Source organism: Mobula hypostoma, chromosome 10 (assembly GCF_963921235.1).
Source record: "Mobula hypostoma chromosome 10, sMobHyp1.1, whole genome shotgun sequence".
NCBI classification, from domain to species: Eukaryota; Metazoa; Chordata; class Chondrichthyes; order Myliobatiformes; family Myliobatidae; genus Mobula; species Mobula hypostoma.
This window is the reverse complement of record NC_086106.1, coordinates 30,616,927-30,761,105: the sequence shown is the minus strand read 5'-3', so window position 1 is coordinate 30,761,105 and position 144,179 is coordinate 30,616,927. Positions and strand designations below refer to the sequence as shown.

The window sequence follows — 144,179 nt, the reverse complement described above, 5'->3', positions numbered from 1 at the left end:
AGGTTGGAGGCTCGAGGCGATGCTGGAAGCAGGATGCGCGAGGCTGGGGGCAGGAGGCGCAAGGCTGGAGGCGAGGATGGAGGCAGGAGGCCGGAGGCAGGAGTCGCGAGGCCGGAGGCAGGAGGCTCGAGGCGAGGCAGAAGGCGCGAGGCGAGGCAGGAGGCGTGAGGCGAGGCAGGAGGCAGGAGGCAGGAGCTGCGATGCTGGAGGCAGGAGCTGCGATGCTGGAGGCAGGAGCTGCGATGCTGGAGGCAGGAGCTGCGAGGCTGGAGGCAGGAGTCGCGAGGCTGGAGGCAGGAGTCGCGAGGCTGGAGGCAGGAGTCGCGAGGCCGGAGGCAGGAGTCGTGAGGCCGGAGGCAGGAGGCGCGAGACTTGCGGCGAGGCCGGAGACAGGAGGCGCGAGGCTCGAGTTGAGGCTGGAGGCTCGAGGCCCGAGGCGAGGACGGAGGCAGGAGGCCCGAGGCTCGAGGAGAGGCCGGAGGCAGGAGGCGCGAGGCGAGGGAGGAGGCAGGAGGCGCGAGGCCGAAGGCAGGAGGCGCGAGGCGAGGCCGGAGGCAGGAGGCGCGAGGCAGGAGGCGAGGCCGGAGGCAGGAGGCTCGAGGCAGGAGGCAGGAGGCGCGAGGCTCGAGGCAGGAGGCGCGAGACTCAAGGCTGGAGGCAGGAGGCGCGAGGCAGAAGGTTGGAGGCAGGAGGCTCGAGGCTCGAGGCAGGAGGCGCGAGGCTGGAAGCAGGAGGCAGGAGGCACGAGGGTCAAGGCTGGAGGCAGGAGGCACGAGGCTCATGGCGAGGCCGGAGGCGCGAGTCTCGAGGCTGGAGGGTCGAGGCGAGGCTGGAGGTAGGATGCGCGAGGTTGGGGGCAGGAGGCGAGAATGGAGGCAGGAGGCTGGAGGCGCGAGGCGAGGCTGGAGGGGCGAGGCGAGGCTGGAGGCTCGAGGCAGGAGTCGCGAGGCCGGATGCAGGAGGCGTGAGGTGAGGCAGGAGGCAGGAGGCGCGAGGCGAGGCAGGAGGCTCGAGGCAGGAGTCGCGAGGCCAGAGGCAGGAGGCTCGAGGCGAGGCAGGAGGCGCGAGGCGAGGGAGGAGGCAGGAGGCGCGAGGCAGGAGGCGAGGCCGGAGGCAGGAGGCAGGAAGCAGGAGGCGCGAGGCTCGAGGCAGGAGGCGCGAGGCAGAAGGCTGGAGATAGGAGGCTCGAGGCAGGAGGCGCGAGGCTGGAGGCAGGAGGCACGAGGGTCAAGGTTGGAGGCAGGAGGCACGAGGCTCATGGCGAGGCCGGAGGCGCGAGTCTCGAGGCTGGAGGCTCGAGGCGAGGCTGGAGGCAGGATGCGCGAGGCTGTGGGCAGGAAGCTCGAGGCGAGGCTGGAGGCAGGAGACAGGAGTCGCGAGGCTGGAGGCAGGAGCCGCGAGGCTGGAGGCAAGGCAGGAGGCTCGAGACAGGAGTCACGAGACTGGAGGCAGGAGGCGCGAGGCGCGAGACTTGAGGCGAGGCCGGAGGCCGGATGCGCGAGGCTCGGCCGGAGGCAGGATGCAGGAGGCGCGAGGCTGGAGGCAGGAGGTGCGAGGTTGGAGGCAGGAGGCTCGAGGCGAGGTTGGAGGCAGGAGGCTCGAGGCGAGGCTGGAGGCAGGAGGTGCGAGACTCGAGGCAAGGCTGGAGGCGCGAGTCTCGAGGCTGGAGGCAGGAGGCTCAAGGCGAGGCTGGAGGCAGGAGGTTCGAGGCAGGAGGCTCGAGGCGAGGCCGGAGTCAGGAGGTGCGAGGTGAGGCTGGAGGCAGGAGGCACGAGGCTCATGGCGAGGCCGGAGGCGCGAGTCTCGAGGCTGGAGGGTCGAGGCGAGGCTGGAGGTAGGATGCGCGAGGCTGGGGGCAGGAGGCGAGAATGGAGGCAGGAGGCTGGAGGCGCGAGGCGAGGCTGGAGGGGCGAGGCGAGGCTGGAGGCTCGAGGCAGGAGTCATGAGGCCGGATGCAGGAGGCTCGAGGTGAGGCAGGAGGCAGGAGGCGCGAGGCGAGGCAGGAGGCTCGAGGCAGGAGTCGCGAGGCCGGAGGCAGGAGGCTCGAGGCGAGGCAGGAGGCGCGAGGCGAGGGAGGAGGCAGGAGGCGCGAGGCAGGAGGCGAGGCCGGAGGCAAGAGGCAGGAGGCTGGAGGTAGGAGGCAGGAAGCAGGAGGCGCAAGGCTCGGGGCAGGAGGCGCGAGGCAGAAGGCTGGAGGCAGGAGGCTCGAGGCAGGAGGCGCGAGGCAGGAGGCAGGAGGCACGAGGGTCAAGGTTGGAGGCAGGAGGCACGAGGCTCATGGTGAGGCCGGAGGCGCGAGTCTCGAGGCTGGAGGCTCGAGGCGAGGCTGGAGGCAGGATGCGCGAGGCTGTGGGCAGGAGGCTCGAGGCGAGGCTGGAGGCAGGAGGCAGGAGTCGTGAGGCTGGAGGCAGGAGCCGCGAGGCTGGAGGCAAGGCAGGAGGCTCGAGACAGGAGTCATGAGACTGGAGGCAGGAGGCGCGAGGCGCGAGACTTGAGGCGAGGCCGGAGGCCGGATGCGCGAGGCTCGGCCGGAGGCAGGATGCAGGAGGTGCGAGGCTGGAGGCAGGAGGTGCGAGGTTGGAGGTAGGAGGCTCGAGGCGAGGCTAGAGGCAGGAGGCGCGAGACTCGAGGCAAGGCTGGAGGCGCGAGTCTCGAGGTTGGAGGCAGGAGGCTCGAGGCGAGGCTGGAGGCAGGAGGTTCGAGGCAGGAGGCTCGATGTGAGGCCGGAGTCAGGAGGTGCGAGGTGAGGCTGGAGGCAGGAGGTGCGAGGCGAGGCCAGAGGCAGGAGGCTCGAGGTGAGGCAGGAGGCGCGAGGCGAGGCAGGAGGCGCGAGGCGAGGCAGGAGGCGCGAGGCGAGGCTGGAGGCAGTATGCGCGAGGTTGGAGGCAGGAGGCTTGAGGCGAGGCCGGAGTCAGGAGGTGCGAGGCGAGGTTGGAGGCAGGAGGTGCGAGGCGAGGCTGGAGGTAGAAGGCACGAGGCTGGGGGCAGGAGGCGAGAATGGAGGCAGGAGGCTGGAGGCGCGAGGCGAGGCTGGAGGGGCGAGGCGAGGCTGGAGGCTCGAGGCAGGAGTCGCGAGGCCGGATGCAGGAGGCTCGAGGTGAGGCAGGAGGCAGGAGGCGCGAGGAGAGGCAGGAGGCTCAAGGCAGGAGTCGCGAGGCCGGAGGCAGGAGGCTCGAGGCGAGGCAGGAGACGTGAGGCGAGGGAGGAGGCAGGAGGCACGAGGCAGGAGGCGCGAGGCAGGAGGCGAGGTCGGAGGCAAGAGGCAGGAGGCTCGAGGCAGGAGGCAGGAAGCAGGAGGCGCGAGGCTCGACCCAGGAGGCGCGAGGCAGAAGGCTGGAGGCAGGAGGCTCGAGGCAGGAGGCGCAAGGCTGGAGGCAGGAGGCAGGAGGCATGAGGGTCAAGGTTGGAGGCAGGAGGCACGAGGCTCATGGCGAGGCCGGAGGCGCGAGTCTCGAGGCTGGAGGCAGGATGCGCGAGGCTGTGGGCAGGAGGCTCGAGGCGAGGCTGGAGGCAGGAGGCAGGAGTCGCGAGGTTGGAGGCAGGAGGCTCGAGGCGATGCTGGAGGCAGGATGCGCGAGGCTGGGGGCAGGAGGCGCGAGGCTGGAGGCAGGAGGCCGGAGGCTGGAGGCGCGAGGCGAGGCTGGAGGCAGGAGGCGCGAGGCCGGAGGCAGGAGGCGCGAGGCTTGAGGTGAGGCAGGAGGCTCGAGGCAGGAGTCGCGAGGCTGGAGGTAGGAGGCGCGAGGCTGGAGGCAGGAGGCGCGAGGCCAGAGGCAGGAGGCATGAGGCGCGAGACTTGAGGCGAGGTAGGAGGCGCGAGGATCAAGGTGAGGCCGGAGGCTGGAGGCTCGAGGCGAGGTTGGAGGCAGGAGGCTCGAGGCGAGGTTGGAGGCAGGAGGCTCGAGGCGAGGCTGGAGGCAGGAGGCGCGAGACTCGAGGCAAGGCTGGAGGCGCGAGTCTCGAGGCTGGAGGCAGGAGGCTCGAGGCGAGGCTGGAGGCAGGAGGTTCGAGGCAGGAGGTTCGAGGCAGGAGGCTCGAGGCGAGGCCGGAGTCAGGAGGTGCGAGGTGAGGCTGGAGGCAGGAGGTGCGAGGCGAGGCCGGAGGCAGGAGGCTCGAGGTGAGGCAGGAGGCGCGAGGCGAGGCAGGAGGCGCGAGGCTGGAGGCAGGAGGCTCGAGGCGAGGCTGGAGGCAGAATGCGCGAGGTTGGAGGCAGGAGGCTTGAGGCGAGGCCGGAGTCAGGAGGTGCGAGGCGAGGTTGGAGGCAGGAGGTGCGAGGCGAGGCCGGAAGTAGAAAGCACGAGGCTGGAGGTAGCAGGCAGGAGGCTCAAAGCGAGGCTGGAAAGAGGAGGTGCGAGGCTTGAGGCGAGGCTGGAAACAGAAGGCGCGCGGCGAGGCCAGAGGCTGGAAGCTCAAGGCGAGGCTGGAGGTGTGAGGCGAGGCCGGAGGCTGGAGGTGTGAGGCGAGGCCGGAGGCGCGATTCTTGAGACTGGAGGCTTGAGGCAAGGCTAGAAGCAGGAGGTGCGAGGCAGGAGTGGCGAGGTTCGAGGCGAGGCTGGAGGCAGGAGGCTCGAGGCAAGGTTGGAGGCTCGAGGCGATGCTGGAAGCAGGATGCGCGAGGCTGGGGGCAGGAGGCGCGAGGCTGGAGGCGAGGATGGAGGCAGGAGGGCGGAGGCAGGAGTCGCGAGGCCGGAGGCAGGAGGCTCGAGGCGAGGCAGAAGGCGTGAGGCGAGGCAGGAGGCGTGAGGCGAGGCTGGAGGCAGGAGGCAGGAGCTGCGAGGCTGGAGGCAGGAGTCGCGAGGCTGGAGGCAGGAGTCGTGAGACAGGAGGCGCAAGACTTGCGGCGAGGCCGGAGACAGGAGGCGCGAGGTTCGAGGTGAGGCTGGAGGCTCGAGGCCCGAGGCGAGGACGGAGGCAGGAGACCCGAGGCTCGAGGAGAGGCCGGAGGCAGGAGGCGCGAGGCTCAAGGCGAGGCTGGAAGCAGGAGGTGCGAGGCAGGAGGCGCGAGGCTCGAGGCGAGGCCAGAGTCAGGAGGTGCGAGGCGAGGCCGGAGGCAGGAGGCGCGAGGCTCGAGGTGTGGTTGGAGGCAGGAGGCTCGAGGCGTGGTTGGAGGCAGGAGGCTCGAGGCGAGGCTGGAGGCAGAATGCGCGAGGCGAGGCCGGAGTCAGGAGGTGCGAGGTGAGGCCGGAGGCAGGAGGCGCGAGGCGAGGCAGGAGGCACGAGGCGAGGCAGGAGGCGCGAGGCTCGGCCGGAGGCAGGAGGCGCGAGGCTGGAGGCTGGAGGCAGGAGGCAGGAGGCTCAAGGCGAGGCTGGAGGCAGAATGCGCGAGGCTGGAGGCAGGAGGCTCGAGGCGAGGCTGGAGTCAGGAGGTGCGAGGCGAGGCCGGAGGCAGGAGGCTCGAGGCGAGGCTGGAGGCGCGAGGTGAGGCAGGACGTACGAGGCGAGGCCGGAGGCAGGAGGCAGGAGGCGCGAGGCTGGAGGCAGGAGGCAGGAGGCTCGAGGCGAGGCTGGAGGCAGAATGCGCGAGGCTGGAGGCAGGAGGCTTGAGGCGAGGCTGGAGTCAGGAGGTGCGAGGCGAGGCCGGAGGCAGGAGGCTCGAGGTGAGGCAGGAGGCGCGAGGTGAGGCCAGAGGCAGGAGGCGCGAGGCTGGAGGCAGGAGGCTCAAGGTGAGGCTGGAAACAGGAGGCGCGAGGCTGGAGGTAGGAGGCTCGAGGCGAGGCCAGAGTCTGGAGGCTTGAGGCGAGGCTGGAGGTGTGAGGCGAGGCCGGAGGCGCGAGTCTCGAGACTGGAGGCTTGAGGTGAGGCTGGAAGCAGGAGGTGCGAGGCAGGAGGCCCGGGGTTTGAGGCGAGGCTGGAGGCAGGAGGCTCGAGGTGAGGTTGGAGGCAGGAGGCTGGAGGCGAGGCTGGAGGCGCGAGGCGAGGCAGGAGGCAGGAGGCGCGAGGCTGGAGGCAGGAGGTGCGAGGCTGGAGGCAGGAGGCTCAAGGCGAGGCTGGAAACAGGAGGCGCGAGGCTAGAGGTAGGAGGTGCGAGGCTCGAGGCGAGGCTGGAGGCTTGAGGCGAGGCTGGAGGTGTGAGGCGAGGCCGGAGGTGCGAGTCTCGAGACTGGAGGCTTGAGGTGAGGCTGGAAGCAGGAGGTGCGAGGCAGGAGGCCCGGGGTTTGAGGCGAGGCTGGAGGCAGGAGGCTCGAGGTGAGGTTGGAGGCAGGAGGCTGGAGGCGAGGCTGGAGGCGCGAGGCGAGGCAGGAGGCAGGAGGCGCGAGGCTGGAGGCAGGAGGTGCGAGGCTGGAGGCAGGAGGCTCAAGGCGAGGCTGGAAACAGGAGGCGCGAGGCTAGAGGTAGGAGGTGCGAGGCTCGAGGCGAGGCTGGAGGCTTGAGGCGAGGCTGGAGGTGTGAGGCGAGGCCGGAGGTGCGAGTCTCGAGACTGGAGGCTTGAGGTGAGGCTGGAAGCAGGAGGTGCGAGGCAGGAGGCCCGGGGTTTGAGGCGAGGCTGGAGGCAGGAGGCTCGAGGTGAGGTTGGAGGCAGGAGGCTGGAGGCGAGGCTGGAGGTAGAATGCGTGAGGCGAGGCCGGAGTCAGGAGGTGCGAGGTGAGGCCGGAGGCAGGAGGCGCGAGGCGAGGCAGGAGGCACGAGGCGAGGCAGGAGGCAGGAGGCGCGAGGCTCGGCCGGAGGCAGGAGGTGCGAGGCTCGGCCGGAGGCAGGAGGCGCGAGGCTGGAGGCAGGAGGCAGGAGGCTCGAGGCGAGGCTGGAGGCAGAATGCGCGAGGCTGGAGGCAGGAGGCTCGAGGCGAGGCTGGAGTCAGGAGGTGCGAGGCGAGGCCGGAGGCAGGAGGCTCGAGGTGAGGCCAGAGGCAGGAGGCGCGAGGCTCGGCCGGACGCAGGAGGTGCGAGGCTGGAGGCAGGAGGCTCAAGGCGAAGCTGGAAACAGGAGGCGCGAGGCTGGAGGTAGGAGGTGCGAGGCTCGAGGCGAGGCCAGAGGCTGGAGGCTTGAGACGAGGCTGGAGGTGTGAGGCGAGGCCGGAGGCGCGAGTCTCGAGACTGGAGGCTTGAGGTGAGGCTGGAAGCTGGAGGTGCGAGGCAGGAGGCCCGGGGTTCGAGGCGAGGCTGGAGGCAGGAGGCGCGAGGCTGGAGGCAGGAGGCTCGAGGTGAGGTTGGAGGCAGGAGGCTCGAGGCGATGCTGGAGGCAGGATGCGCGAGGCTGGGGGCAGGAGGCTGGAGGCGCGGATGGAGGCTGGAGGCGCGAGGCGAGGCTGGAGGCTCGAGGCAGGAGTCGCTAGGCCGGAGGCAGGAGGCTCGAGACAGGAGTCGCGAGGCCGGAGGCAGGAGGCTCGAGGCGAGGCAGGAGGCAGGAGGCGCGAGGCTCGGCCGGAGGCAGGAGGCGCGAGGCTGGAGGCAGGAGGCTCGAGGCGAGGCTGGAGTCAGGAGGTGCGAGGCGAGGCCGGAGGCAGGAGGCTCGAGGCGAGGCAGGAGGCGCGAGGTGAGGCCAGAGGCAGGAGGCGCGAGGCTCGGCCGGACGCAGGAGGTGCGAGGCTGGAGGCAGGAGGCTCAAGGCGAGGCTGGAAACAGGAGGCGCGAGGCTGGAGGTAGGAGGCGCGAGGCTCGAGGCGAGGCCAGAGGCTGGAGGCTTGAGGCGAGGCTGGAGGTGTGAGGCAAGGCCGGAGGCGCGAGTCTCGAGACTGGAGGCTTGAGGTGAGGCTGGAAGCAGGAGGTGCGAGGCAGGAGGCCCGGGGTTCGAGGCGAGGCTGGAGGCAGGAGGCGCGAGGCTGGAGGCAGGAGGCTCGAGGTGAGGTTGGAGGCAGGAGGCTCGAGGCGAGGCCAGAGGCTGGAGGCTTGAGGCGAGGCTGGAGGTGTGAGGCAAGGCCGGAGGCGCGAGTCTCGAGACTGGAGGCTTGAGGTGAGGCTGGAAGCAGGAGGTGCGAGGCAGGAGGCCCGGGGTTCGAGGCGAGGCTGGAGGCAGGAGGCGCGAGGCTGGGGGCAGGAGGCGCGAGGCTGGAGGTGCGGATGGAGGCTGGAGGCGCGAGGCGAGGCTGGAGGCTCGAGGCAGGAGTCGCTAGGCCGGAGGCAGGAGGCTCGAGGCAGGAGTCGCGAGGCCGGAGGCAGGAGGCTCGAGGCGAGGCAGGAGGCGCGAGGCTCGGCCGGAGGCAGGAGGCGCGAGGCTGGAGGCAGGAGGCTCGAGGCGAGGCTGGAGTCAGGAGGTGCGAGGCGAGGCCGGAGGCAGGAGGCTCAAGGCGAGGCAGGAGGTGCGAGGTGAGGCCAGAGGCAGGAGGCGCGAGGCTCGGCCGGACGCAGGAGGTGCGAGGCTGGAGGCAGGAGGCTCAAGGCGAGGCTGGAAACAGGAGGCGCGAGGCTGGAGGTAGGAGGCGCGAGGCTCGAGGCGAGGCCAGAGGCTGGAGGCTTGAGGCGAGGCTGGAGGTGTCAGGCAAGGCCGGAGGCGCGAGTCTTGAGACTGGAGGCTTGAGGTGAGGCTGGAAGCAGGAGGTGCGAGGCAGGAGACCCGGGGTTCGAGGTGAGGCTGGAGGCAGGAGGCGCGAGGCTGGAGGCAGGAGGCTCGAGGTGAGGTTGGAGGCAGGAGGCTCAAGGAGATGCTGGAGGCAGGATGCGCGAGGCTGGGGGCAGGAGGCGCGAGGCGAGGCTGGAGGGGCGAGGCGAGGCTGGAGGCTCGGAGCAGGAGTCGCTAGGCCGGAGGCAGGAGGCTCGAGGCGAGGCAGGAGGCAGGAGGCGCGAGGAGAGGCAGCAGGCAGGAGGCGCGAGGCAAGGCAGGAGGCGCGAGGCTGGAGGCAGGAGGCGAGGCCGGAGGCAAGAGGCAGGAGGCGCGAGGCTCGAGGCAGGAGGCGAGAGACTCAAGGCTGGAGGCAGGAGGCTTGAGGCTCGAGGCAGGAGTCGCGAGGCAGGAGGTGCGAGGCTGGAGGCAGGAGGCGCGAGGCTGGAGGCAGGAGGAAGGAGGCACGAGGGTCAAGGCAGGAGGCACGAGGCTTATGGCGAGGCCGGAGGCGCGAGTCTCGAGGCGAGGTGAGGCTGGAGGCAGGATGCGCGAGGCTGTGGGCAGGAGGCGCGAGGCTCGAGGCAAGGCTGGAGGCAGGAGGCAGGAGCCGCGAGGCTGGAGGCAGGAGGCGAGGCAGGAGGCTCGAGACAGGAGTCACGAGACTGGAGGCAGGAGGCGCGAGACTTGTGAGGCCGGAGGCTGGAGGCGCGAGGCTCGGCCGGACGCAGGAGGTGCGAGGCTGGAGGCAGGAGGCAGGAGGCTCAAGGCGAGGCTGGAAACAGGAGGTGCGAGGTTAGAGGTAGGAGGCGCAAGGCTCGAGGCGAGGCCAGAGGCTGGAGGCTTGAGGCGAGGCTGGAGGTGTGAGGCGAGGCCAGAGGCGCGAGTCTCGAGACTGGAGGCTTGAGGTGAGGCTGGAAGCAGGAGGTGCGAGGCAGGAGGCCTGGGGTTCGAGGCGAGGCGGGAGGCACGAGGCTGGAGGCAGGAGGCTCGAGGTTAGGTTGGAGGCAGGAGGCTTGAGGCGATGCTGGAGGCAGGATGCGCGAGGCTGGGGACAGGAGGCTGGAGGCGAGGATGGAGGCTGGAGGGGCGAGGCGAGGCTGGAGGCTCGAGGCAGGAGTCGCGAGGCCGGAGGCAGGAGGCTCGAGGTGAGGCAGGAGGCGCGAGGCGAGGCAGGAGGCTCGAGGCAGGAGTCGCAAGGCCGGAGGCAGGAGGCTCGAGGCGAGGCAGGAGTCGCGAGGCGAGGCAGGAGGCGCGAGGAGAGGCAGCAGGCAGGAAGCGCGAGGCAGGAGGGGACGCCGGAGGCAAGAGGCAGGAGGCTCGAGGCAGGAGGCAGGAGGCGCGAGGCGAGGCAGGAGGCGCGAGGCGAGGCCGGAGGCAGGAAGCGCGAGGCAGGAGGGGATGCCGGAGGCAAGACGCAGGAGGCTGGAGGCAGGAGACAGGAGGCAGGAGGTGCGAGGCTCGAGGCAGGAGGCGCGAGACTGAAGGTTGGAGCCAGGAGGCTTGAGGCTCGAGGCAGGAGGCGCGAGGCAGAAGGCTGGAGGCAGGAGGCTCGAGGCAGGAGGTGTGAGGCTGGAGGCAGGAGGCACGAGGGTCAAGGCTGGAGGCAGGAGGCACGAGGCTCATGGCGAGGCCGGAGGCGCGAGTCTCGAGGCTGGAGGCAGGATGCGCGAGGCTGTGGGCAGGAGGCTCGAGGCGAGGCTGGAGGCAGGAGGCAGGAGGCAGGAGCCGCAAGGCTGGAGGCAGGAGCCGCGAGGCTGGAGGCGAGGCAGGAGGCTCAAGACAGGAGTCACAAGACTGGAGGCAGGAGGCGCGAGGCGTGAGACTTGAGGCGAGGCCGGAGGCGCGAGGCTCAGCCGGAGGCAGGATGCAGGAGGCGCGAGGCTGGAGGCTCGAGGCTCGAGGCGAGGCTGGAGGTGTGAGGTGAGGCCGGAGGCGCGAGTCTCGAGACTGGAGGATTGAGGCGAGGCTGGAAGCAGGAGGTGCGAGGCAGGAGGCGCGAGGCTGGAGGCAGGAGGCAGGAGGCTCGAGGCGAGGTTGGAGGCAGGAGGCTCGAGGTGATGCTGGAGGCAGGATGCGCGAGGCTGGGGGCAGGAGGCACCAGGCTGGAGGCAGGAGGCCGGAGGCTGGAGGCGCGAGGCAGGAGGCGCGAGGCTCGAGGCGAGGCCGGAGTCAGGACGTGCGAGGCGAGGCCGGAGGCAGGAGGTGCGAGGCTCGAGGTGTGGTTGGAGGATGGAGGCTCGAGGTGTGGTTGGAGGCAGGAGGCTCGAGGCGAGGCTGAAGGCAGAATGCGCGAGGCGAGGCAGGAGGCTCAAAGCGAGGCCGGAGTCAGGAGGTGCGAGGCGAGGCCGGAGGCAGGAGGCGCGAGGCGAGGCCGGAGGAAGGAGGCACGAGGCGAGGCAGGAGGCAGGAGGCGCGAGGCTGGAGGTAGGAGGCTCGAGGCGAGGCTGGAGTCAGGAGGTGCAAGGCGAGGCCGGAGTCAGGAGGTGCAAGGCGAGGCCAGAGGTAGGAGGCTCGAGGCGAGGCAGGAGGCGCGAGGCGAGGCCGGAGGCAGGAAGCGCGAGGCAGGAGGGGATGCCGGAGGCAAGACGCAGGAGGCTCGAGGCAGGAGACAGGAGGCAGGAGGTGCGAGGCTCGAGGCAGGAGGCGCGAGACTCAAGGCTGGAGCCAGGAGGCTTGAGGATCGAGGCAGGAGGCGCGAGGCAGAAGGCTGGAGGCAGGAGGCTCGAGGCAGGAGGTGTGAGGCTGGAGGCAGGAGGCACGAGGGTCAAGGCTGGAGGCAGGAGGCACGAGGCTCATGGCGAGGCCGGAGGCGCGAGTCTCGAGGCTGGAGGCAGGATGCGCGAGGCTGTGGGCAGGAGGCTCGAGGCGAGGCTGGAGGCAGGAGGCAGGAGCCGCAAGGCTGGAGGCAGGAGTCGTGAGGCTGGAGGCGAGGCAGGAGGCTCAAGACAGGAGTCACAAGACTGGAGGCAGGAGGCGCGAGGCGTGAGACTTGAGGCGAGGCCGGAGGCGCGAGGCTCAGCCGGAGGCAGGATGCAGGAGGCGCGAGGCTCCAGGCAGGAGGCGCGAGGCTGGAGGCAGGAGGCTCGAGGCTCGAGGCGAGGCTGGAGGTGTGAGGTGAGGCCGGAGGCGCGAGTCTCGAGACTGGAGGATTGAGGCGAGGCTGGAAGCAGGAGGTGCAAGGCAGGAGGCGCGAGGCTGGAGGTAGGAGGCAGGAGGCTCGAGGCGAGGTTGGAGGCAGGAGGCTCGAGGTGATGCTGGAGGCAGGATGCGCGAGGCTGGGGGCAGGAGGCACCAGGCTGGAGGCAGGAGGCCGGTGGCTGGAGGCGCGAGGCAGGAGGCGCGAGGCTCGAGGCGAGGCCGGAGTCAGGAGGTGCGAGGCGAGGCCGGAGGCAGGAGGTGCGAGGCTCGAGGTGTGGTTGGAGGCAGGAGGCTCGAGGCGAGGCTGAAGGCAGAATGCGCGAGGCGAGGCAGGAGGCTCAAAGCGAGGCCGGAGTCAGGAGGTGCGAGGCGAGGCCGGAGGCAGGAGGCGCGAGGCGAGGCCGGAGGAAGGAGGCACGAGGCGAGGCAGGAGGCAGGAGGTGTGAGGCTCGGCCGGAGGCAGGAGGCGCGAGGCTGGAGGCAGGAGGCTCGAGGCGAGGCTGGAGTCAGGAGGTGCAAGGCGAGGCCGGAGTCAGGAGGTGCAAGGCGAGGCCGGAGGTAGGAGGCTCGAGGCGAGGCAGGAGGCGCGAGGTGAGGCCGGAGGCAGGAGGCGCGAGGTGAGGCCGGACGCAGGAGGTGCGAGGCAGGAGGCAGGAGGCTCAAGGCGAGGCTGGAAACAGGAGGTGCGAGGCTGGAGGTAGGAGGCGCGAGGCTCGAGGTGAGGCCAGAGGCTGGAGGCTTGAGGCGAGGCTGGAGGTGTGAGGCGAGGCCGGAGGCGCGAGTCTCGAGTCTGGAGGCTTGAGATGAGCTTGGAAGCAGGAGGTGCAAGATAGGAGGCCTGGGGTTCGATGCGAGGCTGGAGACAGGAGGTACGAGGCTGGAGGCAGGAGGCGCGAGGCTGGAGGCAGGAGGCTTGAGGTGAGGTTGGAGGCAGGAGGCAGGAGGCTCAAGGTGAGGTTGGAAACAGGAGGCGCGAGGCTAGAGGTAGGAGGCGCAAGGCTCGAGGCGAGGCTGGAGGTGTGACGCGAGGCCGGAGGCGCGAGTCTCGAGACTGGAGGCTTGAGGTGAGGCTGGAAGCAGGAGATGCGAGGCAGGAGGCCTGGGGTTCGAGGCGAGGCGGGAGGCAGGAGGCACAAGGCTGGAGGCAGGAGGTGCGAGGCTGGAGGCAGGAGGCTTGAGGTTAGGTTGGAGGTAAGAGAATTGAGGCGATGCTGGAGGCAGGATGCGCGAGGCTGGGGGCAGGAGGCGTGAGGCTGGAGGCGAGGATGGAGGCAGGAGGCACGAGGGTCAAGGCTGGAGGCAGGAGGCACGAGGCTCATGGCGAGGCCGGAGGCGCGAGTCTCGAGGCTGGAGGCAGGATGCGTGAGGCTGTGGGCAGGAGGCGCGAGGCTCGAGGTGAGGCTGGAGGCAGGAGGCAGGAGCCGCAAGGCTGGAGGCAGGAGCCGCGAGGCTGGAGGCGAGGCAGGAGGCTCGAGACAGGAGTCACAAGACTGGAGGCCGGAGGCGCGAGGCTCAGCCGGAGGCAGGATGCAGGAGGCGCGAGGCTGGAGGCAGGAGGCTCGAGGCTCGAGGCGAGGCTGGAGGTGTGAGGTGAGGCCGGAGGCGCGAGTCTCGAGACTGGAGGATTGAGGCGAGGCTGGAAGCAGGAGGTGCGAGGCAGGAGGCGCGAGGCTGGAGGCAGGAGGCAGGAGGCTCAAGGCGAGGTTGGAGGCAGGAGGCTCGAGGTGATGCTGGAGGCAGGATGCGCGAGGCTGGGGGCAGGAGGCACCAGGCTGGAGGCAGGAGTCCGGTGGCTGGAGGCGCGAGGCAGGAGGCACGAGGCTCGAGGCGAGGCCGGAGTCAGGAGGTGCGAGGCGAGGCCGGAGGCAGGAGGCGCGAGGCTCGAGGTGTGGTTGGAGGCTGGAGGCTCGAGGTGTGGTTGGAGGCAGGAGGCTCGAGGCGAGGCTGAAGGCAGAATGCGCGAGGCGAGGCTGGAGGCAGGAGGCTCAAAGCGAGGCCGGAGTCAGGAGGTGCGAGGTGAGGCCGGAGGCAGGAGGCGCGAGGCGAGGCCGGAGGAAGGAGGCACGAGGCGAGGCAGGAGGTAGGAGGTGTGAGGCTCGGCCGGAGGCAGGAGGCGCGAGGCTGGAGGCAGGAGGCTCGAGGCGAGGCTGGAGGCAGGAGGCTCGAGGCGAGGCTGGAGTCAGGAGGTGCAAGGCGAGGCCGGAGGTAGGAGGCTCGAGGCGAGGCAGGAGGCGCGAGGTGAGGCCGGAGGCAGGAGGCGCGAGGCGAGGCCGGACGCAGGAGGTGCGAGGCTGGAGGCAGGAGGCAGGAGGCTCAAGGCGAGGCTGGAAACAGGAGGTGCGAGGCTGGAGGTAGGAGGCGCGAGGCTCGAGGTGAGGCCAGAGGCTGGAGGCTTGAGGCGAGGCTGGAGGTGTGAGGCGAGGCTGGAGGCGCGAGTCTGGAGACTGGAGGCTTGAGGTGAGCTTGGAAGCAGGAGGTGCAAGATAGGAGGCCTGGGGTTCGAGGCAAGGCTGGAGACAGGAGGTACGAGGCTGGAGGCAGGAGGCGCGAGGCTGGAGGCAGGAGGCTTGAGGTGAGGTTGGAGGCAGGAGGCTTGAGGCGATGCTGGAGGTAAGATGCGCGAGGATGGAGGCAGGAGGCTGGAGGGGCGAGGCGAGGCTGGAGGCTCGAGGCAGCAGTCGCGAGGCCGGAGGCAGGAGGCGCGAGGCGAGGCAGGAGGCGAGGCCGGAGGCAAGAGGCAAGAGGCAGGAGGCTCGAGGCAGGAGGCAGGGGGCAGGAGGCGCGAGGCTGGAGGCGAGGATGGAGGCAGGAGGCTGGAGGCTCGAGGCAGGAGTCGCTAGGCCGGAGGCAGGAGCCTCGAGGCGAGGCAGGAGGCAGGAGACGCGAGGCAGGAGTCGCGAGGCCGGAGGCAGGAGTCTCGAGGCGAGGCAGGAGGCGCGAGGCGAGGCAGGAGGCGCGAGGCGAGGCAGGAGGCGAGGCCGGAGGCAAGAGGCAGGAGGCGCGAGGCTCGAGGCAGGAGGCGTGAGACTCAAGGCTGGAGGCAGGAGGCTTGAGGCTCGAGGCAGGAGACGCGAGGCAGAAGGCTGGAGTCGTGAGGCTGGAAGCAGGAGGAAGGAGGCAGGAAGGTCAAGTCTGGAGGCAGGAGGCACGAGGCTCATGGCGCAGCCGGAGACTCGAGGCGAGGCGAGGCTGGAGGCAGGATGCGTGAGGCTGTGAGCAGGAGGCGCGAGGCTCGAGGCGAGGCTGGAGGCAGGAGGCAGGAGCCGCGAGGCTGGAGGCAGGAGGCGAGGTAGGAGGCTCGAGACAGGAGTCACGAGACTGGAGGCAGGAGGCGCGAGACTTGAGGCGAGGCCGGAGGCTGGAGGCGCGAGGCTCGGCCGGAGGCAGGAGGCTCGAGGCAGGATGCGCGACGCTGGAGGCAGGAGGCTCGAGGTGAGGCTGGAGGTGTGAGGCAAGGCCGGAGGCGTGAGTCTCGAGACTGGAGGATTGAGGCGAGGCTGGAAGCAGGAGGTGCGAGGCAGGAGGCGTGAGGTTCGAGGCGAGGCTGGAGGCAGGAGGCGCGAGGCTCGGCCGGACGCAGGAGGTGCGAGGTTGGAGGCAGGAGGCAGGAGGCTCAAGGCGAGGCTGGAAACAGGAGGCGCGAGGCTAGAGGTAGGAGGCGCAAGGCTCGAGGCGAGGCCAGAGGCTGGAAGCTTGAGGCGAGGCTGGAGGTGTGAGGCGAGGCCGGAGGCGCGAGTCTCGAGACTGGAGGCTTGAGGTGAGGCTGGAAGCAGGAGATGCGAGGCAGGAGGCCTGGGGTTCGAGGCGAGGCGGGAGGCAGGAGGCACAAGGCTGGAGGCAGGAGGCGCGAGGCTGGAGGCAGGAGGCTTGAGGTTAGGTTGGAGGCAGGAGACTTGAGGCGATGCTGGAGACAGGATGCGCGAGGCTGGGGGCAGGAGGCGCGAGGCTGGAGGCGAGGATGGAGGCAGGAGGCACGAGGGTCAAAGCTGGAGGCAGGAGGCACGAGGCTCATGGCGAGGCCGGAGGCGCGAGTCTCGAGGCTGGAGGCAGGATGCGCGAGGTTGTGGGCTGGAGGCTCGAGGCGAGGCTGGAGGCAGGAGGCAGGAGCCGCAAGGCTGGAGGCAGGAGCCGCGAGGCTGGAGGCGACGCAGGAGGCTCGAGACAGGAGTCACAAGACTGGAGGCCGGAGGCGCGAGGCTCAGCCGGAGGCAGGATGCAGGAGGCGCGAGGCTCCAGGCAGGAGGCGCGAGGCTGGAGGCAGGAGGCTCGAGGCTCGAGGCGAGGCTGGAGGTGTGAGGTGAGGCCGGAGGTGCGAGTCTCGAGACTGGAGGATTGAGGCGAGGCTGGAAGCAGGAGGTGCGAGGCAGGAGGCGCGAGGCTGGAGGCAGGAGGCAGGAGGCTCAAGGCGAGGTTGGAGGCAGGAGGCTCGAGGTGATGCTGGAGGCAGGATGCGCGAGGCTGGGGGCAGGAGGCACCAGGCTGGAGGCAGGAGGCCGGTGGCTGGAGGCGCGAGGCAGGAGGCGCGAGGCTCGAGGCGAGGCCGGAGTCAGGAGGTGCGAGGCGAGGCAGGAGGCGCGAGGCTCGAGGTGTGGTTGGAGGCTGGAGGCTCGAGGTGTGGTTGGAGGCAGGAGGCTCGAGGTGAGGCTGAAGGCAGAATGCGCGAGGCGAGGCTGGAGGCAGGAGGCTCAAAGCGAGGCCGGAGTCAGGAGGTGCGAGGTGAGGCCGGAGGCAGGAGGCGCGAGGCGAGGCCGGAGGAAGGAGGCACGAGGCGAGGCAGGAGGCACGAGGCACGAGGGTCAAGGCTGGAGGAAGGAGGCACGAGGCTCATGTCGAGGCCGGAGGCGCGAGTCTCGAGGCTGGAGGCTTGAGGCGAGGCTGGCGGCAGGATGCGCGAGGCTGTGGGCAGGAGGCGCGAGGCTCGAGGCGAGGCTGGAGGCAGGAGCCGCGAGATTGGAGGCAGGAGCCGCGAGGCTGGAGGCGAGGCAGGAGGCTCGAGACAGGAGTCACGAGACTGGAGGCAGGAAGCACGAGGCGCGAGACTTGAGGAGAGGCCGGAGGCTGGAGGCGCGAGGTGAGGCCGGAGGCAGGATGCAGGAGGCTCGAGGCAGGAGGCGCGAGGCTGGAGGTAGGAGGCTCGAGGCTCAAGGCGAGGCTGGAGGTGTGAGGCAAGGCCGGAGGCGCGAGTCTTGAGACTGGAGGATTGAGGCCAGGCTGGAAGCAGGAGGTGCGAGGCAGGAGGCGTGAAGTTTGAGGCGAGGCTGGAGGCAGGAGGCGTGAGGCTGGAGGCAGGAGGCTGGAGGCGAGGTTGGAGGCAGGATGCGCGAGGCTGGGGGCAGGAGGCGCGAGGCTGGAGGCAGGAGGCCGGAGGCTGGAGGCGCGAGGCTGGAGGCAGGAGGCTGGAGGCGAGGTTGGAGGCAGGATGCGCGAGGCTGGGGGCAGGAGGCGCGAGGCTGGAGGCAGGAGGCCGGAGGCTGGAGGCGCGAGGCGAGGCTGGAGGCGCGAGGCAGGAGGCGCGAGGCCGGAGGCAGGAGGCAGGAGGCCTGAGGCTTGAGGTGAGGCAGGAGGCTGGAGGCAGGAGTCGCGAGGCTGGAGGCAGGAGGCGCGAGGCTGGAGGCAGGAGCCGCGAGATTGGAGGCAGGAGCCGCGAGGCTGGAGGCGAGGCAGGAGGCTCGAGACAGGAGTCACGAGACTGGAGGCAGGAGGCACGAGGCGCGAGACTTGAGGAGAGGCCGGAGGCTGGAGGCGCGAGGTGAGGCCGGAGGAAGGATGCAGGAGGCTTGAGGCAGGAGGCGCGAGGCTGGAGGTAGGAGGCTCGAGGCTCAAGGCGAGGCTGGAGGTGTGAGGCAAGGCCGGAGGCGCGAGTCTTGAGACTGGAGGATTGAAGCCAGGCTGGAAGCAGGAGGTGCGAGGCAGGAGGCGTGAAGTTTGAGGCGAGGCTGGAGGCAGGAGGCGTGAGGCTGGAGGCAGGAGGCTGGAGGCGAGGTTGGAGGCAGGATGCGCGAGGCTGGGGGCAGGAGGCGCGAGGCTGGAGGCAGGAGGCCGGAGGCTGGAGGCGCGAGGCGAGGCTGGAGGCGCGAGGCAGGAGGCGCGAGGCCGGAGGCAGGAGGCAGGAGGCCTGAGGCTTGAGGTGAGGCAGGAGGCTGGAGGCAGGAGTCGCGAGGCCGGAGGCAGGAGGCAAGAGGCGCGAGACTTGAGGCGAGGCAGGAGGCGCAAGGCTCAAAGTGAGGCCGGAGGCTGGAGGCTCAAGGCGAGGCTGGAGGCGCGAGGCTCGGCCGGAGGCAGGAGGCGCGAGGCTCGAGGCGAGGCTGGACGCGCGAGTCTCGAGACTGAGGGCTTGAGGTGAGGCTGGAAGCAGGAGGTGCGAGGCAGGAGGCGCAAGGTTCGAGGCGAGGCTGAAGGCAGGAGGCACGAGGCTGGAGGCAGGAGGCGCGAGGCTGGAGGCGAGGATGGAGGCAGGAGGCCGGAGGATGGAGGCGCGAGGCTGGAGGAACGAGGTGAGGCTGGAGGCGCGAGGCGAGGCCGGAGGCGCGAGGCGAGGCTGGAGGCGCGAGGCAGGAGTCGCGAGGCCGGACGCAGGAGGCTCGAGGCGAGGCTGGAGGCAGGATTCTGGAGGCAGGAGGCGCGAGGCTGGAGGCTCGAGGCAGGAGTCGCGAGGCTGGAGGCAGGAGGCGCGAGACTTGAGGCGAGGCAGGAGGCGCGAGGCTCGAGGTGAGGCCGGAGGCTGGAGGCGCGAGGCGAGGCTGGAGGTGCGAGGCGAGGCAGGAGACGCGAGGCGAGGCAGGAGGTGCGAGGCTCGAGGCAGGAGACGCGAGGCGAGGCAGGAGGCGCGAGGCTCGGCCGGAGGCAGGAGGCAGGAGGCGCGAGGCTCGAGGCAGGAGGCGCGAGGATTGAGGCTGAAGGCAGGAGGCTCGAGGCTTGAGGCGAGGCCGGAGGCAGGAGGCTGGAGGATGGAGGCTGTAGGTTGGAGGTAGGAGACAGGAGGCTGGAGGCAGGAGGCACGAGGCTGGAGGCAGGAGGCACGAGGGTCAAGGCTGGAGGCAGGAGGCACGAGGCTCAAGGCGAGGCCGGATGCGCGAGTCTGGAGGCGAGGCTAGAAGTAGGAGGCTTGAAGCGAGGCTGGAGGCAGGATGCGCGAGGCTGGGGGTAGCAGGCGCGAGGCTCGAGGCAAGGCTGGAGGCAGGAGGCGCGAGGCCGGAGGCGAGGCAGGAGGCTCGAGGCAGGAGGCGCGAGGCGAGGCCGGAGGCAGGAGGCAGGATACGCGAGGCTCAGCCGGAGGCAGGAGGCGCGAGGCTGGAGCCAGGAGGCGCGAGGCTGGAGCCAGGAGGCTTGAGGCGAGGCTGGAGGCAGAATGCACGAGGCTGGAGTCAGGAGGTGCGAGGCGAGGCCGGAGACAGGAGGCTCGAGGCGAGGCAGGAGGCGCGAAGCTCAAGGCCAGGCTGGAAACAGGAGGTGCGAGGCTGGAGGTAGGAGGCACGAGGCTCGAGGTGAGGCCAGAGGCTGGAGGCTTGAGGCGAGGCTGGAGATGTGAGGTGAGGCCGGAGGTGCGAGTCTCGAGACTGGAGGCTTGAGGTGAGGCTGGAAGCAGGAGGTGCGAGGCAGGAGGCCTGGGGTTCGAGGCGAGGCTGGAGGCAGGAGGCACGAGGCTGGAGGCAGGAGGTGCAAGGCTGGAGGCAGGAGGCGCGAGGCTGGAGGCAGGAGGCTCAAGGTGAGGTTGGAGGCAGGAGGCTTGAGGCGATGCTGGAGACAGGATGCACGAGGCTGGGGGCAGGAGGCGCGAGGCTGGAGGTTCGAGGCAGGAGTCGCGAGGCAGGAGGCTCGAGGTGAGGCAGGAGGCAGGAGGCTCGAGGTGAGGCAGGAGGCAGGAGGCACGAGGCGAGGCAGGAGGCTCGAGGCAGGAGTCACGAAGCCGGAGGCAGGAGGCTCGAGACAAGGCAGGATGCGCGAGGCGAGGTAGGAGGCAGGAGGCGCGAGGAGAGGCAGCAGGCAGGAGGCGTCTCTATTTTTATAGATTCCTCAGTTACTTTTATACAATAGGATATTATCTCTGATCCGAATGGTAGATTTTTATTGGTTAGTGGTTTACTATTTAATAAAAAAGTAGTTTTGGTTAATGTTTATGCTCCTAATATGGATTGTCCGGAATTTTATAAATCATTGTTTGATCAGTTTCCGAATTTGAACGAGTTTTCATTGATTTGGGGCGGAGATCTTAATACCTGTTTATTTCCAGCTTTGGACCGTTCGGCTCCTTTACGGACTTTACCTAATAAATCTGCAAATTTGATTAATTTTTTTCTTTCTGATTCTGGGTCGACGGACATTTGGCGTTTTCTGCATCCTCAGGAAAAAGATTTTTCCTTTTTTTCACATGTTCATCATTCCTATTCAAGAATTGATTATTTTTTTATTGACTCTCGTCTCATTCCTTCAGTGATTAAATGTGATTATGATTCTATAACCATTTCGGATCATGCTCCACTTAAGCTTTCTATTAAAATTATGGCCAATATACCAAACAATAGACAATGGCGTTTTAATTCGCTGTTGCTTCAGGACTCGGACTTTGTTAATTTTATGAATGAACAGATTGAGCTTTTTTTTACAATTAACCATACAGAAGATATTTCGGTTAACACTCTTTGGGACACTTTTAAAGCCTATATTCGGGGTCAGATTATTTCGTATTCCGTTGCTTTGAGGAAGAAACAGAAGCAGGAGGAGATGGCAATTGTGGACAAGATTAAAGAAATTGATAAGAAATATGTTATGGCTCCTTCTGAGGAGCTATACAAACAAAGAACTGAACTTCAAATGGAACACAGTTTACTACTCTCGTCCTCGATTGTAAACCAATTAAAGAAAACAAGAAGTGATTTTTATGTTCATAGTGATAAAATTGGCAAGCTGCTGGCTAATCAATTGAAATCTAATTATGTTAAATCTCAAATCAATCAGATTTATAACCAAAATGATCGATTGATATTGGATCATGTGGGGATTAATCAAACCTTTTGTGATTTTTATTCTTCTTTATATCAATCAGAGTCTCCTCGAGATTCTAAATATATGAATGATTTTTTAGATAAGTTAGACTTCCCTCAGATTTCACAGGATATGTCTTCTTTATTAGATACTTCCATTACAATGGATGAGATTAAGAATGTTATTTTTTCTATGAATCTGGGGAAAGCTCCTGGCCCTGATGGGTTTACCGTTGAATTTTATAAATGTTTTGCTTCTTTATTGATTCCTTGGCTCTATAAGGTTTTTGAGGCTTCTTTGAAACTTGGTAAACTTCCGGAATCTTTTAATAGAGCATCAATTTCTTTAATACTAAAGAAGGATAAAGACCCTGCTCAATGTGCATCTTATAGACCAATATCTTTATTAAATGTTGATTCTAAAGTTTTTTCTAAGTTATTAGCAAATAGACTAGAAAAAGTACTTCCTTCTATTATTTCGGAAGACCAAACGGGTTTTATTAAAGGTCGTTACTCTTTTTATAATATTCGTACATTGTTAAATATCGTTTATACTCCCTCACAAAATGTTCCTGAGTGTGTTATTTCTTTAGATGCCGAGAAAGCTTTTGATAGAGTAGAATGGCCTTATTTATTTAAGGTGCTTGAAATGTTTAATTTTAGCTTGAAATTTATATCCTGGATTAAACTGTTATATCACTCCCCTGTAGCCTCGGTTCGTACTAACTCTTTAAACTCACCTTTTTTTCCTCTCTTTCGTGGTACTCGACAAGGCTGTCCTCTTAGTCCCCTATTATTTGATATTGCATTAGAACCTCTTGCAATTGCTATTCGAGAATCTTCAAATATTACTGGGATAACTCGGGGATTAAAGTTCCATAAATTATCACTCTATGCTGATGATTTACTTTTATATATTTCTAATCCTGAGAGATCTATTCCTGCTGTTTTAGAGTTATTAGCACAATTTGGTCTTTTCTCAGGTTATAAATTAAATCTTAGTAAGAGTGAACTTTTTCCGATTAATAAACATCTTCCCTTATATTATAAATTTCCATTTAAATTGATTAATAATTACCTTTCATATCTTGGGATTAAAATTACTTGTAAACATAAAGATTTATTTAAGACTAACTTTTTACCATTAATAGACCATATTACTCAACTTTCATCTAAATGGTTTCCCTTATATTTAACTTTGATTGGTCGTATTAATGCAGTTAAGATGTTTTTTTTGCCAAAATTTTTATATGTGTTTCAGGCATTACCAATTTTCGTTCCTAAATCTTTTTTTGATAAAGTCGACTCTAAAATTTCTTCATTTATTTGGCAGAATAAGAATCCGAGACTGGGTAAAATACATCTACAGAAAGCTAAGAGAGATGGAGGTTTAGCATTACCTAACTTTAGATTTTATTATTGGGCTATTAATATTCGACATATGAAATTTTGGTTACTTGACCGGGACATACTATCTATTCCTAAATGGGTAGTATTGGAATTACAATCTGTTCAGGGTTATACACTTGGTTCTATTTTAGGTTCATCTCTTCCCTTTGATTCGAAACGCCTTAAGCAGGTCTCTAACCCGATCGTTAAATATGCTTTGCGTATTTGGTTTCAATTCAGAAAATTTTTTGATCTTAATCAATTCGGGTTAGCGATTCCTATTTTAGGTAACATATTTTTTCCTCCCTCTTTTACGGATCGCGCTTTTCAAACTTGGAAGACTAAGGGTATTTTACGGTTTTTGGATTTATTTTTAGATGGTTCCCTTATGTCTTTTGAACAATTATCTAATAAATATAACTTATCAAGAATACATTTTTTTAGATATTTACAAGTTAGAAATTTCTTAAGTACTATACTTTCTTCCTTTCCAATGCTTCCTCCTATATATATTTTAGATTCGATAATTAACCTTAATCCATGTCAGAAAGGTGCATCGGCTATGATCTATAATATTATTATGAAACTTAGGAAAGCTCCATTTGATAAGATTAGGGTAGATTGGGAACAGGAATTGGGGCTTACCATCTCTGTGGATGATTGGGGGCAGATTTTACAATTAGTTAATACTTCCTCTATTTGTGCTAAACATTCCCTAATTCAATTTAAAGTGGTTCATAGAGCACATATGTCCAAAGATAAGTTAGCGCGTTTTTACACGCATATTAATCCTTTCTGTGATAGATGTTCGGGGCAGATAGCCTCTTTAACTCATATGTTTTGGTCTTGCCCTACTTTGGAAACTTTTTGGAGAGATATTTTCAATATTATTTCTAAGGTATTAAATATAGATATCTCTCCTCACCCTATTACTGCTATCTTTGGACTACCTAAAATTTCTAGTAATCTTTCCCCTTCAGCCCGTAGAATGATTGCATTTCTTACTTTGATGGCGAAAAGATGTATTTTACAACATTGGAAAGAGCTTAATGCTCCAACTACCTTTTTTTGGTTTTCTCAGACGGTTTTATGTTTGAATCTGGAGAAAATTAGAAGTAACCTTTATGACTCTTCATTTAAATTTGAACAGATTTGGGGACCTTTTATTCGATATTTTCATTTAATGTAATATTTACCCTTCTTGTTCTTTTTTCACTGTTTTAATGGAGGTCGGGATTGAGGACGTGATTTTAAGTTTAACTCTGTTTGGTTTCAAGTTAGCCCATTGCTTTGCTTTGCTTTTAGTTAGTTGCACGGTGGGTTTTTTTTTGGGGTTTTTTTTTTTTCTTTTTTTTCCATTGATATATATAAAATCTAGTATACTATTATGTTATCTTGGTTTCTTATGCTTAAATTACATTGTTTGTAGTATTTTCTTTTTGGTATTGTTATCTTTTGGAATTTTATTATACTTTAACATTGTATTAATGTTTATATGGATTACCTTTTTTGTATACTTACTCAATAAAAATATTTAAAAAGAAAGAAAGGAGGCGCGAGGCGAGGCAGGAGGCGCGAGGCGAGGCAGGAGGCGCGAGGCCGGAGGCAGGAGGCGCGAGACGAGGCCGGAGGCAGGAGGCGCGAGGCAGGAGGCGAGGCCGGAGGCAAGAGGCAGGAGGCTCAAGGCAGGAGGCGCGAGGCTCGAGGCAGGAGGCACGAGGCTCATGGCGAGGCCGGAGGCGCGAGTCTCGAGGCTGGAGGCTCGAGGCGAGGCTGGCGGCAGGATGCGCGAGGCTGTGGGCAGGAGGCGCGAGGCTCGAGGCGAGGCTGGAGGCAGGAGCCGCGAGATTGGAGGCATGAACCGCGAGGCTGGAGGCGAGGCAAGAGGCTCGAGACAGGAGTCACGAGACTGGAGGCAGGAGGCACGAGGCGCAAGACTTGAGGCGAGGCCGGAGGCTGGAGGCACGAGGCTCGGCCGGAGGTAGGATGCAGGAGGCTCGAGGCAGAAGGCAGGAGGCTCGAGGCAAGGCTGGAGGTGTGAGGCGAGGCCGGAGGCGCGAGTCTCGAGACTGGAGGATTGAGGCGAGGCTGGAAGCAGGTGGTGCGAGGCAGGAGGCGTGAGGTTCGAGGCAAGGCTGGAGGCAGGATGCGCGAGGCTGGGGGCAGGAGGCGCGAGGCGAGGCTGGAGGCGCGCGAGGCTGGAGGCGCGAGGCAGGAGGCGCAAGGCAGGAGGCGAGGCCGGAGGCAAGAGGCAGGAGGCTCGAGGTAGGAGGCTCGAGGAAGGCAAGAGGCAGGAGGCTCGAGGCAGGAGGCGCGAGGCTCGAGGCAGGAGGCGCGAGGCTCGAGGCAGGAGGCGCGAGACTCAAGGCTGGAGGCAGGAGGCTTGAGGCTCGAGGCAGGAGGCGCGAGGCAGAAGGCTCGAGGCTCAAGGCAGGAGGCGCGAGGCTGGAGGCAGGAGGCACGAGGCACGAGGCACGAGGGTCAAGGCTGGAGGAAGGAGGCACGAGGCTCATGGCGAGGCCGGAGGCGCGAGTCTCGAGGCTGGAGGCTTGAGGCGAGGCTGGCGGCAGGATGCGCGAGGTTGTGGGCAGGAGGCGCGAGGCTTGAGGCGAGGCTGGCGGCAGGATGCGCGAGGCTGTGGGCAGGAGGCGCGAGGCTCGAGGCGAGGCTGGAGGCAGGAGCCGCGAGGCTGGAGGCGAGGCAGGAGACTCGAGACAGGAGTCACGAGACTGGAGGCAGGAGGCACGAAGCGCGAGACTTGAGGAGAGACCGGAGGCTGGAGGCGCGAGGTGAGGCCGGAGGCAGGATGCAGGAGGCTCGAGGCAGGAGGCGCGAGGCTGGAGGTAGGAGGCTTGAGGCTCAAGGCGAGGCTGGAGGTGTGAGGCAAGGCCGGAGGCACGAGTCTTGAGACTGGAGCATTGAGGCCAGGCTGGAAGCAGGAGGTGCGAGGCAGGAGGCGTGAGGTTCGAGGCGAGGCTGGAGGCAGGAGGCGCGAGGCTGGAGGCAGGAGGCTGGAGGCAGGAGGCTGGAGGCGAGGTTGGAGGCAGGAGGCTCGAGGCGATGCTGGAGGCAGGATGCGCGAGGCTGGGGGCAGGAGGCGCGAGGCTGGAGGCAGGAGGCTGGAGGCGCGAGGAAGGAGGCGCGAGGCCGGAGGCAGGAGGCAGGAGGCCTGAGGCTTGAGGTGAGGCAGGAGGCTGGAGGCAGGAGTCGCGAGGCTGGAGGCAGGAGGCGCGAGGCTGGAGGCAGGAGGTGCGAGGCCGGAGGCAGGAGGCAAGAGGCGCGAGACTTGAAGCGAGGCAGGAGGCGCAAGGCTCAAAGTGAGGCCGGAGGCTGGAGGCTCAAGGCGAGGCTGGAGGCGCGAGGCTCGGCGGGAGGCAGGAGGCGCGAGGCAGGAGGTGTGAGGCGAGGCTGGACGCGCGAGTCTCGAGACTGAGGGCTTGAGGTGAGACTGGAAGCAGGAGGTGCGAGGCAGGAGGCGCAAGGTTCGAGGCGAAGCTGGAGGCAGGAGGCACGAGGCTGGAGGCAGGAGGCGCGAGGCTGGAGGCAGGAGGCGCGAGGCTGGAGGCAGGAGGCGCAAGGCTGGAGGCGAGGATGGAGGCAGGAGGCCGGAGGATGGAGGCGCGAGGCTGGAGGCATGAGGTGAGGCTGGAGGCGCGAGGCGAGGCCGGAGGCGCGAGGCGAGGCTGGAGGCGCGAGGCAGGAGTCGCGAGGCCGGACGCAGGAGGCTCGAGGCGAGGCTGGAGGCAGGATTCTGGAGGCAGGAGGCGCGAGGCTGGAGGCTCGAGGCAGGAGTCGCGAGGCAGGAGGCGCGAGGCGTGAGACTTGAGGCGAGGCAGGAGGCTGAAGGCAGGAGTCGCGAGGCTGGAGGCAGGAGGCGCGAGGCCGGAGGCAGGAGGCGCGAGGCCGGAGGCAGGAGGCAAGAGGCGCGAGACGAGGCGAGGCAGGAGGCGCAAGGCTCAAAGTGAGGCCGGAGGCTGGAGGCTCAAGGCGAGACTGGAGGCGCGAGGCTCGGCCGGAGGCAGGAGTCGCGAGGCCGGACGCAGGAGGCTCGAGGCGAGGCTGGAGGCAGGATTCTGGAGGCAGGAGGCGCGAGGCTGGAGGCTCGAGGCAGGAGTCGCGAGGCCGGAGGCAGGAGGCGCGAGGCGTGAGACTTGAGGCGAGGCAGGAGGCTGAAGGCAGGAGTCGCGAGGCTGGAGGCAGGAGGCAAGAGGCGCGAGACGAGGCGAGGCAGGAGGCGCAAGGCTCAAAGTGAGGCCGGAGGCTGGAGGCTCAAGGCGAGACTGGAGGCGCGAGGCTCGGCCGGAGGCAGGAGGCGCGAGGCTCGAGGCAGGAGGCAGGAGGCTCGAGGCGAGGCCGGAGGCAGGAGGCTCGAGGCGAGGCCGGAGGCAGGAGGCGCGAGGCAGGAGGCGCGAGGCAGGAGGTGCGAGGCAGGAGGCGCGAGGCAGGAGGCGCGAGGCAGGAGGCGCGAGTCGAGGCAGGAGGCTCGAGGCGAGGCAGGAGTTGCGAGGCCGGAGGCAGGAGGCTTGAGGTGAGGCAGGAGGCGCGAGGAGAGGCAGGAGGCGCGAGCAGAGGCAGGAGGCAGGAGGCGTGAGGCGAGGCAGGAAGCAGGAGGCGCGAGGAGAGGCAGTAGGCAGGAGGTGCGAGGCGAGGCAGGAGGCAGGAGGCTCGAGGCGATGTTGGAGGCACGATGCGCGAGGCTGGGGGTAGGAGGCGCGAAGCTGGAGGCGAGGATGGAGGCCGGAGGCTAGAGGCGCGAGGCTGGAGGCGTGAGGCGAGGCTTGAGGCGCGAGGCAGGAGGCTCGAGGCGAGGCAGAGGCTCGAGGCAGGAGGCGCGAGGCAGGAGGCGCGAGACTTGAGGCGAGGCCGGAGGCAGAAGGCGCGAGGCTCGAGGCGAGGCTGGAGGCGCGAGGCTCGGCCGGAGGCAGGAGGCGCGAGGCTCGAGGCAGGAGGCGCGAGGCTCGAGGCAGGAGGCAGGAGGCTGGAGGCGAGGCGAGGCCGGAGGCAGGAGGCGCGAGGCAGGAGGTGCGAGGCAGGAGGCTCGACGCAGGAGTCGCGAGGCCGGAGGCAGGAGGCGCGAGGCGAGGCAGGAGGCAGGAGGCACGAGGCGAGGCAGGAGGCGAGGCCGGAGGCGCGAGGCAGGAGGCGCGAGGCTGGAGGCAGGAGGCACGAGGCAGGAGGCGCGAGACTTGAGGCGAGGCCGGAGGCAGAAGGCGCGAGGCTCGAGGCGAGGCTGGAGGCGCGAGGCTCGGCCGGAGGCAGGAGGCGCGAGGCTCGAGGCAGGAGGCGCGAGGCTCGAGGCAGGAGGCAGGAGGCTCGAGGCGAGGCCGGAGGCAGGAGGCGCGAGGCAGGAGGCTCGACGCAGGAGTCGCGAGGCCGGAGGCAGGAGGCGCGAGGCGAGGCAGGAGGCAGGAGGCGCGAGGCGAGGCAGGAGGCGAGGCCGGAGGCGCGAGGCAGGAGGCGCGAGGCTGGAGGCAGGAGGCACGAGGCTCGGGGCAGGAGGCGCGAGGCTCAAAGCTGGAGGCAGGAGGCTCGAGGCGAGGCCGGAGGCAGGAGGCGTAAAGCTGGAGGTAGGAGGCAGGAGGCTCAAGGCGAGGCCGGAGGTGCGAGTCTCAAGGCTGGAGGCAGGATGCGCGAGGCTGTGGGCAGGAGGCGCGAGGCTCGAGGCAGGAGACTGGAGACGGGAGTCACGAGACTGGAGACAGGAGGCGTGAAGCGCGAGACTTGAGGCGAGGCCGGAGGCTGGAGGCACGAGGCGAGGCAGGAGGCGCGAGGCTCGGCCGGAGGCAGGAGGTGCAAGGCTCAAGGCAGGAGGCGCGAGGCTGGAGGCAGGAGGCGCGAGGCTCAAGTCGAGGCTGGAGGTGTGAGGCGAGGCTGGAGGCGCAAGTCTCGAGACTGGGGGCTTGAGGCGAGGCCGGAGGTTGGAGGCAGGAGGCGCGAGGCCGGAGGCAGGAGGCGCGAGGCGCGAGACTTGAGGCGAGGCCGGAGGCAGGAGGCTGGAGGCGAGGCCGGAGGCTGGAGGTTGGAGGCAGGAGGCAGGAGGCGCGAGGCTCAAGGCAGGAGGCTGGAGGCTCGAGGCAGGATGCGCGAGGCTCAAGGCTGGAGACAGGCAGCTCAAGGCGAGGCCGGAGGCAGGGGGCGCGAGGCTGGAGGCAGGAGGCGCGAGGCTGGAGGCAGGAGGAAGGAGGTACGAGGGTCAAGGCTGGAGGCAGGAGGCTCGAGGCTCAAGGCGAGGCCGGAGGCGCGAGTCTCGAGGTTGGAGGCTTGAGGCGAGGCTGAAGGCAGGATGCGCGAGGTTGGGGGCAGGAGGCTCGAGGCGAGGCTGGAGGCAGGAGGCAGGAGCCGCGAGGCTGGAGGCTCGAGGCAGGAGTCGCGAGGCAGGAGGCGCGAGGCGCGAGACTTGAGGCGAGGCCAGAGGCAGGAGGCGCGAGGCTTGAGGTGAGGCTGGAGGCTGGAGGCGCAAGGCGAGGCTGGAGGCACGAGGCGAGGCTGGAGGCAGGAGGCTTGAGGCAGGAGGCAGGAGGCTCAAGGCAAGGTAGGAGGCTGGAGGTTGGAGGCTGGAGGCAGGAGGCAGAAGGTGCGAGGCTGGAGGCAGGAGGCACGAGGGTCAAGGCTGGAGGCAGGAGGCACGAGGCTCAAGGCGAGGCAGGAGGCGTGGGGCTGGAGGCGAGGCAGGAGGCTCGAGGCAGGAGTCGCGAGGCTGGAGGCAGGAGGCGCAAGGCCGGAGGCGCGAGGCGCGAGACTTGAGGCGAGGCCGGAGGCAGGAGGCGCAAGGCTCGAGGTGAGGCTGGAGGCTGGAGGCGCGAGGCGAGGCTGGAGGCGCAAGGCGAGGCAGGAGGGGCGAGGCTCGGCCGGAGGCAGGAGGCGCGAGGCTCGAGGCTGGAGGCAGGAGGCTCGAGGCTTGAGGTGAGGCCGGAGGCAGGAGGCTGGAGGTTGGAGGCAGGAGGCAGGAGGTGCGAGGCAGGAGGCGCGAGGCAGGTGGCAGGAGGCAGGAGGCGCAAGGTTGGAGGCAGGAGGCACGAGGGTCAAGGCTGGAGGCAGGAGGCACGAGGCTCAAGGTGAGGCCGGAGGCACGAGGCTCAAGGCGAGGCCGGAGGCGCGAGTCTCGAGGCTGGAGGCTCGAGGCGAGGCTGGAAGCAGGAGGCTCGAGGCGAGGCTGGAGGCAGGAGCCGTGAGGCTGGAGGCAGGAGGCGCGAGGCCGGAGGCTGGAGGCGCGAGGCGAGGCAGGAGGCGCGAGGCTTGAGGCAGGAGGCACGAGGCTTGAGGCAGGAGGCACGAGGCTTGAGGCAGGAGGCACGAGGCTTGACGCAGGAGGCTTGAGGCTGGAGGCACGAGGCTGGAGGCAGGATGCTGGAGGCTGGAGGTTGGAGGCAGGAGGTGCGAGGCAGGAGGCGCGAGGCAGGAGGCTGGAGGCAGGAGGCACGAGGCTCAAGGCGAGGCCGGAGGCGCGAGTCTCGAGGCTGGAGGCTCGAGGCGAGGCTGGAAGCAGGAGGCTCAAGGCTGGGGGCAGGAGGCGCGAGGCTCGAGGCGAGGCTGGAGGCAGGAGGCGCGAGGCTGGAGGCAGGAGGCGCGAGGCCGGAGGCAGGAGGCGTGAGGCGAGGCAGGAGGCGCGAGGCTTGAGGCAGGAGGCACGAGGCTTGAGGCAGGAGGCTTGAGGCTGGAGGCACGAGGCTGGAGGCACGAGGCTGGAGGCTGGAGGCACGAGGCTGGAGGCACGAGGCTGGAGGCAGGATGCTGGAGGTTGGAGGCAGGAGGCAGGAGGCGCGAGGCAGGAGGCTGGAGGCAGGAGGCACGAGGCTCAAGGCGAGGCCGGAGGCGCGAGTCTTGAGGCTGGAGGCTCGAGGCGAGGCTGGAAGCAGGAGGCTCGAGGCTGGGGGCAGGAGGCGCGAGGCTGGAGGCAGGAGGCGCGAGGCTGGAGGCAGGAGGCGCGAGGCTGGAGGCAGGAGGCGCGAGGCCGGAGGCAGGAGGCTGGAGGCACTAGGCTCGAGGCGAGGCCGGAGGCGCGAGTCTCGAGGCTGGAGGCTTGAGGTGAGGCTGGAAGCAGGAGGCTCGAGGCGAGGCTGGAGGCAGGATGTGCGAGGCTGGGGGCAGGAGGCGCGAGGCTCGAGGCGAGGCGAGGCAGGAGGCAGGAGTCGCGAGGCTGGAGGCAGGAGTCGCGATGCTGGAGGCAGGAGTCGCGATGCTGGAGGCAGGAGGCGCGATGCTGGAGGCAGGAGGCGCGAGGCTGGAGGCAGAAGGCACTGGGCTCGAGGCAAGGCTGGAAGCAGGAGGCGCGAGGCTCAAGGCGAGGTTGGAAGCAGGAGGCAGGAGGCGCGACGCTGGAGGCAGGAGGTGCGAGGCTCGAGGCGAGGTTGGAAGCAGGAGGCAGGAGGCGCGACGCTGGAGGCAGGAGGCGCGAGGCTCGAGGCAGGAGGCAGGAGACTTGAGGCGAGGCTTGGCTCCTCCTGGGCAGGGCGTGGATCACCACCCGACAGAGGCAAGGGACAGGAAGGGACAGAACCAACCCCAGGTAATGGCAAGACGGCCTGGCTTACCTGGGGGGAGGCAAGGTACAGGAAGGGAGCTAGGTGGCTCCAGGACCAGACAGCAAGACAAGGGAAGGCTACTGGCAAAGCAAGGCGAGACAGAACTTCAGGTGAGCCGAGAGTTACCGGCAAGGAAACAGAAGGCAGAGGAAGGGATATAAGGAGTAAGTACAAGAACAATCCAGCAGCCACGCCCTGGTCTCTGGAGGTATTTATACAGCCAGCCCCAACGAGAATCAGCTGCCTCAATTAGCTCAACAAGGACAGAAACAGGGTAGACAGGAAAACCTGGAGCAAGGGTCGATGGACCGAACCATGAACCGGAATATGGACTTCACGGACCAGACTATGACAGAAACACATTGACTGCAGACAGGTAATCTCCATTTAACTAATTATGTGAATTCTAAAACCTATTGGCTGCACCAGTGATGATTTGGCGTGTCATACTAAAGGGGGTGGATACTTATGCAATCAATTACAGTGTATTTTGTGTTTTATATTTGTAAATAATTTAGATCGCTTTGTAGAGATCTGTTTTCACTTTGACACGAAAGTCTTTTTCTATTGATCAGATCCAAAAAAGCAAAATTAAATCCACTGTGATTCAATGTTGTAAATCAATAAAACATGAAAACTTCCTGGAGGGAGTGGGTGGAATACTTTTTATAGGCACATATATACACTTACTGTATTTCACTTTGTGCATTGCATTGTACTGCTGCCGCAAAGACAACAAATTTCATGATATATGCCGGTGATATTAAACCTGATTCTGAACTGGAAACTCTAGTTCTGTTCCTTTCCAAATCCCGGGATTCAGACAGCTGAGGCTCGGCTGTGTCTGGGAGATTACTGGGCTGCCAGCCCCTCAGCCTGCGGACTGAGTGGAACGCCTTGGCAGCATCATTGCTGCCTCTATACAGAGACATTTTCACAAAAAAATGGCATCGGCAACATCGTTCGCCAGTAGAAATTCCCCGCGGTTCGAGTGTGAATCGTGGGGCAGAGAGGGGGAAATAAGCGGGACTCTGGATCCAGAGCCATGATGTGTCCATTGTCCGCAGTAATTGTCCCTCAGTCAGGCTGCGGACGCCTGGCTGATGAAAACCTGCCAGCACCCGCTCCTGCCTACACCCGATGCCCCAGCGCCGTTTGTCTGTCGAGCGCAGGCAGGATTTTGGCACCTTTGTGTGAACCCCGGCGCGTGCGCGTGTGATTGAAGGTTCATGGACGGTGATTTCTGAAGCGCGGACCTTTCTGGGTATGCACAGTGCCATTTCACAGTTCGTTCAAAGTATATTTTATTAACAAAGTACATACAAGATGGAGGTGCATAGCCGCCAACCCCGGATTCCGGGACGGCACCCACTGACTGACTGACTGACTGACAGATATGTCACCATATACAACCCCAAGATTTATTTTCTTTTTGGCATACTCAGTATATCTATAGAATGGTAACTATGACAGGATCGCTGAAAGATCAACCAGAGCGCAGAAGACATCAAACTGTACAAATGCGAATATAAATAAATAGCAATAAATAGTGAGAACATGAGATAAAGAGTTATTTGAAGTGAGATCATTGGTTGTGGGAACATTTCAATGATGAGACGAGTCAAGTTGAGTGTACTTATCCCCTTTGTTCAAGAGCCTAAATGGTTGAAGGGTACTAACTGTTCTGGGACCTGGTTGTGCGAGTCCTGAAGCTCTCATCCCTTCTACCTGATGGCCGCAGCGAGAAGAGAGCATGACCTGGGTAGTGGAGATCCCTGATGATGGATGCTGCTTTCCTATGACAGTGTTTCATGTAGATGTGCTCAATGGTTGGGAGGGCTTTATCTGTGATGTACTGGGCCAAATCCACTACTTTTTGGAGGATATTCTGTTCAAGGGCATTGGTGTTTCTATACCAGGGTGAGATACAGCCAGTCAGTATACTCTTCACTATACATCTGTAGAAGATTGTCGAAGTTTTAGATGTCTTGCCGAATTTTCACAAACTCCTAAGGAATTACGGGACCTCGGAAATAGTAACAGCCAGGAATTTAAAGCTGCTGACCCTCTGATCCTCCGATGAGCATGGATCTCCTAAAGTCTACAATCAGTTCCTTGGTCTTGTTGATGTTGAGTGAGAAATTGTTGTTATGGTATCACTCAGTCAGATTTTCAATTTCCCTTCTGTATGCTGATTCATCACCACATTTGGTTTGGCCCACAAGTTTGTGTCATCAGCAAAGTTCGATATGGCATTGGAGCTGTGCTTAGTCACACAGGCATAAGTGTAAAGCAAGTAGAGTAGGGGGCTAAGTACATGGACTTGTGGTGCACCTGTACTGATGGAGATCATAGAGGTGATGTTGTCACTTCAAACTGACTGGGGTCTGCAAGTGAGGAAATCAAGTATCCAATTGCACAAGGAGATATAGAGGCCAAGAGCTTGGTGCTTATTGATTAGTTTTGATGGTAATGAATGCTGAGTTGTAGTCAGTAAAGAACATCCAGATGTATGCACCTTTGCTGTCAAGGTGTTCTAGGAGTGAGTGAAGAACCAATGAGGTGGCATCTGCTGTGGACCTGTTGTTCTGGTAGCAAACTGGAGCAGACCCAAGTCACCTCTCAGGCAGGAGCTGATATCTCATCACCAAACTCTCAAAACACTTCATCACTGTGGATGTAAGTACATCTGGGTAATAGTCATTGAGTCAGGTCACCATGCTCTTCTTGGGCACCAGTGTAAATGAAGCCTAATTGAAGCAGGTGGGTACCACACACTGCCGGAGAGAGAGGTTAAAAATCTCAGTGAACATATTAGCCAGTTGATCAACACAGGTCTCTATTGTGTGTCCAGGTACCCTGTCCGGTCTGGATGATCTCCATGGATTCACCTTCCTGAAGGCAACCTGCATGTCAGTTTCAGAAACTGAGACTATGGGATCACTGGGGAATGTGGGAGTTCACAATGGTTCCTCTCTGTTCTAATAGTCAACGTGAGCATAGAGGGCATTGAGCTGTCTGGAAGTGAAGTGCTGCTGTCTCGTATGCCACTTGATTTGACTTCTAAGCTGTCTGCAACCACTGGTTCCCCTCTGCCAGAAGCCTCAAATGCAATATTTATTTTTGACGTGGAGAATGCAGCAGCTACTTTAATGCAGTGAAGTCACGCAGTCAAATATCAGCCGGCATTCCGTGCTTGAAAAGTCGAACTCCATACAAATGCAGATATAGAACAAAAACCCGAAGGGATTCTGCAGATAGTGGAAATCCAGAGCACACACACAAAATGCTGGAGCTCAGCAGGTGAGGCAGGATCATTTGAGAAAAATAAACAGCTGATGTTTCAGGCCAACGCGTGTCACCGTGCTACCTTACATGCTGAGTTTCTCCAGCATTTTGCACTTTTTAAACAACGTATTTTCAGTGAATCAGCTTCAAATCATTGCTGCACACATAAAAGTTGCTGGTGAATGCAGCAGTCCAGGCAGCATCTCTAGGAAGAGGTACGGTCAACGTTTCGGGCCGAGACCCTTCGTCAGGACTTCCAAAGATGCTTGAAATTCCAGCATCTGCAGATTTCCTCGTGTTTGCATTTTCAAATCATTGCTGATCTGTTATTCATTGCCACATCTTCCTGGTCTGATTCTTTCCTCCTCCCCCCCCCCCCACTAATTCTTCCCACTCTGCCCCACCACTTTTTGGCACCCCAAAACAATGGCCTGTGCTGCTCCCTCTTTGGTACCTGACCTTTCTCCATCAGGTTGTAGAATAGAATAGTGGATTTCAACAACCCAGTGTGTGAGACACATTCCATTGGAAACACAGAAAATGATGTGAACTTTGAAAAGAGCAGCAAAGGTGGAGCTTATCAACCCATGACATTCTCTTTGGCCCCGAACCCCAGGAATGAGGAATCTCTGAGACAAAACACCAGTGAGCTCATCCTATTCTCCTTGTAGAAAGTCATGCCAAATATTCAAGGGAAAACTCTTCACCCAGAGTGGTGACCATTTGGAACACATCCCCAAGGGGAAGCGAGAACTGAGCAACAGGGATGGATTTTAAAAGACTATCGTGGAACAGAAACTGGGGCAGGGACCAGCTGGGCTGAGTGGCCTCAGAATTTCACACTGGGTGCATGGCAGAGACAGTAAGCACCAGAGATACAGGATCTGAAATAGAACTGATTTATTTGTCACAGATCTATAATATTAAACACCAGTCTAATTTAAGACTAACATCAGCAGAACAAACCGCTCCAATGCTCAGCAACCAGGGTTCAGGCCTGGGTGTGATGAGCAGCCACAATAACTACAGAACTCGACATCACCAGTCCCTCATGAACTTAACCACCATGACAGTTACACATTTAATGTACAGCATATTTGAACTTTCTTCCTGATGTGAAGTTGCTGGTGTTTTAGTAGGCGGGATGATTAAAAATTCTCTGTGCTCACTCTGGACATAAGTGTGGCCTCTCCTTTGTGTGAATTCTCAAGATGGTTTGAATGAATGAAGACCTTCCTCACACAGAACAGATGTATCACCACCAGCCTCCCCCACCTGTAAACTTGCTGGTGTTTCAGTAGCTCAGGTGATCGAACGAATCCTCTCCCACACCTGGACCAGGTTGAATGGCCTCCCTCCCGTGACAGCTGTCTGGTGTTTCTATAACTGCAATGATCTAATTAATCCCCTCCCACACAGAGAGCAATTGAACAGCCTCTCCCCATTGTGAACTCACTGATGTGATTGCAGGTGGGATGACTGAGTGAATCCTTCCCACAGTCTTTCTGCAGATTGGGAAAATCCCTTCCCATAAACAGGCCTCTTCCCGGTGTGAACTTGCTGGTGTGATAGCCAAGTGAATCCCTTCCAAAATGACAGCCCGTGAATGACATCTGACTGCTATCATCTCTGTGGCTATTTATCAGGTTAGATCCACAATGTCTATCGCACTAAAGCAGTTTAACGTCTGATCTTGAAGATATGCAGGTGTTCTCAGGACCCTGGTTCCAATAGGTTATAAATATATAGATATGAGGATATCATAGAATATGAGGAAATATCTGCTCACTTCAATAACATAGAAATCTACATCACATTACAGGCCTTTTGGCCCACAATGTTGTGCCGACCATGTAACCTACTCTAGAAATTACGTAGAATTTCCCTACCGCATAGCACTGAAGGTCATTTATAAATTTTACCTTCATATTGGTTAATCCAAATCTCATCCCTACACTGAAAACATGTTCAGGCTCTTACTATGACTGGTGTCCGAGGTTCTCAAGCACCTTGTCATCCATATTCATGAACCAGTGGTACTGAATTGCTGGTGAACTGTCATTCACAGCACAACTGATGCGTTTGAGATTGGCATACACAAATCCTTTACCTTTTCTACCCTGTAAAAATTTACAATAGACATCGATGCATGGAGGACAGCATTTCAAATGAGGCTCCACACAAGTTAAGGGAACAACTCCTCATCACCTGTCTGGACATGGTTCAGGAATCTGGACTCTGCATCAAATTTCCCAATGGCCTACCTGTCTGTAACACAAACAGTCAATCTTGCCAAGGATTTGGGTCCTAACTATACACTGGGTGTGCTGTAGACTAACTAAGCACCTGAGTGTGTTTAAAATAGAACTCATTTATTTGTCACAGATCCAGAATATTAAACTCCATTCCCATTACATCAGCCTAAGAAACACTTCCCATCCCAGTGACTAGGGTGCAGACTTGGTTTGGTGAGAGCAGCAATAATTACAGTCTGACACCAACAGTCACTTTTGAGCTTGTCTCTGGATTCAGAAACTGTGAGGGTTAAATATCCAGCAGGCTGCTTATTTAAACACTTTCCCGAGTGTGAACTCGGTAGTGCGTCACAAGATTGGACGACTGAGTAAATCCCTTCCCACATTCAGAGCAGGTGAACGGTTTCTCCCCAGTGTGAACTCGCTGGTGTGTCATCAGCTGAGACGACTGAGAGAATCTCTTCCCACACACAGAACAGATGAACGGTCTCTCCCCAGTATGAACGCGTTGGTGTGCTTGTAGGTTAGATGAATCAGTAAATCCCTTTCCACATACGGAACAAGTAAATGGTCTCTCCCCAGTGTGTACTGACTGGTGTGTCAGAAGGTGAGATGACCGAGTAAATCCCTTCCCACATTCAGAGCAGGTGAATGGTCTCTCCCCAGTGTGAACTCGCTGGTGTGCTAGTAAGTTAGATGACTCAGTAAATCCCTTCCCACATTCAGAGCAGATGAATGGCCTCTCACGAGTGAGAAATGACTGCTGTGTCATGAGCTGAGATGATTGAGAGAATCCCCTCTCCCACATGGAACAGCTGAATGCTCTCTCCCTGGTGTGAACTCGCTGGTGTGCAAGTAGTTTAGATGACTGAGTAAATCCCTTCCCACATTGAGAGCAGGTGAACGGTCTCTCCCCAGTGTGAACTCGCTGGTGTGTCCGTAAGTGAGATGACTGAGAGAATCCCTTCCCACATTCAGAGCAGGTGAACGGTCTCTCCCCAGTGTGAACTCGCTGGTGTGCTAGTAGGTGGGATGACCGAGTAAATCCCTTCCCACATTCAAAGCAAATGAACGGCCTCTCCCCAGTCTGAACTCGCTGGTGACTCATCACCTGATTTGACCGAGAGAATGACTTCCCCCACACGGATCAGGTGAATGGCCTCTCCCCGGAGTGAACGCGCTGGTGTGCAAGTAGTTTAGATGATTGAGTAAATCTGTCCCCACATTCAGAGCAGGTGAACGATCGACAGCATCAACAACTGGTATATTGGTGCTACAAGGGAAATATCTGTTCACTCCTTCAATAACTTGAAGACAATTTACAAGCTTTATCTCCAGGTGGGTCCATCCAGCAGAGAGAGAGCGGAATTGACGTGTTTTTGTTTTCAAAATTGTGGTCCAGAAATTCTTTGCTGTTTCTAACCTGTAAGGAGATTTAGTAAAGACATGAATGGGTGAAGGATATCAATTTAAATCAATTAATGTTACAACTAAGATTAAAGTCTGTCACGAGCCTTGTGGCCCATCAGGCCGGTGCTTATGCCAGTTTCCGTGGCGTGAAGCGACTGAGAGTACAAAACCCCCTCCCGGATAGGACGCCAGTCTATCGCGAGGTTAACCCTCAGCATTTTTGTCAGTACCCATTCTCAGCTGGGTAGACTGGAGCATTGGGTGGTTAAGTGCCTTGCTCAAGGACACACACGCTGCCTCAGCTGAGGTTTGAACTCATGACCTTCAGATCGCTAGCCCAACGCCCTAGCCACTTGGCCATGCACCATGTTACTCGCTATAGTGGGGTCTAACATCACACTGTTACAGCAAGGTTCAATCCAAGTTGAAGGAACAAGTCCTCATCTAAATGGGCAAGGCTCAGGAATCTGGATGGACAATTAAGTTCTCTGTCTTTCTGTTTGTATCAGAATTTCTGCCCATTATCAATCTGTGATGGCTCAGTTGTTTGGATACTGCTGGGGAGATGTTGGGGGGGGAGGGGGGGGCAAAGTGACCCCTCAGGGCACAGCAGCAGCCAGACTAGTGACACTGTGTCCGGCTCTGAGGCTCCGCAGGGAAGGGTAAATTCAGGCAGTGTGGTAGCAATAGGGGACGCAATAGTTTGGGGGACAGACCGGAGATTCTGTGGTCACAAAAGAGACACCAGGATGGTGTGTTGCCTCTCGGGTGCTAGGGCCCAGGATGTATTGAAGCAACTACAAGGTATTCTCAATGGGGAGGGTGAACAGTCAGAGGTTGTGGTGTATATTGGCACATATGACGTAGACAGAAAGGGGAAGAGGTTCTACGGAGTGAGTAGATAGATTTAGTTAAGAGGCTGAGGAGAAGGACCTCCAGGGCAGTAATCTCCCGATTACTCCTGATGCCATGGGCTAGTGCAGAGAGGAATGGATGAATGAGTGGCTGAGGAAATGGTGAAGGGAACAGGGTTTCAAGTTCTTGGATCATAGAAACATAGAAAACCTACAGCACAATACAGGCCCTTCGGCCCACAAAGCTTAGAAATTACCTAGGGTTACCCATAGCCCTCAATTTTTCTAAGCTCTATGTACCCATAGAGGAGTCTCTTAAAAGACCCTGTCGTATCCGCCTCCACCACCGTCGCTGGCAGCCCATTCCACGCACTCACCACTCTTCGCATAAAAAAACTTGCCCTTGACATCTCCTCTGTACCTACTTCCAAGCACCTTAAAACTGTGCCCTCTCATGACAGCCATTTCAGCCCTGTGGAAAAGCCTTTGACTATCCACACAATCAATGCCTCTCATCATCTTATACACCCCTATCAGGTCACCTCTCATCCTCCATCACTCCAAGGAGAAAAGGCCGAGTTCACTCAACCTATTCTCATAAGGCATGCTCCCCAATCCAGGCAACATCTTTGTAAATCTCCTCTGCACACTTTCTATAGTTTCCACATCCTTCCTGTAGTGAAATGACCAGACCTGAGCACAGTACTCCAAGTGAGGTCTGACCAGGGTCCTTATGTAGCTGCAACATTACCTCTCGACTCTTAAACTCAATCCGACAATTGATGAAGGCCACATGCGCCGTATGCCTTCTTAACCACAGAGTCAACCTGTACAGCAGCTTTGAGTGTCCTATGGACTTGGACCCCAAGATCCCTCTGATCCTCCGCACTGCCAAGCGTCTTACCATTAATACTATATTCTCCCATCATATTTGACCTACCAAAATGAACCACCTCACGCTTATCTGGGTTGATTGCCATCTGCCACTTCTCCGCCCAGTTTTGCATCCTATCAATGTCCCATTGTAACCTCTGACAGCCCTCCACACTATCCACAACACACCCAACCTTTGTGTCATCAGCAAACTTACTAACCCATCCCTCCACTTCCTCATCCCGGTCATTTATAAAAATCACAAGGAGTAGGGGTTTTCTGGGGAAGGGGTGGCCTGTACAAGAGAGACATGTTGCACCTGAACTGGATAGGGAACCAATATCCTGGGCGGAAAGTTTGCTAATGCTACTCAGGATGGTTCAAAGTTCAAAGTAAAATTTATTATCAGAGTACATATGTGTCACCACATACAACTTGAGATTCATTTTTCTGTGGGCATTCTTAGCAAATCTATAGAATAGTAACTGTAAACAGGATCAATGAACAACAAACTGTGCAAATGCAGACATAAGTAAATAACAAGAGCATGAAATAATAAGATAAAGAGACCTTACAGCAAGACCATTGGTCACGGGAACAGCAGAAATAGAACGAGTGTAGTTATCCCCTTTAATTCAAGAGCCTGATGGTTGAGGGATAGTAACTGTTCTTGAACCTGGTGGTGCGAGTCCTGAAGCTCTTTATACCTTCAACCTGATGGCAGCAGTGAGAAAAGATCTCAGCCTGGGTAGTGGGGATCTCTGATGATGGATGCTGATCTTCCACGGCAAGGTTTCATGTAGACGTGCTCAATGGTTGGGAGGGCTTTAACTGTGTTGCATTGGGCCAAATCCACTATGCTTTGAAGAATTTTCCACTCAAAGGCATTGAGGTTCCCACACCAGGCAGTCAAAACATGGTACTAGAATCAGATTCAGAATCAGAATCAGTTTTAGTATCAATGGCATAAGTCGTGAAATTTGTTAACTTAGTGGCAGCAGTATAATACATGATAATACAGAAAATAAAGAGTTACAGTAAGTATATGTATGTATATTAAATTGTTAAATTTAAAATAGTGTAAAAACAGAAATAACTGTTTAAAAAGTGAGGTAGTGTTCATGGGTTCAATGTCCATTGAGAAATCAGATGGTAGGAGGGAAGCTGTTCCTGAACCTCTGGGTGTGTGCCTTCAGGCCACCATATATCTATAGAAGTTTGTCAAGGTATCTTATGACATCAGAATCTTTGCAGACTCCTGAGGAAGTGAAGGCACTGCCATGCTGTCTTTGCAATTACATTTAATGACGTGTCCAGGACAGGTCCTCTGAGATAGTGAAAACCAGGAATTTAAAGAATTTAAAGTTACTAGCCCTCTCCACCTCTCATCCTCTGATGAGGACTGGCTGATGGACCTCTGGTTTCCCTCTCCTGAAGCCTATAATCAGTTCCTTGGTCTTGCTGACATTGAGTGAGAGGTTGTTATGACACCACTCGGCCGAACTTTCAAACTCTCTCCTGTATGCTGATTATCACCACCTCTGAATCTGCCTACAGCAGTGGTGTCATCAGCAACTTGAATATGGCATCAGAGCTGTGCATTGTTACACAGTCATAGGTGTAAAGCAAGTGGGGCAGGGGGCTAAGCACACACCCCTGTGGTGCTCTTGTTCTGATGGAGATTGTGGAGGACAGGTTTTTGCCAATCTGAACTGACTGGGGTCTGTAAGTGAGTAAATCCAGGATCCAATTGCACAAGGGGGTATTGAGGCCCAGTTAAGAGCTTACTGATTAGTTATGAGGGGATGATGGTATTAAATGCTGAGCTGTATTGATAAAGAGCATCCTGATGTATGCATCTTTGCTGTCCAGATGTTCCAGGGTTGTGTGAGGAGCCAGTGAGATGCATCTGCTGTGGGCCTGTTGCTTCGGTAGGCAAATTGAAGTGTATTCAAGTCACCACTTAGACAGGAACTGACATGTTTCAACACCAGCCTTTGAAAACACTTCATCACTGTGAGGTAAGTGCCACTGGGCGGTAGTCATTTAGACAGGTTACCACACTCTTCTTGGGCACCAGTATACTAGTAGCCTGCTTGAAGCAGGTGGGTACCACACACTGCTGGACTGCGAGGTTGAAGATAACTGTGAACACACCAGCCACTCGGTTGGCACGTGTCTTCAGTATTCAGCCAGGTACTCCATCTGGACCAGATGCTTTCCTTGGATTCACTCTCTTGAAGGCAGACCGCACATCATCTTCAGATACCGAGACCAAAGGATCATCAAGAGACATGGGAGGGCACGATGGTTCCTCCCTGTTCTGGTGGTCAAAGCAAGCATAGAAGGCATTGAGCTCATCTGGAAGTGAAGCTCTGCTGTCGCATATGTCGTTAGGATTAACTTTGTAGGAGGTTATTACATTCAAACTGTGCCACAGATGTTGAGTATCCTTCATTGATTCCAGTCCAGTCTGGAATCTCCTCTTCGACATGAGGTAGCTTTCCAGAGATCATACCTGCACCTGTTGTAGCATTCTTGATCTCCAGACTTAAATGCCTCTGATCTGGCCCTCAGCAAATTCCAGATTTCATAGTTCATCCAGGGCTTCTGATTAGGGTAAACCCTGAATGATTTTGTGGGGACACCCTCACCTACAGCTATTTAATAAAGTCTGGTGTAGTTATTCAGATCCTCAAATGGCAAGACCCTTAACAGTGTTGCTGAGCAGAGAGATCTTGGGGTCCAAGTTCATAGCTCCATGGAAATTGCTACAGAATTTGATAGGGTGGTTAAGAAGGCTTATGGAATGCTTGCTTTTATTAGGTATTGAGTTCAAAAGTCAAGAGGTTTTGTTGCAGCTTTATAAAACTCTGGTTTGGCCACATCTGCATACAGTTCTGGTTGCCTCACTGTGGGAAGGATGTTGAGGCTTTGGAAAAGGTACAGAAGAGGTTTACCAGGGTTTAGAGGGCATTCCTATTATGAGAAACTGGACAAACTTGAGTTGCTTACTTTGGAGAGGAAGAGGCTGAAGGTAGATCTGATAGAGGATCATAAGATTATGACAGGCATAGATAGTGCAGACAGGGAGTATCTTTTTCCCAGGGTAGAAATGTTTCATAGCAGAAGGTGACAGGGGGTAGGTTCAAAGGAGATGTGAGGGGTACAATGCGCTGCCTGGTATGGTGGCAGAGGCAAATACATTAGAGGCTTTTAAAAGATGTTTAGATTGCACATGAATGTGAGGTAGGAGGGAGGGATATGAAAGTTGCGTAGGTAGGAGGTTTTTTGATTTACTTTTTAGCTGGGTCAGCACAGCGTTGTGGGCTGAAGGGCCTGTATCTGTGCTGTACTCTATGGTCAAATCAGTATTATTTCAGGTTTTGGTCATGTTCCACAGAGCTGCAAAGAGCACATGGCTGCTTTGGAGACTTTTGAAGTGCTCTAACCCCCCCCCCCCCACTCCCCCAAGGTCACTTTTACCACAGGCTAATGAATCTGATATCGTTATAGTCACAGACAGAATCGGACAAAACATGTTGTGGTGGTTTGAACGGTCTAGAACAGGAAAAGGTAGAACAGAGGCGATTTTCTGCAAACAGAGCAAATGCAAGGATTTTGTCTTTCATTCTATGGAGAACTGACTAATATTCTGATTGACTGGAAGGTAGAACCAGTTCCTTATTTTAAGCCTCAGGATCTACCAACAGGAGAAAATCTGCAGATGCTGGAAATCCGAGCAACATACACAAAATGTTTCAGCCCGAAACGTTTACTGTACTTTTTTTTTCCATAGATGCTACCCAGACTGCTGAGTTCTTCCGGCATTTTGTGTGTGTGTTGGTCACATTATCTACCAAGAAGGTTCTTCTCCGAAGATTGACTGGAAACTATAGTTTTGTTCCGATCCAAATCATTGGAAACACACACAAACTGAGGAACTCAGCAGGCCAGGAAGCATGTATGGAAATGGTTATACAGTTGACGTTTAGGGCCGAGATCCCGATGAAGGGTCTCGGTCCGAAATGTCGACTGCTTATTCATTTTCGTAGATGCTGCCTGGCCTGCTGAGTTCCTCGGGCAGTTTGTGTGTGTTTCCTTGGATTTCCAGCGTCTGCAGATTTTCTCGTGTTTGCACATCCTTGGATTCAAATAGCTGAAACTCAGCTGTGTCCGGGAGATTAATCGGCTGCCAAGCATCACCCATGGGTGCCTCCATACAGAGACATTTTCATTGTCGCTTGTCCGTCACAGTCAATGAGATATGCATGTGCCTGAGAAATGGCCCTCGTCAGCAGAAAATCTCCCAGGGCTCGGGTGCGAATCGAGGGGCAGAGAAAGAGGGATTCCCCGCGATCCAGGGCCATGGTGCATCCGGCGCTCGCAGCAACTGGCCCTCAGTCAGGCCGCGAACGCCGGAGCCCCGCTCCTACCTGCTTCTGACGCTCCGCAGCCCTTTGTCCACTGAGCGCATGCGTGGCTTTTGCCAGCTGTCAACCGGACGGACGCGCATTTGATCGGCGGGTCACCGACGGCGAATTCTGATGCGCTGAGCCTTCTGGGTACCCACGATGCCATTTAAGGTGTCTGACTGCACCGGTACTCCTCCGCCGCATGCCTCAAATCCTGTCAATGATTTCACGCGGAGAACTCTGCAGTTACTTTAATGCAGCAAGCTCCCGCAAACAATGCACTCAACAGCGACTGGCATTCTGCGTTTCAAATGTTAAAGTCCACACACAACTGGTGATATAGAATAAAACCGCAAGTAATTCTGTAGATGCTGAAAACGTAAAACAACACGCACAAAATGCTAGAGGAATTTAGCAGGTCACGTAGCAGCAATATACGGAAATAAACAGTCGAGGTTTCAGGCCGAAACCCACCTGCAGTCCTGAGATGTCGACTGCTTATTCCGCTCCGCTGATGCTGCCTCGCTGCTGAGTTCCTCCAGCATTTTGCAGAAATTAACATTTTTTTTCCCCAGTCAGTTTCCAAATGTTGCTGATCTTTCATTCGTAGGCATATCCTCCCTCCTCCCTTCCGTAGACTCTCGCCCTCATCACTTTATGGAGCCCCAAAGCCCTGCCTTGCGCTGGCCCCCGTTTGCTTCCTGATCCTGCTCCACTGGAGATTTACCGACCGCTTCTTCTCATACTGTGGAGGGGACTGGTGTATTGCAGCCACCCAGCTGTGTGAGGCAGAGGCCATTGAAAATGACCCCTAACGTTGAAAAGAGCGCCCATGACATTTGTTTATTTTACTTTGGGATACAGCATGGTTACACATCCTTCCTGCCGAATGAGCCTGCATCGCCCAATTACATCTATGTAACAAATTAACCTACTATACTGTGTCTCTTTGGGATGTGGGAGGAAACCGGAGCACCCGGAATAAACCCACTAGGAGAACTAATTATCCGCAGTCGCACGAATTGATACGAGTTCGCTAAAATGCTCCGCTACTGTATGCAGTTGGGATGAAGGGATGAATGAGTGAATCCGATCCCATCGTCCGCTAACCGCTCCGCTACTGTATGCAGTTGGGTTGCAAGAAGCAGAACGCAATACAGCATCCCTCTCCCGGTATTCGGGAATTAACTGACGACAGTACCCTATCATGCCCAGGAAAGAAAGAATGTCATTTTTCGTTTTGGGGACTGGGACCTGCTTTCTTGCTTTTATTCGATCCCTTCCCAAACTTCTCCAACCTTTACTGAGCTGGAATCCAAGGTACTGGACAGTCTCTTGGCAAAACTGCATTCTCTCCAAAGACACCCTGTGTCCTCTTCTGGCCAAATGTTCAAGGAGTGTTAAAGAATCTGTCAGACATTGTGGCCCAGGAGCAGAAGCTATCAGAATGTCGACTGCATATTGAATCAGCGTGGAATATTCGGGCAGCTGGCATTCGTCCAAATCATTTTTAACTGCTGCAGCGTAAACTGCGGGGCTTTCGGTATAACCCTGGGGCAGATGTGTCCTTGTATATTGCTGATTCTTATAAGTAAAGGCAAATAAATACTGGCTATCCTTGTGCAAAAGTATGGTGAAAAATGCTGAGCACAGATCGACTACAGTAAAGGTACTAGCTCCTGCAGGTTTAGAGTTAAGTATAATGTTGGTGTCTGGCACCAGCGGAATGATAGGGATGACTATCTTATTAATGGCTCTTAGGTCCTGCACAAAACGCCACTCATTTCTCCGGCCCGGTTTTGGAATAGGTAATATAGGGGTGTTACACGGGTTGTGTCTTCACCAGCACTCCTTGTTGCAATAATGGGTTAATTACTGGAGCGATCCCTTCTCCCGCTTCAGTAGCGATACGGTACAGTACTGTTTAATGCAGGGCAGTGACACGCTCTTTTTTTAGAGTAACTTTATGCTCCGGGGCTGTTTGGGCCTTTCCCACATGATAGTTAAATTGGGCCCATAAAATGTGGTCTGATCATCATCCCAGTCACAATAATAGACAAATAACAGAAACAATAGTACTTTTCATGTCTTTATTGAACACATTGTTTAATCATTCAGTGGTACCCGCGCTAAGGCTCTAGGGAGAAGCAGGGGGCCTTCTGCTGGTGGCTGTTGCTTTTCAAAGGTTGTTTCCCAGCTCTCGGACTTTAACATGATCCTCTATTTGCGTTCTACTGGCACCTGTCCCAGTACCGGCAGAGTTTTAGTACAAACAGCCTGAGTGTCTTTCACCAATCATCCGGATATCTTTAGGTTTTGCTGGTGGTTTTACGGTCACTGTCAAATGAGGCATTGAAGAGTCCCCGAGTCGGAATCTTTTTTCCTGATCTTCCACTAAGTCTCCCAGGACTCCCAATTCCTCGGGACCAAAATACACCCACGGTGTTGCCCTCAGCTTTTCTGTGTCGATCAAATAGGGGTGTACAGCTTGATCACAGAGCGGGTCAGTTTGCAAAGTGTAATGGGCCGTGCAGGGGAGCTGCTATTGATCAAGTACATATCGGAGATTTTGTATGTAGAGGTTGGCTCGTCCTGTCAATCTGTCCTACAGTTTCTGGACTTGCCAGGCATAGGGATTGCTATCCAGCTGCCAACAGTATAGTATGGGTTCTGAACTGCCGTTTTCTAGCCCATTCATTAATTTTAGCGTTTGTGGGACCCTAATTTGAGGAGGCTCCATGTGTGCACCTTCAGCCGTACAGTGCAGTGTTGCCCCTAGTTTACACAGGGTCTGTTGACCCAGCAGGGGAAGCGGGGCTGTTTTAGATCTAATGAAGGTGTCTGTTACCTGGACAGAGGTTCGAGTGGAGACGGGCTCTGTCATGGAAATACCGGCTATTCCAAAGGCTTTAACAGTTGTATCACTGCCGGGGACGGGAGTGGGTACAGAGGGCATAGCGACACTGGTCTTGGGTTCTTCTTTCATCCTTTCGAACAATCTGATGACCGCCGCCTGTACCGCTTTCTCTCCGTGGCATCCCTCGGCTGACGGGCCAGGGCGACTAGAAGAAAAAGGTGCTGGCCCCGTAGCCGGAGCTGGGAACTCTCTGAGCGTCGGGCCTGTTCTGAATATAAGCTTCCACATCGCGGATAGTTCACTGATTTACAATCTCTGGCCCAGTGGCCCTATTACAGCTTCCTTTCTCGTATTTTTCACCTAGTATCCGGAGACTCATTCTCATACGCACATTTTAATTGTATTTGCGCATCCCGGGCGAGGGCAAATAAATTGTACACATCAGCAGAGGCCAATTATAGAACCCACTGGGTTTCTTTAATGGGTCTGGGGCCTCCGCTACCGTAGCTGTTGCCTCTGCGGGTGTCCATAGTTTTATCACGGGAACATCGCCAGTCATTATGGGCGGGGCCTCCAATGCCTCTATTCCCAGCTCCTCTTCTCCTTCCTCCATTCTCTTTTCCTGCCTTTTCTGGCGTCTTTTTGAGTTGTCACTGGTACTGCTAACACTTCCTTCTGCTCCCTCAGCTACAATTCCTCTTTACTGAGCCCCTTCTCCCTTTACAATGCAGTCTTCTCCCCTGCGGTGTCCGGTGCCTGAACCTCTGACATAGGGGAGTTGTATGGAGGGGGAGCCGATCGTCCCAATGGGCCGTCATCATTAAATCGGCTGTTTCACTATTGGGTGCCGATGGGGCACTGGCCGGTACGGGGGCTCGGGGATAAAGTCCCGGGGCAGCTTTCGTTTCAGCCTCAGCCTTCTCTGTTTCAGGCTGCTTACTCTCCTGTTTCTTTGGAGGTTGGCGTCTTTTAGCCCCCTCCTTCCATCGTTTAAAACATTTTAACATGTAATCAACATCCCAATTGGGGTCGCCGTCCCCATTTCGGGTGGCGTCCTCCCAGTGTTGGATTAGACTCAAATGAAAACTTCCCCCATACGGCCGATCCCCATGTGACCGCTCATACAAATCACTACTGAACGTTACTGCATAACCATCATCCCCGGTCTCTGTAATTACCGTATCGGCCGGGGTCCAGGCGGAACCAGGGGGTCTCCGAACTGCTGGCGGTGCCGTTTTACCTGTTCAGTAGTTTTGGCGGTCTTTTTTCCTACCTGCAGCTGAGTATTGAAAGCCCTCGTTTTACCTCCGGACCTCTTCGGTTTACTGGCAGGATTCGCGCTCGGGGGTGACCGACTGCCGGCACTTCCCATTTTTCCTGTTTAGGATTTTAATTTCGGTTAAAACAGCACAAAGTCTCTTTATACGCACTATGTACACAATGAGCGCTCACTGAGACTCCGTCTACGAACCTCGAAGTCTCCTTCTACCCCGTAGCCACCCTTTTATTTTCCTTTTTTTTTCCTTTTCGTAGTCCGAGTTTGTTCTGTTCTCAGGTATTCTTCCAGTTCCAGCCGTGCACACGTCTTAGCTTACTCAGAGTCGCCGGCCGGACGCTATGTCACAAGGGGGCGAGGGAAGCGGACCCAAATGCAAGACACAGACACTGATGTACTAGGAACTGGACTATGTTTATTAAGAATGCGAGGGAAGCCAAGGAGCGAGGACAAAATGGTAACACTAAGGTAGACGAAGAGTGACAAACCAGAAAACCTGGACTTCGATTTGGAACTTGAATTTGACAGGGAACTTAGGTCATGACTCGGAACTCGGGTCTTGGCAGGGACTCGGTACCTGGATCTAGACTTGGCTCTTGACTAGAACTAGGACTTGGCTTGGAGTTGGAATTTGACTCTCGACTTGGACTAGGGTCAGATTTGACTTAGACACAGGACATAGAACACTGCGCTGGGGCTCCTCCTTGGACACAGGACATAGAGCTGGGACTCTTCTTAGACACAGGACAAAAAACACTGAGACATTTCCCCCCTCAGGGTAGTGGCAAATGGCCGGACTTACCCAGTGGAGGAGAGAACACGGAGAGACAAAACCACACATCGATAGACTGTTCTTTATCTTGACACGAAAAGGCTCCAAATAGCAGCAAGCCATCGACATAGCCCAGGTTTTACGGATAGTGGCTCTAGTCTCACTCCGGCGGGTTAACTTGACAGGGATTCTGACGAGGTTACTGACGAGGACAGTTTAGCAAGGAATCACTGGACCCCAGTTTTGCCAGCCCGAAACGAGAATCAGTTGCCTCAATTAAGGCACCCAACAGAACAAGGGGGAAAAAAGGAATAGCCAGAATACGGAATCCACAGACAGGACCGTAAACCAGAATGCCAACTTCACGGACCAAACCGTGACACACTAGGCTACTAGGCTACCGGCGACCGGCTACCTTTCCTTCTCCCAGGGAGGTCTCTGGCAACTACCCCTCTTTCAGCTAGGGTGGTCCCTTAATTTGATCCAGACTCAACCCCCTACCCTTTCAGCTAGGGCAGTCCCCCACTTAACTCGGTCCACTAAGTTAATTTTCTTTGGATCTCGCTGAATGGAGATCCCATCCTCGTCGCCAGATTCTGTCATGGAAAAACTAACTAACAACACCAGAGTGACATTGAGTTTCATTTTAAGAGTTTATTAACATTATAACATGGAGAGTCTGCAGCAGTCTCCACTGCCACCAGAACTCTGAATTCTAGGTTAAACACAGCTCATATTTATACAGCAAGACAACCAACTTTACATAATTTTGTTTGGTATCCCACAGTCAGTACAAGATCAATCGTCTAAAAGACGTCAATTATCTCTCAGCACGAGTCTAACAGTTCTCTTTTTTCCCTGTTATCAGGACTCATAATCTACTCCCAGGCACATCCTCCCTCCTGGTTCCAGTGGCTTAGTATCTTGTTTATTGAGTTCCTGGTACTGCACTTATCATCCAAGGTTATTCTCGACATGCACCAGCAGTCCTAAGTCCAGCTACTCCAGGATGGTCATGTATCCCAGCATACACTAGTTTTATCCATCTCTGCCACAACAGGGAGCATTGGAACTGGTTGCATCAATAATCAGTTGATAATCCCCAGCTGGGATCGAGGGGCCACTGCCGATGAGGGTTGTAAACTCAGCCAGCTCTATCATGGGCACTAGTCTCCCCAGCATCAAGAAAATCTTCAACAGGGAATGTTTCAAGAAGATGGCATCCATCATTAGGGACCCACACCATCCTGGACACACTCTGTTCTTATTACCACCATCAGGAAGGAGGTACAAGAGCCTGAAGACACATAAGAAACATTGTAGGACAGCTTCTTCTCTTCCACCATCAGATTTCTGAATGGACAATGAACCCATGAAAACTACCCCTTGACTTTTGCTCTCTTTTTTGCACCACTTATCTAATTTTATAAGTATATTTATATTTTTATTGTACTTTATAGCATATTTAAGTATTGCTCTGTACTGCTGCCACAAAACAACACACTTCGTGACATATGTCAATGATAATAAGCCTGATTGCAATTCTAATTCTGAAACAATTTTTAAAAATTGTGTGTTTTATTCATAGTGAATAGGGACCATAAGACAGGAGCAGAATTGGGCCATTTGGCCCATCTAGTCTGCTCCACCATTCCATCGTGGCTGATTGATTCCCTCTTAGACACATTCTCCTGCCTTCTCCCCATAACCTTTCACACACTTACTATTCAAGAAGTTATCAACTCCGCTTTAACTTGGCCTTCACAGTCATCTGTGGCAATGAATTCCACAGGTTCACCACCTTCATCTCTGATCTAAGTAGTCATCCCTTTATTCTAAGGCTGTACCCTCTGGTGTTAGACTCACCTGCTATACATCTACTCTATCAAGGGCTTTCAAACTTCAATAAGTTTCAATGAGATCCCCATCATTCTTCTAAACCTCAGTGCCATCAAACACTCCTCATACACCAGCCTTTCCATTCCCAGAATCATTCTTGTGAACCTTTTCTGGACCGTCTCCAATGCCAACACACCTTTTCTTAGATAAGCTGCTCAAAACTACTCGAACTCCAAGTGAGGTCGCACTCATGCCTTTTCAAGCCTTAGCATCACATTCTTGCTTTTATAGTCTAGCTCCCTTGAATGGAATACTAATATTCTCTTCATCCATCTGTGCCTTTATTCCTTCTACCAAAGTGCATGATCATACACTTCCCTACACTATATTCCATCTGCCACTTATTTTCCCATTCTCCTGATCTGTCTAAATCCTTCTGCAGTCTCCCTGCTTCCTCAACATTATCTACCCCTCCATGTATCTTTGTATCATTTGCAAACTGGCCAAAAAGCCATCTATTCTGTCATACAAGTTGTTGACATATTATGTGACAGAAAAGCAATCCCAATACTGACCCCTGCAGAACACCACTTGTTACTGGCAGCCAATCAGAATATAACCACTTTATAAAACTCTTTGCCTCCTTCCAGTCAGTCAATCTTCTATCCATTGATTCCTGGGATGGCAGGACTTTCATATGATGAAAGACTGGATTGACTGGGCTTGTACTCTCTGGAATTTAGAAGATTGAGGGGGGATCTGATTGAAACGTATAAAATTCTAAAGGGATTGGACAGGCTAGACGCAGGAAGATTGTTCCCGATGTTGGGGAAGTCCAGAACGAGGGGTCACAGTTTAAGGATAAAGGGGAAGCCTTTTAAGACCGAGATGGGAAAAAACTTCTTCACACAGAGAGTGGTGAATCTGTGGAATTCTCTGCCACAGGGAACAGTTGAGGCCAGTTCATTGGCTATATTTCAGAGGGAGTTAGATATGGCCCTTGTGGCTACAGGGATCAGGGGGTATGGAGAGAAGGCAGGTACAGGGTTCTGAGTTGGATGATCAGCCATGATCGTACTGAATGCCGCTGCAGGCTCAAAGGGCAGAATGGCCTACTCCTGCACCTATTTTCTATGTTTCTATGTTTTCCTGTAATACCTTTGTCTCTTAAGTAGCTTAATGTGTGGCACTTTGTCAAAGGTCTTCTGAAAATCCAAGTAAACAACATCGACTGATTCCTCATTGTCTATCATGTCTGTTCTTTCCTTCAATAATTCTCCTTAAGGAAACCATGTTGACTTTAGCCTATTTTATCATGTGTCAGAATGAGAATCAGGTTTATGATCACCGGCACGTGTTGTGAAATTTGTTAACTTAGCAGCAGCAGCTCAATGCTATACATAATATAGAAGAAAGAAAAAATAAAATAAAATAATAACAAATAAATAAGTAAATCAATTACAGTGTACGTATATTGTATAGATTAAAAATCATGCAAAAACAGAAATAATACATATTAAAAAAGTGAGGTAGTGTTCACGGGTTCAATGTCCATTTAGGAATTGGATGGCAGAGGGGAAGAAGCTGTTCCTGAATTGCTAAGTATATGCCTTTCGGCTTCTGTACTTCCTACCTGATGGTAACAGTGAGAAAAGGGCATGCCCTGGGTGCTGGAGGCCCTTAATAATGGACACTGTCTTTCTGAGACACAGCTCCTTGAAAGATGTCCTGGGTACTTTGCAGGCTAGCACCCAAGATGGAGCTGACTAAATTTACAACCCCCTGCAGCTTCTTTCAGTCCTGTGCAGTAGCCCCCACATACCAGACAGTGATGCAGCCTGTCAGAATGCTCTCCAGAGTACAGCTATAGAAGCTTTTGAGTGTATTTGTTGACATACCAAATCTCTTCAAGCTCCTAATGAAGTATAGATGCTTTCTTGCCTTCTTTATAACTGCATTGATATGTTGGGACCAGGTTAGATCCTCAGAGATCTTGACACCCAGGAACTTGAAACTGCTCACACTCTCCACTTCTGATCCCTCTATGAGGATTGGTACGTGTTCCGTCATCTTACCCTTCCTGAAATCCACAATAAGCTCTTTCATCTTACTAACATTGAGTGCAAGGTTGTTGCTGCTGCACCATTCCACTAGTTGGCATATCACACACCTGTACACCCTCTTGTCTCCATCTGAGATTCTACCAACAATGGTTGTATCATCAGCAAATTTATAGATGGTATTTGAGCTATGCTTAGCCACACAGTAATGGGTATAGAGAGAGTAGAGCAGTGTTGATTGTCAGCGAGGAGGAGATATTATCACCAATCTGCGCAGATTGCGGTCTTCGGTTAGGGAGTCGAGGATCCAATTGCAGAGGAAGGTACAGAGGCCCAGGTTCTGTAACTTCTCAATCAGGATTGTGGGAATGATGGTGTTAAACACTGAGCTATATTCAATGAACAGCATCCTGATTGGTGTTTGTTGTGTCCAGGTGGCCTAAGACCGTGTGAAGAGCTATTGAGATTGCATCTGCCATTGTAGCGATAGGCAAATTGTAATGGGTCCAGGTCCTTGCTGAGGCAGGAGTTCAGTCTAGTCATGACCAACCTCTCAAAGCATTTCATCACTGTAGATATGAGTGCTACAGGGCGATAGTATTAAGGCAGCTCACATTATTCTTCTCAGGCACTGGTATAATTGTTGCCTTTTTTGAAGCAAGTGGGAACTTCCAACCATAGCAGTGAGAGGTTGAAAATGTCCTTGACTACTCCTGCCGGCTGGTTGGCAAAGTTTTCAGAGCATTATCAGGTAATCCATCGGGACCTTTCGTCTTATGAGGATTCACCCTCTTTAAAGATGGCCTAACATCATCCCCTGAGATAGAGATCCAAGTAACCTGAATCCTCATCATTAATAATGGACTCCAAATTTTCCCAACCACTGCAGTCAGTCTAATTGGCCTGTAGTTTCCTTTCTTATGCCTCCCTCCCTACTTAAAGAGTGGAGTGACATTTGCAATTTTCTAGTCCTCTGGAATCATTCCAGAATATAGTAATTCTTGACAGATCATTGCTAATGCTTCTGCAATCTATTCAGCTACCTCTTTTAGAACGCTGTGGTGTAGTCCCTCTGGTCCAGGTGACACATCTACCTCAAGACCTTTCAGCCTCCCAAACACCTTTTCCATAGTAATAGCAACTATACTTATTTCTGCTCCCACACTCTCAAATTTCTGGCAAGTTGCTAGTATCTTCCACAGTGAAAGCTGACATAAAATACTTATTGAGTTCATCCGCCATTTCTTTTCCCCCATTACTACCTTTCTAGTATCAATTCCGGGCAGTCGAATATCCACTCGCTGTTCTTTTAATCTTTATATATCTGAGAAAGCTTTTGGTATTCTCTTATATGATTGCCCAGTTTTCCTTCATATTTCATCTTTTCTCTCCTTATGGGTTTTTAGTTGCCCTCTGTTGGTTTTTAAAAGCTTCCCAATCCTCTACTTTCCCACTATATTTTTTCTATATTATATGCCCTCTCTTTTACTTTTATACTGTCTTTGACTTCCCTTGTCAGTTCTGATTTCCTCATCCACCCTTTAGAATACTTCATCCTCATCTTTGGGATGTATCTATCCTATGCCTTCCAAATTTCTCCTAGAAACTCCCGCCTTGTTGTTCTGCCACCATCCCTGTGTCTCCTCCTAAGCAACTTTGATCAATTCTTCTCTCATGCATCTGTAATTCTCTTTACTGCACTATAATACAGAGACATCTGAATTTAACTTCTCTCTCTCAAATTACAGGGTGAATTCTATTATATTTATGATCAATTCCTCCCAAGAATTCATAAAAACATAGAAACATAGAAAACCTACAGCACAATACAGGCCCTTCAGCCAACAAAGCTGTGCCGAACATGTCCTTAGCTTAGAACTACCTCGGCTTACCCATAGCCCTCTATTTTTCTAAGCTCCATGTATCCATCAGGGAGTCTCAAAAGACCGTATCATTTCCGCCTCCATCACTGCCGCTGGCAGCCCATTCCACGCACTCACCACTCTCTGCGTTAAAAAAAAGTACCCCTGACGTCTCCCCTGTACCTACTTCCAAGCATCTTAAAACTATGTCCTCTTGTGCTAGCCATTTCAGCCCTGGGAAGAAGCCTCTGACTGTCCACATGATCAATGCCTCTCATCACCTTGTACAGCTCTATCAGGTCACCTCTCATCCTCTGTTGCTCCAAGGAGATAAGGTCGCGTTCACTCAACCTGTTCTCATAAGGTGTGCTCCCCAATCCAGGCAACATCCTTCTAAATCTCCTCTGCACCCTTTCTATAGTTTCTACATCCTTCCTGTAGTGAGGCAACCAGAACTGAGCACAGTATTCCAAGTGGAGTCTGACCAGTGTACTATATAGCTGCAACATTACCTCTCGGCTCCTAAACTCAATCCTATGATTGATGAAGGCCAATGCACCGTATGCCTTCTTAACCACAGTCAAACTGTGTAGCAGCTTTGATTGTCCTATGGACTCGGACCCCCAAGATCCCTCTGATCCTCCACACTGCCAAGAGTCATCATTAATACTATATTCTGCCATCATATTTGACCTACCAAAATGAACCACCTAACACTTACCTGGGTTGAACTCCATCTGCCACTTCTCAGCCCAGTTCTGCATCCTATTAATATCTCGCTGTAACCTCTGACAGCCATCCACACTATCCACAACACCCCCAACCTTTGTGTCATCAGCAAATTTACTAACCCATCCTTCCACTTCCTCATCCAGGTCATTTATAAAAATCACAAAGAATAGGGGTCCCAGAACAGATCCCCAGGGCACACCACTGGTCACTGACCTCCATGTAGAATATGACCCATTTACAACCACTGTTTGCCTTCTGTGGGCAAGCCGGTTCTGGATCCACAAAGCAATGTCCCCTTGGATTCCATGCCTCCTTACTTTCTCGATAACCCTTGCATGGGGTACCTTATCAAATGCCTTGTTAAAATCCATATACACTACATCTATGGCTCCACCTTCATCAATGTGTTTAGTCACATCCTCAAAAAATTCAATCAGGCTCATAAGGCACGACCTGCTTTTGACAAAGCCATGCTGACTATTCCTCATCATATTATGCCTCTCCAAATGTTCATAAATCCTGCCTCTCAGGATCTTCTCCATCAACTTACCAACCACTGAAGTAAGACTCACTGGTCTGTAATTTCCTGGGCTATCCCTATTCCCTTTCTTGAATAAGGGAACAACATCCGCAACCCTCCAATCCTTCAGAACCTCTCCCGTCCCCGTTGATGATGCGAAGATCATCGCCAGAGGCTCAGCAATCTCCTCCCTCGCTTCCCACAGTAGCCTGGGGTACATCCCATCCGGTCCCGGTGACCTACCCAACTTGATGCTTTCCAAAAGCTCCAGCACAATCTCTTCCTTAATATCTACATGCTCAAGCTTTTCAGTCTGCTGCAAGTCATCCCTACAATCTCCAAGATAGTTTTCCATAGTGAGTACTGAAATAAAGTATTCATTAAGTACCTCTGCCATCTGCTCCGGTTCCATACACACTTTTCCACTGTCACACTTGATTGGTCCTATTCTCTCACGTCTTATCCTCTTGCTGTTCACATGCTTGTAGAATGCCTTGGGGTTTTCCTTAATCCTGTCCGCCAAGGCCATCTCATGGCCCCTTCTGGCTCTCCTAATTTCATTCTTAAGCTCCTTCCTGCTAGCCTTATAAGCTTCTAGATTCCTATCATTACCTAGTTTTTTGAACCTTTTGTAAGCTCTTCATTTCTTCTTGACTAGATTTACAACAGCCTTTGTACACCATGGTTCCTGTACCCTACCATCCTTTCCCTGTCTCATTGGAACATATCTGTGCAGCACCCCATGCAAATATCCCCTGAACATTTGCTACATTTCTTCCATACGTTTCCTTGAGAACATCTGTTTCCAATTTATGCTTCCAAGTTCCTGCCTGATAGCCTTATATTTTCCCTTACTCCAAATAAACATTTCCCTAACTTGTCTGTTCCTATCGCTGTCCAATGCTATGGTATAGAACTGGGATCACTATCTCCAAAATGCTCTCCCACAGAGAGACCTGTCACCTGACCAGGTTCATTTCCCAATACCAGATCAAGTACAGCCTCTCCTCTTGTAGGTTTATCTACATATTGCGTCAAGAAACCTTCCTGAACATACATAACAAACTTCACCCCATCTAAACCCCTCACTCTAGGGAGATGCCAATCAATATTTGGGAAATTAAAATCTCCCACCACAACAACCCTGTTATTATTACTCCTTCCAGAATCTGTCTCCCTATCTGCTCTTCAATGTCCCTGTTACTATTAGATGGTCTATAAAAACACCCAGTAGAGTTATTGACCCCTTCCTATTCCTAACTTCCACCCACAGAGACTCCGTAGACAACCCCTCCATGACTTCCTCCTTTTCTATAGCCGTGACACTCTCTCTGATCAACAGTGCCACACCCCCATCTCTTTTTTGCCTCCCTCCCTGTCCTTTCTGAAACACCTAAAGCCTGGCACTTGAAGTAGCCATTCCTGCCCCTGCATCATCCAAGTCTCTGTAATGGCCACAACAGCATAGCTCCAAGTGTTAATCCACTCTCTAAGCTCATCCGCTTTATTCATAATACTCCTCACATTAAAATAGACACATCTCAAACCATCAGTCTGAGTGCATCCCTTCTCTATCACCTGCTTATCCTCCCTTTGGCATTCTCTCCAAGCTTTCTTTATTTGTGAGCCAACCTCCCTTTCCACCATCACTTCAGTCCGGTTCCCACCCCTCAGCAATTCTAGTTTAGACTCTCCCCAATAGCCTTTGTGAACCTCCCCGCCTTTACCTTAAGCTCCCTAATCAAAGCTGGTTGATTACACAACACCCAATCCAGAATTGTTTTCCCCTGGTAGACTCAACCACACACTGCTCTAAGAAGCCATCTCATAGTCATTCTACAAATTCCCTCTTCTGTGAACCAGCACCAGAACCTTCAGTAAAAGTGTTTGGTACTTAGTATTTTCCTTGATTCACTGATAGGAATATATCCTCCCAAAAATGTCAGCCAATTCCTTTAATGGGTTCTCTGTAGTTTTACCTCTTTTTCTCTCTGTTTGATTAGCTGCTGATTTACTTTCTGAAGATTTTCCTGTCCTTCACGCCCCCGCTTGAAACGCCCATCTTCTCCACAGTTGTAACAGAAAATACCAGTCACTTCTCTGGTGAAGGATCCCAGTTGAGCAGCAGCTCTCTGCTTAGTAAGTCCCATCAGTGGGTCCGGCTCCCTCTCAGCTTTGTTGTGCTTGGTGACAGCACCCGCCGATATCAACCGAGAAAACTCAGATCTCAAATCTGCCACGAACTCCTGTTATCACCTCGTTTGTGGGACATCCAACAGAGGCCACTACCAAAGACTATATGCTGCTGATGGAGGCCTCCCATACCTCCATCATGTGTTCCTCCTCTCCAATTTATCTGGTAACTTGGTAAAAGATGGAGGAGGGTGCATCTTGTGGGTCATTTGAATATATAGAGCATCCACATCATGTGACAGCACACCCTTCACAACTTGCTCCGTCCTAAAGCAATTTCTCTCAGACAGTTGGATGGCACAAACAGTGCAGCAGCTTCTCCAGCCAGAAAATATAGGCAGGCAGCTTCTCTCCTTCCTCCTGGAATGTGTGCCTAAACCTCGTTTAAGATCGGCTGCACTTCCATCAGTGCCAAAGCATCTTCCAGAGCTTGCAGATAGTTAGCTGATGTGGCTAATGGATTTTCTGCCTTCAGGAACCTCACTATATCAGCCGTCAGACCCTTTAAGCTGCCTACCAGCCTCAGTTTTTTCATATGATCTGAGCTCTGCCGTTCATCCAGTGACTGAGGTGTCTGCTCAGCCCAAACCTCAGTCTTCTTCCCCATCGGGTGTGGGCTTGACCTCAGAGAACACTCCCAGCCTGTAATAACTGCTGATATACTTCTGCATTTATCAGCCAGTGATGTAACAACCAAAGCGAGCTCAGAATTTAGATCAACAGCTGAAGGATTCAGTAGACCTTTCACGTCAGACAACTCCTTGCCTTCACTCTGCAGAAACAAGAGCAACTTTCCTTTAAAGTTTCCGTCCTCAGCTACAGGAAACTCAACTTTCAACTCAGCACCCTTGTCTACATTCCCCTCTTCTCAGAAAGTATGGATAACCCATGGCTCCCCCCATCTCCCGGTGGCCCCAATAGTAACAGGCAGATCCACTGCCATTACATCAGCACTAGTCTTTGTCCACCATTTTGTCATACCAGCGTTCCATGATTGTAACTTTTCCTAATGCTGTAACAGCACTTAAAATCTTAAGCAAAAATTCATCTGGGCTGCGGATATCCACTCCGCTCAAAACACAAGCGTTAGCTACACATAATCTCTTTGAATCGCATCAATGCTTAATCCCTGTGGTGTCCATAACCACGTATGTTAATCGCTGTTCCAGATGATAGTTTAACACAAGTTTAAACACAAACCCATTTAACCATTCAATCACACAGCGTTCTATGAATTCAATCCTGGATGAACCCCCATAATAAAGTTCCCTTACTAGGTGTTTCTGGAAAACTGGCTTGCGCCCCTTGCTAACAGTCACTGGATTCTGTGGAGGAAACCCATCTTCCTCAGCATTTGTATGTCTAGGGTGTATACAACCATGAGGTTGGGATGTCTCACCCACCTGAACCCCAGTTTGTGTGAATGTGAACCCCGGCAAGAAATAACAGATCGTACGCTGCATACAGTTATAAAGAAGTATATTTAAGAATGTTAATTTAAGCAGTTATTAAATAAAAGAAAAAAACAAAAAGGGCCCATTACAATTAAACAGTCAAATGTGCACGGAAGTTGGGGCTTATTTTGAACTTGCCTGTAACTCACGTGCTGGACCCTCAGTCTGCGTGAAAGCAAACACCACCTTCCGAATATCACTCAAAATCCATCTCAAATAAATGGCTCTCCCACGAGAGTGTTGGTCCTTCCTCCTTGAAGCCATTCATCTGCACAAAGCACCTTGTGCATCAGGGACACCATCCCTAGCCGTCTTTTGTCCCGTCTTCTCCCAGCTCCTGCCGACAAAGACCTTCAACCTAGTGTTCTCCCGAACCTTCTCCCAGTTCTCTTATCATGATTGGCTGACAGCACGTTCCTAAGTTGAATAACAAGCCTCTTATCTCAGCTCAAACCCAAACAAGGTGAAAGCAGAACAGACTGCTCTTACAGAACTACTAAGATGAAATACCTACAGCATAGCAGTAAAAACCTTAACCAGCGCATTACAGGGTCTTGAAAATACTCTTGGCACATTGGCCTTCATGAATCAATGTACTGAGTACAGAAAATTGTATGCTATGTTGAAGTTGTTTAAGATGTTGGTGAGGCCTAATTTGGAGTATTGTTTGCAGTTTTTGTCACCTACCTACAGGAAAGATGTAAACAAGGTTGAAAGAGTGCAGAGAAAATTTACAAGGATTTTGCTGGGTCTGGAGGACCTGAGTTATAAGGACAGGCTGAGTAGGTTAGGACTGTATTCTTTAGAATGTAGAATATTGAGAGGAGAATTGATTGCGGTATACAAAATTATGAGGGGCATAGATAGGGTAAATGCAAGCAGGCTTTTTCCACTGAGGTTCGGTGGGACTACAATCAGAGGTCAAGGGTTAATGGTGAAAGGTGAGAAATTTAAGGGGAGCATGAGGAGAAACTTCTTCACTCAGAGGGTTGTGAGAGTGTGGAATGAGTTGCCAGCACAAGTAGTGCATACACGCTTGATCTCAAAGTTTAATAGAAGTTTGGATAGGTTTATGGACAGAAGGGATGTGGAGGGCTATACCCCCAATGCAAGTCGATGGGAGTAGGAAGTTTCTGTGCTCTGTGTCTGGGCCTGTTTCTGTGCTCTACTTCTCTGTAACTGTGGGTCCTTCATAGAGATAGTTAAGTGCACCAAGTTCCTGGGAGCTCACATCATGGATGACCTCACCCGGTCCCTTAATATCACCTCTCTGAATAAGAAGGCAGAGCAGCATCCCCAATTCCTAAGGAGACTGAGGCAGATGAGTGTTCCCCCTCCCCCCACCACCTCCACCTCACCATCTTAACTGAATTTTACAGGAGTAATATTGAGCATATCCTGACAAGCTGCATTTCCGGCTGGTTTGGGAGCCGTCGAGCATCGACCGAAGTCCCTACAAAAGACTGTGAGAATGGCTGAGAGGATCATAGGGGTCTTCCTAACATCCATCGGGAACATTTATCAGGAGCACTGTGTATGCAGGGCCCTTAGTATTATCAAGGATCCCACCCATCCATCCAGCATCCTCTTTGACTTTCTTCCATCAGGCAGGAGACTCCGATGAATAAAAACAAGGATGGTTAGGATGGGAAATAGCTTCTTCCCTCAGGCCATTAGGCTCCCGAACTCCCGGCCGCATCATATTCAAAGTGTCACCTGTTGATACAATATTTAATTTATGCACTTTATTTATCGATGCATAATTCATCTATAGATTTTATCCTTACTTTCCTAAACTATTGTGTGTTATATGTTGTACGTGTACTACTGTGCTTTACCTCCTGGTTCAGAGAAATGTTGTCTCTTTTGATGGTGGACATATATATAATTAAATGACAATAAACTTGACTTGACTAATTCAAAGGCAAACAAGTGAGCCAAGAGATACAATCAGTTCCCCTCCACACCACCACCCTCCTCCGTCTGCAAGAACTGGTCCTCACCCTCAAAATTTTTTAATTCGGCTCCTCCCCCTTTCTCCAAACTCCAGAGCTAGCCATGGGCGCCTGCATAGGCCCCAGCTATGCCTGCCTCTTCATTTGCTATGTAGAATAGTCCATGTACAAAGCCTTCTCCAGTTATACACAACTCTTCCTCCGCAACACTGACGACTGCATTGGTGCTGCTTCATGTGCCCATGCTGAGCTCGTCAATTTCATTGACTTTACCTCCAATTTCCACCCCGTCCTTAAATTCACTTGGTCCATCTCTTACACCTCTCTCGTCTTTCTCGACTGCTCTGTCTCCATCTCTGGAGACAAACTGTCACCCAACATCTTTTCTAAACCTACTGATTCCCATGGTTATTTCGACTATATCTCTTCCCACCCTACCTCCTGTGAAAATGCTATTTCCCTTTTCTCAGTATCTTTGCCTCCACCGCATTAGCTCCCAGGACCCAGCTTTCCATTCCAGGACATCTGATGTCCTCCTTCTTCAAAGAGTGGGGTTTCCCTCCCTCTACTATTGATGCTACCCTCGCCCTCATCTCATTCATTTCCCATACATCTGCGCTCACCCACTTTCCCGCTGCCATAATAGTGATAGAGTCCCTCTCGTCCTTACCTACCACCCCATCAGCCTCTGCATCCAATACATTATCCTCCGCTAATTCCACCGTCTCCAAAAGGATCTGACCACTAGACATATCTTTACATCCCTCCCTGCTTTTCACAGGGATCACTCCCTCCATAATTTCCTTGTCCATCCATCCCTCCCCATTAATCTCCCTCCTGACACTTATCCCTGCAGGCGACCTGCCCGTACACCTCCTCCATCACCTCCATTCAGGGCCCCAAACAACCCTTCCAGGTGCGGCAACACTTCACTTGAGAATCGGTTGGGTTCGTCTATTGTGTCTGGTGCTCCTGATGCAGCCTCCTCTACATTGGCGAGTTCCATTGTAAATTGAAAGACCACTTTGAGCACCTCCAATCCATTCGCCACAATTGGAACTTCCTGGTGGCCAAACATTTTTATTCCGATTCCCGTTCCTGTTCTGACAAGTCAGTCCATGGCCTCCTCTTGTGCCAAGAAGAGGCCACCCTCAGGATGGAGGAGCAATGCTTCATACTCCGTATGAGTAGCTTCCAACCAGATTGCAAGAATATCAATTTCTCCTTCTAGTAAACTAATCTCCCTCCCCTTCATCTATTCCCCACTCTGACCTTTTAATTCTCACCTACCTGTTACTTCCCCCTGGGTCCCTTCCTCTTTCCCTTTCTCCTATGGTCCACTCTCCATTCCTATTGGATTCCTTCCTCTCCAGCCCTTGACCTTTCCCACCCACCTGGCTTCACCTATCCTCTTCCCCTCCCCCCACCTATTCATTCTGGCACCTTCCCCTTTCCTTCTCAGTCCTGAAGAAGGGTTTCGGCCCGAAATGTCGACTGTTTATTCATTTCCATAGACTCTGCCCAAACTGCTGAATTCCTCCAGCACTTTGTGTGTGTGTGTTGCTTCTTCTTATTACTGTTGGACTTGGTGGTTGGTAGACCAATTTAAGAAGGTGCATTACCGCCCCCTACTGAACTGGAGTGTGAGGAGGAGTCAGGAGAGTGATCCTAACACCCACCACCACCAGCCCAAGACGACAATACAACCACTAATAATTAAATATATATATATAAACACCCACCAACATTGACTTAAATTGTACTAAACAACTCCAAGTTTCTGGTCATGCTTCTCTCGTGCTTCCAGACCAAACTATCTAAAGTAACAATATCGCTTCTCTGAGTCTGCTTTCTCTCCCACTCATATGCCCGACATCCCAATAACACATGAGAGACTGCCTCTGGATGCTGTCTACATTCACCTTAAGTACTTTGACGGTTTACAATGGTGAAGCTCAGTGACTGCTTGCTGGTGGCGAAGAAAACAACTTTATTAATCACACTTTTTTTTTCCTGTAAATGACCACTGCCAACAATAGACTGTAACGTCCCTGTCAGGGTTGAGATTTTGTACGACCTGTCATTTTTTTGCGGTATGATCTGAAGCCTGGAAGGTGGAGGGTGGTTGCGGCGTGATGTGTACGGGCCGCATCAAAGTGGCGGGGTCTGGCTATGGCCATTGCTGGAGTAGGCTTGGGGGCAATTCAAGGCGGCAGAGTGGAGGCAATGCTCAGGAGCGAGGGAAGACCAGAAGTTTGATCAATTTAAGCACCCGCTGGGAAGGTCGGGTAGGGACCAACTCGAGGTAGTGGGGGTTGGGCCCGAGAGCGTATTGAAGCAGCAGGGCCCAGTCTGAGAGCAAAGAATGACCCAAAGTTTGGATGATTTAAGTGCCGGGCCAAACTGTAAAGGTCGGGGGTGGGGGGAGGAAGGTCTTTTGATTAAATTATGGAAATTAGGAGTGAGGCAAAGATTGTATATTTTTCCTGACTCTTATTTATTTGGATGGTCTATGCAGGTAAGGTATATTTGGGTTTCTATGAGATAGAGAATGGGACCCCAGAAGGCAGTATTTGTAGCCTTTTATTGTTTAATATTATGATTAACGGTATTTTTTCTCTAAGATTGGTATTGGGGTGGGTATAAATCACTATATGATGGAGCTTTATGGATCAGAGGAAAAAAATTCTATTTTACTGTATGTAGGGTACAATTAGCGATTAATAAGGTTGAACAGAGGGCAAATAGATGTGGATTTAAGCTTTCAGGAGCTAAAACACGTCATATATTTTTTACAAAGAGGATCAATAGACCCGCACTTGATTTCAAATTATATGGTCGAACTCTTGAAGAAGGGTCAGTGGTAAGATTCCTTGGCATGTGGCTGGATAATAAACTGACATAGAAGCTCCATATCAATAAGATAATTGACAAATGTAAAGGGGCATTAAATATCCTTAGGTGTCTATGTGAGTATTCTTGGGGTGCTGCACAAAAATTTTTGTTGACCATTTATATTTGAAATGTTTGGATGTGACACGAGCACAGACTTTAAGACTGTGTTGTGGTGCAGTAAGGTCATCTGTTTTGGATTTACTGGTTGAAATTGGACAAATTACCCTCACAATTGTGGAGGGTGAAGTTGATGTTAATGTACAGCATTAATTTGAGGGGGCAGAGGAATGATTACCATGTTAAGTGTTGGGGGACTGTTGGAAACATCACAAGAAGAGTTTTTGTTAGTTTTGGGTGGCTGGGTTCTTATCAAAGGAGGAATATGGGTTTGCTGGATTATGCAATATGTCCCACTGTATCTTTTTCAGCAACTGCACTTTTATTTTTTTTCAATGACTTTTAGTTTATTTTGGTTGCATGATTTAATGAAGTCCAAGGATCCTGATATGCCTGGGAGTCTGTTGGTTCATCAATATATTGAGAGAGATTATTGTTATTTGATCCATCGCCAGAGCAAAGGCAGTTTTACTACTCGGGATAAAAGAGGGGCAAGACTGCGCAGGCGCGTGACGTCAGCCAGTAGAGTGGGAAAAGTTTAAAAAGATCACCATATCCAGCGGGCAGTGGAGTGAGAGGGTAGCAGAGTGGTAGGGCTTTGGCTCAACAGGCTTAGGCAGTAACAGGACGAGGCGAGGTAGATTTGGTAGTATGTGCGTGAGGCCGGTGTTCTGTGCTCGGTGTCAGGTGTGGGAGGTCCTGGAGACTCCCAGCCTCCCAGACAGCCATATCTGCACCTGGTGTGCCAAACTGTAGCTCCTTACGGACCGGGTTAGGGAACTAGAGATGTAGCTCGCTGACCTTCGTCTGATCAGGGAAAGTGAGGAGGTGATAGAAAGGAGCTATAGGCAAGTTGTCACACCAGGGCTTGGGAGACAGATAATTGGATAACAGTCAGGAGAGGGAAGGGCAAGAGTCAGGTACTAGAGAGTACCCGTGGCTGTACCCCTGAACAATAAGTACTCCTGTTTGAGTACTGTTGGTGGTGGGGGACAGCTTACCTGGGGGAAGCAACAGTGGCTGTGCCTCTGGCACAGAGTCCAGCCCTGTGGCTCAGAAGGGTAGGGAAAGGAAGAGGAAGGCAGTAGTGATAGGGGACTCTATAGTTAGGGGGTCAGACAGGCGATTCTGTGGACGCAGGAAAGAAACACGGAAGGTAGTTTGCCTCCCAGGTGCCAGGGTCCGGGATGTTTCAGATTGCATCCAAGATATCCTGCAGTGAGAGGGAGAACAGCCAGAGGTTGTGGTACATATTGGTACCAATGACATAGGCAGGAAAAGGGAAGAAGTCCTGAAAGCGGACTACAGGGAGTTAGGAAGGGAGTTGAGAAGCAAGACCGCAAAGGTAGTAATCTCGGGATTACTGCCTGTGCCTCATGACAGTAAGTATAGGAATAGGGTGAGGTGGAGGATAAATGCGTGGCTAAGGGATAGGAGCAGGGGGCAGGGATTCAGATTTCTGGATCATTGGGACCTCTTTTGGGGCAGGTGTGACCTGCACAAAAAGGATGGGTTGCACTTGAATCCCAGGGGGACCAATATCCTGGTGGGGAGGTTTGCTAAGGCTACGGTGGGAGGGGGGGCAGAGTTTAAACTAGAATTGTTGGGGGTTGGAAACTGAACTGAAGAGACAGAGGAAGGGGTGGTTGGCTCACAAATAGAGAAAGCTTGTAAACAGTGCCAGAGGGAAGATAGGCAGGTGATAGAGAAGAGACGCGCTCAGACCGAAGGTTTGAGATATGTCTATTTTAACGCAAGGAGTATTGTGAACAAAGTGAATGAGCTTATAGCGTGGATCAGTACTTGGAGATATGATGTTTTGGCCATTACAGAGACTTGGATGGGTCAGGGACAGGAATGGTTACTCCAAGTGCCGGGTTTTAGATGTTTCAGAAAGGACAGGGAAGGAGGCAAAAGAGGTGGGGGTGTGGCACTGTTGATCAGAGATAGTGTCACAGCTGCAGGAAAGGTGGACGCCATGGAGGGATTGTCTGTGGAGTCTCTGTGGGCAGAGGTTAGGAACAGGAAGGGGTCAATAACTTTACTGGGTGTTTTTTTATAGGCCGCCCAATAGCAACAGGGATATCGAGGAGCAGATAGGGAAACAGATCCTGGAAAGGTGTAATAATAACAGAGTTGTCGTGATGGAGATTTTAATTTCCCAAATATCCATTGGCATCTCCCTAGAGTGAGGGGTTTAGATGGGGTGGAGTTTATTAGGTGTGTTCCGGAAGGGTTTCTTGACACAATATGTAGATAAGCCCATAAGAGGAGAGGCTGTACTTGATTCGGTATTGGGAAATTAACCTGGTCAGGTGTCAGATCAAGTTGGATAAGTCGCCGGGACCGGATGAGATGTACCCCAGGCTACTGTGGGAGGAGAGGGAGGAGATTGCTGAGCCTCTGGCGATAATCTTTGCATCATCAATGGGGATGGGAGAGGTTCCGGAGGATTGGAGGGATGCGAACGTTGTTCCTTTATTCAAGAAAGGGAGTAGAGATAGCCCAGGAAATTATAGACCAGTGAGTCTTACTTCAGTGGTTGGTAAGTTGATGGAGAAGGTCCTTAGAGGGAGGATTTATGAACATTTGGAGAGGTATAATATGATTAGGAATAGTCAGCATGGCTTTGTCAAGGGCAGGTCGTGCCTTATGAGACTGATTGAATTTTTTGAGGATGTGACTAAACACATTGATGAAGGTAGAGCCGTAGATGTAGTGTATATGGATTTCAGCAAGGCATTTGATAAGTTACCCCATGCAAGGCTTATTGAGAAAGTAAGGAGACATGGGATCCCAGGGGGCATTGCTTTGTGGATCCAGAACTGGCTTGCCACAGAAGGCAAAGAGTGGTTGTAGATGGGTCATATTCTGCATGGAGGTCAGTCACCAGTGGTGTGCCTCAGGGATCTGTTCTGGGACCCCCTACTCTTCGTGATTTTTATAAATGACCTGGATGAGGAAGTGGAGGGATGGGTTACTAAGTTTGCTGATGACACAAAGGTTGGAGGTGTTGTGGATGGTGTGGAGGGCTGTCAGAGGTTACAGTGAGATATGGATAAGATGCAAAACTGGGCTGAGAAGTGGCAAATGGAGTTCAACCCAGATAAGTGTGAAGTGGTTCATTCTGGTAGGTCAACGTCAGGTTTCAGTGGGGTTTCGGCGGGACTCAAGTGCAGACCAACAAATACTTCTTCACCAGGGTTTATGAGGGAGCACAAAGGCAAGTCTTTCAAAAACAGAAGGCAGGCACGAATCTGAAATGGCAGCAGAGGTCTTACCAGAAAAGGCGGTCAGGTGAGGGCAGACAATCCAAAGCGCAAAGGGCAAAAATCAGGTCCAGGAACAGGCAAAATCCAAAAGACAGAATCAGGCAAAATCAGCTGGCAGAAGCCACCATGACAGGGTAGAACAACACAAGTCAGAATCTGGGACAAACTGGCAGAGGATACTGGTCAAGGCAGGGTTTAAATGGTCAGGGTAATGAGTGAAAATTAGAAATAGGTGGGTGCAAATGAGGAGACAAGCAGGTAATTGGAGGAAATCCAAAAAAGGAAAGGGGCTGGGCCAGAACCTACATGGCCAGGTGAAAGAAAACAGAAATTAAAGACTGTCGTGATTCAGAGCTACCAGCAGAGGCCCTTCGACCCAGTGTTTAGGGCGGATCCTTAACAGTCAAATACAATGGCAGAATATAGTATTAATGGTAAGACTCTTGGCAGTGTGCAGGATTAGAGGGATGTTGGGGTCTGAGTCCATAGGACACTCAAAACAGCTGCACAGTTTGACTCTGTGGTTGAGAAGGCATACGATGTATTGGCCTTCATCAATCGTGGAATTGAATTTAGATAATGTTGCAGCTATATAAGACCCTGGTCAGACCCCATTTGGAGTACTGTGCTCAGTTCTGGTCACCTCACTACAGGAAGGATGTGGAAGCCACAGAAAGGGTGCAGAGGAGACTTACAAGGATGTTGCCTGGATTGGGGAGCGTGCCTTATGAGAATAGGTTGAGTGAACTCAGCCTTTTCTCCTTGGAGCAACGGAGGATGAGAGGTGACCTAATAGAGACGTACAAGATGATGAGAGGCATTGATCGTGTGGATAGTCAGAGCCTTTTCCCAGGGCTGAAATGTTTGCCACAAGAGGACACAGGTTTAAGGTGCTGGGGAGAAGGTACAGAGGTGATGTCAGGGGTAAGTTTCTTACTCAGAGTGGTGAGTGTGTGGAATGGGTTGCCGGCAATGGTGGTGGAAGCAGATATGATAGGGTCTTCTAAGAAACTTTTGGATAGGTACATGGAGCTTAGAAAATAGAGAGCTATGGGTAAGCCTGGTAATTTCAAAGGTAGGGACATGTTCAGCACAACTTTGTGGGCCGAAGGGCCTGTATTGTGCTGTAGGTTTTCTATGTTTTTATGTTTCTAAAAATTATTATTTTTACTGATGGATCAAAAGCTAATTTAACAGGGAATGTTGGTGTGGCTGTTTTTGTGCCTGAACTATTGGTAACAATAAAGAAACATCTTACTAACATCTTACATTTATCAGTATATACAGCAGAATTGGTTGCCATCATTTTGGGCTTACAGTGGGTGGAGGATATCTGTCCTTGAAAAGTTGTAATTTTTAAAAAAACTATTTTTATTTATTACAAACAAAAAAACACAAAAAATACAGCACATCCACAAAAACCACAACCATAACAAAATCAAATTAAATACCAAGTCCTCATTACATAGTCTCAGTCTCTCCAAATGTACAGTATTTTCCAGTTCTTTCAGCCGCAGATCATACGTCGGCACAGAGTCCATTTTCCACATTTGCAGGATTAACTTCTTAGCAATCACCATTTCAAACAATATAGCCATTCTTTCATACATATTGGCTGAAGATAGGGAGCTAGTTGCTCCAAGGATGGTTATGAGCGGGTCTGGTTCCCGCCGTTTCCCAGAAGCCTCAGAGAAACAGTGAAAAATACTTTTCCAGTATGCATAAAGCTTACAACATGACCAGAATGAATGTGACAAGTTACTGCTCACAGATTTACATCTATTACAAACTGGTGAAACTTCAGGGTAGAAACTGTGCAACTTTTCTTTGGGATAATAGAGTCTATGTATGTTTTAAACTGTATAAGTTTGTGTCTGACGTTGACTGAACAATCATATATACTCTTTAAACACTCATCCCAGACCTCCTCTGTCAGTTCTATACCCAGTTCATCCATCCATGCCTGTTTAAGACCTGCAGTATTCACCCAAGCTCCATTATGTAGGATCTGATAAAAAAAATGATACTGCACTACGAGTAACAGGATCAAATTTATTTATTGCCTCCATGGACTCATGTTTGTCGAAAACTTCGAAGTTAGGTATATATTTCCTAACGTAATCTTGAATTTGTAAATATCTAAAAAAAACTAGATGCAGGGATATTGTAAACTGCTTGTAACTGTGCAAATGAGGCAAAGTTTCCATTAGTATATAGGTCACCTACACTACAGATGCCTCTCTGTTTCCAGGTGGTGAAAAACAGTATCATTCAGGCCAGGCAAAAAGGAATGATTGTCACAAATCAGAGTGTCAATATAAGTTTTTGGGGCCTTAATGTGTAGTTGAATCTGCTTCCAAATTCTTATAGTGCTGCCAACCACAAAGCTGTTACTAAAATGTGACTTATTAACTGCAATGGAGAGCTGGTAAGGAAATCTTTTTACAAAGCACTCGCTCTATGAGTAACCCTGCTGGGCATGAGTCTGAGGTAGAGGGTGGGCCTTTTTTCCACCATGCAAGAATGGATAGGTGGGCAGCCCAGTAATACATTTTAACGTCCGGTAGGGCAAAACCACCTGCTTCCTTGGGCTTTGACAAGTACTTTTTAGTAATTCTAATGGCTTTATAATTCCAAATGAAGGGTATAATAATTGAATCCAATTGCTTAAAATATGACAGAGGAATAAAACATGGAATTGACTGGAAACAATGAAGAAATCGTGGCAGTACAATTATCTTGATTGCGTTGAGCCTCCCCACCAAAGAAATTGGAAGGGTTTTCCAAAAGTCAATATTGCTCAACTTTGTTTCGCTAATTCACTTGGAAAAGGTCATCTGGGTTTTTTGTAATAGTCACACCAAGATAGGAGAAATGATCATAAGTTATTTTCAAGGGAATGGACTGTAAATATGCTGTATTAACCACTGCAGTGACTGGCATTAGTTCACACTTATCCCAATTAACAGAGAGACCTGAGAAACTACCAAAATGATTAATTAGAGTCAGAAGGGTGGGTATTGATGTTTGTGGGTTGGAGATATATAAAAGGACATAGTCAGCGTATAACGAAAGGTGATGTTTATGTCCATGCATATCAATGGGGGATATCAAAGGGTCCTGTCGGATGCTAACAGTCAGTGGCTCAATGATAACTGCAAACAAAAACAGAGAAGGAGGCAGCCTTGACGAGTCCCACAATGAATTGCAAAAGGGGAGGAAATATTCTGATTAGTGATAATAGAAGCAGATGGGTGTGAATAAATTATCTCAATCCATTTAATGAAAGATGGTCCAAATTTCTTAAGTGCAAACATCATATATGGCCATTCCACTTGGTCAAACGCACATTGCGCATCTAATGAAATGACTACAGCCTCTTCCGCATGTTTTGTATATAAAATATTGAAAAGACGACGCAAATTAAAATACATATGTCTACCTGGCATAAAGCCAGTTTGATCTGGATGAATAATAGAACAAATGCATTCTTTTAACCTATTGGTCAGGGCTTTCCCAAGAATTTTGATTTCAATGGGCAGCAGCGAAATGAGGGGATATGATGAAACCACCTCGGGATCACGGCCTGGTTTTGGAATCAGAGAAACATTGGCTTTACTTAAAGTGGGTGGTAATCTGGAACCTGTCCTAGGGTGATTCAACATTCATAAGAGCAGAGGTGACAATCTTGAACCAAATACTTTGAAGAATTCCATGCTAAAGCCATCCAGACCCATTGCCTTATTACTGGGGAGGGAAGAGATGACCTTCTTGATCTCATCTAGGTTTATATCAGCATCGAGTGTATTTACTGAATTTGTTGACAGCGTGGGCAGATTCAGGTTATCAAAAACTGCATCCATAGCTTCAACGTCCGGACCACCTTGTGATTGGTAAACATTAGCATAGAACTCCGCAAAACACTTATTAAATTTTTCCGGGTCCGTCAATAAAAAGCCATCTTTTGCCTTTATATGATATATGGCCCTGGAGGCCTACATCTGTCTTAAATGACAGGCTAATAACTTATGGGGCTTTTCACCAAGCTCAAAATGCCTCTGTCTGACCTGTGTCAGTAGTTTTGAAACACTCTTGGACATTAAAGAATTATACTTATACCGTAAGGCAGTAATCTTAAGTAATTCTCCTTCATGGTTTATTTTGTAAGAAGCTTCCAGATTTGCCAACTGATCATCTATTTCAGTTAACCTTTTCTTGAATCTTCTTTTTCCGCTGTCTCATATGCTATTATGCAACCTCTAATAACCGCCTTCATGGCCTCCCAAAGAGTGGAATCATCAACACCGCCCACATCATTGGTGCTTAAGTATAGATCTATCTTACCTGAAAGATAAGAGCAAAAATCCTTATCCTTTAGCAAAGCATTATTTAAACGCCAACTATATTCACCTCTTTTGTAGTTCAATTTGACAGGAGTCAGGAGTATGATCCGCTATAAGTATATTATGGTAAGTGCAACTGACTACTGATGAGACCAATTTCGAATCTAACAGAAAATAATCAATCCTAGAGTAGGATTTATGTACTGCGGAGAAATATGAAAAATCCTTCTTCATGGGATTAAGAAGCCTCCAAATATCCACTATGTTATACGATTGCATGAGATTATTAACCATTACACTATTTTCAAGTGAACAAACTTGGGGACATTGTCTATCTAGGAGGGAGTTTAAGATGCAATTAAAGTCTCCACCCACAATTATGTTAGAGTCAGACAGATTAGGCATGGCCTTTAAGAGCTTCTGAAAAAAAATTGGAGCATCATAGTTGGGCCCGTACACATTTACCAGTGTCAATGGTAGAGAATTTAATATTCCAATTACTATTACATATCTGCCCCTCAGGTCAGTGATAGTTTGTGTGTGAATAAACAGTATGGTTTTTTTTATTAGGATTGCAACACCTCTAGTTTTAGTACTAAAATTCGACTGGTAGACCTGAGATGCCCAGGAGGGACAAAGCACTTTCACTGCTGTTTTCTTAATGTGCGTTTCTTGGAGAAAACAAATATCAGCTTTGAGTGTATGAAGGTGTGCATACACCTTCCCTCTCTTCAGTGGACTATTTATCCCCTGTACATTCCAGCTGACAAGTTTAGTCTCATCAGTGCTGTGCATATGCAAATTAGATGTTATGTCTGCTGCTTAACAAAAAAATTATGCTGTATGGTCGTGGCATAACACAAACTGTAACTTGAACAAATAGATGTGCTGTAACAACCCCTTGAGAAACACAAAAAACCCTCCCAAAAATAAAAACACACCAGGAGTAGTACTTCCATACCCCTAACCTAGAGTCAAAGCTATATGCAAGAGCCAACACATGGCCCGGAATAGCGAGATAACTACCCATTACTCACTAAACACGGGAGAAACACCTCTTCACAAATACACTGTGAAATATAAAAATAAACAATAACAATCAGTCGCAAAGTTGTAACTTGTTCAGATTCTTTTTCAGTTTTGACTAGTCTTAAAACAGGTCATTCTAGCAGTAGGTCAGATTTACTGCTGGAAGCTCTTCAAATTTTATTTCACATTCAATGTACTGTATTGGTCTACACGTCCTCTTCTTATGGGACCCTGCACATGGAGGTGCTGAGGGGAATGAACAAGTTGATTGTTTGGCCAAAAAAGCTGTTAAAAGTTAATCTGTGGATATTGACCTTCCACTTTTCAAATCAGAAACTAAGGGATTGGTGGGGCTAAAAATTAGGGGATTACGGCAGGACTTTGGGGATAGTGGGCATAAGGGGAGACATCTTTTAGATATCCCAAGGACGCAGCCTAGAAAATGGTACACTTTCAGAGTTCCAGGTTTTTGTGGCTCTGGGGATGTGCTGATGCCCCTGACTGAAGTGTTGTGGGAGAACATGGAACATCAGGAGTAGTGGATTAGTTACCGGGGCTTGTGTGTCTGGAATGCAACTTGAAACTGTATTACGCAAGGAGGAAGCCACACATCAACGTTATGCAGAAACGCTGACGAGTTCTCTGGGCCCGAGCTCATCTCAGATGGACCGAAAGACTGTGGAACCATCTGGATGTCTGCGAAGAGCAAGAATTTCAGGTTGTTTATTGTGTGCATTTCTCTGATATTAAATGAAACTATTGAGCTATTGATACAGGCATTTGTAGGGAGTGAACTTAAGAAATGGTGCAGCATATAGTGTTTGACTGCAGTTCCTACGAGGTGTGAAGGAAACATCTAATTGCTAAATTGAATTCCATGCGGCAGTCATAGTTTAACATGGAAAGTTAGTTAGGACTTCACAATGTATGTAATTGCGTATTTAACTTTCTAAAAAGCATTAGACTTTTTGACATTGTTTTTCCTGGGAGGGGTGCAATTTAGTGGGTCCTATCTCTGCTGCACATGCCAACTCAGTGGGTGGCGGTAACGCACCTTATGTTGGTCTGCCAACCCCCATTAAGCTTTACAAGAAGAACTGAGGTGAGGCAGAATTTCTTCAGCCAGAGTATGGTGAATCTGTAGAACTCATTGCAATAGAGAATTGTGGGGGCCAAGTCATTATGTGCATTTACGGCAGAGATTAAATCATGGGGGGGGTGGGGAATAAAGGTTAAAGGGGACAATGGGGTAGAAATAAAACCAGTCATGATTGAAAGCAGTTTGGATGGACCAGATCACCAAATTCTGCTCCTATTTTTTATGCTCTTATGTTAAGGTTTCCTGGAACATTGTATACTGAGCGAAAGATGCCCCTTGGCCTGCTCAAGACTTGTTGGCCTTCCAGCACAATGAGATGCCCATTGAGGAACGCTGCAGTCGGTACATTCCAGGCTGGAGGAGCACGTGTTGACTGACGCAGTAAGTTCCGTGGTGAAGGGGCACATACCAGGGCTCCTTCTGTCACTGGACACGAAGGGACTGAGTTGCGTAGGGAAGCCACCAAATATAGAATAGGTGTACTACTCCTAGGGGCCACAAGTAGCAATGGTGCCCTCATTTTAAAAAAAGTGTCACTACTGCACCAAATGAAGAATGTTACAGTTTGGTATTGCCTTTCTTTTTGTATATATCTACAATAGAATTTTTATTATAGGCATCTGTTAGTCTCGTGAGACCATGGATTTGCGCCTTGGAAAATTTCCAAGGTGCAGGCCTGGGCAAGGTTGTATGGAAGACCGGCAGTTGCCTATGCTGCAAGTCTCCCTTCTCCACGCCACTGACATTGTCGGAAGGGCACTAGGACCGATCCAGCTTGGCACCGATGTTGTCCAAGGGAAGGGCACTAGGGCCAATACAAGTTGGCACAGGTGTCGTTGGAGAGCAATGTGTGGTTAAGTGCCTTGCTCAAGGACACAACACGCTGCCACAGCTGAGGCTCGAACTAGCGACCTTCAGATCACTAGACCGACACCTTATCCACTTGCCACGCGCCAACACAAATTTTTATATTGTACAGTATATAAATGCAAGGCTTCAAAAGGCATTGGTCACATTGCACTTGGAGAATTTTGAGTTCTGAGCCCCATAGCCAAGAAAGGATGTGCTGGCATTGGAGAGAGTCCAGAGGAGGTTCACGAGAATGATTCCGGGATTGAAAGGGTTATTGCTTGGGGACCACGTGATAGCTCTGGGCCTGGACTCGCTGGAATAGAAGAATGGGGGTCGGGGGAAAATCTCATTGAAAAATGTCTAACATTGAAAGGCCTAGGTAGAGTGGATGTTTCCCACAGTGGTGGATTCTAGGTCCAGAGGGCATAGCTCCAGCATACAAGACTATCCCTTTAGAACAGAGATGAGAAATTTCTTCAACTAGAGCAGGGTTCCCAGCCTGGAGTCCATGAACCTCTTAGTTAATAGTTACGCTCCAGGGCATAAAAAAGGTTGGGAACCCCTGAGCTAGAAGGTGGTGAATCTGTGGAATTCATTGCTCCAGACAGCGTGGAGGCCAAGTCACTGGGGATATTAAAAATGAGGTTGATAGGTTTTTCATCGGTAAGGGTATCAGAGGTTATGGGGAAAAGTGGAAGTGAGAGCCATAAGTCAGCCATGGTGACTGGTACAATAGACTCAATGGGCCAAATGGCCTAATTCTGCTCCTATGCCTGGTCTTATGTTAGTATGAATGAAGTTTATTTCTGAAATTAAAGTTATTAAACTCTGCCCTTGCCCATCAGTGAGAAATGTTCCTTCATCGTGAGGGAATTACTTCGTAGTTCTACACGTACAGTAGTGGAATGGAAAATCGCAGCCACGCAATCAGTGTGATGTCAAGCAAATTTTATTTCAAGCATTATGAATCAGCAAGTATAATCAATTGATTCCTTCTTTAGGCTCGTGGGTTTCACCACTTGTTAAAAGACTGTTTAAATTGACAGACATGTCACCCAACAGAAAAATACACAATTTACTTCCACTTTCTCACTTTTAATGATTTCCTGACATTACAATGAGCAGCAATTAAAGATCTGGTGAAGTATTTGCAATCAAACTGACATGCGAGATAATCTCCTTATTAAAAAGTATCTCCTATTTACTAATTTAAAAAAAAATTCAGTGCCAAATACATTGTATTGATTTAGCAAGATGGTTGCTTTGATGCACGTGGGGCTCTTCAGACATCCCTCCGTTCTTTCTCAGGCAAAGTGCATTAGATGCAAACACAAGAGGTTCTGCTGATGCTGGAAATCCAGAACAACACACCCAAAATTCTAGAGGAACTCAGCTGGTCAGGCAGCATAGAGGAATAAACAGTTGTTGTTTCGGGCCAAGACCCTTCATCAGGCCTAAAGTGTCAACTGTTTATTCCTCTCCGTAGTGTGTGCATTGCTCTGAAAGTGCATTAGACTGCCCCTGCCTGCACATCTATCTCTTAGGATCTTAATGTTACGATACTATAGAGGGAAAATCAGATTGCTGCTGGATCTGCGAGAGAGAGAGAGAGTTTATAGAATGCCTACAAGATGGCTTTTTGGAGCAGCTTGTGGTTGAGCCCAGTAAGGGAAACATAATTCTGGATTGGGTGTTGTGAAATGAATCAGATTTAACTCGGGAGCTTAAGGTACGTGAACCCTTAGGAGACAGTGATCATAATATGATAGAATTCATCCTGCGGTTTGAGAGGGAGAAGATAAAGTCATATGTATCGGTATTACAGTGGAGTAAAGGAAGTTGATTGGCAGGAGACGCTAACAGGGATGATGACGGAACAGCAATGACTGGAGTTTCTGGGGGCAATCCAGAATTACGCAGGATAGATATATCCTGAAGATGAAGTAGTATTCTAAAGGGAGGATGAGGCAACCATGGCTGACAATCAAGTCAAAGGCAGCATAAATGCAAAAGAGAGGGCATATAATATGGCAGAAATTAGTAGGAAGTTAAGAGGATTGGGAAACTTTCAAAAACCAACAGAAGGCAAATAAAAAAGTCATAAGGAGAGAAAAGATGAAAGTAGCCAATATTATAAAGAGGATACCAAAAGTTTATTTTATCAAATACATGAAGAGTAAAAATTGGGTATTGGACCACTGGAAAATTATGCTGGATAGATAGTAGGAGAAGAAGAAAGCCCTTAACTTCGAGTGGAGTCATCGAGACATCGTTGTGACGGCCCTTTTAAGCAGGCTTTCTTGCCTTTACAAGGCTGAGTTGCTAGCTCAACGCTCAACCCAGCACGGATGGAAAGTGTGCAGGGAGCTGGCTGGATTTGAACTCGGGAGCCTTCGCTCCGAAGTCCAACGCTGATGCCACTACGCCACCAGCTGGCTCTGGATAGGTAGTAATGAGGGACAAAGAATTGGCAGATGAACTTGTTGAATATTTTACATCAGTATTCATTGTGGACAGTTCCTTAACATTGTCATAGCCGGGGTGGTACTGGGGATAAGCTTTCACTATGAATTAAATGCTCCCAGTGTTGTGCATCCCAAATAGCCTCTTACAACCAGGTGTAGCTCCGGGTCTTCATGTGTAGCTTAGCTACTAAGCCTAGTGAAATCATTTCTACTGACAGGAGAAGGGTCAAAGGCAGATTACTGGTGCCTTAAAACCAGTTGCTTTGAGCAGATGAGGGTTGTCTGCCATTGTTGGCAGCTCATCTGGGAGAAGGAAAACTCTGATCTCAAACCTCAGCTGCCATGTGGCAATACCCACTATGGGGAAGATTTCAGGAGCAAACCCAGAGAGAAATCCAGAGCCGGAGTCCCTAAGGCAGCCCTACGTCGAGTTCAATGTTGATTGGCAACTCCTGCAACACTGCTAGTGCCAAACCATACAGGTCTCAGCTATTCTTTTGGATTCACTAACTGCGTGGAGAGGGCAAGACTGCTGTGGGCAACAGCTTGCTCCCCATATCATACAGCCCTGGCTTACGTACCATGTGGATAGCGAAGATGTACTCCCGTGGTTTGACCCTGAACAACAGAGGGGGAGTTCCTCACGGGGGAAATCTCACTGCTGTTACTATGGAGAAGGTGCTTGGAAAGCTGAAAGGTCCAGAGATAGCCAGGTCACCTCGAACAGGGTTCTGAAGGAGGTACCGGAAGAGACTGTGGAAGCATTAATGGTCCTTCAAGAATCACTAGATTCTGGAATGGTTCCAGAGGGCTGGAAAATTGCAAATGTCATTCCACTCGTCAAGGGAGGGTGGCAGAAGAAAGGAAATTATAGGCCAGTTAGCCTGAGTTCAGTGATTGGGACAATTTTGGAGTCCATTAATAACGATGAGGTTTCAGGTTACTTGGAGGCACATAGGCTGAAGTTAGCATGGTTTCCTTAAAAGGAGTTCTTTGAGGAAATAACAGACAGGATAGACAAAGGAGAGCTAGTGGATGTGGTTTACTTGAATTTTCAGAAGGCCTTTGACAAGGTGCCGTATATCAGGCTGCTTAACAAGATAAGAGCCCATTGTATCACAGGTAAGACAATACTAGGGATAGAAGATTGGCTGACTGTCAGGAGGCAAAGAATGGGAATAAAGGGAGCCTTTTCTGATTGGCTGCCGGTGACTGGTGGTGTTCCTCAGAGTTCGGTGTTGGGACCGCTTCTTTTCACATTACGTGTCAATGATCTGAAATGATGGCTTTGTGGCCAAGTTTGTGGAAAATATGAAGATGCGTGGAGGGGCAGGTGGTGTTGAGGAAGCAGGGAATCTGCAGGAGGACTTGGACAGATATTAGAAGAATGGTCGAAGAAATGGCAGATGGAAAACAGTGTTGGGAAGTGTATGGTCATGCACTTTGGTAGGAGGAGTAAAGGCAGAGACAATTTTCTGAATGGGGTAGAACATTTTAAAAACCACAGGCACAAAGGGACTTGGGGGTCCTCGTGCAGGATTCCCTAAGTGTTAACATGCAGATAGAGTCAGTGGTAAGGAGGGAAAATGCAATGTTAGCATTCATTTCAAGAGGACTAGAATGCAAGAGCAAGGATGTAATTCTGAGACTTTATAGGGCATTGCTCACATTGTACTTGGAATATTGTGAGCAGCTTTGGGGCCCTTACCTTCTTTGATCTGATTTAGAGACACAGTGCAGAGTAGTCTCTTCTGGCCTTTCGAACCACACTGTCCCAGCCCCGATTAACCCTACCCTAATCACATGACAATTATAATGACCAATTAACCTAACGGGTACGGCTTTGGACTGTGGGAGGAAACCGAAGCGCCTGGGGAAACCCCTACACATCCATGGGAAGGATGTGTGGAGACTCCTTACAGAATGGTGCCAGAATTGAACCCTGAACTCTGGAATGCCTCGAGCTGTCACAGCATCACTATTACAGTGCTGGCATCGAAGAGGGCCCAGAGGAGGTTCACAAGAACGATTCCAGGATTGAAAGCGTTAACACATGAGGAGCGTTTGATTACTCTGGGCCTGCACTCGTTGGAGTTTAGAAGAATGAGGGAGGACCTCATTGAAACCTGCTGAATATTGAAAGGTCTGGATAGAGTGGATGTGCGGAGGATGTATCCTATAGAGGGTGAGTCTAGGACCGGGGGCACAGGCTCAGAATGGATGGGCGACTGTGTAGAATAGAGATGAGGAGAAGTTTGTTTAGCTAGAGGGTGGCGAATCTGTGGAATTCATTGTCACAGATGACTGTGGAGGTCAAATCATTGGGTGTATTTAAATCAGAGGTTGACGGGTTCTTGATTAGTCAGGGAGTCAAACGTTGCAGGGAGAAAGCAGGAGAATAGAATTGTGGGGGGTAATAAACCAGCCTTGATGGAATGATGGAGCAGACTCGATGGGCCAAATGGCCCAATTTGCTCCTAAGTCTATGGTCTCTTCCTTCCTGTGCTATCCTTTATTCTCCTTTACCAGCAAATCTTGTGTTGATCCAAGTTCAACACGACCTTTTCCCACTTACCAGCTGTGGACCAAGGGCATTGCACAACAGAATCAAAAATGAGAAGTGTCCCACAATTATCATTACTCCAAAGTTTAGAGCGCAATCTCTTTGACATAATCTAATTCCCCTTTTATCCGACAGGGGAATGACACCATAATCCTGCACCCCTCTATCCCAGCCAGACCAGATAAAGCTCATACCCATTACAAATTTTACCTCCTCCGACCCTGTGTTTATTTGCAATTTAAAGGAACCCGGGGTATCAAAGGTAATGCCTGGGCACAAGCACAGGCTCTTAGTGAGCTTGCCTGAAAACTGTACTCTCCTTTGAACATAGAACAGTACAGTGTAGGAACAGGCTCTTTGGCCAATAGTGGTGCACAAAACAAATTAAGCTATTGATGCCTAATTAAACTAACCCCTTCTGCCTTCACATGGACCATATTCCTCTACTCTCTGCTCTACGATGAACTGAGACCGAGGCTATGGGCCTGTCCAGCTGCTCTGGGATTCGGGTCTATGGACTCAATTTGGTTCAGAATAACATTCCTTGCTTTTACTGTTTGCATGATTTGTGATTTCCCCCCCCCCCCCCATGCACACTGGGTGTTAGTTTTTTTTTAAAAAGTAGGTTCTTTAGGTTTCTTCCTTTGTGGATGCCTGTAAGCAGATGAATCTCAAGGTTGTATAATTTATACATACTTTGATAATAAATGCACTTTGAATCCTTTAAATATTCGTGAGCTTGGCTAAGAGCCCCTTCAATGCCTCTATCACATCTGCCTGTGCCACCTCCCCTGGCAGTGCATTCCAGGCACCCACCATTGTGTTTAAAAATAAACTTGCCCTGGGCATCTCCTCTGCACTTACCCCCTCTGATTTTAAATGCATGTCGTCTAGTATTAGAAATTTCAACCCGGGGGGGGCGGGGGCACCAGCCGTCAATCTCTGCCTCTCATAATTTTATAAACATCTATTAGGTCTCTCTGAAGCTGCTCCAGAGAAAAACAGCCCAAGTTTGTCCAACCTCTCATCATAAAGATTCAAAGGTGAGCTTTATTTGTCACGTGTACATTGAAACATACAATGAAATGAGTTACCTGCGCCGAGGATTGTACTGGGGACAACCCGTAGGGGTCGCCCCACTTCCGGCACCGATGTACCATGCCAACTTATTAACTCTAACTGTATGTCTTTGGAACGTGGGAGGACACTAAACACCCGGGGGAAATCCACGCGGTCACAGGGTGAATGTCCTTATAGACAGTGGCAGGAATTGATTCTCCACCTTCACAGCTGGCGCGCTCTATAGCGGGTTATCGCACTGCTATGCCACCCCGCTGCCCTCTAATCCAGGCAGCATCCTGGCAAAACCCTCTCCACATCCTTGCTATAACGGGAAGATTAGAACTGAACACAGTACTACCCTTTCCTCCAGGAATTCCACAAACAGGTTCTCCCCGCACCGATGCTGAATGACCTGCTGGGTACATCCAGCATTTTCTGGTTTTTATTCCACTGATCAGGTGGGTCTCTGGTCTCCAGAACAGACACCAGACACAGGGTCTACAGCTAATATCCCTATCCTTTAACCATCCTATTCCAGCTTACCAGCTGTGGACCAAGGGCATTTCACAACAGGATCAAAAAATGTGTCCAAGCATCAGAGAAGTGTCCCAAAATTACAATTACTCCAAAGTTTAGAAAGTAATGTCTTTGACACAATCTAATAAGGTAGAGCCTTGCAAGGTGGAAACTGGTTCTTGGGCCCTACTGCTCATGGAAACTCTTCTCCCAATCTACATTATCTCCATTCCTCAAAACAGTTAAGCTCCTGGTCAGAATTCCTCAACATCTTTCTACGTTTCCCACTGCCTCATAATCAGGGAGACCCCCTCTCCAACCCCAGTCTTTCTCTCCTCCCGCTGGGCAGAAGATACGAAAGCTTGGGTACCACCAGGATCAAGAACAGCTTCTATCCTGCTGTTTTAAGAGTCTTGAACAGACCTCTTATACAATAAAGGCGAGCCCTTGATGTCTCGATCTACTTTGTCATGATCTTTGTAGTTTGTCTACCTGCACTGCACCTTCTCTATAACTGTAACACTATATTCTATAATCTGTTTTTTTTAACTACTTTGATGTACTTACGCATGGAATGATTTGTCTGGATGGCATGCAAGTAGATGCTCGTCACTGTATCTCAGTACACTTGACAATGATAAAACAACCACCAATTAAGTCAGCTTCTCCAGTCTCTCCACTTTAATCAAAGTCTTTAATTCCTGCATTCACTTTGGTATAATCGGGCTCAATCCTGTGCAAGGCATCACATCAAACACTGCAGCTGACTCTCGTCACTCCACCAGAGAATTACAGTCATCCCTGAAGTTGGTATCAAAGCCCCAACCGTCCGATGGAAGCGAGCGTACAACTACTTTTCCTGCCCTGTACCCATTGCACGCTCCTCTTATGGAGCAGAGGGGATACAGAAGATAAATTTGCAGGAATCTGAAAAGGAAATGTCCTGTGTTACTCAATTCTCCAGCACCTGACTATATGACCAAACTTGTAATATCCAACAGGAGCTACTCAGCTGTTTCCTTCAGGACAGGCAAGAGATTCGATAATGCCCCAAGATACAGTCTGATGTGTTGAGTATTTCCAGTATTTTATGCTTCCATTTCAGATTACCAGCATCTGGGGTATATTTTGTTTTTTCCTTTCGCATTTCCAAAATCGTACATTTAAAATCTACAACATTAACTTCCAGATTTGTACCGTGTGGGAATGTGTCATCATTCTGCTTTTGACAGGCTTGGCTCCCTGGTCCTGATCCTCAGAAAGGACCAGGGAGCAGATGCCTTCCATCTATTATCTTCAATTAAAACCATAAAAAGTCCAATTAAATCTTCTGTTAGATATCTAGATTAAGAGTTTTAACACCAGGTCCAAGGCTCACACAAAACAGAATACACTTGAGAGCCTACAGACATGCTGACTGAGTGAATCCCATTCCACACTCGGAGAAGGTGAACGGCTTCTCTTTAGTATGAATCAGCTGTAGTGTCTTCTTCCTTGATGACTGTGCGAATCCCTTCCCAAACCTGAAGGGACTGTCTTTGTCTTGTGTGAACTCGTTGGTGCGCCACTAGCTTGTCCAACCAAGTGAATCGCTTCCCGCACAGAGAGCAGGCAAAGGGCCTCTCGCCAGAGTGAATCCGCTCGTGCTTCATCAGGGTGGAAGACTGAGAGAACCCCTTCCCACACTCGGAGCAGATGTACGGCCTCTCCCCGGTGTGAACGCGCTGGTGCCTCACTAGGCTGAACGAGCGACAGAATTCCTTGCCACACTCAGGACAGGTGAATGGCCTCTCCCCTGTGTGAACCCGCTGGTGTGTCATCAGGTTGTCGGACCGAGTGAAGCGCTTCCCGCACAGGGTGCAAACAAACGGCCTCTCCCCGGAGTGGACCCGCTGGTGTGTCAGCAGGTTGGACGAATCGGTGAACCCTTTCCCGCATTCAGAGCAGGTGAACGGCCGCTCGCCGGTGTGAACCCGCTGGTGGGTCATCAGGATGGACGAATGGGAGAATCCCTTCCCGCAGTAGGAGCAGATGAACGGCCTCTCCTTGGTGTGAACCCTCCTGTGCTCCTGTAGATTGGAGGTCTGCGTAAATCCCTTCCCGCACACGGGACAGGTGAACGGCCTTTCCCCAGTGTGGCTGCGGAGGTGAATTTCCAGATGGGACGGCCAAAGAAACCCCTTCCCACACTCCCCACATTCCCACCGCTTATCTCCAGTGTGATTGAACAGGTGCCTCGACAGTCCGGGTGCTTGGCCAAAGCCTTGCCCACACTCCGAACCTGTGAACTGTTCCTCCGCATTGGCAGGCGAGCTTTTTGTTTCCACGTCCGAAGAACGGCGATCTTCACACCCCGGGGATTCTGGCCGAACCTGAAGTGCTCTTTGGCTTGAACTTCCTTTCACTGTTGGGACCCTGCGGAAATGAATTCAAAACCGGAGGGCAGGGAGGGGAGGAAAGGCAGGTTATAAAAGTTGGAAAATTGCGTGCGCAGCATTGGAATAAATCGATGGTGAAACTGGCAAGTCAACTACAAACTGCGGGATGACTGGTGTCCTCCTGGGAAGGAGCGTCTGAGTCACAGTGGACTCTGACCTCCACGGGGGAAGAAATTGGAAAGAGCAGAGAGTACAGGTAGAGACAAAGCTGGTAAAACCGGGAGCTTCATCCTTGGTGATTCCAATCTGCATCACAACGTCACTACATTCTGTCCTCTCCAATCAGATTCCTCCTTCTCCAGCCCTTTATCTCTTTCACCAATCGACTTCCCAGCTCTTTACTTCAAACCCTTCCCCCTCTCCCGGTTTCACCCAAACCTTCTACCTTGTACTTCTTCCTCTGCTCTCCCCGCACCTCTTACTCTGACTTCTAATCCTTTTTCCAGTCCTGATGAAGGGTCTCGGCCTGAATTGTATACTGTTTACTCTTTTCCATAGATGCTGCCTGGCCTGCTGAGTTCCTCCTGCATTTCATGCGTGTTGCTTTGACTTCCAGCGTCTGCCAACTTTCTCTTGTTCGTGATTCGACTACATACACTCAGTGGCCACTTTATTAGGTATTCCCGTTCATTAATGCAAATATTTAATCAGCCAATCATCTGGCAGCAACTCAGTGTATTAAAGCATGCAGACATGGGCAAGAGGTTCAGGCCAAACATCAGAATGGAGGAGAAATGTGATCTGAGTGGCTTTGTCTGTGGAATGATTGTTGATGAGTATCTCAGAAACTGCTGACCTCCTGGGATCTTCGAGAGTTTACAGAGAATGGTCAAAGAAACAAAAAAAACATTGTCAGTGGCAGTTCTGTGGGCAAAAATACCTTGTTAATGAGAGAGGTCAGAGGAGAATGGCCAGACTGGTTCAAGCTGACAGGAAGGTGGCAGTAACTCAAATAACCATGCGTTACAACAGTGGTGTGCGGGAAAGCATCTGAGAACGTACAACATATTGAACCTTGAAGTGGATAGGCTACAACAGCAGGAGACCACACTGAGATCCACCCCTTTATCTAATAAAGTGGCCATTGAGTGGATCGCACCTCCTCCCCACTGAACCCCAACCCCCAACTCCACTGCCTCTGCCTCTCTCTACATATAAACTCCCTGATCTATTTCCACAGCCACCCCCCTCCCCCCACCAGCCCGTTAATACTCTGAGAATCAGATCAGTGATAAGGAAAACCCCTGCTCACTTCCTTTAAAGGGGTTTTTAAGGTTGGCTCCATTTGTCACATGTACTAGAAACATACAGTGAAATTCGTCATTTCGCGTCAAATTAAATAAGCGAGGATCGTGGTGGGGCAGCCCACAAGTGTCGCCATGCTTCTGGTGCCAATGTAGCGAGTCCGCAACTCCCTAACCCTAGCCGTAAATCTCTGGAACGTAGAGGAGACCAGAGGAAACACAGTCAGCCATGCGGAGAAAGTATAAACTACAGACAGTGACGAGAACTGAACCCCGATCTTACAGCCCGAGATGTCAAGCACTGCACTAACTGCTTCACCACTTTGCTGCCCCAACTTGTTTCCCCCTTCTCCTCCAAGCGTGACTTGTCCTGATGCCCACCCCTGGGAAAACTCTCCCTGAGACCTCTCATCCCTCGGCTTTTGATTTCACGGACAACCTCGCAGGCAAGGGGCTGGATTCATCCTGACGTTATCATGCCAGAGGTCTGCTAATAGGCATCTGTGCAATGTCTTCAACCTCCGAGCCTTTTAAATCCCGCATCCCAGCCTCCCCGCTTCTCGCCTCTGTTTGCTCTGTCAAGTTTCTGGGTTTAAGCCCAGTTCACACTCCACTCCGAAATGACGTGACGGTGACCCACGTTTCACTCAGAGCCACCGAGCCGCGACGGGTAGAGCCCAGCGTGTCCAGTTACCTCTGCTTCCGCGAGCTGGCTTGCGGGCTCTCTGCCCCTGTCAGCTGCTCGTTGGTCAGCACGTCCTGTCCGACGCTCCAGTCGTCCTTTCCTTCAGCTTCCACCTCTTCCCCCGTTTCTTCTGATTCTCGCTCCGGCGTAGTCTGGGGGAGCATCCCAATCTCATGTCTCCGTGCGTTTCCCTCCTCGGGACTCTCACTGTCTTCCATTCCTTGGCTGTACATCTCTGGAACAGGAGTTCACCCAATGAAGTCAAAAAGTCAACTTATCAAAACACATATATATCATGCACTAGTCCATTGTCTTACAGGCTTTTACAGGAAAATAAAGAAATACAATAGAATTTATGAAAAACTAGACATAAACAAAAACTGACAAACAACCAATGAACTAAAGAACACAAACTGTGCGATAAAAAAACTAATACTGAGAACACGAGTTGTGCAGTCCTTGAAAGTGAGTCCATAGGTTGTGGAGCCAGTTCAGTGTTGAGATGAATGAACGTATCCACACCGGTTCAGGAGCCTGATGGTTGAGGGGTAATCTTTCCTGAACCCAGTGGTGTCCTTCCCGACGGTACAGAAGAGGGCATGGCCTGGACAGTAGGGGTCCTGACGACTGATGCTACTTTCTTGTAAATCTGCTCAATGGTTGGGAGGTCTTTGCCTGAGATGGACTGGACTAGAAGAGAGAAAGGGCTGGATTGGGTGGGGGGGGGGGGGTAGTTTTTTATGATGGACGCCGCATGATACCGAATGAAGTTGTGGGGGTTCATGAAGGTGCCATCAGAAGCTTCTACTGATTTTCGCTCTCCAATCCAATTACAGGGCAGACCCCAGCCGATCAGGTTAGGGAAACCCCATGACCCCGACACTGCCTGCTCCCTCCACCCGTCAGCTGATCCACATGTCAAAGGGGTTGCTGTGACCTGGTGAGAATGCATCGTTCTTGGTCATCAGCATTCTGGAGGTGAGACACAGGACACATATCAGTCCAGACACAGGACACTGTCTGAAACTGGACAAGTTTTTCATCTTGTTGCCCAGGATTCCACAGATGAGGTCAGGGATGAACCCAACCCCCTCGTCCCCCCTTCCTCACACTCTCTGCTCCCTGTCCACCCTGATGCAGCAATGATGGGTTTGGCCCCAGTCACGAAAGACCCCCCCCGCCCCCCAATTACCAGACCTGTGCTGACTCCAGTTTGTAAAAGGGTGCAGCACAGTGGTCACCCCTCGCTGAGTCGGTCTGGCCAAAGCTGAGGCCAGGGGCCGAGCCAACAACAACAACCTGCATTACGGTAGTGCTGCAAATTCACAAGCAGGGAATCAGCCTCGAAATGGGGGGCGGAGGTGGTTCAGTGGCGATGTCATTGGACACATGACCCAGAGGCCCACATTTATTAATGATCCGGGGGCAGGAATCCAATCCCACCATGGGAGACAGCTGAGGACCTCAGACCCGGCTGAAAACTTCAGAGATAATGACCATCGGGCTGATTTTGTACCTGACTGGCTAGCTCTTCTGGGATACCGTGTGATCTAATCTGCCGGGGGCAACTTACCATGAGGAGCTGTGCCAAAGTCCACGTAGACAATGTCTACTGTCCCATCGTCATTGATCTTCTTGGTCACAGCTTCGAAAAAAACAAAACAACAAAGTTTGTTAAGTGTGATTTAACGCTGATCAGATCGTGCAACACACACAAAATGCTGGAGGGACTCAGCATCTGTGGAAAAGAGTAAACAGTCGACATTTCGGGCCGAGACTCTTCATCAGATCTTGTGCCACATGGCCCCATTCGCCGCCATCTTGTGCCACATGGCCCACATTCGCCCCCATCTTGTGTCACATGGCCCCCATTCGCCACCATCTTGTGCCACATGGGCCCACATTCGCCGCCATTTTGTGCCACATGGCCCCCATTCACCGCCATCTTGTGCCACATGGCCCCATTCACCGCCATCTTGTGCCACATGGCCCCATTCACCGCCATCTTGTGCCACATGGTCCCCATTCGCTGCCATCTTGTGCCACATGGCCTCCAGAGTCCTGAAGAAGGGTCATGGCCCGAAATGTCGACTGTTTACTCTTTTCTGTAGCTGCCTGGCCTGCTGAGTTCCTCCAGCATTTTGTGTGTGTTGCTTGGATTTCCAGCATCTGCAGACTTTCTGATCAGCTGTTTGTGCTGATCAGCTCTTGACTTTCCAAGTGTGCAGTAGTGGGATGGGATACCTGGTTGAGTGCTGCTTCTAAACATTAGTGAAACTAACGAACTGATTGTTGACTTAACATGCACCAACAAGCTGGGGTTTTCTCTCTGGAGAGGAGGATGAGAGCTGACTTGATAGAGGTGTACAAGATGGTAAGTGGCGTAGATTGTGTGGACTGCCAGAAACTTTTTCCACAGGGTGTAAAAGTCTAATTCCAGAGGGACTGGAGGAAACTATATGGGGGAGGTCAGAGATAAGTTTCTTTTAAATGTAGAAAGTAGTGACTGTGTGTAACGCCCTGTCGGGGGTGGCGGTAGAGACAAGTACGTTAGGGACATTCAAGAAACTGTGAAGATATGCATAAGGATGATAGAAAAATGGAGGGCTTTGTAGGAGGGAAGGATTAGATTGATTACTTAGAGTGGGATTAAAGATCGGCACAACATTGTGTGACTAAGGGCCTTCACTGCATCTTTCTATGTTCTTCATTGGAGGATTGGCAGTAGAGGGAGTCAGTAGCTTTAAATTTGTGGGTGCCAACATATGGGATGACTTGCCCTGGGCACAGCACACAGATGCAAACACATGGAAGACACATCAGCAACTTCACTTTCTGAAGGAGGTTCAGCTGAACACTTCTAGAGATTACCACGCTACCAGGGATAGGGTTCCTCTTGTCCTCACCTACCATCCCACCAGCCTCTGTGTCCAGCACATAATCCTCTGAAACTTCCACCACCTCTAAATGGATCCCATCCTTCTCACTTTGATTTCCACAGGGGTCGCTCCCTACGAGACTCCCTTGTCCATTTGTCCCTCTGTCCCTCCCCACTGATCGCCTTCCTGGCACTTATCCTTGCAAGTGGAACAAGTGCCATGCCTGCCCCTACACCTCCTCCCTCGCTACCATTCAGGTCCCCAAACACCTTCCAGGTGAGGCGACACTTTACCTGCGAGTCTACTGGGGTCATGTTCTGTGTTCAGTGCTCCCCGTGTGGCCCCTTGTATATCGGTGAGACCTGACGTAGATTGGGAGGCTGCTTCGCCGAGCATCTACTCTCCGTCCACCAGAACAAACGGGATCTCCCAGTGGCCACCCGTCTTAATTCCACTTCCCATTCCCATACGTCTATCCATGGCCTCCTCCACTGTCATGATGAGGCCACACTTAGGTTGGAGGAACAACACCTTGTATTCCGTTTGGGTAGCCTCCAACCTGATGGCATGAACATCGTTTTCTCAAACTTCCAGTAATGCCTCCGCCCCCCTCACCATTTCCCATCCCTTTCCACCCTCTCATGTTAAACCCTTGCCCGCCCATAGCCTCCCTCTGCTGCTCCTCCCCCCACCTTTCTTTCTTCCATGGCCCTTTGTCTCTTTCACCAATCAACTTCCCAGCTCTTTGCTTCATCCCTCCCCCTCCAGATTTCTCTCTCCCATCGCCCCACATTTTAAGTCTTCTCCTCAGCTTTTTCTCTCCAGTCCGGCCGAAGGGTTTCAGCCCGAAACGTCGACTGTATTTTTTCCCTTAGATGCTGCGTGTGTGTATGTCTGTGTGTCTCTTGGCTTTCCAGCATCTGCAGGTTTTCTCTTGTCAGAGATTACTGTTGAAAGGCTGCATTATGGTGTGGTACAGCAGAATCAGAATCAAGTTGAATATCACCGGCATATGTCATGAAATTTGTTCTTTTACGGCGGTAGTACAGTGCAATGCATAAAGTATACACTACAGTTCAAAGTAAAATTATCAACTACATGTATATCACCACTTACGTAAAACCCTGAGATTCATCTACACACTCAATTAATCCATTATAGAATAATAACTATAATAGGATCAATGAAAGACTGCACTGACTTGTGCATTCAAGCAGTGTGCAAAAGGGAATAAACTGCGCAAATACAAAAATAAAGAAGTAATAATAATAATAAATAGGCAATAAATATAGAGAACACCAGATCCCAGCTGTCTACACCTGGCATATGACTCCCCCTTTCCCTTTTTACAACACGGTATCAGGACCTTCTGGCCCAACGAGCCCACGTCACATCCATGTGACCAGAATTAGAATCAGGTTTAAGATCACTGGCTTTTCCTGAGCCTGTGCAGAAGTCCCTCCATAGCAGGCAGTGATGCAGTCAGTTGGGGTGCTCTCCACGGTACATCTGTGACGTATCAATCCTCGCCAAACCCCTAACGAAATATATCTGCCTTCTTTGTAATTGCGTCAATGTGTTGGGCCTAGGACAGATCCTCAGAGATGCTGACACACAGGAACTTGAAGGTGCTCACCCTTTCCACTTCCAATCCCTCGATGAGGACTGGTGTGTCTTCCCTAATCTTTCCTGTTCTAAGATCCACAATCAATTCTTTGGTCTTACTGACCTTGAATAAAGTTGTGGCAGCGACACCACTCCGCTAGCTAATATATCGTGTCCTCCTCATCACCATCTGAAATTCTGTCAACAATTAGCCTGGGAAACCGTACGGCTTTGGAACGTGGGAGAAAACACCTGAAGGAAACCTAATGTGGTCACGGGGAGAACGTAGGAAATCCTTACGGACAACGGCGGAATTGAACCCAGGACACTGGCACTGTAGTAGCATTACTCTAAGCATTACCCTAACCAGGCCACACAAGATCTCTTGTCAAGAGATTCAATATCTCTTGTCATCCAGAGATCCCTACTTCTGCCAACTTTGCTTCTCACTCTCAGAGGAACTTTCTCTCCATCTCCCTTTTAAACACCGCCCATTTGGCTGACGTCCCCTTACTTGCCAACTCCCCTGAAAATACCTGTCTAATACCATTAAGATTGGCCTTGCCCCATTCTAGAACCTTAGACTGTGGACCAGTTGAAGGAGAAATCTTGTTGGACAACCAATGTCAGTGCTACCTTTCAATCAGGACTGCGGTCAAGATTTAAAAGGCAGAGCTTTGCGGCAGTTTCTCTGAGTTGGGGAGCGACCAATCAGGAAGAGGATTTCATTCGAAAGGGCCAATAAAAATAGCACAGGTGCAAGTGGAGCAGCCATTCCCTTGAGTGTGCCAGTGTTTAGAGTGGCTTTGGCTCATCAGGCTTCAGGCTTGGTTGAGGTAAAGTATCTGGTAAGTTTCTCTCTTTCTGTTCTTATTTGTTCATTCCACATCTGTCAGAGCATAGTGCAGTGAGAATGGCTCCAGGGCCAGTGTTCTGTGGTGTGTGTGGGATGTGGGAGGTGTGGGAGACCTCCAGTCTCCCAGATAAACACCTCTGCAGCTGCTGAGAGAAGGTGTTAAGGAACTGGAGCCGCAGCTCGATGACCTTCGACTCATGCAGGAGAATGAGGAGGTGATAGGTCGGAGCTACAGGGAGGTAGTCACCCCTTGACTGCAGGAGACAAGTAACTGGGTGACTGTCAGGAGGAGTAGGGGCAACGCACAGCCCGTGCAGAGGGAACACCTGTGGATGTTCCCCTCAATAATAAGTATACAGCTTTAGATACTATTGAGAGGGATGACCTACTGGTGGGGTGGGGGGAGGGGGCACATTGACCAGGTCTCTGGAACCGAGTCTGGTGCTGTGGCTCAGAAGAGCAGGGGGTGAAGAGGACTGCAGTGCCGATAAGAGATTCCATCGTCAGAGGAACACAGATGAGATTCTGTGATAGAGTCACCTGGATGATATATTACCTCCCATTTGCCAGCATCAGGGATGTCTCCGATTGGGTCCAAGGCATTCTTAAGGGTGAGGGTGACCAGCCAGAACTTCTGGTACATAATGGCACCAATGACAAAGGAAGACAAGGAGAGCAGGTCCTGAAGAGAGAATTTAGGGACACTAGATAGAAAGCTGGAAAGCAGGAACTCACTGGAAATAATCTCTGAATTGCTGCCTGTGCCATGCACCAGTGCGGGTAAGAATAGGTCGATTTGGAGCAGGAGGAGGAGAAGATGGCAGCGCGACGCAGTTTGCGCGGCCACTCCGGTGAATGATATCTGTAATTTGTTAAGTAGGGTACTGTGCACAATCCTGATTTGATGGAGACAGACGTGAGAGAATGGAGGAACATCTGGAGAAACTTCTGAAATTTCTCCTGCCGTCTCCGTCCACACCTCAGCGAGTTCCGTGTTTGCCACGATGCGGAACTTTTCTTCCGCCGTCTCCGTCTCCGAGCCTACTTCTTCGGCAAGGACTCTTCCACCCCCACCGATGACCCCTTCTCCCGTCTTCAACCCTCCTCTTCTTCATGGACACCCCGCTCTGGTCTTCTGCCTGCTCTGGATCTCTTTATCGCTAATTGCCGACGGGACATCAACCGTCTCGACTTCACCGCACCTTGTCCCCATTCCAACCTCACTCCTTCGGAACGCTCTGCTCTCCACTCCCTCCGCACTAATCCTAACCTTATTATTAAACCCGCCGATAAGGGGGGTGCTGTTGCAGTCTGGCGTACTGACCTCTACTTTGCCGAGGCACAGCGACAACTCGCGGATACCTCCTCTTATTTACCCCTCGATCGTGACCCCACTAAGGAGCACCAGGCCATTGTCTCCCACACCATCACCGACTTTATCCGCTCAGGGGATCTCCCATCCACTGCTACCAACCTTATAGTTCCCACAGCCCGCACTTCCCATTTCTACCTCCTACCCAAGATCCACAAACCTGCCTGTCCTGGCCGACCTATTGTCTCAGCTTGCTCCTGCCCCACCAAACTCGTTTCTGCATACCTCAACACGGTTTTTATCACCCCTTGTTCAATCCCTTCCGACCTATGTTTGTGACACTTCTCACGCTCTTAAACTTTTCGATGATTTTAAGTTCCCTGGCCCCCACCGCTTTATTTTCACCATGGATGTCCAGTCCTTATATACTTCCATACCCCATCAGGAAGGTCTCAAAGCTCTCCGCTTCTTTTTGGATTCCAGACCTAATCAGTTCCCCTCTACCACCACTCTGCTCCGTCTAGCGGAATTAGTCCTTACTCTTAATAATTTCTCCTTTGGCTCCTCCCACTTCCTCCAAACTAAAGGTGTAGCTATGGGCACCCGTATGGGTCCTAGCTATGCCTGCCTTTTTGTTCGGTTTGTGGAACAATCTATGTTCCGTGCCTATTCTGGTATCTGTCCCCCACTTTTCCTTCGCTACATTGACGACTGCATTGGCGCTGCTTCCTGCACGCATGCAGAACTCGTTGACTTTATTAACTTTGCCTCCAACTTTCACCCTGCCCTCAAGTTTACCTGGTCCATTTCCGACACCTCCCTCCCCTTTCTAGATCTTTCTGTCTCTGTCTCTGGAGACAGCTTATCCACTGATGTCTACTATAAGCCTACTGACTCTCACAGCTGTCTGGACTATTCCTCTTCTCACCCTGTCTCTTGCAAAAACGCCATCCACTTCTCGCAATTTCTCCGTCTCCGCCGCATCTGCTCTCAGGATGAGGCTTTTCATTCTAGGACGAGGGAGATGTCTTCCTTTTTTAAAGAAGGGGGCTTCCCTTCCTCCACTATCAACTCTGCTCTTAAACGCATCTCCCCCATTTCACGTACATCTGCTCTCACTCCATCCTCCTGCCACCCCACTAGGAATAGGGTTCCCCTGGTCCTCACCTACCACCCCACCAGCCTCCGGGTCCAACGTATTATTCTCCGTAACTTCCGCCACCTCCAACGGGATCCCACCACTAAGCACATCTTTCCCTCCCCACCTCTCTCTGCATTCCGCAGGGATCGCTCCCTACACAACTCCCTTGTCCATTCGTCCCCCCCATCCCTCCCCACTGATCTCCCTCCTGGCACTTATCCATGTAAGCGGAACAAGTGCTACACATGCCCTTACACTTCTTCCCTTACCACCATTCAGGGCCCCAAACAGTCCTTCCAGGTGAGGCAACACTTCACCTGTGAGTCGACTGGGGTGATATACTGTGTCCGGTGCTCCCGATGTGGGCTTTCATATATTGGCAAGACCCGACGCAAACTGGGAGACCGCTTTGCTGAACATCTACGCTCTGTCCGCCAGAGAAAGCAGGATCTCCCAGTGGCCACACATTTTAATTCCACATCCCATTCCCATTCTGACATGTCTATCCACGGCCTCCTCTACTGTAAAGATGAAGCCACTCTCAGGTTGGAGGAACAACACCTTATATTCCATCTGGGTAGCCTCCAACCTGATGGCATGAACATCGACTTCTCTAACTTCCGCTAATGCCCCACCTCCCCCTCGTACCCCATCTGTTACTTTTTTTTATGCACACATTCTTTCTCTCACTCTCCTTTTTCTCCCTCTGTCCCTCTGAATATACCTCCCCCCCCTCCCTCCTTGTCTTTCTTCCCGGACCTCCTGTCCCATGATCCTCTCGTATCCCCTTTTGCCAATCAGCTGTCCAGCTCTTGGCTCTATCCCTCCCCCTCCTGTCTTCTCCTATCATTTTGGATCTCCCCCTCCCCCTCCAACTTTCAAATCCCTTACTCACTCTTCCTTCAGTTAGTCCTGACGAAGGGTCTCGGCCTGAAACATCGACTGCACCTCTTCCTACAAATGCTGCCTGGCCTGCTGTGTTCACCAGCAACTTTGATGTGTGTTGCTTAAATTTCCAGCATCTGCAGAATTCCTGTTGTTTGTATCAGTATTACAGTGGAATAAAAGGGAATTACAGAGGCACGAAAGAGGAGTTGGCCAGAATTGGCTGGAAAAGAACACTGGCAGGGATGACAACAGAGCAACAAATATATATATATATATTCTAAAGAGGAAGACGTATTCTAAAGGCAAGAGGACATGGCTAACAAGAAGTCAAAGCCAGCATGAAAGCCAAAGAGAAGGCATATAATAGAGCAAAAAATAGTGGGAAGTTAGAGGATTGGGAAGCTTTTATAAAAAACCAACAGAAGGCAAAAAGCCATTAACAAGGTAAAGGTATTATTGGCTAGCTGAAGTAAACTAGCCAATAAGATTAAAGAGGAGTTCTTCAGATGTATAAAGGATAGAGAGGCGAGAGTGGACCACTTGAAAACTATGCTGGAGAGATAGTAATGGGGGACAAGAAAATGGAAGACGAACTGGATAAATATTTTGCATCAGTCTTCACTGTGGAAAAGACTAACAGTATGGTGGACGTTCCAGGTGTCAGGGTCATGAAGTGTGTGAAGTTACCATTACTAAGGAGAAGGTTCTTGGGGAAACTGAAAGGTCTGAAGGTAGATAAGTCACCTGGACCAGATGGTGTACACCCCAGGGTTCTGACAGAGGTAGCTGAAGAGATTGTGGAGACATCAGTAACGATCTTTCTAGAATCACTAGATCCTGGAGTGGTTCTGGAAGACTGGAAAATTGGAAATGTCACTCCACTCTTCAAGAATGGACAGTGGCAGAAGATGTCTGATCTCAGTAGTTGGGAAGATGTTGTAGTTGATTGTTAAGGATGTGATTGCAGAGTACTTGGAGTAGCATGATAAAATAGACCATAGTCAGCATGCTTTCCTCAAAGGAAAATCTTGCCTGAAAAATCTGCTGGAATTCTTGAAGAAATAACGAGCAGAATAGACAGACTCGGTTGATGTAGTGAGGCTGCTTAACAGGCTACGAGCCCATGGTATTACAGGAAAGATTCCAGCATGGACCGATTGGCAGGAGGCAAGGAGTGAGAATAAAGGGAGCCTTTTCTGATTGGCTGCTGGTGACAAGTGGTGTTCCACAGGGGTCTGTGTTGGGACAGGTTCGTTTTACATTATATGTCAATGATTTGGATGATGGAATTGATGGCCTTGCAGATGATACAAAGATAGGTGGAGGGGCAGGTAATTTTGAGGAAGTAAAGAGGCTACAGAAGGATGTAGACAGATTAGGAGAATAGGGGAAGAAGTGGCAGGTGGAATATAGAGTCGGGAAGTGTACGGTCATGCACTTTGGTAAAGAAAGGAAAGGGTAGACTATTTTCTGAATGGAGAGAAAATACAAAAAACTGAGGTGCAAAGGGACTTGGGAGTCCTTGTGAAGTTAATTTGAAGGTTGAGTCGGTGTTGAGGAAAGCAAATGTGACATTAGCATTCATTTCAAGAGGACTAGAATATAAAAGCAAGGATGTAATGTTGAAACTTCATAAAGTACCGGCGAGGCCTCACTTGGAGAATTGTGAACAGGTGTGGGCCCTTTATCTTAGAAAGAATTTGATGAAACTGGGGAGGGTTCAATGGAAGTTCACGAAAATTATTCCAGGATTGAATGACTTGTTATATAAAGAGCGTTTGATGGCTATGGGCCTGTACTCACTAAAATTTAGAAGAATGAGGGATGAACTCATTGAAACCTATGGAATGTTGAAAGGCCTCGATAGAGTCGATGTGGAGAGGATATTTCCCATGTTGGGAGGGTGGGGGGGGTCCAGGACCAGAGGACACAGCCTCAGAATAAAGGGGCGTCCTTTTAAAATGGAATTGAGGAGGAATTTCTTTAGCCATAGAGTGGTGAATCTGTGGAATTTGTTGCCACAGGCAGCTGTTGAGGGCCAAGTCTTTATGTATATTTAAGGCAGAGATTGATAGATTCTTGATTGGTCAGGGCATCAAAGGATACGGGGAGAAGGCAGATTGAGGCTGAGAGGAAAAATGGATCAGCCACGGTGAAATGGTGGAGCAGACTTGATGGGCCAAATGGCCTAATTCTGCTCTTATATCTTACCGTCTAAATCATAAGGAAATCTGAAAAGTTTGTAATATGGTCAACTAAGTGTCATACGAACTGGAAAAGGCTGATGGGAAAATGGGCTAATAGTGTAGGTGTGAAAATTCAGCTTGCTCTCAATGACTCCCGCCAGTTTTTACAGACGCAGCACCAAAAGCAACTTATCTAGAGGCACCTCAGCTCGGTACGGCAACTGCTTTGCCCAGGACTGCTCAGAAATTGCAGAGAGTTGTGAACACAGCCCAGACCATCACGAGAAGCAGCCCCGCCTTCAGCGACTCTGTCGACACTTCCCGCTGCCTCGCAAAAGCAACCAGCAAAACATTCTCTCTTCTACTCGCCCCACCCCTCATGCAGAAGATACAAAAGTTTGAGGACACGTATCCTAGGCTCGAGGACAGCTCTGTCGCACTGTTATAAGTCTCATGAACAGAAATCTCATATGTTAAAAGATAAACTCAATCCCTCAGGCTACTTCATTGTGGCCCCTGCAATTATCTGTAAATTCATCTGCACTCTCTCTGCAAGTGTAACACTACACCCTGCACTCTGTTTCTACCCTTTTGTGCTCCATCCATGCACCTATGTATGGTATGATCTGTCTGGATGGTGTGGAAACAAAAGCTTCTTACTGGATCTGGGAGCACATGACGGCAATGAACAATTCATTTAAAGGCCACGTTAGATGAGGCAGTGCAGTAATTAGATCAGGGAAGCATTTAGTTGGCAAGGCATCGCTAGCTGGAGATATCACAAGATTAAGCGGAGTTAAAACAGAAACACAAGGCCATAAATTACAGCACCCAATTGTGGAGAGAATGAGGGCAATCGCTGTTCAGCAAGCGAAGGCAAAGTCCCGCGCACTTAGAGGCAACTCCTACAAAGATCAAATACCACAGGAAAGTGGATTGCTGATAAATCATTGTGAAAATGTAAAATCCACATGTAACTAAACTCAAAGTTCAAAGTAAATTTATTATCAAAGTATGTGTACAGTATGTCACCACATAAAACCCTGAGATTCATTTCCGTGCAGGCATTCACAGTAGAACAAAGAAATACAACAGAATCAATGAAAAGCCACACACAAAGACTGACAGGCAGTCAGTGTGCAAAGGATGGTCCTCTCACACCATCTTTTGCTACGAGTGCACAGAGGAATTTAAAACTGTGCACAAAAGGCTGTCACCACCTACCTCGCTGGCACGTTAGGTAGATTTCACGATCACACACAATCACATTTCCTTTTCCGGCTTCTGACACGGATGGTGTTGACAATGTGAGGCTTGCAATGATTTGTCTGTAGGCTTATTTACACTGCTTTTATTGAAGAAGTTATTCAGCGTGCACATGCTGTTGTCCCGGGCAAAAAAATTGCACAGCACAAGATTTTTTTGCACACACTGGCCGTTAGAAATTAGAGGGAACATTAAAGACAAATTGGGCAAATACAAAAAAAAACTAATACTGAGAACGTGAGTTGCAGAACCCTTGAAAGTGGGTCCAAAGGTTGTGGAATCAGTTCAGTGTTGAGGTGAGTGAAGTTATCCATGCCAGTCAAGATCTCAAATGACGGGTAATAACTGTTCCTGAACCAGGTGTTGTGAGACCCAAGGCGTCCGTACCTACTTCTCGATGGCAGCAATGAGAAGAGAGCATGGCCTGGACAGTGGGGTCCTTGATGATATGGAAATGACAAGGTTTCAACACTTTTGCCCATTGCCTGAGAGCCATGTGTCAGAACACAGAACAGTACCAGGCTCTTTGACCCAAGATGTTTAGAATGTAGAACATTAAAAAGAAAAAAAAAGACATCTGTTAGTCTTGCGAGACCATGGATCTGCACCTGGAAAGTCTTCACTCTCCAGGGCACAGGCCTGGGCAAGGTTGTATGGAAGACCAGCAGCTGCCCATGCTGCAAGTCTCCCCTCTCCACAACACCAATGTTGTCCAAGGGAAGGGCATTAGGACCCATACAGCTTGGCACCAGTGTCGTCGCAGACCAATGTGTGGTTAAGTGCCTTGCTCAAGGACACAATACGTTGCTTGGCTGGGGCTCGAACTCATGACCTTCAGGTCGCTAGTCCAATGCCTTAACCACTTGGCCACATGCCCACACTAATGTAGAAGATTACGGCATAGTAAAGCCGTTCACAATATTGAGAACACGAATTGATGAGTCCTGGAGAGTGACTGGAATCAGCTCAGTGATGTGCTGAGTGAAGTTATCCACGCTGATCTGAGAGTCTCACGGTTGAAGGGTAATAACTGATCCAGAGCCTGGTGGTGGTTAGACTCAAGGCTTCTCTACCTCATGCCCGATGTAGCAATGAGAATAATGCCGATCCTGTAAATTGCTGTAGGTTTTTTTTGCGCCAGTGGAGTGTCTTTAAGCTCTCAGAGTGCTCCCCTCAACTTTCACCATAAGCGGCCTGAATTAACCAACCTGCTCGAGAAACTCGCCACTGCCAAACAAGAGATCTTCTTCGTGCGCTCTCCATATGTGTGAGCCATGGTTAAGAAAGCAACCAAGCCCCAGATGAAAGCCAGGTTCAAGGTGCAGGTCCAACACGCAGGTCCCTTTTCTATAACTGTTTTAAAACCAAAGTAATTAATAGTCACTAGCCCTAAAGTGTTCTAGATTCTGTTGTAAGCTTAGACAACCTTCTTCACGGTCCACTTGTACGGCAATTCAAGTGGACCGGAACACACGAAGCTGCAGAGCGTAGAGGATTCTGCCTAACGCAGCCGGGACACGTCCCTCCCCATTACTATCTGTATCTACATGAGGCGCTGCCTCAACAAGACAGATCTCCCCTATCTGGGCCACGTCATCTTCTCGCACCTACCTCAGGAAGGAGATACAGAATCCTGAAGTCCAGCACCAACAGCTTCAAGAACAACCACGCCTGTTATTTCCTCAAAGAATTCCAACAGAGTTACCAGGCAAGATTTTCTCTTAAGGAAACCATATTGACTTTGGCCCATTTTATCATGTGCTTCCAAGTGCCCCTGATACCTCATCCTTAACAACTGATTCCAACATCTTCCCAACCACTGAGGTTAGACTAACGGGTCTGTAGCTTCTTTTTTTCTGTCTCCCTCCCTTCCTGAAGAGTGGAGGGACATTTGCAATTTTCCAGTCCTCTGGAACCATGCCTGGATCTTGAAAGATCAATACTAATACCTCCTCAATCTCTTCAGCTACCTCTTTCAGAACCCTGGGGTGTAGTCCATCTGGTCCAGGTGACCTATCTGCCTTCAGACCTTTCAGCTTCCCAAGCATCTTCTCCTTAGTAAGAGCAACAACATTCACTTTTGCCCTCTGACACTCCTAAGTTTCCAGCAAGTATGGATACGGGTTCAATTTCAACTTTTAAAGGAGGTTTCGCTAAGTACATGGATGACAAGGGTACAGAGGGCGATGGTCCAGGTGCAGGTCGATTGGACTAGGCAGAACAATAGTCTGGCACAGACTAAATGTGCTGCAGGGCATGTTTCTCTGCTGTAGTATTCTACGACTCTGTACCCATACTTGTGCATATGTAAACAAACTCACCACCAGTTCTGGTGTCACCTCAAGACTTAGTAATCATTTCACTCTTTCTTGCTGCTTTGGCAAAGCACAATCAGGGACCCCTTCCCCTTGGTTTTTCAATCCTCTCTTCCCTCTCATTGGATCGAAGACTCAATAGCTTGTCAGCACGTACCACCAGGCCCAAGGACAGCTTCCGTCCTGCTGATATAAAGCTTCTGAACAGATGTATTCTGTGCTGAGGATGAATGCTTTAATCTCAATCTACCAGATGGACCTTGCACTTTACTTGTCTACCCCACTGCGTTTTCTTTGTAACTCTCTCACTACATTCTACTTCCTGTTTTCTTTCTTCCCTTTTGTCCGATCTCAGCATACTTCTGTAGGGAATGATCTGCCTGGCAGGCAGGCAGTCAAAAGCTTTTCATTGTGTCTTGGTACATGTGACAATAATAGAACAATTACTAATTATATTCTCATCCAAATCATCAATATAAAAGATAGACAACAGAAGACCTCAGGTCTAATTTGTGGAAATGACCTCTGTATGAAGGACTTAGAACTCTGTGTTTAAAACAGAACTGTTTTCCCAGCCATTGACCACATCTGAATGAAAAACTGTCACAGGAAAGCAGCGTCCATCATCAGAGATTCTCACCACCCAGGCCAGGCTCTTTTCTCACTGCTGTCATCAGGCAGAAGGTACGAGATCCTCAGGATTTGCACCACCAGGTTCAAGAACAGTTACAACCCCGCAACCAGCAAACTATTGAACAAAAGAGGACAACTATACTTATTTATTGAGATCACAAAATACTCTGCAGATGCTGGGGTCAAAGCAACACTCACAACACGCTGGAGGGACTCAGCAGGTTGGGCAGCATCCGTGGAAATGATCAGTTGATGTTTCGGGCCGGAACCCTTTGTCAGGACTGAAGAGGGAAGGAGCAGAGGCTCTATAAAGAGGTGGGAAGGAGAAGGCTGGTGGGTTCCAGGTGAAAAACCAGTAAGGGGAAAGATAAAGGGGTGAGGGAGGGGAGGCAGGGAGGTGATAGGCAGGAAAGGTGAAGAAGGAATAGGGGAAAACAATGGATAGTAGAAGGAGGCGGAACCATGAAGGAGGTGGTAGGCAGCTGGGGGAGGGGGCAGAGTGACATAGGGATAGGGGAAGGGAGGGGGAGGGAATTACCGCGTTGGAGAATTTTATGTTCATACCAAGGGGCTGGAGACTACCCAGACGGTATATGAGATGTTGCTCCTCCAACCAGAGTTTAGCCTCATTATGGCAGTAGAGGAGGCCATGTATGGACATATCTGAATGGGAATGGGAAGCAGAGTTGAAGTGGGTGGCTACTGGGAGATCCTGTCTATTGTGGTGGACGGAACGGAGGTGCTCCCCCAATCTGCGTCGGGTCTCACCGATGTAGAGGAGGCCACACCGGGAGCACCGGATGCAATAGATGACCCCAACAGACTCACAAGTGAAGTGTTGCCTCACCTGGAAGGACTGTTTGGGGCCCTGAATGGTGGCAAGAGAGGAGGTGTAGGGACAGGTGTAGCACTTGCGCTTACGGGGATAAGTGCCAAGTGGGAGATCCATGGGGAGGGACGTGTGGACCAGGGAGTCGCAGAGGGACCGATCTCTGCGGAAAGTGGAGAGGGGTGGAGAGGGAAAGATGTGCTTAGTGGTGGGGTCCTGTTGAAGGTGGCGGAAGTTGTGGAGGATAATGTGCTGGATCCGGAGGCTGGTGGGGTGGTAAGTGAGGACAAGGGGAACTCTCTCCCTATTGTGGTGGCGGGAGGATGGGGTGAGGGCCGAAATGCGGGAAATGGAGGAGATGCGGGTGAGGGCATCATTGATGATGGCAGAAGGGAAACCACGATCCTTAAAGAAAGAGGGCATTTGAGATATCCTGGAATGGAAAACCTCATCCTCGGAGTCGATGCGGAGGAGTCGGAGCAACCGGGAATAGGGAATGGCATTTTTGCATGTGGCAGGGTGGGAAGAGGTATAGTTGAGGTAGTTATGAGAGCCAGTGGGCTTGTAGAAGATGTCAGTGGACAGTCTGTCTCCAGAGATGGAGACTGAGACATCAAGAAAGAGGACAGAAGTGTCCGAGATAGAGTAAGTGAATTTGAGGGCTGGGTGGAAGTTTGAAGTAAAGTCGATGAAATTGACGAGCTCAGCATGGGTGCAGGAAGCAGCACCAATGTAGTCGTCAATGTACCGAAGGAAAAGTTGGGGAGCAGGTCCAGAATAGGTTTGGAGCACAGACTGTTCCACGTAACCAACGAAGAGGCAGACATAGCTGGGGCCCATGCGAGTTCCCATAGCTACACCCTTAGTCTGAAGAAAGTGGGAAGAGCCAAAAGAGAAGTTATTAAGTGTGAGAACCAGTTCCGCCAACCGGAGGAGGGTAGTGGTGGTGGGGAACTGGTGAGGTCTATTATCCAGAAAGTAGCGGAGGGCTTTGAGGCCTTCTTGATGGGGAATGGAGGTGTATAAGGATTGGACATCCATAGTGAAGATGAAGCGGTCGGGACCAGGGAACTGGAAGTTATTGAAGAGGTGGAGGGCATGGGATGTATCCCGGATGGAAGTGGGGAGGGACTGAACTATGGGTGACAAAATGGAGTCCAGGTAGGCAGATACAATATTCCCAGTTCCTCCATCTCCGCCGCATCTGCTCCGAGGATGAGGTTTTCCATTCCAGGACATCTCAAATGTCCTCTTTCTTTAAGGGTCGTGGTTTCCTTTCTACCGTCACCAATGATGCCCTCACCCACTTTTCCTCCATTTCCCGCACTTCGGCCCTCACCCCATCCTCCTGCCACCACAACAGGGACAGAGTTCCCCTTGTCCTCACCTACCATTCCACCAGCCTCCGAATCCAGCACATTATCCTCCGCAACTTCCGCCACCTTCAACAGGACCCCACCACTAAGCACCTCTTTCCCTCTCCACCCCTCTCCACTTTCCACAGGGATCGGTCCCTCTGTGATTCCCTGGTCCACACGTCCCTCCCCACGGATCTCCCACCCGGCGCTTATCCCTGTAATCATAAGTGCTACACCTGTCCTTACACCTCCCCTCTTGTCACCATTCAGGGCCCCAAGCAGCCCTTCCAGGTGAGGCAACACTTCACTTGTGAGTCTGTTGGGATCATCTATTGCATCCGGTGCTCCCGGTGCGGCCTCCTCTACATCGGTGAGACCCGACGCAGATTGGGGGACCGCTTTGTCGAGCACCTCCACTCCATCCGCCACAACAGACAGGATCTCCCAGTAGCCACCCACTTCAACTCTGCTTCCCACTCCCATTCAGATTTGTCCATACATGTCCTCCTCTACTGCCATGATGAGGCTAAACTCAGGTTGGAGGAGCAACACCTCATATACCGTCTAGGTAGTCTCCAGCCCCTTGGTATGAACATAGAACTCCCCAATTTCCAGTAATTCCCTCCCCCTCCCTATTTCACTCAGCCCCCTCCCCCACCTGCCTATCACCTCCCTCATGGTTCCACCTCCTTCTACTACCCATTGTGTTTTCCCCTATTCCTTCTTCACCTTTCCTGCCTATCCCCTCCCTGCCTCCCCTCCCTCACCCCTTTATCTTTCCCCTTACTGGTTTTTCACCTGGAACCTACCAGCCTTCTCCTTCCCACCCTCCCCTCACCTTCTTTATAGGGCCTCTGTCCCTTCCCTCTTCAGTCCTGACGAAGGGTTCCAGCCTGAAACGTTGACTGATCTTTTCCACGGATACTGCCCAACCTGCTGAGTTCCTCCAGCGTGTTGCGAATGTTGTCATCTATTGAGATGTTCACACAGCCTATAATCTCACTTTAAGGACACTTTATCTCATGTTCTTGTTATTTATTGCTATTTATTTATATTTGCATTTACACGGTTTGTTGTCTTCTGCACTCTGGGTGATCTTTCATTGACCCTGTTATAATTACTATTCTATAGATTTGCTATCTATAGGAAAAAGAATCTCCGGGTTATACATGGTGACATGTACGTACTCTGATAATAAAATTCACTTTGAACTTTGATTTACCTGACACACCAACACTCTGTCACTAATCAACCCCACGTGGAACTTGGCCACGACGGATCCTGGTGACTTCCTGAAAATCGGCCCACTATATTATTTGTCGTGGGAATTCACTTCGGCTATCCTAACAGTCTATAAACCTTGAAACGGTGTACTCTGAGGCTTCGTTCATCATGACTGGGGAATTCAAACAGGCTGATTTCAACAGTGTACTACTATCAGCACACGTCCTATCCCAGCAAGCACTTAAAAATCCTACTGAACACGGAGGTCCGGATTGAAACCCGAAGGCCGAATGCATGTCCAGAAGCCAAGGGCCGATGGCTGGAGCCCGAGTCTGTGCGAATGTTCAGGGAGCTGGGGCCCAGTGTCTATGAATCTGTGACTCTACTAGAGGCCTGAATCTGTGAATGCTTGGGGAGTCAGAGCCCTATGAATCCATGACCCTGCTGGAGGCCCGAGGCTGGAGACAGCCTGTCCTCTGGTTGAAGACTGTGGGTGGGCGGGGAGGAACGGATCTGGTTTCACTGTTGTTGTTCTGTGTCGTTCTGCCAAGCACTGTGGTGCTTGCTATGTTGGCACTGAAATCTGCTAACACTTGTGGGCTGCCCCTGGCACACCCTCGGGTGTGTTGGTTGTTAACACAAATAGCACATTTTGAAGTATGTGTGACAGTAAGTCTGAAGGTGAAACATCAAAGATGCCTATCCCTCCATCCTGGAAAAGCTGTACTCCTTCTCCTTGGTTACAGACACAAACGGCAGGATCTGGTATGGAAAGTCTCCCAGTGCTGGTCTAATTCATTAAAGGTATACAATTGGCTCATGTCTAATTGGTCCATATTCAAGAACTTATCAGTCAATCTGAATGAGTCTGCCTTGGGAACCACAAATTTCATTAATGTAGAGGACTACACCCTCTAAGAGGACCACAACCTTGTTGAGTTTGGAGGTTTGTGTGCCTCAACGACCCGGAGAGCTACGGTGGCTGGAGTCAAGGCCTTATGCTTCGGCTCTTGGGTAACCCATGTCAAACAGGTCAAAGGGCAGAGGCCAGACGAAGAGTGGTCCACCAGTCCTCCAGGTTCGGGGGTTCAGCTCAGGGCTAACAACCCTGACTAGTAAAACAAAACTATTACGGAAACAGCAATGAAGAATCCAGGATTTGCTGACTGACAGTAGTGAAAACGGGAAAGAAGCTACTGACACGATGAAACACTGGCAGGAATGGAGGACCTCCATTGCTGCCCTAAACACCAGCAGTGAAACAGTCAGCCAGTCAGTCAGTCAGTCAGTGAAACAGTCAATCAGTCAGTCAGTGAAACAGTCAGTCAGGCAGTCAGTCAGTCAGTCAGTCAGTGAAACAGTCAGTCAGTCAGTCAGTCAATCAGTCAGTCAGTCAGTCAGTCAGAGGATTACACACCAAAACAATCATTCTAGATTTTCCCCAACTGGAAAATCATGAATGAGCCAAGAGACTCACTATCAACTGAAGGCCATGTCTGATGTGTTCAAAGTTCATTATCAAAGTATTCTTATATACAGCCTTGAGTTTGTCTTCTTGCAGGCAGCCACAAAACAAAGAAAGTTCAGACAGTTAATCTGATCAACCATTCCAGTTAACCCCTATACCCCTCTGTTACCTCAGCCACTGCACTGTAAACACTTTAAACAACTTTGCAACAATAAAAGCAAGCAAATAACATTCAGAACTGAAGTTCATGAAAGTGAGTCCACAGACACAAAGCCAGATACACTAGATCCAGGAGCCAATTATTTAGTCCAGTGGTCCCCAACCACCGGGCCGCGGACCGGTACCGGGCCACAAAGCATGCGCTACTGGGCGATATGATTTGGCGATAGGAGTCAGCTGCACCTTTCCCTGTTCCTTGTCACGCCCACTGTTGAGCCATTACACATGCGAGGTCATTACCCGCGCGTCATCCATGTCAGCGCGGGAAGGAGATCAACTCCTCGAGCTTGCAAATGATGGCGGGCTGGAAAGTCTGTTTGACATAACATCTCTGCCAGCATTCCGGATCAAAGTCAAGGCTAAATATCCTGAGATAGTCAGGAAAGCACTGAAAACGGTGTTTCCATTTCCAACATATCTCTGCAATGAATGCAATGAAAACTAAATTGCGGAATAGACTGGACATAAGGAACCCCCTTTGAGTATTGCTGTCTCCCATCAGCCCGTGATAGGACTGTCTTGTTGCAGGGAAACAAGCCCAGAGCTCCCACTGATTCAGAGATATTGCTATGTTGCAATGATTTTATATGTTCATGCGGGGAAAATATGTGTTGCGTGTTTAATATCCAAACATTACTTAAAATGTTATGGTGCTATTGATTTATAAGTGACTTATATAACCATATAACAATTACAGCACGGAAACAGGCCATCTCTGCCCTTCTAGTCCGTGCCGAACTCTACTCTCACCTAGTCCCACTGACCTGCACTCAGCCCATAACCCTCCATTCCTTTCCTGTCCATATCCCTATCCAATTTTTCTTTAAATGATAATATCGAACCTGCCTCTACCACTGCTACTGGAAGTTTGTTCAACACTTACTTCAAGTTCCCCTGTCCTCCCCTGATAATTGACTTATCACTATATTCATGCGAGGAAAATATGCACTGTGTGTTTAATATTAAACTCGTTAGATAAACCCTTTTAGAAAGGAAATTGAGTGTATTAGCCACTTATCACTGATATTCCGGTCGTGATTAAGACCCCCCCCTCCCCTCCGCTGAACAGAATTGCCAAAAACGACTTGTAGAAAAAAACCGCACACGCATGCACGCTGGTGCCCGCGCAAGGCTTCATGGTCATTGTAGTCTTTCTCGGGGTAAACCCAGCGTATTTGACTGCTACTCTCATCCATTGGCAACCCTACCCCTGCCCCCCGGTCGGCCGGTCCGCAAGAATATTGTCAATATGAAACCGGTCCGCAGTGCAAAAAATGTTGGGGACCCCTGATTTAGTCGAATGACCCTGATCTATATGGAAATGCTAGCTGTGTCCTCGTAAATCATCGGAGACAACACTAAACTGGAGTCCCAGACCAGCCACAGCCGTAACATTCAACAAAGTGAAGCCAGGCAGTAAAGCTAGCAATAACACATTCCTCCCTGAACGTCTCAATGTGCTCTTTGATCAGAAGGTCAATGAAGTGATGACACCTGTCCCATCAGCCTCTGATATACCTCTATCCACAGTCATCGATGCAGGCATCAGATTAGTGATCAGCAGAAACTGACAGAGTCCCTGGCCATGTCCTCAGATCCTGTACAGATTCACTGCGGGGGTGGGGCGGGAGGGGGGGGTTTGTCAACATCTTTAACCTCTCCCTCGTCCAATAAGTTCCCACCTGCAATAAGTAGACCACGTGCCAAAGAAAAATGAGATCAGGGAGCCTGACCAGCCACACTCTCATTTCTAATTACAATTCATAGCATATCTTATGTATTACAATATACTGCTGTCGCAGAACAACAAATTCCATGACTTGATTCTGAAATAATATGCCTTAATGACCGTTGTCTGGTAATTCTGGCATCACGATCATGAAGTGCTTTGAGAAGCTGGTCATGCCACACATCAACGCTAGCCTCCCAGACAAGTTCAACCCAAGGAATTTCAATTACACTGACAGAGCCCTCGCAAGTCTTCAGCACACCTACATGAAATGCTATCGCAGGAAAGCAGAATCTATCGTCAGGGCCCCCACCACCCAGGACATGCTCTCTTTGCACTGCTGCCATCAGGAAGAAGGTACAGGAGCCTCAGGACCCACACCACCAGGTTCAGGAACAGTTATTACCCCTCAACCATCAGGCTCCTGAACCAGAGGGGATAACTTCACTCGCCCCAACATTGAACTGTTCCCACAACCAATGGACTCACTTTCAAATGTTCTCGATACATAGTGCTTATTTATTATTATTTCTTTTTGCATTTTCAGTTTGTTCTCTGCTGCACTCTAATTAAACGCCCTAGTTGGGCAGTCTTTCATTGATTCTGTTATGGTTATTATTCTATAGATTAATTGAGTACACCCACAAAAAAATAAGTCTCAGGGTTGTATATGGTGACACACATGTACTTTGATAATAAAATTTACTTTGAACTTTGAGAGGCCCATGGTAGACGTCATCTCCCTGGGCTATACATATCTCTGGAAGTTCTGGACAGTAAGGACACCTACATTAGAGTCCTATTTATTGACTCTGGTTCTGCCTTCAACACCATAATTCCAAATTGTTAGACCTAGGTCTCAGCATCACAATCTTACCCCTCCCCTCCACACTTGGACAGTTGACTTCTAGACCTATAGATGTCAACAGTAACTATGGCAGCAGCACCTTCAACACAATTACCCAGAAGACTGCATCCTCTTTACTCCCTATATTATTTCGCAGGACTTCATGTGGGCAAACCACATCTCCTTCATTACGTGTCAGAAGATGTACTTCGTGCGGCAGTTGGTAAAATCCCGCTTCCAATTCTGGTTGGAATTGAACATTTGTTCAATTGAACACGCTGGTCCAATTCTGCACTGCCATCACGGAGAGCATCCTCACATCAGCCATGACTGTCTGGTTTGCTGCAGCAGCCTCTCACAGTGTACAAGAACCTCAGCAAAGCCAGCTCAGTGAGAAAGGTCATTGTCTGCAGTCTATCATCACTGCAGGACTTGTATATGACCGGGGCAAAGCAGTGGGCAGACAAGACACAACCCACTCTGCAAAAAAATAATGGAAGTTGCCTCACAGATGGGTAGGGTAGTTAAGAAAGCTTATGGGGTGTTAGCTTTCATAAGTCGAGGGACAGAGTTTAAGAGTCGCGAGGTAATGATGCAGCTCTATAAAACTCTGGTTAGGCCAGTTCTGGTCGCCTCACTATAGGAAGGATGTGGAAGCATTGGAAAGGGTACAAACGAGATTTACCAGGATGCTGCCTGGTTTAGAGAGTATGAATGATGACCAGAGATTAAAGGAACTAGGGCTTTACTCTCTGGAGAGAAGGAGGATGAGAGGAGACATGATAGAGGTATACAAGATATTAAGAGGAATAGATAGAGTGGATAGCCAGCACCTCTTCCCCAGGGCACCACTGCTCAATACAAGAGGACAGGGCTTTAAGGTAAGGGGTGTGAAGTTCAAGGGGGATATTAGAGGAAGGTTCTCTACTCAGAGAGTGGTTGGTGCGTGGAATGCACTGCCTGAGTCAGTGGTGGAGGCAGATACACGTGAAATTTAAGAGACTACTAGACAGGTATATAGAGGAATTTAAGGTGGGGGGTTATACGGGAGTCAGGGTTTAAGGGTCGGCACAACATTGTGGGCTGAAGGGCCTGTACTGTACTGTTCTGTGTTCTATGTTCAAACTTTCCTTTCCAAAAGCTCCCTTCTGGAAGGCGCCATAGGGCTTTTAAAACAGCAACTCCACACCATCTTATCAATTCCTCCACTCAGGCAGTTAATCTGATCGACCATTCTAGTTAACCCCTCTATCAGAATCAGGTTTATTATCACCGGCATGTGACGTGAAATTTGTTAATATAGAAGAATAGCATAATATAGAAAAAAAAACACAAAATAAAATAATAATAAGTAAATGAATTACAGTATATGTATATTGAATAAATTAAAAATCATGCAAAAAAACAGAAATAATACATATTAAAAAAAATGAGGTAGTGTTCATGGGTTTGTGGTCTGTTCAGAAATCTGATGGCAGAGGGGAAGAAGCTGTTCCTGAATCGCTGAGTGTGTGCCTTCAAGATTCTGTATCTCCTACCTGATGGTAACAGTGAGAAAAGGGCATGCCCTGGGTGATGGGCGTCCTTAATAATGGACGCTGCCTTTCTGAGACACCGCTCCCTAAAGATGTCCTGGGTGCTTTGTAGACTAGTGCCCAAGATGGAGCCGACTAAATTTACCACCCTCTGCAGCTTCTTTCAGTCCTGTGCAGTAGCCCCCAAACCAGACAGTGATGCAGCCTGTCAGAATGCTCTCCACGGTACAACTATAGAAGTTTTCGAGTGTATTTGTTGACATACCAATTTTCTTCAAACTCCTAATGAAGTGTAGTCACCGTCTTGCCTTCTTCATAGCTACATCGATATCACCACAGTCACTACTGTAAACACTTTAAACAACTTTTATCATGCTGAGCAGCACACAAAATGCTGGAGGAACTCAGCAGGTCAGGCAGCATCAGTGGAAATGAATAAACAGTTAACATTTCGGGCGAGACTCTTCTTCAGGGCTGCATCATTTCCATTGACGCTGCCTGACCTGCTGAGTTCCTCCAGCATTTTGAGTGTGTTGCTCTGGATTTCCAGCATCTGCAGAATCTCTTGTTTTAATAATGTTGTTTGCATTGTAAACATACGCAGGTATTTATGCACACTTTATTCCAGATCCGTAATAACTTTACTTCCATATAATTCCTTTCACTGTTGAAAGTTGATTTTTTTGTTGCGGATGGTGCCAACACACCATCGGAAATTCCTAATACATACAAATATACATGGCGAGGAAAGTTGACCCCTGATCCCCAACGCGACTGTATGGCCGCATTCTGCTTACACTCCGTTTACAGATTTACAGATGACGCTATCATCACAGACTGGATCTCAAACAAGAGCGAGACAACGCAGGAAGACGACAGCATGGTATCATGACAACAACCTCTCCCACTTCTGTTATCAAAACAGAAGAGAGCTGGTCGTTGACTTCAGGAAGCGGGACGGAGTGCACACTTCGTCTGTACCAACAGTGCTGATGTGGAAATGATAGAGGACTCCGAGTTCCGAGGTAAATATTACCAAAACTCGGCCTGATCCAGACACGTACGCGCTACAAAGGTACAGTAGTGTCTGCACTTCCCAGAAGGCTAAGGAAATTCGACACATCTCTGATGACTGTCGCCTATTTTTACGGACGCACTGTATGCATCACGGTTTGGCATGGCAACAGCTCTGCCGAAGGCTAATAAAATCGGAGAGAACTACGAACAAAGCCGAGTCCGTCATGAACACCAGCCTCCCATCCACTGCCTGCACTTCCCGTCGCTTTAGCAAAGCACCCAGCCGGGGTCAGCCCCTCTCCTCCTCCCTTCCACCGGGTTGTAGATACGAAAGCTCGAGAACACGTACCAACCCAGGCTCAGGGACAGCCTCGATCCCGCTGCATGGAGACTATTGAACGGATAAAAAAAACCGAACTCTTGAACTCCCAAGTCTACCTCGCCGTGGCTCTTGCATTTCATCCCAAAGATTCAAACAGTGCGCTTTCTGTGTAACACCAGATTCTGCATCCACACAATACACACACCCCTCTTGTACAACCTCTCTGCACAGAATCATCTGTCCGGACGGCAGGCAAACAAAAGCTTTGCACTGTGCATGTGACAATAGTAAACCAATTACCTATTGGCAACCCACACAGACACCCAGGTTTAACGCTGGCTGCATAGGGCAGCGGCGATAAAGGCAGAGTCGGTGCCTGCAATCGAAGCGTCCAGCGCCGGCTACAAACCGGCCAGAGATACGCTCGGGCAGCGAGAGGAACAATTTAAAAACTTAAAAAATACCTTCCATGGCGTCCAGCTGGAAGCCGCCGTCCTTCGGCCTCCGGGAGCGTCCTATCGCTGTCAGCGAAACCGAGGCCGCAGCGTCAGGAACGGGAAGGGCTTTGCGCGCATGCGCCCGGCCGCCAGCCATTGTGTCGGGGGGGGAGGGGGGTAATATCGTAGCGGGTTCGGTTCCCTCCCCCGGCCGGAGGGCGGTTGCGGGAATTCAACGGTAGGGTCGAGCGGTGTGTCGGGCTATGACTTCAGTTCACACCGAGGAGCGCTCCCCCGGTTGGGTCGGGGCGTGGGGGGAATCACAAACCATATTGGGACAGTCCCGGCCCTTCCCCTTCCTCTCTCCGCCCGCACTCCCTCACCGGGGGCCGGTTCCCACCGGCGCTGTCGCCGCGGGTCCGAGCCAGTCCTCGTCAGCCCCGTTAGAGGCAAAGAGAGCGGTTTCTGGAGCGCCGGGGATTGTGGGTAGGAAGGCGGCCATTGCTTCCGCTTATTCTAGCGGTTTGTGAACAGGCCGACTAACTGAGAGGCTCTGAGATGTACAAATACCACCAGCTCCTAAACTCCAAATCCGGGGACTGGGGATCAAGAGAAAACAGTCTGGGTACTAGTTCTGCTGATATCAGAACTGTGGAATAATGCCCTTCTTCAGGAGGAACCTGGTTTCTGCCCCTCTACTCCATTAAACCCTCTTATTAATTTGATCTCTGGTGTTAAATCTCCCCATAACCTTTACCTAAAAGAGAACAATAGCAGTTTCTCCATTGTCCCAATAATAACCCCTTCCCAAACCCTCTGACGCTTTCCCCAAACGTGTTCTGTATTGGACACAATGCTTTACATAGAATATAGAACATAGAAGAGCCCAGCACAGGAACAGTCCTTCGGCCCACAATGTTGTGCTGAACCAGATAAAAAGTAAATGTTTTAGAAAACAAAAACGAGTCCCTCCTATCTACACAATGTCCATGTCCCTTCATCCTCATATTCGTGTGCTTATCTAAGCACCTCTAACGTATTTGCCTCCACCACCATACCAGGCAGCGCATTCCAGGCATCCACCACTTCTAAATAAGACTTACCCCTTACATCCCCTTTGTACCTACCCCCTCACACCTTCAATGCGCGCCCTCTGGTATTGGGCATTTCTAGCCTGGGGAAAAGATACTCCCTGTCTACTCTATCTATGTGCCTTATAATCTTATAAACCTCTTATCAGATCTCCCCTCAGCATCCGCTGCTCTAAAGGAAACAATCCAAGTTTGTCCAACCTCTCATGACAGCACGTGCCCTCAAAACCAGGCAGCGTCCTGGTAAACCTCTTCTGCACCCTCTCCAAAGCCTCAACATCCTCCCTACAGTAGGAAGAGCAGAACTGTGTGCAATACTCCAGATGTGGCCAAACCAGAATTCTATACAGCTGCAACATAACCTCTTGACTTGTTGAACTCAATGCCTTGAGTCAGAAAAACAAGCATTCCATAAAACACACACAAAATGCTGGAAGCATGCAGCAGGCTATGAAGAAGAGTAAACAGCCAACATTTCAAGCCAAGACCATCCATCATGGTCTCGCTGACTCTCCCATGATTGTCACTCCTCTCTCCAGGGTATGGAGCCTTTCACTGTTCCTTTGTTGGGTCAATTTAAATGCCGGCCCAGAGAAGACAGGATGTAGGTCAGGACTTCACTTCAATTGTTCGCATGATTTGTAATTTTTATTCCTCTCGCTCATGGAATGTTGGTCTTTTACTTTTATTCCTTTTTTCTTTAAATGGGTTCTTTCAGGTTTCTTGCTCTGTGTGAGCAAGCAAATGTCAAGGTTGTATAATTTATACATTTTTTGATAATGAATGTACTTGAATCTTGAATCTGATGTATGTGTGAATTCTTGCTGAGTACAGAACAGAAATTGCCTACTTACTGCAGCAACACCTCTCCATCAAATACAAAGTGGGACCTCCTGAGGCTGGGCAAGGTTCTCTACGAATTCGAGAACTTCATGGTTTTTAAAGCCGAGGAATGCTGCGTCTGCAGTCCCATCAACTTATCACAACATCTTCAGAGATCTGTGGGCACTCTCCGCTGGATTTCCCTAGTCCACAGCCTCCTTTAAAGTTACCTCATTGATTCCACTTACAAATGCATCATGGGCTATGAATCATTTTCACAATAAATCAAAGAATTTGGGATATTATCTTGAAGTTGTATAAGACATTGGTGAGACCTAATTTGGGGTATTATGTGCAGTTTTGTTCACCTACCTACAGGAAAGATGTCAATGAGTAGAGAGAAGATTTATTACTTTACTTTATTGTCACCAAACAATTGATACTAGAGCGTACAATCATCACAGCGATATTTGATTCTGTGCTTTGCGCTCCCTGGAGTACAAATCAATAGTAAATATAATAAAAATTTAAATTCTAAATCACAAATAGAAAATAGAAAAATGGGAAGTAAGGTAGTGCAAAAAAAAATCGAGAGGCAGGTCCGGATATTTGGAGGGTACGGCCCAGATCCGGGTCAGGATCCGTTCAGCAGTCTTATCACAGTTGGAAAGAAGCTGTTCCCAAATCTGGCCATACAAGTCTTCAAGCTCCTGAGCCTTCTCCTGGAGGGAAGAGGGATGAAAAATGTGTTGGCTGGATGGGTCGTGTCCTTGATTATCCTGGCAGCACTGCTCCGACAGTGTTCAGTGTAAAGTGAGTCCAAGGATGGAAGATTGGTTTGTGTGATGTGCTGGGCTGTGTTCACGATCTTCTGCAGCTTCTTCCGGTCTTGGACAGGACAACTTCCATACCAGGTGTGATGCACCCTAGAAGAATGTTTTCTATGGTGCATCGATAAAAATTAGTGAGGGTTTTAGGAGACAGGCCAAATTTCTTTAGCTTTCTCAGGAAGTAATGGCGCTGGTGGGCCTTCTTGGCTGTGGACTCTGCTTGGTTGGATCAAGTCAGGTCATTTGTGATATTGACCCTGAGGAACTTAAAGCTTTTGACCTGTTCCACCTGCGCACCGCTGATGTAGATGGGGTCATGAAGTCCACTACTCCTTCTGAAGTCAACAATCAATTCCTTCATCTTGCTGACGTTGAGGGATAGGTTATTGTCTTCACACCATGCCACCAGGTTCTTAATTTGCTCTCTGTACTCAAACTCAACATTACCCGAGATATGGCCTACAATTGTGGTGTCATCAGCAAACTTATATATTAAGTTCAATACAAGGATGTTGCCAGGACTTGAGGACCAGAGATATAGATACATTATTCCCTTGTGTGTAGGAGGAGTGGGGATTGGACAGAGGTATACAAAATTATGTTGGGTGTAGATAGAGAATATGCAAGCAGGCTTTTTCCACTGGGGTTGGATGAGACTACAACTTGAGGTCATAGGTTTAGGGTGAAAGAGGATTCTAAGAGGAAGCTGTTCACTCAGAGGGAGGTGAGAGTGTGGAATGAGCCACCAGCAGAAGTGATGGGTGCAGGTTTAATTTCGACATTTAAAATAGATTTTTGATGCGTACATGGATGGAAGAGTTTTGGAGAGCTATAGCCTAAGTGCAGATCAATAGGACTCGAGGAATAATAGTCATAGTCATAGTCATAGTCATAGTCATACTTTATTGATCCCAGGGGAAATTGGTTTTTGTTACAGTTGCACCATAAATAATAAATAGTAATAGAAATAGTAATAGTAATACTACTATTAGTAAATAGTAAATAGTCATAGTCATGGAAATAATAAATAGTAATAGAATAGTAATAGAAAAATAGTAATAAATAGTTAAGTAGTAATATGTAAATTATGCCAGTAAATTATGAAATAAATCCAGGACCAGCCTATCAGCTCAGGGTGTCTGACCCTCCAAGGGAGGAGTTGTAAAGTTTGATGGCCACAGGCAGGAATGACTTCCTATGACGCTCTGTGCTGCATCTCGGTGGAATGAGTCTCTGGTTGAATTCACTCCTGTGCCCAACCAGTACATTATGTAGTGGATGGGAGACATTGACCAAGATGGCATGCAACTTAGACAGCATCCTCTTTTCAGACACCACCGTGAGAGAGTCCAGTTCCATCCCCACAACATCACTGGCCTTACGAATGAGTTTGTTGATTCTGTTGGTGTCTGCTACCCAATAGTTTGGCATGGACTGAAGGGCCTGTTTTGAAGAGCACATGAGAGGCTTTGGCAAGTAGAATTAAGGAAAACTCAAAGTGTTGTACATCTATGTGAAGAACAGGAGTATGACTAGAGTAAGGGTAGAATCGGTCAGGGTCAGTAGAGGAAATATGTACCTGGAGTCAGAAGAGGTAAGAAAGGTCCTTAATGAATACTTTGGTTTGAGAGGGAGAGGGAACTTGATGTTTGTGAGGACATAGTTAAACAGGCAGATAAGCTAGAATATGCCAACATTAAGAAAGAGGGTGTGTCGGAACTTTTGAAAATAAATCAAGCTAGATAAGTCCCTGGGACAACACATGTTCCTTAGAGGGTGGCAAATATTATTTATTTGTTTAAAAAAGAAGGGATGGATAACCTTGGAAATTATAGACCAGTAAGTCTTGCTTCAGTGGGCAAATTATCGGAGATGATTCCTAGATACAGGATTTAGGAGCATTTGAGAAGCGTAGTCTGATGGGGGATAGTCAGCATAGTTTTCTGAGAAGTAGATCATGCATCACAAGCCTAACTGAACTTGTTGAGGATGTGACAAAGCATATCTTCAAAGAAGGTAGAACATTGATTGTGATGTGTATGCATTTTAGTATGGCATTTGATAAGGTTCCTAATGTAGGCTCATTCACAAAGTCAGGAGGTCCAGGATCCAAGGCTACTTGGCTGTGTGGATTCAGAATTGGCTTTCCCAAAGAATGCAGAGGGTGGTTGAAGATCAGGGTTTCCCAACCTTTTTTATGCCATGGACCAATACCATTAAGTAAGGGGTCCATAGACCCCAGGTTGGGAACTCCTATTGTGGCTGGAATGTATTCTGCCTAGAGGTCTGTGACCAGTGGTGTTCCACAGGGATCTGTTCTGGGATCCCTGCTCTTTGTGATTTTTATCAATGACTTGGATGAGAAAGAGGAGGGGTGGTTAGTAAGTTTGGAGATGAAATGAAGGTTGGCAGTATTGTGGATATTGCAGAAGGTTGTCATTGGTTACAACAGGACATTGGTAGGATGCAAAGCTGGACTGACAAGTGGCAGATGGAGTTCAACCCAGAAAAGTGGGAAGTGATTTACTTTGGAATAAGGCAGAATACAAGGTTGATGATAAGATTCTTAGCAGTGTGGAGGAACACAGGGATCTTAGTGTCCATGGTCATAGATCCCTCAAAGTTGCTGCATAAATTGATCAGATTATTAAGAGGGAGTATGGTATGTTGGCCCTCATCAGCTGGGAGATTGAGTTCAAGAGCCATGAGGTAATGTTGCAGCTCTATAAAACCCTGATTAGACCACCCTTGGAATATTATGTTCCATTCTTGTTGTCTCAAGACAAGGAATGATGTAGAGGCTTTAGAGAGGGTGCAGAGGAGATCTACCTGCATGCTGCCTGGACCAGAAGGCATCTTTATGAGGATAGGTTGAGTGAGCTAGGGCTTTTCTCTTTGGAGTGAAGGTGGGTGAGAAGTAACTTGATAGAGGTTTTCAAGATGATAAGAGGCATAGATTGAGTGGACAACCGGAGACTTTTTCCCTGGGGCAGATATGGATAAAATACCGGGAGGGGGGGCACAATTTTAAGGTCATTGGAGGAAAGTATAAGGATTATCAACACACAGGTAAATTTATTTTTTACATAGAGTGGTGGGTGCTGGAAATCAGAGTTCAGATGTATTCAGGGGGATTCAGAAGTAGAAACTTAAGGACAGTTAAGAAACTTAGGCACATGGTTGATAGGAAATTGAAGGGTTATGTAAGACAAACAGGTTAGATTGATCTTAGAGTAGATTAAAAAGTCGGCATAAGATCATGATCTGTTATGTTCCATGTTCATTTTTCTACACTACAAACTATACAGTTACTGTTGCCGTTTCTCCCAGTAGTGTCATGTCTACCGCACAGCTTGGGATGGTGAAGTTCGGAGTTTAAGCCTTATACTGTCTAAGGAGTTTATACATTGTCTCTCTGACCGTGTGGGTTTTCTCCAGGTACTGCACTTCCCTCCCACATTCCAAGGCATACCGGTCAGTGGCTTAATTGGTGTTTGTAAATTGATTAGGCTGGTGTTAAATACTTGGGTTGTTGGGTAGGCTGGAAGGGTTTGTTCCACTCGGTTTGTATCTCTAAGTTTAAAAAAGTAATTAAATAACCATGCACAGGAGTGAATCCTTGTGATTAGGCAAAAATGTGGTGTGCTGTGCTAATGTTAGTAATCCCTGTGACTGAGCTGAAGTTTAATGTTCTGGATACACGTCAATTAAAACAATTCTGTTTGCAATGCTCTCTCAAGCCTTTAATGTAGGAGTTCCTAACCTTTCTTATGCAATGGACCCCTACCATTGACTGTGTAGCCCTGGATGGAAACCCCCACTTTAATGTGTCTTCAGTACCCTGCCAAGCGGCACAGTTTGTGTCACCCTGGGAACAACCTTGGACCTCCCCTCCAGCCAATGCTTACAGAACCTTGTGTTCATTCCACTCTCAAGAAAACATTTGTGCTGTTCATTCCAACCACTTCCTATGGGAATGTGACCCACATTCCTGCCTCTATTTGGAGTAAGAAGTTTCTCTTGAACTCTAGGGAGATCAATGTCCTTGCAAGCAAGTTTGCTAAAACTGCTGGGAACGGTTTAGACTAAGTTGGCAGGGGATGGGAACCAGAATGTTAGGTCAGATGATGAAGCAGTTCAATGTCAAGACCAAGTAAATTTATTATCAAATACATATAGGGAGGAGAAGATGGCGACGTGACGCAGCGTGCGCAGCCGTTCCGAATGATATCGATTATGTGTTAACTATGGGCCGTCCACAATCCAGATTTGATGGAGACAGCCATGTGAAGCACGGAGGAACACCTTGAGTAAATTCTGAAATGCCTGCTTCACTGCGCGATCGAGAATCTCCGGAGGGGAAGGCCCCAAATCCTCGGCTTTGCCTATTGCCTATTGCCGGGGCCGGAGTCGAAGCGCTCGGCAGAGATGGTGCTCGGTGTCGGAGAGCTGGTCGGAGGCTCAGAGTTTTCGGACGGACTCGGAGTCGGAATGTGGTCGGATGCTTCCAGTATGCTGCATTAGCAAGTTGGCGGCGCTGGAGATTTACCGTATGCGTGAGATGATGGGACTTTCAAGAGACTTTGAGGCTTTTTACTGTGCCCATCGTCTGTTCTTATCAAATTACGGTATTGCTTTGCACTGTTGTAACTATATGTTATAATTATGTGGTTTTTGTTAGTTTTTAAGTCGGTTTGTCATGTGTTTCCATGATATCATTCTGGAAAAACATTGTATCATTTCTTAATGCATGCATTACTAAATGGCAATAAAAGGGACTGTGTGTCCTCATAATCTAATAATATATATTTTATTATACTGTATGTCACCATATACTACCTTAAGATTAATTTTTGGCAGGCATTAACAGGAAAATACAACACAATTTATAAAAATCTATGCACAAAGACTGACAAACAACCAATATGCAAAAGAAAACAAATTATACAATAAATAAGTAAGTAGATAGATAAGGACATGGGATGTAGAGCAACACGTTCAGAATGCTGGAGGAACTCAGCAGGTCAGGCAGTATCTATTGAAATGAGCAAACAGTTGGTGTTTTGGGCCAGGATCCTTCATCAGGACTGGAAAGGAAGGGGGAAGGCAACAGAATAAAAAGGTGAGGGGAAGGGAAGGAGGATAACTATGTGACAGGTGAAACCATGTGGATGGGAAAGGTCAAGGGTTAGAGAGGAAGGAATGTGATGGGAGAGGAGAGTCAATCATAGGAGAACGGGAAGGAGGAGGTGATAGGCAGGTGAGAAGAGTAAGAGGTCAGAGTGGGAAATAGAAAAAGAGAGAATGGCGAGCATCATCTATCACCTGATAGCTATCCTCCTTCCCCTCCCCCACCTTTTTATTCTGTTGTCTTCCCCTTCTCTTCCAGTCCCGAAGAAGGGTCTCAGCCCGAAACATCAACTGTTTATTCACTTCCGTAGATGTTGCCTGCCTTGCAGAGTTCCTCCAGAATTTTGTTTGTGTTGCTTTGCATTTCCAGCTTCTCCAGAATTTCCCATGTTTATGAGATGCCGAACAAGTGAGTCCATAGGTTGTGGAATCTGTTCAGCGTTAAGGTGAGTGAAGTTATCCATGCTGGTTCAGGAACCGAGTGGTTGCAGGGTAATAACTGCTCCTGATCCTGGTGGTGTGGGACCCAAGGCTACTGCACCTTCTTCCCAATGGTAGAAGCGAGAAGAGATCATGGCCTGGATGGTGGGGGTCCTTGATGATGGATGCTGCTTTCTTTGGTAGTGCTTCTTGTAAATGTGCTCAGTGGTGGGGAGGGCTTTGCCTGTGATGAACTGGGCTGTTTCCATCACTTTTTGTAGACTTTTAGAATTTCGTGCATTTCCAGGTACTAATGTACCCAGTTAGAATATTCTCCACTGTGCAAAATTAGAAGTTTGTCACTGTTTTAGATGACATGCAAACTTCTAAGAATCTAGAGGCACTATCATGTCTTCCTTGTGATGGTGCTTGCCTGTTGTTCTCAGGACACGTCTCAGATGATAATGCCAAGGAATTTCAAATCAGTGACCCCCTGGTCCCCTAAAGAAGACTAGCTCATGGACCTCCAGTTTCCTTCTCCTGTAGTCAATAATCATCTGTTCGGTTTTGCTGACATTGAGTGAGATTTCGATGTTACAGCACCACTCAGCCAGATTTTCAATCTCCCGCCTACATGCTGACTTGACACCACCTTTGATCGGGCCGACAAGTGATGTCATCAGCAAACTTAAATATGGCATTGGAGCTCTGCTTGGCTTTACAGTCATAGGTGTAAAGCAAGTAGAGTATGGTGCCAAGCACACAGCCTTGTGGTGCCTATGGTACTCAGGGAGAAGATGTTGTTGCCCAGTCCCAACTGACTGAAGAAATCGAGGATCCAGTTGCACAAGGAGGGATTGAGGCCAAAGTCTTGGAGTTTATTCATTAGTCTTGAGTTGATGATAGTATTGAACGCTGAGCTATAATCAATGACGGATATCCTGATATATGCATCTTTTCTGTCCAGGTGTTGCAAGGTTGAGCGAAGAGTCAGTGAAATGGCATCTGCTGTTGACCTGTTGTGACGGTAGGCAAATTGGAGTGGATCAAGTTGCTGCTCAGGCGGGAGAGGATATGTTTTATGACCAACATTTCAAAGCACTTCGTCGCTGTGGATGTAAGAGCTACTGGGTGATAGGCATGGAGGCAGGTTACCACGTTCTTCTTGGGCACTAGTACGATTAAAGCCTGCTGGAAGCAGGTAGTATCTGAGAATAGCGAAGTAAGAGAGTGAAGATGTCAGTCAACACTGCAGCCAGTTGATTAGCACAGGTCTTCAGTACTCAGCCAGGTATCCTGTCTGAGCCAGATGCTTTCCGTGGGTTCAGCCTTCTGAAGGGTGCTCACACATCGACCTCAGGTACGGAGATCACAGAGTCATTGTAGGAGGTGATGGTATTCAAGCCCTGCTACATTGCCTGAGCATCCTTCTGTGGTTCCAGCTTGGTCTGGAATTGCCAGTTCACCTGAGAGATGACTTTCCGAAGGTTGTAGCTGGACCACTTATACTTCCCTTGGTCACCAGATCAGAACACTACCAATCTAGCCCTCAGCTAGATTGGCTCATCCAGGGCTTCTGTCTGGAGAAGACACTGAATGATTTTGTGGGGACACACTCTTCCACGAGTGCCTTTCTAAGGAGTCTGTGACGGCTGTGCTTTATCGTTCAGGTCCTCGGATGAGTCCTTGAACACGACCCAGTCCACTGACTTGAAGCAATCCCGTAGCCGCCTAATTGTTGTCCTTAGCTCTAATGCCCTGCTCCTTAGTCTCTGTCTGTAGGAGGAGGCCAGCCAGACAGTGTGAAGGATTCAGTGTGTATAGGGACTGTCAGGAAGGGTAGACCAAAAATGGGGCATAAATGCTGTCTGTTGGATGGCTTGAAATGTGAAAGGAGAAGGATCAGGAGCAAGGGTGGTGAACTTAGAGTATGGAACAGAACATGGAACTATGACATTGTGGCCATTACGCAGACTTGGCTGTCGCCGTGTGGATGGGTGTCGGATATTACGGGTGTAAAGGGGTTTCTTTTTTTTATGTCATTGCGTAGTATAATTAAAATGGCTTCTTTGTTATGTTATAATTGAAAGGGCTTCTTTGTTATGTTAACTGCTGAGAAAGTTCTCCCGCTAGCAGTTTGTTTGGATCACGTTACTGATAAGAAAGGTGTTACGAACCAATTGGGATAGTTGTTATGTTTGTGGTGTATCTGAAGATATTGGAGGCGCGGGGTTTTGGTGGAGAAGGTGGGAGAGAGAGACAGAGGATGGACCAGGTGCTGTGAGTCCGCTAACGGGGTCGGACCCCGAGTGGGGCGTTCGGCGAGGAGAGGAGACGGAGACGGACTCGTGTGGAGCGTCTGGTCAACCACCATTGTTGGCCCAAGACGGTCGGTCGAGGTGGTCCAAGGGGTCGCAGGGTGAAGAAGAAGGGTCCTGAGCTCCAACTGTTTGTGCACGAAGAGATTGAACTTTGGTAAGTGTGGCGCCTTTTATTTTCCTTTTATATTTTATTCTCTATTAATTATATAGTTCCAGTAATATCTATAAACTGTAAATCATTTAATTGTATCTGGTGTATTGTCTGTTATTTGGGTGGGATGGGGTACATCCCACAGCATCCACACAAACTAATTACCCCGTTTGCCGGCCGAGGGCTGTTTCCCTAGATGACAGCGAGCCGAGCAACCCTGAGGCTGGCCAGGGGGTCTACATGGAGCTTAGATATTTCAAAGGGGACAGGAAGGAAGGTAATCAAGGAGCGAGTGAAGAGCAATGCTAATCATGGACAGTATCATGGCTGCAGAGAAGAAGGACATGGTGGAGGGAGCATCCAATGAGTCAGTATGTTAGAGGTCAGAAACGGGAAAGAGAGGACTCACTCTATTAGGGTGTTGTACAGACAGCAACGCCCCCTGTTGCTCCTCAGTGTCACAGCATCCTCCAAGGATGAGACACTATAGCTGTGTGGATTGGCTGGAGAAGCTGGGAACAGATGAGGTTGTGGGGTATTTGACAGGGGTATTCATTACCACACCTCCAAGAGGTCCACAACCCTGCCGTTAGGTTTGGAGGCTTATGTACCGGAGAGCTTTGTTGGCTGTAGTCTGGACTTTATCCTTTGGCTTTTAGTAGGGTCAGCCATGCCAAACAGGTCAAAGGGCAGAGGCCAGATGAAGAGTGGTCCACCAGTCCTCCAGGTTTGGGGGTTCAGCTCAGGGCTAACAACCCTGAGTGGTCAAACAAAATTGTTATGGAAACAGCAATGAGGAATCCTTCTACATCTGAGTGCAACGGTATTCCTGAATCTCCACCCGGGACTTGCATGATTGACAGTAGTAAAAACCAAGAGGAAGCTACTGACACGATGAAGGAAGCCCTGAACAGCACCGGAGATGGAGGAGCTTCATTGCTGCCCTAAACGTCCGCGGTGTAACAGGCAGTGAGTAATTATTCACTACCATGAAGAGGACAAATAAACTAGAGAGATGCTGCTTCCATTAATGGATGGGTTGAGAATCCTCCTCTTCTTTGTGCACATGTGGGGCCTGTCCACATATTATGTCAGGGAACCTCCCAGGGAACACCTAACCTATTCTGCCTCATGTAAACCTTTTGCACGAAGGAGGTGCCAATCAGTACTGGAGAAGCTGAAGTCACCCACGACAACAGCCTCTCCAAAATCTGCCTCCCGATCTCCTCTGTGCCCTGTTGCTGGGAGTGCCCAATGAGTCGGCAAGAGGAAAGTGGGTGGGGAGGGGACGGGCAACGAAGCGGGAAGCTGAGTTGTGATAGGTGGAAGAGGAAGGAATCTGAAGGGAGGGGAGAGTGGCAAAGTGGGTCGAGTTTATTAGCTTATGCTCAAGTACATGTGGCGACAGGTGCAAGGGAAACGTCCTTACAGCTGCACCGCAGACACAGAGCATTAGATAAGTAGTGTTCACAAGAAAAAAATACACAGATACAGTATGTTATACACTTTTTTTCAAACAGGAAAATGCTGTGAGAACTTTAAAAAGAGGACACTTTACGCCAAAGTAGTCAAAGTGTTCTAAGCTGTAGTGATTCTGAGGAATAATTAAGAACCAAATGGTTGAACTGCTCTTGGGCCTGTTGGTGTGGGCCTTCAGGCTTCTGTATCTGCTGTTAGCTGTGAAAGGACTGCACGGGGATCTTTGATGAACGATGTTGCCTTCCTGTAGACAGCTCAGTGAAATTTCCTCCACCCAAGTATTGTCAGCAGCCCTAGGGAGAAGCAACGTGTTAAGCGAACTGGCAGAGTAGCTTTGTGAGCCCAGCGATGACTCCTTATTGCAGTGGTTTAAGAACGTGGCACTTAGCGATGTGGGTGGTCACTGGATCCCTTTGAACCTGCTGAGCTACTCATTGAAATGATTGCTGACAATCCGCTGTAGCACCGTTTCGTTGCACGCTCCCCGTACCCCTCATACCCTGAAGTCTATCAATCCCCATTTTAAATGTAATCGATGGCTGGGTGCCACACATGAGGCTGCTAGAAAAACATAGGAGCCCATGGTATTACAGGAAAGGTCCCTGCACAGACACAAGATTGTCTGACTGGTGGACAGCGGGAATAAAGGGGGGGCTTTTCTGGAGTCGGTGGTCCACGGGGGTCGTTGTTGGGCCCACTTCTTTTTGCGCATATGTCAACGACTTGGATGACAGAATTGATGGCTTTGTGGCCAGGTTTGTAGATGACAGAAAGATAGGTGAAGGGGCAGGAAGTGTTGAGGACGCAGGGAGATGGACTGTACAGATGAGGAGAATGGGCAAGTACGTGGCAGGAGTATGGAAGTGTATGGTTATGCGCTTTGGAAGACAAATAAAGGTGTAGATTATTTCCTAAATGGAGCAAATTCAGAAATCATTAGATGCAAAGGGATTTGGGAGTCCTTGTGCACGATTCCTTAAAGGTTACCTTGAAGGCTGAATTGGTCATAAGGAAGGCAAATGCAATGTTAGCATTAGTTTCAAAAGGACTAGAATATAAAGTCCTAACGAAGGGTCTGGGCCCGAAATGTCGGCTGTGCTTCTTCCTATAGACGCTGCCTGGCCTGCTGCGTTCCACCAGCATTTTGTGTGTGTTGCTTGAATTTCCAGCATCTGCAGATTTTCTCGAGTTTGCAATGTAATTCTGAGGCTTTATAAGGTATTCTTCAAACCACATTCGGAGTGTCGTGAGCAGTTTTGGGCCCCTTACCTGAGAAAGAATGTGCTGGTATTGGAGAGGGTCCAGAGGAGGTTCACAAGAATGATTTTGAGAATGAAAGGGTTAACATATGAGGAGCATTTGATGGCTCTGGGCTTTTTGTTCAAGAGCCTGTTGGGTGAGGCGTAGTAACTGTTCTTGAACCTGGTTAACCGAGTCCCGAGGCACCTGTACCTTCTACCTGATGTCAGCAGTGAGAAGAGAGCTTGAGCTGGGTAGTGGGGATCCCTGACGATGGGTGTTTTCCTATGACAGGGTTTCATGTAGATGTGCTCAATGGTTGGGAGGGATTTACCCGTGATGGACTAGACCGTACCTCTTATCTTTTGTAGGTGTTTCCATTCATAGGCATTGGTGTTTCCATACCAGGCTCTGAACAGAAGATCCTACAAAAAGTAATATTTAAAGCTGAGGTTGATAGATTCTTGATTAGTCAGGGCATAAGAGGATACAGTGAAAAGCCAGGAGAATGGGATTGCAAGGGGTAATAAATCAGCCATTGATGGAATGATGGAACAGACTTGTTGGGCCAAATGGCCTAATGGTGCTCCTATGCTTTATGGTCTTATGATGACTGAACTTCACAAATCTCCAGGACCAACTGTGCCTTTGAGGATGAAAGATAAAGATTACAAGGTTCAGGTTGTTGTCAGTTTAGCCAACAAGTAAAAAAGAAGCATATGGAAAGCTGAAATCTGACAAGGACCATCCCTTGAGGAACATCTTCAAAAGACGATGCCTCAGGAAGGTGGCTTCCATGATTAAGGAGCACCATCATGCCCTTTTATCATTACTTATCGTCACAGCCTGGTATGGAAACACCAATGCCCTTGAATGGAAAATCCCACAAAATGTAATGGATACATCCCTGTCCATCACAGGTAAAGCACTCTGTGAAAAGTTGTCACAGGAAAACAGCATCCATCATCAGGGACCCCACCACCCAGGTCACGTTCTCTTCTCGCTGCTGCCATCAGGAAAAAGGAACAGGAGCCTCAGGACTCACACCACCAGGTTTAGGAACAGTTATTACCCCTCAACTATCAGGCTCCTGAACCAGCATCGATAACCACTCACCTCAACTCATTCTCAAGGACTCTACATGTTTTCAGTATTATTTGTTTATGTTTCTCTTTACTTTTTGGACGATTTGTCTTTTGCACATTGGTTGTCTGTCAGTCTTTACGTAGTTTTTCATAAATTCTATTGTATTTCTTTATTCTCCTGTAAATGCCTACAAGAAAGTGGATCTCTTGGTGACATACACGTACTTTGATAATAAATTTATTTTGACTTTGACGAACTCCACAGAGGTAGCTTTCTGTACACAATATACGCAAACCCTCCCATAATATACACAAACCCTCCCATAATGAAACTAATTGCCTTCCTAATTAATTACTACATCAGCATGGGGGCTTTCATCTATTTGTGCACGGTCCACCTAGGAAACTCGAACTGCAACATTTCCCAATCTGTAACGTTAAAATAAAGTCACGGGACACATCTGTAGTCAGAAAGGTGGATGTGTTTCCTTTGGGAGAATGAACTTTTAGCCCACCTCCTCACATGGCAGGCTTCCTGTTCCTCCATACCCACAGGCTGCTGTAGTGACATTTCAGCTGACAATAACGATTTTATTTAGAGCATGGTACCCCAGTGTTATGCTGTGATCAGTGACCATAAGACATAGGAGCAGAATTAGGCCACTCAGCCCATCAAGTTTGCTCTGCCATCCCATCATTGCTGATTTATGATTCCTCTTAACCCCATTCTCCTGCCTTCTGCCTGTAGCTCTTCACACCCTTTCTAATCAAGAACTTATTAGTCTCCATGTTACAACTCTACAGCTGCCTGTGGCAATGAATTCCACAGATTCACTGGCCTCTAGCTAAAGAAATTCCTCCTCCTTTCTGTTCTAAAGGGACATCCTTCTATTCTGAGGCTGTGCCCTCTGGCCCCAGACTTCCCCACCATAAAAAACATCCTCTCCACATCCACACCAACTAGGCCTTTCACTGTTTGATAGGTTTCAGTGAGATTTCCCCCTCTATTCTTCTAACCTCCAGGGAGAGACTCGCAACTGGACACCTTTGGAGTGCTAGCTGTGCGCGCTCTACGAAATCAAAAATCTAGTAGACCTAGAAGTCATCCATTGTTAGTTATTGATCGCTTTCTCATGTTTAGATATGGCATGACATCGAAAAAGGCCATTTGACCCAACAGATTTGTGCTACTCTTACACCAATCCCCAATTATCTCTGGACACTCTCACACTTGCTCAGCCTCCCCCGATTCTGCCATCCATCTAATGGTGGTGCTTGTCCACCGGGTCCGACGATGACAGAAAGCCTGTGCGGGAGAGTTTTAAAGCGGAATAGCCACTGCACTGGGGCAGTTCTGCTCTCACGGACTCAGAGGTCCCTACGTGAGGGGACAATTCACAGCGACTGAACCAACCAGTCGGCGTGTGGCTGAGTGAGAGAAATGGAAATGGAGAAGACAGAGAACATTCACCCAGTTACAGGGAGAATGTGCCACCTCCATACTGTCAGTACCGAGTCTCTGGAGCTGAGAGACAGCATCACTGAGTGGTTAGTCCCAAGGGTGTGGGATTATGCACTTGGGTCAGGAGGATACAGCGTCATGGGAACCGGGGCATCTTGGATTCCTCATCATAGCAAGGATGTCAAGGCTTGGCAGAGGGTGTAGAAGAGGTTTACCAGGATGCTGCCTGGATTAGAGGGCAGGTTGGACAAACTTGGGTTGTTTTCTCTGGAGTGGCAGAAGTTGAGGGTGATCTGATAGAGGTTCATAAGATTATGAGAGATTAAGATTGTTAGCCAGCCAGTATCTTTTTCCCAGGGTTGAGCTGGGATAATGCGAGAGGGCATGCATTTAAGGTGAGAAGGGTCAAGTCCAAAGATGATGTGTGGGGCAAGTTTTTTCCTTACACAAAGTAGTGGGTGCCTAGAACGCACTCCCAGGAGTGGTGGTGGAGACAAAGGCATTTCAGAGGCTCTTAGATTGGCACGTCGACGCGTAAAGTGTGCAGGAATAAGGACATTGCGAAGACAAAAGGGTTTAGTTTAGTCTGGCTGACGTGCCTGCCCTGCACTGTGCTTTAATCTAACCTATGTTCAGTCCACAGGAGGGGCCCTGAATTCCCGCTGACAATCCCACCCCCGCCCTGACCCAATCGCCCACACTGTTACAACGAGGTCCAACCACGAGACTGAAAGACAGCATCTCATCTTCCCTCTGGGCATGGCGCAGACTTGGCATCAGATTCAACACTGGGCAGCACAGTCGTGTAGCGGTTAGCGTTACGCTTTTACAGCGCCAGCGACCTAGGTTCCACTCCCGCCACTGTCACGTTCTCCCGGCGATCGCATGAGTTTTCTCCAGGTGCTCTGGATTCCTCCCAGGTTCCAAAGGCCTATGGGTGAGCATGTTCATTGTTCATGTGGGTGTAATAAGACCATAAGACACAGGAGCAGAATTAGGCCGTTCAGCCCATCGAGTCTGCTCCGCCATTCCATCATGGCTGATCCCGGATCCCACTCAACCCCATACGCCTGCCTTCTCGCCATATCCTTTGATGCCCTGACTGATCAGGAAACGATCAACTTCCAACTTAAATATAGCCATGGACTTGGCCTCCACCGCAGTCAGTGGCAGAGCGTTCCACGGATAATTGGGCAGCGCAGGCTCGCTGGGCTGGAAGAGCCTGTTACCACAGTGTATCTGTAAATAAACAAATAAACAAATAACTAAATATGACGATAATTCATTCTGTGGATCCTTTCTCTCTCAGTACACACGGTCTGACCTGCTACGTATGCTTTTATGGAAGGTGGCAGATACATTTGAACATGAGGAGGTGGATCACCAGAAGAGGAATCTGGGGGGTTTCCTTCAGGGTGAGAACTTCAGGGCAACTCTGAGATTTAAGAATTTGAATAAATATTTCACTTCCAATTAATGGATAGGTATGAACATAGTTTCTAAAATTCCAGTTTTTTTTCTCCTTCTGAATACTTTAACCAATATCCCTCAGAATCAGATGTAATAGCACAGACTTATATCATGAAATTTATTGTTTTGTGGCAGCAGTACATAAAATACAAAGAGCTGATTGTGGGCTTCAGAAAGGGGGAGATGAGGGGACATGAATCAATCCTCATAGAGGGATCAGAAGCAGAGAGAGTGAGTAATTCCAGCTTCCTGGGTGTCAACATCTCTGAGGATCTAACCTGGTCCCAACATATCGATGCAGCTATAAAGAAGGCAAGACAGCGGCTATATTTCATTTGGAGTTTGAGGAGATTTGGTTTGTCACCTAACACACTTGAAAACTTCTCCAGACGTACCGTGGAGAGCATTCTGACTGGCTGCACCACTGTCTGGTATGCGGGGGTGGGGGAGAGCTACTGCACTGGATCAAAATAAATGTCAGAAAGTTGTAAGATTAGTCAGCTTCATTGTGGGTACTAGGCTTTGTAGTATCCAAGACATCTTCAAGGAGCGGTGTCTCAGAAAAGCGGCGTCCATTACTAAGGATCTCCAGCACCCAGGGCATGCCCTTTTCTCACTGTTACCATCAGGGAGGAGGTACAGAAGGCTGAAGGCGCACACTCAGCGATTCAGGAACAGCTTCTTAACCTCTGCCATCCGATTCCTAAATGGGCATTGAATCCATGAACACTACCTCACTTATAAAAAATTTTTTTGTTTTTGCACTATTTTTAATTTAACTGTTTAATATACATATATACTTACTGTAATTCATTTATTTTTTCTATATTTGTCATGTATTGCATTGAACTGCTGCCCCTAAGTTAACAAATTTCGCAACGTAAGCCAGCGATAATAAACCTGATTCGGATTCTGAAATGTACTATAAATTGAAATAAGAAATATATTAAAATATAAGTAGTGCAAAAAGGGAAAAACAATAGTGAGGTTGTTTAAAACTCTTGGCGGTGCACATCTCGCACAACTGCTCATGGTTCCAGAACACATCCTACACGGTCAGGAAAGATCACCAAAGCCTCTCCTTTCTGAGAAGGCTGAAGAGAGCTGGACTTTGCTCATTCATGCTCGAGTCATTCCACAGACGCGCAGTAGACAACATCCGACCAAGCTGCATCACTGCGTGCTACAGAAACTGCACTGCGGCAGACAGGCAGGCTCTGCAAAGGGCAGTCAAAGCTGTCCATCGCATCAGCAGCACCAGTCTACCCACCAACAAGGACATGGATACAGAAAGGTGCCGGAAAAAGGCCATAACATCGTGAGGGAGGCCACCAACCCTGCTCACTGTTTGTCCCCACTCCCATCAGGGAGGAGACTATGTTGCATCCACGCCCGGACCACCAGACTCAAAAACAGTTACTTCTTTTGATTTATTACTCTTCTAATTTTTTTTCAAAGTTTTAGATTTGATCAGAAAGTATTTCTTTTTCTTTTCTGGTCATATCCTCAGAATGGACTGCCAGTCCCCCCTTTTTTTGTATAATGTAGTGTTTATTTTCTCATTTAAAATTCAAAGTTTTTTTCTTTCCTCTTTATAAACTGATAAGAGGAGAATTGCTGTTTTCTTTTTCATTATATAGTATACACTAGCTTAACACTATGTATGATTTTGATAATATCTATTTTAATCTCTGTCTGGTTATTGATATATATATTTGAGATAACTCTCCTCCTGTTTGCATTTATGTTCCTTTTAAATCAATAAAAAGATTAATAAAGAAAGAAAAAGAAAAACAGCTACTTTCCCCAAGCAGTAAGGCTGATCAACACCTCCACCCAGTAACCCTCCCCACCAGTCCTCCCACCACCACTACTTTATCATTTGCAGCCAGAGTCACCCTGTGCAGACACTCCTTATACCTAGCTTTCTGTTATGGACATACAGCCAATCTTTGTATAGAAGGGAGAATGTCTGGGGAGGCTGCTTTCCTGAGACAGCTGCAGGTGTTGCCAGAGTCTGTGGAGGGGAGGCTGATTTTTGTAATGTGCTGAGCTGTGTCCACAGCTCTCTGCAACTTCCTGCAGTCGTGTGCAGAGCAGTTTCCATAAAAAACAGAGGGTTACCATCGTGGAACATCAGCGTTTGAGGGTATGGATACACCCCCAATTACAAGAGCTAATCATTCTTTCCTGGTGTGCAGTGACCAGAACAAACACCCAATAACAAAGGGAAGAGGCTAGGGTTTGGGGTTTGTGAGATTTGTCTTTTTGTTGCACGGGTGAGGGGTTTGCTATTTTTCTTTGAATGATTTCCATGGTTTCTTTGTTCAGTGGCTATCTGGAGAAGATGAATCTCAGAGTTGTGTACTGCATACATACTTTGATAATAAATGTACCTTCGAACCTTTGAACTTTTAATTGTTCTTTCCAGGTGTGTAGTGACCAGAACAAGCATATAATATCTGGTTGGGTCTAACTAAGGTCCCTAATGGTAACATTGTATCCACATTGTATTGTAACCCCAGAGAGAGAAATGGTGGCCGTGGTTTCTCTGTAACAGAGCCAGGGTTCACGGGAAGACGGGCCAACCTGATCTAGTGGAACATCCAAGTCCACAGAATTATCTAGTCCGTACGTTCAGTCTGAACTCAGAGGTTAGTGATAATGTACGAAGGGGAGGTGTTACTGACCACTTGTAGCTATATTGATTAGTAATTGGATATTTTATATTTCAAAAATAAGCTTTTTGAAATAAAAAAGGATATTCAATTAAAGAATATACCAAAAAATAGACAGTGCTAAACTCTTTACATTCTTACTATCGAATGGTCAAAATATTTGGCCCATTGAGTCTGTTCCACCATTCAATCATGTCTGATCTATTTTCCTTCTCATCCCCATTCTCCTTCCTTCTCCCTAAAACCCTTTAAACCCTTGCTATCAACCTCTATTTTAAATATACCCAATGACTTGGCTTCCACAGCCACCTGTGGCAATGAATTCCACAGATTCACCACCCTCTGGCTACAGAAATTCCTCCTCACCTCTGTTCTGAAGAGACGCCCTTCTATTCTGAGACTGTGCCCTCTGGTTTTAGACTCCCCCCCCACTAAAGGAGACATCTTCTCCACATCAACTCTATCTAGGCCTATCACTATTCAATAAGTTTCAATGAGATCCGCCATTCTTCTAAACTCTAGTGAATTTCAAAAATAAACACTACACGGCTACATCTACTGGGAGTGCAGCAGCACAAAAGCACGACATCAGGGACCCCAGCCATCCAGAGCCTCCTCTCTTCTTGCTACTACCATCAGGTAGGATCACAGGATCCTCAGGTCCCACATCACCAGGATCCGGAACAGTTATTACCCTCCAGCTGCCAGGTTCCTTAGCTAGGATCACAGGATCCTCAGGTCCCACATCACCAGGATCCAGAACAGTTATTACCCTCCAACTGCCAGGTTCCTTAGGTAGGATCACAGGATCCTCAGGTCCCACATCACCAGGATCCAGAACAGTTATTACCCTCCAACTGCCAGGTTCCTTAGGTAGGATCACAGGATCCTCAGGTCCCACATCACCAGGATCCGGAACAGTTATTACCCTCCAACTACCAGGTTCCTTAGGTAGGATCACAGGATCCTCAGGTCCCACATCACCAGGATCTGGAACAGTTATTACCCTCCAACTGCCAGGTTCCTTAGGTAGGATCACAGGATCCTCAGGTCCCACATCACCAGGATCCGGAACAGTTATTACCCTCCAACTACCAGGTTCCTTAGGTAGGATCACAGGATCCTCAGGTCCCACATCACCAGGATCCGGAACAGTTATTACCCTCCAACTACCAGGTTCCTTAGCCAGCGTGGATAACTTCACTCACCCCAGCTCTTGTACAATCTGTACAATGTGTCTTCTTTGGCACGTTGGATGTCTGACAGTACTTCTAATGAATCGATTTTCATAAATTACATTGTACTTTATTTTCCTGTAAATGCCTGTAAGAAAATGAACCTCAGGGTAGTATATGGTGACATTTACATAGTTTGATAAAAAAATTTACTTTGAATTAACCTGTATTTATAATAAATCACATGCAGATTTTCAGGCAGACATGAGGCGATCCACTATTTCAATGTTTCATTCAGAATCAGGTTTAATATCACTGGCAAATATGGTGAAAGTTGTTATTTTGTGGAGGTGCTACAGTGTAAGGCATAAGAGGCTTCTCCCCCCCCAACTCTTTGCTCTGTGCCGCGGCCTACTACAGCTACTTGGAGAAGGGGATGTAGGAAGCGATGCGTGACAATGCAGAAGCACGGTAAATGCGAAAGTATTCGTACAAGACTTAAAGAGATGCCTGCAGGCCCGTGCTCCCGGCAACTGTACTCACTAGCGTCCAGTCACGAGAGAGTAAACTGGATTCCCTGCATCTGCGTCTGAACCAGCGGGAGATGAGAGACTGCTGCACCCTCCTCTTGTCAGAAACATGGCTCCGGGACACTACACCAGACTTAGCCTTCCAACTATTAGGCCTAATCTCCTTTCGGGTAGAAAGAAATGCTGTGGCTTCTGGTGAGGCCAGCAGAGGAGGTCTGCCTGTCTATGCCAGTAAGAATTGGTGTGTGAATGAGCCACACTGCTCACTGCCGACAGAGTTTTTAATGGTGGAGTGAAGCTCCTTCTACTTACTAAGGGAGTTCACTGCCACTGTGAATGTTGCTGTTTACCTCCTCCCTGTGCTGAAGGAGCTTGCTGGTACCATCTGCAGCCTCAAAGCCTCTCATCCTGATTTATTGTTGCTGGGACTTCAATCATGCCAACTTACAAAGCAGTCCTGCCAAAGTTCACCCAGCATGTCACTTGCCAGAGGAGAGAATATATTAGACATGGACTGTGCCAGCATTCGTGGAGTCTACGAGGCTGCTCTCCTCCCCACACCCTCACCTCGGATACTCAGAACACACAGCCAATTTGCTAATCCCTGCATACTGACCACCGGTGAAACGAGTCAAACCAGTTCACAGGCAGATCAGGAAACACCACCTCCGCACGGCAGGGCTGTTTTGGAAGCCTGGACTGGACTACAGCAGCCAGGGAGGTGGTTACCTACGATCACTACATCGACTTTGTGGGATCAGTAACCGGCTACATAGGAAGGTGCATTCAGGGCATTACCGTGATTAAACACTGCATGGCCAGGGCAGATCAAAGTTCAAAAGTTCAAAGTAAATTTTATTATCAAAGTACATGTAAGTCACCACATACAACCCTGAGATTCATTTTCTTGTGGGCAAACTCAGCAACTCTATAGAATAGTAACTATAACAGGATCAATAAAAGATCAACCAGAGTGCAGAAGACAACAAACTGTGTAAATACAAATATAAATAAATAGCAATAAATAACAAGAATGTGAGATAATGAGTCCTTTAAAGTGAGATTGTTGGTTGTGAGAACATCTCAGTGATGGGGCAACTGAGTGTAGTTATCCCCTTTTGTTCAAGAGCCTGATGGTTGAGGTGTAGTAACTGTTGTTGAATCTGATCATGCGAGTTTTGAGGCTCTTGTACCTTTTCCCTGATGGCAGCAGAGAGAAGAGAGCATGGCCTGGGTAGTGGAGATCTCTGATGATGGATGCTGCCTTCCTATGACAGTGCCTCATGTAGATGTGCTCAACGGTTTGGAGAGCTTTGCCCATGACGTACTGGGCCAAATCCACTACCTTTTGTAGGATTTTTCTTCAAAGGCCTTGGTGTTCCCATACCAGCCAGTCAGCATACTCTCTACCACGCATCGATAGAAGTTGGTCAAAGTTTTAGAAGTCGTGTCAAACCTTCACAGACTCAAAGACCATGGCTGACAAGTTTCTGTAGGAGCACATCAAGAGTGTCCTGTCTGGGTACATCGTTGTGTGGTAGGGATGCTGCAAGGCTGCAGAGGACAGTAAAAACTGCTAAGCAGATCACTGTGGTCGCCCTGCCCCACTGGTGATGCTTACCAGGGTCATTGTATACAAAGGACCTGAAGCACTGTTCCCTTACCATGCAACCACACAATCTCTTTGACCCATTACCATCAGGAAAGGGGTACAGAAGCATCAGGACTAGGCCCGTCCGACTGGGTATCAGCTCCTTCTCCCAGTCTGTGAGACTAATGAACGTCCTGCTACCATCCAGGTCTCATCTCCGGGACAGTGAGCTGATTACTGTTTACCGTTTAAATCTGCTCTGCTCTTCACATGCATTTCGAAATATGTTTTAGTAACTTACTTATGGTAATATTTTGTTTTACGCGCTGTGTAAGTGGCTTTGGGCTCACTTTTGGTTCACGTTCTGGGTGTTATTTGTTTACTTTTTACTGTTTGCGTGATTTGCTCTTTTTTTTTGCACATTGGAGGTTTGATGGTCTTTGTTGTGCAGAGTTTTTCGTGGATTCAGTTCTTTAATTATTCTTTGTTTGCTGGCTGCCTGCAAGAAGAGAATCTCAAGGTTGTATATGGTATACGTGCTTTATAATAAATGTACTTTTGTATTGTGGGTTCACCGTGGACTGGAGGAACATTGCTTCATTTGGATGTATATATGTACAGTCAGGTGGCAATGAACTTGAACTCAGTCCCTCCATGTCCCAGCAGTGGAAAATCCCTGGTCCTTCCTCTCAGAGTGTTGGCCCTGGCTGCACTGAGTTTCAGTGTGTTCCCTGCACGTGTCAGTCAATAGCATTCCCCTACCAACAACTTGCTGGGCTGTAAGACCGATGAGTTTTGGGCAGACCGAAGTGTATCCTTATAAGGAGGGAGTTAATTGTGATTCCTCCTTGGCACATGCCAAAATGGAAGTTCAAAGACAAAATGGTGTCAGGTTGGAATGTTGTAATGGCCTGCTTTCCCCCTTCTGAACAAAGTCTTGTCTCCATTTTGAATGTACATCTTTAACATGAGGTACTAGTGAAGAATAAGAACATTCAGTCCTCTTTTATTGTCATTTAGAAATGCATACATGCATTAAGAAATTATACAATGTTCCTCCAGAGTGATATCACAGAAAATAGGACAAACCAAAGCCTAACACTGACAGAACCACATAATTATAACATATAGTTATAGCAGTGCAAAACAATATCATAATTTGATAAAGAACAGACCATGGGCACGGTTAAAAAAAAGTATCAAGTCCCGATCGACTCCCGAGTTCCCGACAGCAGGCGACAGAATGGAGAAGTTCTTTCTGCCATAAACCTCCAGGCACCGACAACTGCCGATGCATTGGAAGCACCCGACCACAGCCGACACTGAGTCCGTCCATCCGAAAATTTCGAGCCTCCGACCAGCCCCTCTGATACAGTCTCCCGAGCGCCATCCTCTGCCGAGCGCCTTTGACCTTGCCCCGGCTGCCGAAACGAGCAAAGCCGAGGATTCGGGGCCTTCTGCTCCGGAGATTCCGGTTACCACACAGTAGCAGCGGCAGCGAAGTGGGCATTTCAGAAGTTTCTCCAGATGTTCCTCCGCACTCTCACGTCCGTCTCCATCAAATCAAAATTGTGCAGGGTCCCCTACTTGACAGATTACAGACATCACCACCGGAGAGGCCGCACACGCTGCATCGTGCCGCCATCTTCTCCTCCTCCAATTGTTTTCCTACTCACAGACCCGTCATCTCCCTTTTCCTTAATCATGTGTCTGGGCTGAAGTTTGTAAGGGATAAGGGCATGCAGCTTGTCCCACCAAGGGATGGAAAGATACCAGGGTGATAATTATGTTGTGCTTTGAAGGAATCTCAAAGGGTATAAAAAGGGACACTTCCTTTGTGATATTTTTACGCATTTATTGAGATACACTGCAGATTAGGTTTTTCTGGCCCGTCAGCCACACTACCCAGCGATCCCCAATTTAACCCCAGCCTAGTCACAGGACAATTTACAATGGCCAATTAACCTACCAGCTGGTACATATTTGGACTGTGACAGGAGACTCGTGTGGTCACGGGGCGCACGTACAAACTCCTTACAGAGAGCGGTGGGAATCAAACCCGTGTCGCTGGTACTGTAAAGCGTTATGCTAACCGCTACTTAGTCTAGGTCATGACCAGTGCTAATGCTAAGAAGAAAGGGGCAAGTACATTGAGAGAGTTAGAGAGAGTCGAGAGGGAGAGGGAGAGAAGGAGTGAGGGAGAGAGGGAGAGAGGGATATGCAAGAAGTTTGTCAGATCTGTGCCTCCCCTTCGCCATTGCGAAGATCAAATTGTTTAATCGATGGTATTATATTGAGTTCTGAACTATTACTACTGTAGGCATCTGATTTTCTTTCTGTATTGTTTAGTTCTAATAAAGTGCTTTGTTGCGGTTTAATGTGTGCTGCGTCTCTGTTGTTAGTGAGTGCAATGCGAATACCCTGAGCTGAATCAGAAAATAACACATGACGAATTTTAAAAATACATTTGTTACAGTTCGACTGCAAAGCAATGGTCTTGCGGCAGCAGTCGATGTCTGTCTCAGTCTGTGACCCTGGCAAGAGCCCGTGGATGAGGGAGTCCTCCTCTGTTACGAGCTCCTTGGGATGAACTGAGACAAGAACCCTTCATCCTTGATGATAGATGCTGCCACCTTGAGGCAGGGCAGAACGTTGGCAAAGCCAAGGAGGACGCAGCCAGTGAGCACCGACTTTGAGAGCTCCAACCAAGGGAGAAAAGATTGCAGCAGCACTACCTGAGGCAAGAGACCAAACAAAAACAACAGAGGACCCTGGACTCCAGGAGCCATCATGACAGCTCCATCTTGAGCACTAGCCTCTCCACAGTTGAGGATATTTTCAAAAAGGCAATGCCTGAAAAAAGTTAAGGACTCCCACTACCAAGGACAGGCCATCTTCTCACTACTACAATCGGCAGGAGGTACAGGAGCCTGAAGACCCACACGCAATGATTTAGGAACAGCTTCTTCCCCTCCGCCATCAGAGTTCTGTACGGACAATGAACCCATGGGCTCTGCCTCATTATTTTTGCTCTCTTTTGCAGTATTTATTTATCTTCTTTAACTTATTTCTTACCCTAGTTTATTTTATGTATAGCACTGTACTGTTGCCACAAATCAACAAATTTCACGACATATGCTCGTGATGATTAACCTGATTCTAATTCTGATCAGGTCCAAGTTTAATGGACAACAGGTGGGACTCAGACAGATACACTCCACATTCTCTCAATCTATTCCAATGCTTTCAGTTCCCTGGCCCTGATCACCTCATTTTTACTGTGGGTCCAGCCCCTACACGCTAATCTCCCCCATCAACGCTCCACTTCTTTCCAGATGACAGAACTAACAAGCTCACGTCTGTCACCACTCTCCATCGCCTGGCAGAACTGGTCTTACACAGTTGTGGTGAACCATGTATATATGTTGTAACTGGGTTACCTGTGTGGACACGCCGCTCTGCTGACTGCTCCTGTGGCTCCTCCCACAGACCCCTGAATAAAGGCGATTGTGTCACTGCTCCTCCCTCAGTCCAAGAGCAGATACTCAGCATGATGGAGATCACATTTCACTGCTAATAAAAGCCTTTCAGTATTTACTCTACTTCCAGTCTTTTGGAGTTATTGATAGTGCATCAACTGTTTATTCCCCTGAGCTGACCTGCTGAGTTGCACCAGTATTTTGTGTGTGCCTAAAAGAGTATAGGTTATTGAATATGTAAAAGAAGTTGCATTTACTTTGGGACCTGACTTAAGTACATGATCCTATTCTGCATGTCTGTCTTTCTCAAATATAATGCATCAGAATCAGGTTTATTACCAATCACTGACTCCTGTCAGGAAATTTGGTGTTTTGCAGCGGCAATACAGCACAGGACATTAAAACCCCATAAGTTACAATAGACACAAATAAATAGATGGTGCCAAAGAGGAACGCTGAGGAGTGGTCGTGGGTTTGTGGTCCATTCAGAAATCTGATAGTGAGGGGAAGAATCATTGAGTGTGTGTCTTCAGGCTCCTGTACCTCCCCCCTGATGGTGGCAATGAGAAGAGGGCTATCCCGGGTGTTGGGGGTCCTTAATGACGGACGCTGCCTTCTTGAAGCTTTTTTAAGATGTCCCTGACTGTGGGAATGCTTGGCCCGTGATGCAGCTCGGGTAAAGAACACTTAAACGCTTCAGCCTCCCTGCCATCGAGGACATCTCCAAAAGGCAGTTGCTCAAGAAGGGGACATCCGTCGTTAAAAATCCTGACCACCCGGGACAGCCCCTCTTCTCATTCCTACTGTCAGGGAGGAGGTACAGGAGCCGAAAGACACACACTCAGTGCTTTAGGAACAGCTCCTTCCCCTCCTCGGTTAGATTTCTGAACAGACAATGAACCCATGAACACCTCAGGATTTAAGATTGTTCAATGTCATTTCCTGTACACAAGTGTAAAGTGGAACAGAATAATTGTTACTCCAGATCTGACTCGGCATGGAAAAAGACAATAAGATAAAGAACACAATAATAAAACAACACAATAAATATGCAAGCTATGTAGGAGGGAACGGTTAGATTTATCTTAGAGTAGGTTAAAAGTTCAGGACAACATCATGGGCCTAATGTCCTGTGTTATGTTGTGCTGTTCTATATAAACTGATTGTTCATCTGGTTCTTAACTATATAAAAAAACTTCATTCAAATCATAATTTAAATACCTACATTTTCAAGTGTATAGCACCAGTGATTAAATGACCAACGCACACTATCAAGAGTGTTTCATCATCGTTACTCAAGAGCATAAAATCTACCCCAGTTGTAGGGGTTTTATATATCAGCAGAATAATTTCAAGCTGGGACAATGATCTACTCTTGAGTCATAAGTGTGCTTGTGTTTGGGTCCAGTTATTCTACTTTATCATCAGCAGTGACTGTTACTCGGAGGTTTCACCAAGATGGCTAACCCCTGACTTCATTATTCGGGAAAAAGGAATTCAGCCCTGGGAGCTGATCAGCCCCAACCCCCTCGGCTGCTCGTATCTGAACATAAGACTGAACCTGCTACTGGAAAGCAAATTTCCTCCTGTGCGGAGTAGTCAAGGTATGTGAATACTTTAGTCAATGACTTAGGAAAGATGTAGCTTTGAGAAAGGTGTTGCCCTGATCCAGGTCGGGTTTCTCGGGAAGCACAGAGAAGTTGCTGTGTTGTGGGGCGGATTCCTGCTCCAGGTTGGGTTTTTCGGGAAGCACAGTAAGAGGTTCAAGCAACACACATCAAAGTTGCTGGTGAACGCAGCAGGCCAGGCAGCATCTGTAGGAAGAGCTGCAGTCGACGTTTCAGGCCGAGACCCTTCGTCAGGACGAACTGAAGGAAAAGTGAGTAAGGGATTTGAAAGTTGGAGGGGGAGTGGGAGATCCAAAATGATAGGAGAAGACGGGGGGGGGAGGGATAGAGCCGAGGGCTGGACAGGTGATAGGCAAAAGGGATACGAGAGGATCATGGGACAGGAGGTCTGGGAAGAAAGACAAGGTGGGGGGGGACCCAGAGGATGGGCAAGAGGTATATTCAGAGGGACAGAGGGAGAAAAAGGAGAGTGAGAGAAAGAATGTGTGCATAAAAATAAGTAACAGATGGGGTACGAGGGGGAGGTGGGGCATTAGCGGAAGTTAGAGAAGTCGATGTTCATGCCATCAGGTTGGAGGCTACCCAGATGGAATATAAGGTGTTGTTCCTCCAACCTGAGTGTGGCTTCATCTTTACAGTAGAGGAGGCCGTGGATAGACATGTCAGAATGGGAATGGGATGTGGAATTAAAATGTGTGGCCACTGGGAGATCCTGCTTTCTCTGGCGGACAGAGCGTAGATGTTCAGCAAAGTGGTCTCCCAGTCTGCGTCGGGTCTCGCCAATGTATAAAAGGCCACATCGGGAGCACCGGACGCAGTATATCACCCCAGTCGACTCACAGGTGAAGTGTTGCCTCACCTGGAAGGACTGTTTGGGGCCCTGAATGGTGGTAAGGGAGGAAGTGTAAGGGCATGTGTAGCACTTGTTCCGCTTACACGGATAAGTGCCAGGAGGGAGATAAATGGGGAGGGATGGGGGGGAACGAATGGACAAGGGAGTTGCGTAGGGAGCGATCCCAGTGGAATGCAGAGAGAGGCGGGGAGGGAAAGATGTGTAAGCATGCCCTTACACTTCCTCCCTTACCACCATTCAGGGCCCCAAACAGTCCTTCCAGGTGAGGCAACACTTCACCTGTGAGTCGACTGGGGTGATATACAGCGTCCGGTGCTCCCGATGTGGCCTTTTATATATTGGCGAGACCCGACGCAGACTGGGAGACCGCTTTGCTGAACATCTACGCTCTGTCCGCCAGAGAAAGCAGGATCTCCCAGTGGCCACACATTTTAATTCCACATCCCATTCCCATTCTGACATGTCTATCCACGGCCTCCTCTACTGTAAAGATGAAGCCACACTCAGGTTGGAGGAACAACACCTTATATTCCGTCTGGGTAGCCTCCAACCTGATGGCATGAACATCGACTTCTCTAACTTCCGCTAATGCCCCACCTCCCCCTCGTACCCCATCTGTTACTTATTTTTATGCACACATTCTTTCTCTCACTCTCCTTTTTCTCCCTCTGTCCCTCTGAATATACCTCTTGCCCATCCTCTGGGTCCCCCCCCACCTTGTCTTTCTTCCCGGACCTCCTGTCCCATGATCCTCTCGTATCCTCTTTTGCCTATCACCTGTCCAGCTCTCGGCTCCATCCCTCCCCCTCCTGTCTTCTCCTATCATTTTGGATCTCCCCCTCCCCCTCCAACTTTCAAATCCCTTACTCACTCTTCCTTCAGTTAGTCCTGACGAAGGGTCTCGGCCTGAAATGTCGACTGCACCTCTTCCTACAGATGCTGCTTGGCCTGCTGCGTTCACCAGCAACTTTTATGTGTGTTGCTTGAATTTCCAGCATCTGCAGAATTCCTGTTGTTTACAGTAAGAGGTTGCTGTGTTGTGGGTTGAATTGCTGATCCAGGTCAGGTTTTTTGGGAAGCACAGTAAGAGGTTGCTGTGTTGTGGGTTGGATCCCTGATCCGGGTCGGGTTTCACACTGAGGAAAAAAAGTTGCCCTTTTTCAGGTTGGGTACCACAGGAAGCACAGGAAAAGTTCTGTAAATATTTGGTTTTAAAAGAAAGGAACTCCAAAAAGTGTCTGTCTGAGCGTGTGCATCCTAACTGAGTGCGTGATTGATAGTGTGGAAGTCCCTGGTTGTGGGTGTGTAAAGGACTCTGGTAGTGTGCATGTTTGCACACTGTGGACCAGAAACCATGACGTATTCGACAAGTATGTTATACGGGTGGGGCGGACAACAAGAGTATCAGCAGACATGTTGTTAGAGAAAGGAAAATGTGAGAAGACTGAAGGTGGCCTGTTCAATGTTCAATGTAGATGTGAAATGCAAAACTGCTTAGATGAATCCAGTAAAAAGCAGAAATTGAACAAATGTTAAAGGAGGAATATTCACATAGAATTTTGTCCCTTACAATCCTTTTGCTCTTATCATACCTTCAGATTCTCCTTCACCTTGTCTGCTAGGGAAACCTCATTCCTTCTTTTAGCCCTTCTGATTTCTTTCTTAAGTGTTCTCTTGCATTTCTTATCGGACATAAGCGCCTCATTTATTCCTATCTGCCAACATCTGCAACGCACCTCTTTTTTCATAGCCAGGGTCTCAACATCTCTTGAAAAGTAATGTTTCCTACATCTCTGATCTTTACCTTTTATTCTGACAAGCATATACAAGCTTTGTACTCCCAAACTGTCATTTTGAAGGCCTCCGACTTACCTTTGCCAGAAAACAGCCTGCCCCAATCCACACATGTCAGGTCCTCTCTGATACAATCTAAATTGGCCTTTCTCCAACTTAGAGTCTCAACACGTGGACCACACCTATATTTTCAAATACTTACTTTGGAACTAATCGCACTGTGATCACTGGATGCAAAGTGGTCCCCTACACAAACTACTGTCACCTGTATTGTCTCATTCCCTAACAGCAGATGCAGTATCACACTCTCTCTAGGTGGGACATCCATATACTGATTAAGGAAACTTTGCTGAACACATTTGACAAAGTCTATCCCTTCCAGCCCCTTTGCAGTATGGGAGTTGCAGTCAATATGTGGAAAGTTAAAATCACCTACTATCACAACCTTATGTTCCTTACAACAGTCCGTGATTTCTCTGCAACTCTGTTCCTCTAAATCCCTCTGACTGTTGGGTGGTGTGTAATATAGCTCCGTTAACATGGTCATACCTCTCTTATTACTCTGTTCCACCCATAACGCTTCACTAGACGAGTTCTCCAGTCTGTCCTGACGGAGCACTGGCGTGACATTTTCCCAGACGAGTGACGCCACCCCTCCCCCTTTAACCCTTCTCGCTCTGCCGTGTCTAAAACAACGGAACCCCGGTATATTGAGCTGCCACTCCTGCAACCAAGTCTCACTAGAGTCTACAGTGTATAATTCCAGGTGTCGATCCATGCCCTGAGCTCATCTGCTTTCTCTTGCATTGAAGTACACACAGCTCGGGACACTAGTTGCACCATGCTCAACCTTTCAATCCCTGACTTTTTCTGAAGATTGAGAGATTTGACAGAGATATACAGAACCATGACAGGATATAAATAGGGTAAATTCATACAAGATTTTTCCACTGAGGTTGGGTGGGATTACAACTAGATGTCAAGGGTGAAAGGTGAAAGGTTTAAGGGGAACATGAGGGTAACTTCTTCACTCAGAGAGTCATTAGAGTAAGGAACGACCTGGCAACACAAGTTGTGCATGCAAGCTCGTTTCCAACATTTAAGAGAAGCTTGGATAGGTACATGGACGGGAGTGGTGTGGAGGACAGGTTGATGTGAGTAGGCAGTTTAAATGGCTCAGCCCAGACT

General features: G+C 50.1%; 1 pseudogene; it reads right to left on the bottom strand.

The window, feature by feature from the left end:
* Positions 1 to 34,184: 34,184 nt before the first annotated feature.
* Positions 34,185 to 111,920, bottom strand: LOC134352479 (zinc finger protein 271-like; annotated as a pseudogene).
* Between the last annotated feature and the right edge of the window lie 32,259 nt (positions 111,921 to 144,179).